The following is a 109,738-nucleotide window of genomic DNA, read 5'->3' on the forward strand; positions in this document are numbered from 1 at the left end:
CAGACCTCAGCTTTTCTCTGGGAATCCTGGGCAATGTTGTAGATGCCCCAAAGCACACAAACGGCTGGAAATCCTGCAAAAAGAGGAAAGAGAAAGCTGAGATGATAAGAGATGTTAATTCAGTCTGTCTTTACTCAGACCAGAGGCAACTCGAACATCTCATAGTCAAAACATCCGATAGCTACAAAAATGGAGGAATGTGTGATGGGAGACTATAACACAGGAGGGACCTCTTGTCACACAGGAGGAGGAACTCCTCTTCCCCCCAAAGGAGAAACAGAGTTCAGAAAACAATCCCAGAAGGCCCCACTGACTGACAATGTTCCTCAGAGTGGATAATCACATTTTAATTAATAGACCACATGATTACAAGTACCAGGAAAAACAATCATTGTCTCAAACTTCAGACTTGCTCCACAATATCTTAGGCAACAAGTTGTTAATGGATCACACTGTGCTCGCAGTATACATGCTGAGCACGGTTATGGAATATAATTCACATTTACTGACTGCATGGTAAACATACAATAGTTTGTGCTTGGGAAATGCTGTTTTGATTAGAACTAGGAAGATTAGAATTTCTGTGCTTATTAAGTTTATACTTAATATGTTCCTTCGAGTAAAAACCACTTATCACAACATTAATCCTCCTACAGGTCGGATTACCAGATTTCCAGAACTGGGAACTGAGACAAGACTGCTGTATACAGAACATTTGGTACTCTACGTTAGGGTTGCTAGCCTTACACACCAGGCTAGGAGGGCCTCCCTCAAGAATGAATGAAAATCATATAAAAGGACAATAATTACATACTGTACAACTACCAATAAATAAGGACAGTTAACGGGTTTTTTCCATGCTGAAAAGAAAAGAAAGGAAACAACGTTTTGGATGTGGAGCCTTCTTCATAAACACGTTACTGCACCTGTTCCTGTGCAGCCTACACATGCTGACGCAGCTACTGTACTGTAGCTACTTGAACTACCAATAAATAACTTCCTTTCCACAATTTCAAATTGATTCCGGATCACAAAACCGGTCAATTTCAAACGTATCTTTTTCTGCGTGTGAAAAACAGCCTGGGAACTCTTTTGACCCCTAGTTACTGTACAGGGACATTGTCAGCTTGGTCAACCAGTTTGGGAAAAGCTGAAGACTTAAATCAGTTGATTCCAGTTGCATTGGAGAGTTCTGGTCGAGGTGGGAGGGTGAGGTTTGCTATAACCACAGGAGCTTTTAGTAAAAGGCACCGGAGGTGAAAGCAGCACGATTTGCTTGTCAAGAGCCCGTGATGTGACAGAAGGGGCGGTGTTGGAGCGCAGCTGTGTTCGATTCTGCTGGTACGGGGTGACGATTGGCCGTGGGTTGTCCGTGGGGATACTGTCTCAGGCAGATATTACAGGACTCAGCAGAGGATTAGGCTGCACATGGGCTGGGCGCTCGCAGAGGTCAAATCTTATGAGTGCCTGGTCTGAAGAAATTTGAATTCAAATTGCGCAAACACCAGATATCTAACTCAGAATACAGCAGACTGTACAACCAAAACAGGTAGGATTTGTATTCACATTTTTGTTATCGTAATCTTTTGGGATGCTTTTTCACGATATACAGTATGCATTTCCTTTCACTATTATTAACATTTTCACACATTATAAGGTTGGTAATTTCATAATGTTTTTAGGATATTTCATCCATTTTTTTGCCTGTCGTTAAACCGCGCTATTTCTCGTGCACACAAACGAATTAGTTATAAAAGTACGTTTTTGCAAACGATGCTACATTCTAATTATTTGCAAGCCCAATCCTGCTAAAACCTTTATTAACAGTTGTAAATGCCGATTGTACTTTGTACTCCTTTTTGAAGTTTTCCGAGCACTGTCAAAATGCAACGGTTAACTTGGATCACCTTGAAACCCATTAATATATTGTATCGCGCAGAAACTCACGGTTTTGTTTAAAGTTGAGATAAAATGCAGTAAAAAAACTTAATAAAAAACTATTAGTAGTGTTAAGATCAAATACTTCATATTCTAATAACAGAAACGTAACTTTTTAAATAGTTTTAAGCTTAAGGTATTTTGTTTTCGTACTTCATCGAAAAGCATTCGTTATAATACAGCTGAACAAATACTGTAGGTGTTGTAAGACGAGACGGGCTTGTATTTGAGTAAAACAAGACACGTTTATTGCCCTGATGAAATGTACAATTTTAACAACACCATGTATAATCTCCTTAGTTGAAAACAAATACCCGTCAGTCAAGTCAAGCAAACTGCGTTACTCAGACAGGTTTCGTTCTGTATAAAAACCAAAGCATTGTTTAGTATAATGTCCAGTACTTTCTCCGTTTATCCCAAACGTTTTATTTTTACTTTTTTATAATGACCTTAAGACCGTTTGTGACTCCTCACACAAAAGCCTAAGAAGACATCGCATACTCGGGCAACGCCAGAAATTCACTAGCTACAGGACTCAGGGCGCTTGTTATCTAAATATTATACAATTGTAATGAATCACTCTCAATAGCGTATACCCCTCGTACTGTACATTATCTACAGCAGTGCAACTCAACCCTGGTCCTGAAGAAATGCTGTCTGCTGATTTTAATTCCAGCCGGACAGTTGATCTGCTTGCTAGCTTGTTTCGACCTTTTTTTAAAACGTGTTTCTGCTGTCAGTCCCGCGTTTCAAATGTACCAGACTTCAAAGGTACTGTTTCCAGTACATTCAGCATTCAGAAATATACGCAGCCTGTCACTTAGTGCTTGTGCTTGATTAGTGCTTAGTGCTTGATTAATTCACAAAGAACTGACACGGGTGGGAAAGGACACGGTACTGTATCAGACACGCCCACGAGGAACGGTTTTTTTAATTCCTGTAGAGGTCGAGTTCGTACACCCCTGATTGAGGGCAGTGCTGAAACTCAGAAATCGGTACGAGGCTTATACCAGTTACAAGCCCCATCTGACCTCTGGAGCTGAAAACCAACATGCAAACCTGCCCCAAACAGACAGATGAAATAAATTAGCCTGTGATGAAGAACTTGGCTAGAGTAAAACACTTTTCTACTGTATTTCAAGCATACAGTACAACTCTAGTTACTGACATAACTTAATCTTTTTCAAATGAATTACTGAAACATACTGTAGTAGAACAGCTCGGTTACTGGTCCAGATGTACATCCAGATGTACTTACAGTACTAACTAACTTGTTAATTGAGTTTCAATATGTCATCTTGGACATCTTAAAGTTAGTTTAGCTGGCCAGCCATGCAGTTGAACCTGATACCCTGGCTTCTTTCAGAAACAGCAGGATGAGAGTCTTCTGTCAGGCCAGGAAGGCACCTCTTTACACTCAGGGTTGTGGGAGTCTGGAACATGCCACCCCACCATGTGTTTGATGCCAATACCAAGGCTTCTTTAAGATATCATCAGCTGGAAGGGATCCTTGGATCAGTTAACTGTTGTGTCATACAAATGACAAAGTTCAGGTGTCTGTGAAGCAGAAGTCTCTATTTCATATGCATATGGAAGTCCAGCTTGCAACCACCGGACTTAAAAATAAGTAGCTGAAGTTTGTCCTTAATACCTTAAAACAAACAGTTACTATGACACATTCTAAACAAATGATAAGACAGTTACACATGCCAATGAATTATATCTAAGTTGCAGACTAGACAACAGTTAGTTCTTTTCACGTTCTGGGCATACAGTACAGCCAGGTTACCAAATACATGCCCTTTATCTTACTGACCAAGGACAGGCAGCATCTTTATACAGTATATTTGGGCGCAAAGCTAACTTCAAGACACTAGAGTGCACAGTCTGCAAAAATACAAAAACAAGAAATTATATTATTATCTCACCTCCCAGGTGTCTCTCTTATCTCTTCATAACTAATAGCTACCAAAGGGGCTAGAATGGCCCCTCCTTTCATTTGTAACCCTTCTAAAGTTCTTAACTCCACAACAGTTGTGTCTGTGGCAGATACAAGGCCCTATAGGCCACTGCTCATGCTCAGCTGTAGCCAGTAGCTATCTGCACCGCCTGGCCACACTACCCTGATGAATAGTTTGCTGGCAGTTTTTCCATCATCATTTAGAATCCAAGGACAAAATGGCACCTTGGGCAGAAAAGTGAAGGTGACCATATTATCTCCCTGAGATGAACAATTAGCAAGGATAATCTGTGCTTGAGTATTAATCTGCCTCTCCTAAAGCTGTCATTGCTGTACAGCAGTATAGTTTGCACAGACACCCCTTGTGAACTCTCAGCATTTCAAAGTGCACTCTCACTATGAATACTATGTAAGAATGAATACTAGGAGAAATAAAAGTATCCCCCACCCACATTTCTTAAATGAATATTAAATTGTCTGAACCTCTCACTTTTAGGAAGAATGAGTTTTCAGTCAATGTTAACTGTTTCACTGACAGCAAAGATAGTTATTAAACAAGTTCAGTAAAGACACTTAATGGTGAAATAGTCATTAATACTCCAGGCTCCTAGCCAATAAGTTGTGGGTTTGAGGGATTTCACCCAGCTGGTACTGATGGAGTAATCGCATCATTAACTGGTGTCCTGTCCTGGGATAAATGGTGCGCTCTGAGCTTGCCTCATGTTTCAGATAATGTACCATAATAAACTCTAATCTGATCTTGAACATGGTCTTTACATACATTTTATTCCAATGAACAAACGTGCATTTATTTATATTGGCGAAATATGTTTTAATTCTGCCTAGTGCTTCACCCAAGGCATAGGTACATTACTGGATCGCAAGCCCACTCGGACAGGCTATGCTGGAGCTTTTCTTTAAGATAGAGAACTGACTCTGTGAAGATGCTAAGGGGCCTTAGGACAGCCCCGTGTCAGTGCTGATCTGTCTGAACACTCTCAGAAATTTGTCACAGTGGACTCAGACTGTGTGCTAAATTTAATGACATTTCTTTAAAGAGTAAACTAGAACTGTATCAATGCCAGCTTACAATTCTATACAGTGAATACAGCAACACCCTGCCATTTGCCTCCTGGCAGGCTTAGTGGTTCCAGTTTATTCCCAGTCTCACCCCTGAGGAACCACAGGGCATCTAAAGGCTATACTCTGTCCTGTTCTGTAGTCAAAAGAAAACTTTTTAAAGAAAAGCAACTGGCTGTTTTCTTAGTAAGAGTCCATGTCTTCTTAACTTAACCTTTGACCTCAATTGTGAAATGGCACTGAATACTCAAACTCAAGCTAACATGACAGAAGAGGTCATTTTACAGGTAAGGCACTGCTGGCGGTGTAGAGTTGGGGACAAGTGTCTGGTCTTGTGACTGGCAGTCTGTGGCTTTGGGTCCCTGCTGTTAGACCTTGAATGAGGTACAGTACCCCAGTTACCCCAGTTGCTCCACTGCACACTGTTGTATTATTGCTGGGGGAGGATACTCCCTGTGATGGACCGGTGTCCTGTCCAGGGGGGAGCCATGTGCTGTACTGTAGAGCTCACCTACAGCTACTGCAGCCTGACTGGGCTGACCGAATAACCCCCGTCATGAACCACTACCATCAGTGCTTAAAGGTATACAGATAACGTTGAGGGACAGAGCACTTGCGTTCAGGATCCTGGTGACAATATTTACTAAGGGGAGGTGGCCTGTAACTCTAAATAGTGGAACGGGCATTTTGCCACCAGCAGCGATGTTCTTCACAGCGGGCAAGGGAAAGGAGATGTCAGGGCAGGGTTTCTCAAGGCCAGCATCAGGAGGTGGGGGCAGAGGCGGCGAGTTAAGCTGCCTCTTGCCTGACGGGAGGAGAAGCTCAGCTGGTCCAGATTGGGGAAAAAAAGACAATAGCTTGCTTGTCAATCGTTTTGTGATGGGGGGGAATGGGAGGAACGATGTGTTCTAATGGTCTGTGCTGAAGGACCCAGACTGAGGATGGATTAGGAGAGAGTCCAGACGCACTAGACAACACGTGCAGATGTTGCTGAAAAAGGCAGTGGTTTAGTTATGTTAGATTAAATGTTTTCACCAACACAAATCAGTACCCGTGATTTGTGGATTTGCTTTTTGATTGTGAATTGACACAATGGATAGTGAGCACCATAAGCACATTTCAAACTGGATTGGAAATGAACTCTTATACATTTTACCGTTTGTTAAGGTAGTTCTTTCACCTGTTTTTATTCTTTTGCAAGAGAGTTTGGTTAAACTCAAATATGCTAAATAAAAATGAAGGTTCCCAAAAATATTTTTAAAACTTAAACGGGCCACCAAAGGGCAGAATTCGGATGTTCCCAGTCATCAGTAATAGTGTGAAATGAAGACATGTAGAAATCATTTGAGTTTGAAACAGAAATGATCAGTCCTGAACAGAGTTGTGTTAATTAAGCACATCAGTCAGTACCTCACCAATGTTGCTGATGTGGAGACTGGTCACACTGGTGGTTCAGGGTGAGCTATAAGACGAACTTGGGAAATGGTTGGGACAGCAGTGTGGGCTCAGAGTGACACACGAGGCTCTGAACGGAGGCAGTGTGGGCTCAGAGTGACACAGGAGGCTCTGAACGGAGGCAGTGTGGCTCAGAGTGACCCCCAACGTCTGAACGGAGGCAGTGTGGCTCAGAGTGACACACGAGGCTCTGAATGGAGGCAGTGTGGGCTCCGTGTTAGACGTGAGGCTCTGAACAGAGGCAGTGTTGCTCAGAGTGACACACGAGGCTCTGAATGGAGGCAGTGTGGCTCAGAGTGACACACAAGGCTCTGAACGGAGGCAGTGTGGCTCAGAGTGACACACGAGGCTCTGAAAGGAGGCAGTGTGGCTCAGAGTGACACACGAGGCTCTGAACGGAGGCAGTGTGGCTCAGAGTGACACACGAGGCTCTGAACTGAGGCAGTGTGGGCTCAGAGTGACACACGAGGCTCTGAATGGAGGCAGTGTGGGCTCTGTGTAAGACGTGAGGCTCTGAAAGGAGGCAGGGTGGGCTCTGAGTAAGACGCGAGGAGCTGAGAGAAAAGGAGGTGGTGCGGATTAGTGGACAGAGGTGAGGAAAGTGAGGGGTGGCAGAGGCAGTGTGAGCCCAGCTCCAACCATTGGCCTTCACCAGGGCAGATACAGATCGTGTGAGTTCGGCTGAGCTGCTGAGAGCAGATAATCAGATTAAGGTCTGCTTTGAATCAGCAGAAAACTTTGCAAGTTATGTGATTCTGCAGGAGGCTGCAGCCCCCCTCAAGATCAGATGACAGGCTTGGATCTAAGTGCAGCCCAAGGTACTTGGCCTGCTGCAGTCATAGCGCTAATTGTGCAGAAGTGATTTCCCTGGAGCTGTGCAGCCACGTTTCTGGGAAAGGTGACTAATTAGTGAACTCTGATTCTTTTGTAACCTATCCCTCTTAATGGTGCATGTGCAATTAAAAGCTTGCAAAGATTTCTTTCAGTAACTACTGGTAAACAAGTCCCATCTGACAGCAGTTGGATCTGTTTAGAGTTTTTGAGTTGCAAGCTTTTGCACATACAGTAAAGAGGCCTGTACCGTGTGCTTACAACTCAGAGTAAATTCGTGCAGAAAGAAGAATGAAGTTAAAATGCCTCATCAGTACAAATCATGCCATAAAAACCTTAAGTAAGTACAACTGCTATTGCATGTTTCTCTGAACTGATTTTATAAAGCAGCAAATACAGTACAAGAACTGTGCGCAAGAGTTATGAGCTGTAACCTAATGAGAGCTTTCTTGCTTAATAGCTGGGAATTGTAGCCCAACTGATTTTTAAAGAATATAATTTATAATATATATATTATATATATATAATATAATGTAAAATATAAGAGTATTTTCAGAAAATCTCTACAGCATGAAAACTCAATGCTGTATTGTTTATAGATAAAATATGTTGAAATGGCACACTCAGCATCTTGGAGTGAATTTCCAGTTTCAAAAGTTTCAATTTACATTTTTAAAAAGTTTTTTCGAACCTCTAGAAATGTACTTTTGTTTTCTACTCCAGGCAATGCACTGGCACTTTTCACAAGCCACAGGGGAAATCTTAGACATGCTCAGAAACAAGCTCGGTCTAATAAGCATGAGTTGTCCTGCCAGGCAGGCAGGCTGCGTCAAGACTTCATTGGCCTGTGGGAGAAGCCAGCACACACTCAGTTCTGAGTGGGCTGGGCTTTTTATTTTGGATCAGCCACACGATTGAGTGATTAAAGCAAACTGGCTTAAAGATGTTAAAGCGTCCTCATGCGTTTCTTCTTAAAGAAGAGAAATCTTGGCATATACAGTAGATACTCACACATACACTACAGTATGTAGAGTGTACTTGTGTGCTGCCTCTTGACAACATTGTGGGAAGCGTGCTTCTTTGCAAAGGCCCAGGATGTGCTAGTCTCTTGTAGAATGTGTTCATTTTGTTTGCTTTGGAATTAAAGTTTTAGGATGGTTTCAATATTACAATAATAATGAAATCAGGGCATGGTATATGTATAGTAGGAGTGCTATTTTGTCAGAAATTATGAACGGTGAACTCATTGCAGGATGTAGAGGGTCAGTGAAAGGTTGATATTTAAACCAGGTTAAGTCAACTGAGAATAAATGACTCTTCGGTCAGGAGTGCTAATCACTTCTCTGTGCTGTTGCCTAAAAACATAAAAACTGGACTTGAGGAGTCGGTGAACTAGTGAAGATTTCTAACACAGAAGGCAGCTGTGTGCATGTTTGTGGGCGGAGGGTAATTCTTGCCTGCCATGACCTTGCTGCCACTGCCTTCCAGATTCCTTGAGGAAAGGGACGGGGAACGACGAGCTCGCCAGGTAACTACGACAACAGCCGAGGGTCAGGGAGCGCGTGCGAGTCGAGACGGGTGCCATGGCAACAGACCCCAGAAGCCCCCCGAGTTCTCTCTCAGAGGACTGGGAGAACTGCAGCCTCCTGACGGAGGGGGATACAGACTCCACCGAAGACAGGGAGGCAACAGGAGAACACATTCCGTCCATGAATTGGGAAGCGCCCAAGGCCCAGCAAGAGGAATCTTGGCCTGATTTGCCAGAGCCACAGTGGCCAGTGGAAGAAAATGCATTAGATGCCCTTGACTGTGCTGACTGGAAACTCCCTCAACGTATCCCAGAGGCCCAAGAGTTCCCTCCTGCCCCGCCGGTCATGTTTAGCGACACAGAGCAGGAGTGTCTACTAGCACCAGAAGAGGACGACCAGCAAGGCAATGATGCTGTGGAAGGGGAATCCGATGCCAAGGAAATCCCATTCCCTGAGGAAACAGTGGCCAGGCAGGAGTCCTGTGATGGCCAGGAGTGGCCACCTACCCCGCTGGAGTTGGGCATGGAGGCAAGGGAAGGGTTGCTCGTGGAAACAGTGGATGGACTTGATCTGCGTAAGGCTGCAAACCCCCAGGGGCCATCTGAAGAAACGACTTCTCATTCTGGCCCATCTGATGATGGCCTTGACCGCGGGGAGCCCTCGGGAGAAGCCGGCAACTTGTGCTGCGAGACGCCAGAAGACCCCACTACAAAGGGGGACACTAAAAGTGTGGTGGACTACCAGTCTTTAGATTTCAGCACAGCCAGGGAGCAGTGGATGAACCTGGAGAACAGCGGCAGCAGCAGACCCCCCCAGCCTTCCTTCTCCAGGAGCTCCTCCGGAAACCAGCTCATGGAAACAGCATCATCGTCTCCAGCAAATTCCTCCCATAAAGTCCAGCCAGAGGATGCAGTTCTGCCTCTGAGTCACCAGGAGGAGCTCCTACACTGCCTGAAGACTCTGCAACAGGCACAGGAGCAGCAGGTGCAGAAGTCGCTGCCCCTAGCAACAGTTGCCCAGGAATCAGCCAATGAGGGAGCCCGCTCTGGGAGTTTTGTTGTAGTTAGGGAGCTTAAAGGGACAGAGAGAGGGGAGGGGCCACCAGTAGGTAGACTAACAGGTGCAGCCAAGCAGGGAACAGCTTGGACAGGCGAGGCAGGGAGAGAGAGCACAGAAGAAGGCAGCCTTCCGGCTCACGGAGAGGAGAAAGCAGTTGCCCCGCGAGTGAGAATGGAGCTGGAGAACGGGGATGACAACCTCAGTGACAGCGGGGTGTCTGCCGACTTTTCCCCCGGCAGCACCCTAGAGATGAACTCTTCCTTCAGTGGGGCGCTCCCAGCTAACGAGACCCCCATCGAGAGGGAGATCCGGCTGGCTCTTGAGAGAGAGGAGAACCTGCGGAGGTCCAGAGGCATCTCCAAGCCCAGCGTGTCCGAGGAGTACGTGGAAATCCCCCTGAGGAAGCCCATCCTCTCCCAGGCGCTTCCTTCCAAGACGGGCAAAGGCAAGGACAGGCACTTTGCTGGCAAGAAGATGCAAATGGAGATCAGCATGGACACCCAGAGGGAGGAGGACCTGGTTCAGCTGGGCAAGGTGCCTGGGGTTTACGACAAGGGCACCGTCCGGCAGCTGCGGGAGAGGAAGATGCTGTTCGAGGTGTTCCAGGAGAGCAAGGACCCCGCCACAACGCCCAGGGCGACCGCAGATGACGCCTCTCTCGGGGGATCTCCCCGTTCTTCGATCCTGGAGAGGAGAAGGAGCTTAGACCTGGTGTCGCAAAGTCCGGGTCTGAGCCTGGCCCAGGGCCCTCTCAGCGGGACCGCATCCAGTGTGAACCTGGAGCCGAAGGGCCCGTCTCTTACGGAAGGAGCCGTGGGCAAAGTCATCATCCTGGAGAACACCATCAGGATCCCCGCCACGCTGCTCCGCGCGGCACCCGTCGCCAACGACCCTGCGAGGAGCCACGAGGGGGAGAGGGCGCCGGTCCTGGATTCGAGGGGCATGCCGTACGCCCCGCAGGGGGAGGAGGAGCCAGACGGGGAGGTGCTGCTGGAGGACGAGCCCCCCCGGGAGAACCCCTTCTTCAAGCTGCGTTCCTCCATGTCGCTCAAGCCCGAGGTGGAGCAGGATATCCGCGAGGCGCAGCAGAGGGAGAGGGAGCTGCGCCGCCAGAGGTTCAGCCTTTACGGGACAGCGGGAGGCCCCCGGGACAGCGAAGAGCCCCAGCCCGCCACCCCCAATGGGCTGGCCATCCCATCAACTCCCCCCCCCAACCGGCCGGTCTCCCCCTCCCCCTCACCCTCGCCCTCGCCAGCTCCCTCAGGTTAGTGTCTATCACGCAGGAGATGTGCATGTCTGCATTCATTCAGCCTCGTGTTCTTCACTGGTTTGCTCTCCATGTAGCCATCCCTCCGAGACTGACTAAGTCCAGCTACACACCTATGTGCAAACATCCAGATCTCCATTTTCTAGCCTCTTTATCCAATACAGGGTTGCTGGGGGGCCAGTGTCTATCCCAGTAAGCAAGGGGCTCAAGGCAAGGTACAATCTGTACAGGATGCCAGCCCATCACAAGGCACAGACAGACTTACACACACTCACAGCAGGGCCAGTTTGCCCAGAAGCCAGTTAACATAACCTGTTTGACTTTGGACTACGTTAGGAAACCCATGTGAACATGGGGAGAATATTCAAACTCCACACAGATAGCACCCCAGGAATTGAACCCAGGACTAAAGAGCTGTGAGGCAGTAATGGTATTAATGCATATGTAATCTTCTGTATATTTAATTACTGATGAATTTAGTTCTGTCCCTTCTCGTGTATACAGTTGGATAGAGATACACATCTAAGGGTCACTTCATCCTAGGTCACCTTTACCAGACTAATATTTCAATCCAACATTGATATTTCTCTTTCACAATATTAATGTCCATCTTTGACATGCGACACTGCCTCCCTTTCATCTCCAACTCCTTCATTGCTCAGATTTTTTGTTTCAGCCACGGCTGACTTGCGTGTTTTAAACATTGTCCCCTATGAAATCTGCAAAGACCTTGTCCTTCCTCGCCCTCGCTGAACTCTCTCACTCACGCACAGGTGTTTTCTAACAGGGGTGTGCCGGTATGCACGCAGAAGCAGGTCACAGTCTAATTTTAGTCCAACTGAATTGTTTTGCATATTAAATAAACCAGCACAGGTTTTGAGGTCACTTTTTCAGGGGTACCTACAACATATTCCAGAGACAGTTCTGTGGTGGGTTTTTCTGTGAATAGCTGGGGTCTAGGTCCTGTCAGCTGTACTGTTGTAAGCAGCCTCTTGGCAACAGTTGCTATCAAGGATCCTGCCGGGTGAAAGTCCCAGTTGAACAAGAACGAAATAAATGAGCCTCAATTCTTGGAACTGTGAAAGAGTAATTTCCTTCTTAGCTCTTTAACAGTATCAGCTTAGCAGTGAATCCTTCTCAGTTTGTCATTATGATCTCCTAGAGTATGAGTTAGCTGTATTTTAATTTGTTCTTCCCACATTTTAATTTGTTTTATTTTGTGCGGGCTGTTATTATAAAATGATTCCTACTGTCAGTGTCTTCATGAGCATTTCACAAGGTGGGACTCGAATTTCGTCAGGGAAATGTCTTTAGGAAGGGGAAACTGTTTACTGGCAGCTGTATAGGTCATGAATGATGCTAATCCAAAACAAACACAGGTGAGATTTTCCAGTAACTCACCAGGTCACAGACCTGAGACACACATCCGTGTTCAGCAGCAGTAGCAGTTAAGGGCACAGAGGCTTAATTGCTGCACAGGGGGACCAAGGTGAAGGAATATTTAAATAGGAAGGGGCCTCCTGAGTGGCTCCATCACAGGTTGAGCTCTGTGATCGTGGGTTTGCGCCTTCGTCAGGTCACTAGCTGACTGGGACTGGGATTCTCCAGGCTGCAGCAGGTGATTGGCTGAGCGCAGGGTCTAGAGGCCTACATAAGTCAGCGACACCAAGACCCCTGTAACATCCCAGGTGCCTGCAGGTACGCAGTGCTGTCATTGAGGGACACGCCCCTCCCCTTATCAGTGCTGATCCTCCAGTCTGGGGGGGAGGCATTGTCTGTGATGTGTTAAGATCCAGTTGGCTAGAAGGTGGGCAGGGCAGCAGAGTCTTCCTCATCCCTCCCCCCCCCCAGCTGCTAAGACATGAAAAACCACACGACTGGCAATTCCAGATCCGTGGGAGAGATACCAAAAGATAATTGACGATTCTTATTAGAAGCAAAGAAAACTTCTATAGCCTGTAAAAAGGAGGAATGATCAAATGTTGGCGGGGGGGGGTAGTTTTTAGGTGACACATCTGCATCCTATCCCATGTATGTGATGTTTATATTCAGTGGGCGAATAACACCCACAGGATCGTACCCCAGTAGAGAGAGGGGGCGTCTCACTCAGAAGCACCCCAGCTGTGTGAGACTGCACTGTGAGGCTGTCTAGTTCTCCATACAGTTCCCCACATCTCCACTGGGCTCTCAAGGTCCAGCAATCCAAACAGAGTTTTGTTTGTAGGAACACCTATAACAATCCATTTCAGGATTATCATTCCTCAGCCCTGTGTGGAGTCTAAACATTCAACACCAGGCAATCTGACCGCGTGTGTTTGGAGTTCACACGCAGAGGACAGTCTATCGTGTCTGCACTGTAAGAAGATGCGTTGTACCCAAGTAGAAACACAAATGATTCTACATTCCTTTTTACAATAATAATTCTACATAGCCTCTATCTCAGCATCTTCTCAAAGCACTTTATGTGAAAGGTAAAAAAAACAAACAATTAAAACAATGAAAACAGCAACAAAGATAGGAGATGACAAAATTAGCACAAACAACATTATGAGAAATGCAGCAGAAGGACACAAGGAGCAGATGCAGACTCCCTGAAGAGGAGGGTTTGCAGTCTGGATTTCAAAGAGCTCAGGGAAGGTGACTCTGATCGTGGGGATAGAATTCCAGAGCACTGGGGGGCAGAGAAGGCCCTGTCACCCATAAAGTGTAAGCAAGCTTTTGTAGGCACCCATAAAGTTTGCCTCCCCTGGACAGGGGACCTGTCAGGAGACCAGAATCAGGCAAACAAAGGTGTGGAGTAAGATGAAAGTAAGTCAGACAGGTACTGAGGTGTCAAGCCATGCAGAAGCTTCTAGGTGAGTCTGAGGATTTTGAACCCTCAATGTTTTGAATCAATATTTCCTTTTTTTTTGGCCATTTCCATTCACCACTAGTATGTTGCTTGAGGGCAGAGTCCAGAGCCCTGAGCACTGCTCCGCCGCGCACTACGATTGGAGAACAGAAGAAATGGTACCTAAAGATAATGGCGCTGGCCTCCCTTGCGGCTTATGTGAATACTGGTCAGTTACTCCTCCCAAAATCTTATCTGCCTGTTTCTTGAACTTCAGAAAACCCAAGAATAAAACCCAACAAAGAAATCAAATCGACAGAGCTAATGTTGGAAGACTTCTGGGACAGGGGAGGAAGAAATGCAACATTTTCAGAGTCCCTTGCTTAGCAGTTGGATCCAGTCCGGGTTTTACTAAGCTGCAAGATCTTTAAAAGGTGGCGCTGGATACTTCATGCTCATGACCTTGTTTGAAATACGTGGTGTTCAAGGTTATGGTCACACAGATCTCACTTTTCTGGTCCATCAGTACAGCTTGTATAAAAGTCCTGTACTGTCAGCAGTAAAACCCGGCATGGAGCCTGTCTGCACAGCAGGACTCTTTTCTCCATGCCTGTTCTAGGCAATGGGGATGGATGGTGATCTCGGTGTTGGTGGGAATGGTGGAGTGTTTTCATGCCGATTTCGAAGAGAGCTCTCACCAGTCAGCTGGCAGTGCAGACGAGACTGACCTGCGCACAGTGTTAAAGGGCACAATCGCTGTAGCGTTGCTGGCCTTTTGTCTGCGCTCGATTGAAAAGCGTGTTCAGAAAGATGATCCCCAATAGCCAGGCTGTTTTCCGCCTGGTTTCACCTTGTGATTGCCTGTAACGTCCCTATTGAGCGACCCGACTCCTCTCTCTCTCTTTCTCTGCCAAGTAGCTGAGTCAGAAAAGCTGTGAGAGAGACAAACAGGAGTGGCTTTTTTTAGTAATAAGGGCTCAAATAACACCACGATCAAAGCCTCCCTGGGATCCGCACTAGGATCTCTACAGCTTCGATCAAGGGGGCTTGTGCTGAAACAGCTCAGGAAAGGTGCAAGAAAGGCAGTTGGTGTGTGGAAGGGTGTGGGTTTTTCCACAGGGTGTGCTGGTACAGAGATGAACTGTATTTCCTTCTGAATTGTTGTAGATCTTATGATCAAGTTTATTTTGACTGAATGTCAGATCTGTTAGCCCCACAAGGATAACAGGGCGTGACTGGCAGTGAACACAAAAAGAAAATGCCACAAACTCAGAGAACACATGCAAACTCCACACATAAAGTGCCCTATCCACAGACACTCCCCAGAACCCTGGAGCTGTGAGGCAGCAGCACAGCCCACCATGCCCCCATTTTCACAAGCTACAAACCGTGCTGGTTTCACAGGGGTTTTATTTTCCCCCTGGGAAGAAATCTGCAGAAGGAAGGCTACGATGTCTTATTCTCAACAAGACCTTCGGGAGTCCATTGGTTTTTGACTTCACTCTCTGACTACCTACTTCCCAGGAGCTCAAAATAATAATAAAAAAAGCAGTGATTGAAATGAATCATCCAATGCATCATAATTTCAGAACAGTGCAAAATGTCTGGGAGTTTCACTTAAGAAACAGAGGCCTCAGATTAGAACAAAAAGTAGGCTATGCTCTGGACTTCCAAGGACCAGGTTAAAGAGCTGTGAGCTTGTCAGGAAATGAAGGCAACAGTAGGCAGTGAAGGTTTTATGCTTTCCAGACACTGGGGCTGGCATTATTGAACAGAATTTTAAGCTTGTGATTTAGACTCAGGAGAGTAATTCCTCCTTTCTTGTGTGCACGTGCTGTTAAAAATGTTGTGGTCTTCAGAAGGAAAAAGCTATTTCTCATGCAGGCAGATTAATTAGTTTTTGTGGAAGGCTGATGCCTAATTCATTAATCCCTTTACAGGCTTTGCCTAAAATCACACTGAACTACAGATCCTAGCTGTCTCAGAGATTCCCATCTAGGCTGGTCAGTATACAGTATGAACATCACAGTCCCAGAACTGGAGAAAAGGCTCTGATTATTCAAGTTTCACTTATGAATTCTTCATATGATTAAGATTTATTTATGATATGATTATGATTTTTCATAGGTTTTACATCTCCATACATGATAATATAAAAGGGTGACTATCTTATATCTGTTTCTGTTGCTTTGATCTACAAAAACAGTACTGTAAGTGAAATGCATGACCTGTCATATTGTTTGTGTTACAAACAGATCCCAGACTTATTAAAACCAGTATTCTCAAAACTGAAAAAGTCGGTATTAAACACCAAGCACAAAATGGAGCACACACCAACACGTGCAGAAGCTTCTTCAGCTTGGCTTCCTGAAACAGAGAAGTGCTGCGTGCAGTTGTTTGTGCAAAAAACTGGGTTGCACAGAAGTGTTTTGAGGAACTCTGGCTGTTACAGGGAAATGTGCTTAATGTTGGTGGAACAGATTTTACAAGATATTACAAATCTAAAAAACATGCCCTACTTGCACAGCAAAGTAAAACCTGATCAATACCCTAAGCAAGGAAGAGACAGTGGAATCCCAGCCAGGGTGCCTGTCACACGGGCAGCAGTAAGCAGTGTCCTCCCAGTTTGTCACAGGAATGGCCAGACATGACATCAGTATCTCAGGTGGCTGACTGGAAAAAACAGGTGATTTCAGTATCCCAAACAGTGGAAGGTGCTAATGGAAGCTTTGTGGCCAACCTGAGGCCAGACCTGCTTTTACCACAGTCCATGACTGTGAGCTGAGCCACGAGTACAGGCAGCCATGCTGAGCCCTTTTGTACAGGTCTCCCTCCTTCAGATGGGGAACCTTTTTAAATGTGGATGCGTGTTGTTAGGATTAACATCTTTTGAAATGACCTCTAATATTTAGAACTTTTTAAACACCCACGGTTAATGGCAGATGTCATGCCTTCTGGAGAAATTCTAGCATTGTGATGTTATTTTACGGTGCTGGCACCGACTGCAGGTGATGTGATGTTGGAGTGGATGTGCCTTGGACCGTGGTTTGCGTCATAGAACGTGGTGTTGGTTCTGATAAACACAAAGCAGGCGAGTTTCTAAATGAAACCATCAGAGATCACTTGAGATCAAAATTAAAGTGCTCACCAAAGACGAGAGATCTCTTAAATGACAGATCTCTTGATTAATTCATCAGTCTCCAGTCTTTAGATCCAGACTGTCTGGAGTCAGTCTTCCCCTGAATACTCCTCCACATTCTGACGTATGCACAAAGTCTTCAGAGCTCACAGGCCTGCTCCTTATGCTGGAGCTGTTCAGCTGGTATTCCTGTCCTGTCCCCAGCAGGAGTTGTTCAAAGCCGAGCTGCACTACAGTTGACCTTTATGCAAATCACTCTTAAGAGTGCAGCATCCAAATCATGTGCTGTTGCTGGGGTAGAGATCTGTCACACTGTACATTGCCTGAAACACTGCATGCTGTTTTGCTTAGAGTGACTGAAGCTTAGGATCTCTTCTGAATCAGTCATATGAACCTTTCTCCACAACTGAGTCAAATGCCATCGCTAAACTACAGCTACAAGGGCCCAAGTGCAGTAAATCTGCTAATTTTGCCGGTCAGTTTTGCACTACGTCTGTTTGACAGTGGGCTCTTTTTGCAGTGTGTAATTGGTACTGATCAGCTAATCTGGTCCAGGATAAGGAAAGAGGATTAATGGAGTGACTACAGCATACAGTAGCTCTGATGCTGGAGTGGGATCAGGTTCAGATTTAATCATCTAATGCAGTCCTGCAAAGCTCCAACCCTGGGAATTCATTAACATTCCTGTGCGTATCGTTGGACCAGTGTCTCATCATTCAACACTTGCAGTCACCAGCATCTTAGACTCCACTTTAAAAGTAACCCCGAAGCAATGTGTCGATTCAATAATTTACCATATTGTCTGGTCGGCTATTCAGAAGTGCAGTGCCTACAGTACATGTCTTTTCAGCACTCGGAGTTTTAGATGCATGCAGGATGTCTTATAATACCTGCTGGATTGTGAATCTCCAAGATCAGGCTTGATTACCCTGCTGTTGAGCGAGTTGTGAACATCTACAGTATCTTTCCATCGATCCATCCCCCCATTGACTGGGAAGTCTCACTCCTTCCAGATGTCAGGCTGTGTGAGAGTGGGCATTCTGGGGTTAACAAGCTAGGGCAACGTGGCTGTGTGTTGCAGTTAAAGGACAGTGCTGCACAAAGGCTCAGACAAACACAGTAATTATGAAGTCTAGCATGCAATTAGAGATGAGCGCTTTGGCCACAACAGCGTGGCCTAATTGCACAGCTTGGCGCCTTAACTATAGGAATATGAAGCGTTCCAGGACACTGCTGAGTAAGAGCTGAACAGGCTCTATACTTGCTGCTGTTTGTGGGCAGGGTGAGTAACAGCCTGCTGTCCTCTCCTCTTGTAGCACGGCAGTCCCTGGGGAAACTGGACGTGACCTGGCCCCCACCCTGCCGACCTGCTGCAGAACTCTCCGGCCAGACAGAGGTACAGTACAGTAAGGACAGGCAGCGGGCACAAGAGATCAGGCTCTGATCCACAATGGAGAAATAGGATGTTGATTTTACAAATGCTTGTACGGATGAATAGGAACCCTTCCTAAAAAGGGTCAGAGATTCCAGCGCTGGATGTAGTTGGTGTGACCATACTAATGCATTATTGCTTATTATTAATTCAGTTCAATTCAAAGTACTTGATTCATTCCCTGGGGGGGCAGTGTAGTGCAAACTGCCCTGATGCAACAGAAATGAGTGTGAATATTTTATACATTTTCACTGGATGCTTGTCAAAGCAGACATATACAAAATGAAGTGACAAGTGAGAAATGCAGTGCCTGGGCCCTGTGGCTGAGAGAACATGAAACGCCTAATAAATACATTACAGTATATAGCAAGAATCTTGAATCCCACTCACTCCTGTTCATTCATCTCAACGCAGATGTACTGTACACATCTACAGTGAGATTAAAGCCACAGTAGGCTGATCCTCAGTGTTAACAGTAGTGCAGTGATAATTATACACTTAGCACATGCTTTTATCACTTTATCACTTACAGAGAAGACAGGGTGAGCTGGGCTTGGACTAGAATCTCTGCCAAGTGTGGACCTTTCGCTTAGTTCCTCCTCTGCAGGTGGAATAACTGATCCAATCTGGGAAGAGAGGTCAGGAAAGCTTTATAAAAACTGACCAATTTCCAGTGGGGAGCGCTTCTTTTAAACAAGTGAAAGGGTATCCTCTCCTCCCTCCTCCCTCTGCCCCCCTCAGTTTGAGCACTGGGGTAACCCACAGGAAGATGGGGCAGATGAACTTCCTTGTCCCTTCACCGGAACCACACAGGATCAGTTACTTCAAGCTCCGTGGAGCTCAGCCTGGTTCAGCTCCGCTCGGCATTTGCCTGAGTTATTGCGGTAACTTCCCTGCTGTGGTTAACTCACTGCTGGGGGGATCAAAGTCCAGTCTGACCCTCTGTAGGAATTTCCTGATGTGAATTGTCTTTCAGCAGGATGCCCAGCCCTGGGCAAACACCACGTTTATACTTCCTTAGAAATAAACCATCACAATGTTTAAAACCCCATGCAAACATATAAGAGGGAACAGAGAGAAAAGAAAAGGGGACAGGGGACAGAAACATTTTGCTTTCCTGTTCTGTTCCAACATTACCATGCGAGTATTTGTATAATTCACAATTTTGTGGGATGTTATCACTAATCTTTTTTTTTTTCTCCAGGTGAAAGGGAGCCCTAAGACCCCCCGCCAGAAGATTCCGCTATTGCAACGCTGGGAAACGGGAATGGTCAACGGCCATCAGGAGGAGGACTGACAGCGCCACCCGGTGGCCACCAGCGGTATCCGCACCCATTTCCACCCAAAACCTCCCTATCTAGGGGGTCTTTAGAGTCGCTTGACATTCTGGTGCGAAACAGCGAATGAAGACTCTTGACTGAAGTCTCTGCATCATCCGAACACCCTTAACCAGCCTGCTCCAGCTGCGCGCCAGACTCTGGCTCACACGACTGACCTACATCCGTGTACTGTAGGTCTTTATTCTCGGCAGGGGTCTGCTTCCAGGATGGCACAACTCTGACGGCCGTCGCCCCCTCCCTGTACATCGATCTGCCGATTGGACCGTGTTCCGAACATTTTCTTCTGACACGACTTTTTCTCCACTCCGATGTTTGAGGCTCGTGGGATCTGGTCGACAGGCTTTCATCTCTGCACGTCTGCGAACCACACCGCTCTAAAATGGACGCTCCTTTGCTTTGTTTCTGTAGTAAAATAAGTATTAAAAGTGCATCATGTAAGTGTTCTGCTAGACTGCTGGTTAAAATGTTAAAAATCATTCCTAGACATTTTGAATCTGGTGTTACTGTACTTTCAGTGTAAAAAGATACTACACTAACCCTTTTTATCTCCTGCTCCTTATTATTTATGTACTCTTATTGTGTTTTAAAAACTGATATGTCTTGCTTCAGCTCTCTTCTATGTAACCTGCTATTTATTTACCGAAAGATGAATGCAAGTCCTTCTGAGCACTTTTTGAGATTTAATTTTCTAAACAACCGTTTCTTTCTAAATGAAGTCAATTTTTATGAAGAGAGCAATACTAACCCCTGGGAAAATCTCCTGTTTTGATATGCATACTTTTTGACAAAACAAATAAAATTCACTTGATTGTTACAGTCATGTGTCACCGTGATTTACTCCTTCTGAAGCAGCATGTAGAAGCTAGTACAAACAGTACTGTGCACCACTGTCGATAATGGGACTCTGAATGATGAACTCTGATCCAGGCCCCAACCAGAAGCATCTGGGTCTTACCCACTTTGCCTCATCAAGCCCAGCCAACAATGTCTGGGACACAATCAAAAACACCTGTGGGGTGTTTTCCACATACTTCTTAAAGCTCTGAAAATGATAACATTGGGCAGCGCTATCCTGGTGTCCTAACTTCCCCCCTGGCCTTTACCAATCATGGCCTCCTAATAATCCCCATCTCTGAACTGGCTTCATCACTCTGCTCTCCTCCCCACTCAGAGCTGGTGTGTGGTGAGCACACACCACACACCACACACGCAGCTCTATGGCTGCTGTCACATCATCCAGGTGGGGGTGCACACCAGTGGTGGTGGAGGAGTAATGTGCTTTGAGTGGAGTGTCCAGAAAAGCACTATAGAAGTGTAAGATATTAATTTAATCCATTACCTTTCTACAGCTAATGAGCATGAAGAATAAATCAAGCCACAATTAGCCATTGAATCCAACAGCTTCTCCTTCCTTCTTTGAAAGAGTTTGCCTGACCTGTATTCCAGGAGGCCAGGCTGGACGGGCCAACACAAGAGAACTTATTTTGGGCCACTTATCTCCTTCCAACTCAAACACCTTCTAAATTGGAGGTTGACTTCAAGAAGGGCAATTCTGGATCTAGCACACCCAGGCGTGGCATCCGGACAGGAAATGCCAACCTTCTTGGCCTGCAGAAGTGTAGCTAAAAAAGCCTGCACAAACCAAAACACTTAGATAAATGTTATGAATATCACAATGAGCAGCAACAAATGCAGTAACTGGCAGGTTCACCTTTTACTCCAAAACTGACAGATGTTGCTCAGGACCTAACTCAGTTGTCAACCACAAGTAAATGTCTCATTGGTACTCCTGAACAGCGCAACATACTGTAGAAAGAATGCCTTCATTAAGAGCAAAACAGACACTTATACAGAAAACAGACAGAGACCGTACAAAAGGCAGGTCTAAGGAGCTCCATGGACACTGAAATATGAGTTTTAGGCACATTATCTTCAGGCAACCCTGATCCTGGGGAGCCCAGTCCTTTTGCTTTTCAAGAATACCCACTTTTATGGGTAAATCACCTTAAATCACCAATTTAAACAGGTCTGGAACAATTGTGTTCAAGTGCTTTTGAGATGATTTTGAAAAAAACCCCATCAGCCATGCAGGACCACTGTTTCCTTCATGGAAAGGTCACTTGCTCAAACAAGGGGACTGGGGCTCCAGCCATTCCCCAGACTGACAGCTGGGATGAGGCTGACGCTGTACCACTTTAGCAAAGCGCTGTGTTAGTGGCAGGTCAAAGATGCAGTAGGCTTCCATCGCCTTCCCTGGCCTGGACAATCCCCAGCTCTCAATCCTGTTAAACCCAGTAGAGCCGGTAGCGCATGCAGCTCAATCCCAGCTCATCATCCTGCTAGAAGAAAGCGGGTCACTTTGGGCTGCACAGAACCTTTCAGAACCTTGTGAAAAGCAAGCCGTGTTTTGACATTATTGAAGACATTATTGCTGCTGACAGAGGATGACATTCTAGGCCGCTGAGGCAATGTCAGCCATTACAGTGTTACTGCCAGTTCCCAGGAGATCTTTAACACAAAACTGCACAACATGTCCTGGCAGACGTTCTGGAAGCAAACCGGGCTCTTTTTTCAACAAGACGAAAACAAAGCTTTCGCTCTGGTGCGCTGTGGGTAAGATTCAGTGTTAACCCACACTCACAGCCTGAGGTCTGGTGGAGGGAACAGTGCTCATTGTTGAGAGGGGCCGCACGCTGAGCAAACCCAGTGAATCAAGCAGCAGGAGCAGGACTGGGTCTCACTGGCCACTGGCCACTGGCGCTCAAACCGCAGGAATTCTAACTGCAGGTGCACCAATAAATGCTTAGCTCTGCACACCGTGGCAGCACTTTTGTCCCAAATCGTGGAACCTATAAAACTCTGCATTTCTGCCACATGGAGATCTTTTTTGCAGGATCTGAAGGCTTGATCTGAAAAAAATGAACTTAATAAACAATGAGAAACAATGCTAATTGGCAGGGATCGACTGACATCAGACAGCAGCAACATCATGCTGGTTTCTGATTCTAGGCTAGGCACTCAAACGTTTACTTGTTCATGTGCCTAACGTGGCCTTGAGATGATTTCGAAGTAAAACTGCTTACTTCTGCCTCCATGTAGGGGGCGCTCTGTACATTTCAATTTTTTTCCCAAAAGGAAATACACTTAATCTCTTGGTGATATTTCAGGAAAATGAATGTCTAAACATGCTGAAGTATTCCACGAGGGAAACACTCCTTAAACAAGACTAATCACACTATCTACTCTAGAGCATTTGAAGACACCCTTGTTAAAGTAACCAAAAACAGATTAATTACAGAGCAAATGAATTAATTAGTTACTAGGAGGATTCAATAACACGCTAGGTTTTAGGGTGTTCTTTAAAATTGGAGATGCAATGATCTTTGACACATCTTTTAAAACTGGGATGGACAAGTCAGAGACTGGATTCCAGGCGGTTTTAAGGGCAATTTTCAATTAGCAACTGATGAGACAGATAACACATACTGTACAGATGATTTGACTTGACTATATAAGTTAACGAAGTTCACAGAAGCAATAACTCCCACACTCGCAGACAGGAGGTGCCCACCTCTGATCTAGATGAATTCATCATTACATTTCCTGTGCAGCAGAAGGATCAGGATACTGGGGTTTCATTCCAGGTTGTCTGTTTTCCCCATGACTTGATTTAGCAGAATGAAAGATACTAATTGTCATTGCTTGAACAACTGCAAAGTCTGGGGGGGGGGATGAAGTCAGCCTTTTCAGGCAGAGCTTTTCCACCTGCTTTGTATGCCCAACAGGATTGAGGCCTCCATTGTTAGACTCTAGCTAGGATTACGTAAGGCATGTTTGGGGCCTTGTTTAACTATGTATAAAGAGGCTGCAATGTGATCTGATACTATTAAAAAAATAAAGATTTCTATCAGGCCTCTTGCAATAACCGTTTCCAGAGAGAGAGAAAGGCACCATGAGTCTGCTTCAATTACAGGGCGCAGTGGGGTACAAAACAAAAGATTTGGGTGCTTTTCTGGGTTTTGGCGGTTTGGCTAGAACAGGTACAAGTAAACATGCCCAGGTGCTTGTATGACAGATCAGTCACGCCTTTTGAAACAGGCGCCTGTATCATTGTCGAGCAAGGCATCAGTGCAAGAAACTGCCTTTGAGGGATTTCTTAGGTGTGTACAGTATGTAAAGGAGTGTCTATGAATATCTCACTGCTTGAGAGCTGAGGAAGAGGGGGGGGTGCTGTGGGACTCAGTGTACAACACAGGGGGAGACTGAAGAGGAACCATATCAGTGTGGAGGGGAACAGTGACTCCGAAACAGCCGAGAGGTAACAAGTGCTTTCAAAGGGTTCAACATGAAACTGGCTACAGGGCAGGAAGACCACACTGTGAGAATATGCAGCATTTCCCAGTAATACCCAGTATCAGAGGTGTGGATCCAGGCCAGAGCTTGCAACCCTCATGCGTTTCCACATGCCATTGAACATAGGCGATTCACAAAAAGACCCTGAAGCAAGCAGTTCAGGACAGAGAAGCCCAGCAATGGGTTTAAAAAAGCTGTGCAGGTCTCACCTTCAACCTTTCACTGGCAAGTAATCAGTTCCTACCGCATAGTTGACTGTATCCCTCTACCTCCATGACCATCCCACCAAGGCCAACACACAGAAGAGGCACTACGTGGCTCATGTTTAAAATAAAACATTAAAAATTACAACACAAGGCAGATGCTTTGTCTGTGTAGAGTGAGATGATCAAAAAACGCTCTCAGAGTTTATTTCAGAGCCAGATCTTAATCTCTCTGGACAAGGTGTCGAGAGTTGCTATAAACTACTACAGAATTCCAATCTGGAGCAGCTCCAATCAACATTGGCAGCTTCCAAGCTCCAATCACCTTGTGCTAAGAGTTGAACCCTCGCCATGCGCCTATGCTCATGTAAACACACTTTAAACTCTCCACCAGCACCTAGGGCCTGCTGTACCAATACGCCAGGCAGTGGGCTGTTTCTGGAAAGACTCGCCACGCCCGTGTCCATGTTTAACAAACAAATCCAACTTGCTTCCTCGACCGCGCCCTTTCTGGCACAGCTTTCCCACAGGACAGGGGCACGCCCACGGCTATGCAGGATCGCCGCCGGCTCGAGGCTAAACTACACGGAAGTCCTGTGAAAAGCAGACGAGCTCTGCCGTTTGCTTCCTTTCAAGGAAAAAAAGAGCAGCGTGTTATTCTGACGCCTCAGGAATGCCAGGGCGGCCACGCCCTGTGATCTTTGGCCTGTTCCCAGCCTCCACAGAGGGCTGTGTGCGCCATGCCTGTGGAACGCCTGTTTGAGTTGGTGCTGCAGCAATGCGGGCATCCTCCCAGAAGTTCAACACCCCTGCCGTGAGCACAATGCTCCCAGCTGAGGTGTTGCCCGTAGCACTCCTAGCATAACGATGCTTAAAGATAACAAATCATTAAGGACCCTGAATTTTCAAGCATCGGAATAGCCTTGCAGTGAAAAGACCTGAATGTTGCGCAGGCCCCTGTCTCTGGAAGGTGTTGAGCTCTAGGGAGGTGGATTTCACATACAAGGGTAAGGCTCCGCATCTGATACCCTCACATCACAGTTGAAAGCCTCATAAAAATCTCCTTTCATTCAAATGGGGGCAACTTGAGAGTAGAGGAGAAAAATAAAACATTTACGTTTTTCGATGGCCCTTTCACATCCATAAAACAAACTTTTTGGTAGCAAAAGTTTTTTTTTGTTCTTCATTAAGATACCGATCAAAGGAAAGAGCTTCAATACTTTCATACGCACATACCTAGAAAACAATATTGGCTGTGCAAAGATTTTCCCCTATAAATGAATATCTAGTGGAAGGCTCAGAATGTATTGTACAGCTGTACCCTCATAAAAACAGTTTTTTTCCCCCCTTATCTCTGTCTCCAGACAGTTTCTGTTTCAGGAGAAACAACTGATAGGGTATCAAGTATCACAAGGATGTGAACTTCTGGTTCTCAGTAAGAACTTTTTGTTTTACCATGGTGAGAGGTCCCCCAGTCATAGCAACAGCACAACAAACAGAAAAAATTCAAAACGGGCAACTTTTCAACCAGAGGGCGGCAGATGAATGACACACACCTCTGCAAACAAACTCCTGGGTATTGAGTTACTGGTTTCAGGGCAGAGGCTATTGTGTGGAGGCCTGGCACACATCACCGTGTCATAAATTCAGATAGAAATATATAAGGAGAGAGAGTGAGAGCTATGTTTAGAGAGGTATATATAGATTTACAGACAGAACAGACACGGTCACTGGGGATTTAGAGACGAGACAGCCTGACTCATTGAAACTGTAGTTAACACAACACAACTTGCGTGAAGTGGACGCCCTGAGATTTTGACGCCCACAAATACATCAAGAGTTACCTGTGTGTTTTACGCAGGAGCTTGAGATATGCCTTCATCTGCGGGCTTCTTTACAGGGGTACAGGCATCCCTTATCCTGGCGAACCCCAGTCTAGTGTCTCTTACAGGTCACCTGGATTTAAAGACTGCCAACACCAGCGAGAGAACTCTGGAGCTGGAGGTTTAATTAGCTCTAAATTCGTTCATTTAACAAACACCTGTTCAATCACAATGGAATGGAATAGTTCTATATCATTAGAAATTGGTGTTTAAATTGTGAAGTATAACCTGTTAGACTGGGGCTGAATTCAGGGCTTGTTACCAGGAACTTCCTGGTTCAAACCCTTGTTGTGCTAACGAGCCTCTCTGTGCTTCTCACACGAGAGTCCAAACCGCCGTCAAGCTGTCAGCCTCTCATCAGGAGAGGTCAGTGCCACTGCTCACCCGCCGAGTCCCTGCACACAGCACAGGGTTAAAGCATGTGCTCGACAGCTCTCTTCACCATTAAACAGCTTCCCCCGCCACTTAAATGCTCCGGAGCTAGCACAGGGAGTCAAAGACAAGAACACGAGAACCAGCAGGGGATCAGAGGTTGTAAACACAAAGCGCAATGAAAATAAAACCTCATGGCTTTCACAAACAGTTCTGTGCTGCCATAAAAAAGCACATACGTGGTGAAGAGTTTCATATTGCCAGCCCAATGCAGTAAGACTAGATCAGGACTGATAGGGTTTTGCTTACGATGTCCAACTTTCACTTTCAGTAACTGCTGTCGTAGGGTATAAAACAATATAAGTTCATGAGATGGAGGGTGCCAGCCTACACCACTATGTCTTTCCATAATTTCTCATCTATTATTTTGACAATAGCTTGAAACGGGCTTTAAAAAACCTTGCCACTTCCTTCCGTCCGACACCTTTTTGTTTTCTGCTCACCCGACGTGACACCGCCACCTGTTTCTCTGCAGCGCAGGGGCAGAATGAAGATGGACACACTGGCCCCTCCGGCTCGCCCGCCCATCACAGCCTCACGCTGCTACGTCGCTGGTGCCCTGTGAGCGGAGATACCAGGAGCTGCTGGACACCCAAGAGACTAATCTCAACTGTGGCTCGGGCAGCAGGCAGCCCACTGGTCCGCGTCGCTCGGAGAATCCCGGTCACAATCAGCGAATAATTCGCCACTTCTAAGTGCCTTGCAGAGAACAGGTCGAGTCAATTGGAAGCCCTAAGATTTTACAAGTAGCTGGAAATCTGCAATCTTTTAGAATCTGCAAGCTATCAAAATGGTGAAAAAGTCTTAAGGAACTGGCACAAGAAGACCGGATCTACGATGGGGTTGGTGTGGGGATACAGCTAGGCAGCAGGGCACTTACTGTCAGCTTCAGGGTTTCTACTGCAGCCACCAGAGGGAATTCTGAGCCGTAGGTACTGTAGACTGTATCAGAGTCCAAAACTAACAAATTCAAGCAGGCCGTTGGTAAAGAAGGGGGTGCATTTTGTTTGTTGATGGGGAAAATTAAGACCTGAAAATTACGAAAGAGCTTAAACTCATAATCATTTTTTTCATTGTAATTTACACCTTTTCATTTTCATTTGCATTGAAATATTTAAGATCGACATTTTTGGTATTAGAACTGTCTCTTTCTGTAGAATCAAAGCTGTTACAGTACATGCTACTCTGCAGACGTCAGACACCGTTTCTTTCCCCTACTGCTGCTTGAAGTCAGCAAGCCCTGTTTTCTTCAGTGTGAAAGCTATCTGGCCTTCCCGTTTTTTTCATGCACTCCAGATGCAGTGCACGTGTTCCTCAGAGTATCAGAGATGTGGTTTTGCCCTGCTTCCCGATTAAAAAAAAAAACCATGATTCTCTGCACTTTCTTTCGAATAACCTTTACTTCCCAATTCTGTCCCTGATCTGGGGTGGTTTCCAGACAGGCCTGTTAACTTGGAAAGTCCAGAGAGGTCACAGGACTTTCTCTCTGTACTCAGGGTAGCTTTGCTCTTTGTCTGCAGAGCAATGGCACCTTGGATACCTTTGCCATTCCTCCGTTGTGAACTTTCTGCATCTACAGGAAACCCAGAAGATCCTTCCATAAGAGATTTCTCTTTCTGAAAATCCAGCACTGAATTTATTCAAGACCCTCAGGATTTCCTGTAAAGTTTTAAGAGTTGAGCAGCCTTCACAATCACAATCAGGTATCAGATAATGACAAAACAAGTCAATTTTTCCCCAATAAAAACAGCTCTATTCACACTGCAAACTAGACTAACCCAGTAATCAATCTTTATTTAATAAAATAAGGTTATTCTGTCTGCAGACAAAACTATCTTTAAACCTTTATACTATAATGTATAATTATGTACTGTATAACAACAGGGCGGAAAGGTGGCGCAGTGGTTAGCTTGCTGCCTTGAAGCACTGGATCTCCAGGTTGAATTTGCAGTCTGTGTGGAGTTTGTATGTTCTCTTCATGTTCACGTGGCTTTCCTCCATGTTCTCCGGTTTCCTCCCAGTCAAAAAGCCTACTGGCAGCTTAACTGACTTCTGGGAAACTGGCCCTGGTCCGAATGTGTCTCTGTCAGCCTGTCCATCACAGGACCGCTTCCTTGCCAGGACAGACTAACTCCCACTGTGACTTGAACTGGACAAAGTGGATAGAAACTAGATACACAGATGTGCAAATCAAAGAAATAACAGAGATAGCTTTGCCTCCTAGGGGATAGCACTTAAACTGCAATCAGGTAAGACTGAAATTCATGTGCAATTAATTTGTCAATGAGAGCTATAGAAGAGCCACAGAAAGGTTGAATGTTTTCATGCTGAATTACAGTTGGATACATAGAAAGTACCAGAATATCAATGAAGACACGACAAAAACGAAAAAAAGACAAAGCAGCACAGAGAGGCGGGTGTTAAGAAACTGTCAAGGGCTTTAAGAGTATGGCATTGGAGTGGAACAGGGCTCCCTCTAGTGGTACACAAGGAAACTTCTCACAAACTGAAAACTACTACAGCTATCTTAATAAGAATTCCTTACACTTATACAGTGCTTTTTCTGGAGAAAGCACTTCACTCCACTCAAAGCACTTCCCAGGTACTCCCACCAATGTGTAGCCCCACCTGGATGATGCGATAGCAGCCATAGTGCTCCAGAACGCTCACCACACACCAGCTCTGAGTGGGGAGGAGAACAGAGTAATGAAGCCAATTCGGAGATGGGGATTAGTAGGAGACCATGATTGGTAAGGGCCAGGGGGAAATTTGGCCAGGACGCCAGGGTTACATACCTACTCTTTTCAAGAAATGTCCTGGGATTTTTAATGACCACAGAGAGTCAGGACCTTGGTTTTACATCTCATCCGAAAGACGGCGCTAGTTTTACAGTATAGTGTCCCTGATCACTATACTGGGGCACTAGGACACACACAGACCACAGGGTGAGTGACCCCTACTGGCCCCTCTAATACCTCTTCCAGCAGCAACCAGGAGGTCTCACATCCAGGTACTGACCAGGCTCACACCTGCTGAGCATCAGTGTGAGTTGCAGGGTGATATACAGTAGCTGCTGGCTGCAACAATATGTGAGGTTACCCAATTTTAAAGATGTGAAACAGGAACAAACACTAATGAAGTTTTTAGAGACAGGAATCACATGTACTCTTGTCTATGTACCATACATAATTACTGCTCCAGGAAACAGAGTTTGTAAATGGATTGTACACACAACGTTTTATGAAGGTCTTGAAAAGATTTCTACACAAGTCTATAACAACATTATTAATCCATTGAAAACATACAGTATATTGCCACAGGTCACATTTAAGTGTCCAGTTTTTTTAAATGCTTATTTTTGAAGTGCTATAAATTAATGCAAATGACAATTTCTAGTTAAAAAGCTACACTGTGCTAATTCCACTGTTTTAAGACTTTCTTAAACATAAATTCACATTTTACTCTATTTTTAGAAATGAAATAGTTTCATTACAACTTTCCTATTACAGACGTACAGAACAGACAGGAAAATGATAAAAAGAAGAAAAACATTAAGTATAATATTTATCACAGTGCATCTGGTACAGGTTAAACAACCTCATTTTTGTTTTTTTATTTTTTCTAGATTCTGAGATTAACAATGCTTGATTACAAAATCATTACAGCAGATATTTCACAAGTTCTGTTACAAACAAGCAAAAAAACACACTTTGAGGAAGACCTTCCAAGTTTCACAGATGATATGAATTAAAAACAGCTCCTCTGTGGCTCAGTTCATTTCTTTCACATTATTTTTTGAGTGCACAAAGAAGTGCATGGTTTAGGACAATTCTAAGACAAAGCTTTCAGATTTTGAATCTATTTCACGTGATGCACACACACTGTCCTGCTGTCTCAATCCAAGCACGAAGACAGCCATGTTTGCTCTTAACAGAACAATACTGGTTAATCCCGATCTGAAACGAGTCGCTGAGAGTAGTCTTTGACAGAGGTGGTGCTTTATTTTCCTGTCAGGGAAACTGGGCACAAAGTTAAGAAGTCAAGATATCTGTGTCCAAAGGTATTCAAAGCTAATCTTAGGGCCCTCCCTCTAGTCAGGCAGGAGCTCCATGATTGAAATCCTAAACTTCAGTAACTAAAGACATTTCCTTTAATCTAGTACGAACCAGGACAGGAGAAAGTCTCTTTTGCATTTGTGCAACCCATAGACTAGCCAGGCCATCTGTTTCATGTACAGAGGAGCAAGATTTCTATTTAGATCATGTTTTCACGGGAGCAGTGAGTATGACAACTCTCATGGAACATCATGTTGAAATCGTGCTCACATAAGACCTGGGCAGGTGTTGCCCATTGGAGAAGATACAAGTCAGAGCGGTGACGGCTGTGCTGCTGCAGACAGCCACAAGAGGGCAGTCTCCAGTCCATTCAGTCCACATGCTTGCTTGTGTCCTGGACAGGACCTTTGTCAGGGGATTGGGCTCTTGAAGGTGGTGAAGGCCTGGGGCCCTGAGAAAGAAAGTGAGGAGGTTCTATGCCTGGTGGTGCCATGTGGGGGGTTCCCCAGTGTTTGGTCCCCATGGGCTATGGCTTCTGCTCCCCCGTCCTGTAAAACCCATCACAGAGAGAGAACAGCTCATGAGAACAGAAGATGCTCACCATAAACCTGAAAGGACCACAAGATCTGAAAATCACATGCTTCCCTACGTTTCAAAAGCTGCACACTGCCTATTCAATTACTTACCATAGTCTTTCGACAAGCTTTTTACCGCCTTTGTTTGCAACACATCTTCTCTTGCGCACTACGCTTTGCGTGCTGTACGCCAGCCACTCCCTGCCTCCTCTCCCAAAGAGCAACAGCACAGCGATTTCAACAGCTCGCTGGCCCTTTCTGTCAGGACAGAAGCTAACTCAAACAGCAGAGGGATGAGCTTCAGCGCAGCAAACTCCAACAGTCTCAGCTATCAGGACCCTGCTGAGCACTGCCCTACGCTGTCCTGTATGTGTGGCGATAGCTGTCGCCCATATTGCTTCACTTCCAGTACCATGTTGAAATAAAGGAATCAGATGAATAAACAAGCAATAGTTACAACAGTAATAATAAAGGGTGTGTCACCCAAACACATACTGTAAGTAAATTAAAAAACTGGAAAGAACTCTCTGACTGTGAAAGCCAGGATAGCAGGAAGAGAAGCTGAATGCTGGGAATAAGTATAACTTCCCATGTTACCTCCTGCTGGTTATTTTTCTGCCTAGACTATTTTCAGCTTCATCCAGGCAAACAAAAGCAGGGACAGATTTCTCATCCGATCAGACAAAACCAGGGCCTTTCCTTCTTGAGGTTTCTCCTTTGTGGTTTTTCCGAAAGGCAGACGGTACTGTACATGACCACGTGTGCATCTCTGCGTCAAGAACCAGTTCAGAATGAAAGCAGGGCTTTGAAAATAAGGAAGCGAGGTTGAGAACGTTGTATTAGGCAACAAAACTGTGGTTAAAGCGTCGGGTGCAAAAGCAAAACTGTCAAGAGAGTATGGTAAAGCATGGTATAACATAGTTTAGCATGGTAAAACATGGAACGTGGCAATCCCCACACAATAAATAGGACCAAAAGGTAATGTAAATTAATAAATGATCCAATAAATAACATGATATTCTCATGCATGCCTGAAGGGTCCTTGTTAGAAAATGCAAAAATGATGTGAGAGTGGCGTTAATAGTTAATTTGCCCCTGTTTAACATTTTATACTTCAGAGGCACAGAAACCAGACAAAAAACACTATACAGCCTTTTAAATCTTAAGGGGTTCACCTATTTGTGTTTGTTTACAGATTAATTACTCAACACATCTCAGCTCTTGACATTTTACAATTTGAACAAATTAACAAGCTAAAAGCTGCAATTGACCCAGACACTTGAGTATCGGGTCCATTCAGTAAACACTAGATACAAGCCGAGGTCCCCAACTCTGAGGTCAAAATACAGCAGAGTTTCTGTCTCTTTCATTTTCACCATCTTAAGACTATACAGGAGGAATGAATTGGGCCAGTAAAACCTTAACTGGATCCGTTCGACATTTCCCTCAGGCAACATAAGGACACATACTGTAGAAAACCTGTTGGATCCTGAACCCCAGGGACCAGAGTGGGGAATGCCTGTATTAGACTGAATAATCCTCCACCTGCTGACCTGATTTCATTAATAAACTTTGGCAGTACTTAAAGAGGACCATTTAAGGTAGAGGAAAACTGTGAACAGGAGTAATTGAAAGTTATCATTTCAAAAACGATCACCTCTCCTCCCCTTAGCCAAAGTGAGAATGCAAATACCAGGCATCAGTCAGCTTACAAAAATTCTAAAATTTAAGAGGATTTTACAACAGAGGATTTTCTTCCGAGCTCTCTGAAGAATAAAAGTGGAAAATACGGGGTTTTGCTGACTGCAGAAAGAACGAGGTAGTTGTGTTATGAGTTCATCACCTGTGCCGGAGTGCAGTGATCTCTTAAAGAGAAGTCTGAAAAACAAATAGACATGCCCCCGTCACTGATACGACCCACAGAAAGAGTGACACTTTCAGAATCTGCCACCCGGCCGAAGTGTCGAGCTCTGAAGTAACCTACAGCCTCCTTTTCTCTTTTTGTGGTGGAGAAGCTCTGAAACGTGAAAGTTCAAAAGGAAACTGAAGTGGAGAAGAGCAGGCAAACAGATAAAAGGAACTCACCTCAACACACCCATCAGTAAACGGTACTGCAAATAACAGGAAAACCTACCAATGATGTAATCCATGTTGTGTAAAGAATTCCATAGCAGTGCTTCCTCCCTAAAAACAAAAAAATCTGCTTAATTTTGTCCATTCTCCTTTTTTCCTACAGGTAGACAGCTCAAATACTGTAAATGTAAAAAGATACATCCATTTTTGATTTTCCTTACAACATCCATTTTTTATTTTTGGTACCTTTTGGTGTGGTGAAGACATGTCACCATGAAAAAGAATCAGGCTTTTCCGTCATGCACACATCAGTACTGTGGCAAACCTGGGAAGGCTGTGGAGGGAATACTGCACTGTCTTGCAATGCCACACCTACCTCTTTCTCTTCTTCTCGGTGTGCAATTTCACTGCAAAAGAAAAGAAAGCAGGCAAGGTCACGAGAGCCACCTTCCCAGCAAAGCAGAGCCCAGACGAACAGGTGCAGGCTTTCCAGCCTAAACTTAATTTAAAGCTCAACCTTTAAAAGTGCAGCTCTAAGCTGTGTGATGAATGCAGAATTGAGGGAATTTTCACAAGGAAGGAATGCATGGCTGCTCTATGGCACTATCTGTTTCTATAGGACAGCTTAGGGGACCACAAGCCAAAAGCACTGCAAATGGCAGGATTCAGAGATAAGCTCACTCTTATTTCAATCTCTGTACCACCATCCACCCATTTTCTAGCAGATTCAATTGCAGTATAGCAACCCTCAATTGCAGGATAGCTGGAACCTATCCCAGCAAGCAATGTGGGCAATGTCAGTCCTTTGTAGGAAGCACACTCACACCAGGGCCAGTTTTCCAAGAATCCAGTTAAACAACTAGAATGTATTTGCACTGTGGGAAGAAACTGGAGGTCCCAGAAGAAACCTATGCGAACACAGGGAGAACATACAAGCTCCATGCAGATAGCACTCCAGGTCCAGAACTGAGCCCAGTGGTAACCACTGCACCACTGTGCCGCTCCATAGCTGTACTTTTAAGATTTTAAAAAAGAGCTTCCAATATGGGGCTGTTAAATACTGAAGGCTATCTTGACGGTGAAATCTCTCTTCTGTAACTATGTTACACACAGTACAGGTGTTTAAGACTGATTCCCTTGGATCTACAGTATGAAGACACAGCTGGAAAACTCTGGCATAGATGAAAACATATAAGAGGACACAAATGAAAACTATGTAGAAGTGCATTAAAACCTAAGAACGGGATGCACTTCTAAGATCATAGTACTGTGGGAGTCGGGAACAAGCCATGTTGTTGAAGCCAACACAACAAGCTGGATGAGAGCCTTGGATCAACAGCTACTAGCATATAAGCAGGCTACACAGGCCAAATAGCCCCCTCTCATTTATGAGACTGACGACACCACAGCTAAGAACATGAAGGGGCTTTCATTTGTCTATACTGTATCTCCTTGCTGTGTTAAAAGAAGCAACCCTAAAACACAATGGAACAATCTCGTCTCCAAGACCAAGATGTGCATCAGACTCCACGTTACACACAAGGTCCAACTGTAGACACCTGTGTGTTTTTGTGTCCTCTGCCGCATGCTTGGTATTGTGTCACATATCAAATTAAGCCTTTAACATAAAGTACTGTACTCTACATAGTCCTTCAGCTTCCAGAAACACAAGAGCTTACCTTTCCGGTGCAGCAGGAAGCCCAGTATGGCCAGGATGGCAACAAAGAGGACTCCAGCAGATACTGAGCCGGCAACCAGTGCCCAGTCTGTAGAGAGCAGGAGGGGATTGATAGTCAGACCATTCCTGACCAATGACATTAGAGCATCCAAAGCCTTACAACACACTTACTAGGTAGTATATACTGCATTAGACAATTAATATTGTGGCTATTCATTCAATTCAATAATTATTATGGTTGGTATTCATATCCGTTGCTGTTCACAGATGTCCATGAGGAAATGGCCCACTCAAAACAGCATCTGAGGTTTCTCTACATCTGAATCTGACCCAGCTACAGCATACTACATGTGCTCAATCCATAGGCTGACATCCAGGGACTGCAAACCTTTGAGGCTGTCTGAATTGGCAGCATTTTAGCCAGGTCTGCTTTTAGTTTCAGTGAGGCACAGTTGTCAGCAATCAACAATGCCTCTTATCACCTACTTTCCCACAAAAGCACACTGACCAGATTACACTCCCCAAAAATGATGGGATACACTATCTGCACCTCACAAACCATGCTATTCAGGGCTAACTCAAAATCTGAAGCCACTTTTTTTGTTACTGCCATTAAACTCACTGTGGGTGGAAGTCCACCCCTGAGAATGCACTGAGGCTTCTCTAAAGGTCTCTTTCAAGATTGCTTCATCTTGAAGTTAAGACCATTACCATTGAGTGGAAGCTTCCTGAAATGATAAAAAAAAACTATTTTCTACAACAGCTTACCTATGTGGGAAGCAGGGGTGCTTGGTTCAGTGGGAACACTGTGTCCTAGAAAAAAAGCATTGGAATAATTAAAGTCAAAGGAAATGTGAAGGTGAAGGACATGTTGCACAGCTTACAGAGCTATCAAAATCCAGACCTGAAATGACCAGGACTCTAAAAAAGTCCAGTGCCTGCAGCACATTTCTAAGCTGGTAACAGCTGGTAAGAGTGGCATGCATTCTGGCTTTGAGCCTTACAACAAGGGTAAACTAAACTCTGGGACTGTCCAGCTTGTCCACCTGCACAACAGAACCAGACCATAGGCCAGGGATGGCAAGTAGGGCAGCATCAGCTGTGTAGGCACTATAGAGACTTGCCACGCAGATAACTCCAACAAAGTGTGCACAGCTCATACCTCTCCTGCGGAGCTGTGAGATAAGCAGCATGCTTAGTGGAGCTATAGCAGCTCTCCTGATTTTGTCCTATCAGTAATGATTCATAAAGTGCTAGGGAAAATATTTCTGAATGAATATAGCTGGACTCGGTGTGGAAGTTTTTGAAAGAAAGTGTCCTTTCCTAAACAGACTTGTATAGCAGCCATACTGTATTTGTTTGATTCCTGCACAGCTCTTGACCCAGACATGCAGATCCTGGGTAAACAAAAACCTCTTTATCCAAAGAACATATACTGTATCATAATGTAGGTTCTGGCAAACCAGGGCTTATCCCAGAAGCAGAGTGTGCAAGGGCAGAACTCATGATAGCTGTCTCCTGGCTGAGGACAAAGTCCTTCACAGTCTGCAATTGAATTGTTAGTATCGTCTCTTAGTTTAGCGCCTGTTTGAATGATTTACCTTAAGTAAGACTCTTAGCTACAGTAAATACTGACTTGAGAATCACTGGCCTTTCAATGATAGATTAAATATGTGAATATTTCAGCTTTAAACACATTAGGCTTTTAATATCTTTTGAAAAAGGCCTGAAACAGGCTGTGGAGTTATGCTAGAATGTGTTTTGAGTTTTTTTCTTGTTTCCATGTATAACATTGTGTATTCCCATAAAGTGACACTGTGCCTCCAGAATACAAGAATGGTTTGAGAAACATAAACCAAGACGTGTTAAGTATCAGTGGTTATCTAGTAAAAAGAGAACTCTGTTAGGTTTCCGGATTTGTACATTATAACAAAACCGGCGTTAGCTATAACAATAAGTACAAAAAGAAATAACTAACTGAAGCAAAAAGTTTCTAAATGACAAATTGCATGTTGCACGAAGTGACAGATCCCAACCAAACAGTCCATGAATGACCTCTGCTGGCCAAGGCTGCGGCGGGATGAGACTCTTGCCTGCTGTGCCCGTGTACAGAGCGGGGTTACCGGGCACACCAGCGCACACCTGGAGGGTCGATGAGGATGGGCAGACTGCGGGCGGACTCCCTCCACTCCTGGCCCAGGTTCACGGCGTACTGACACTGGTACTCCCCGGTCGGGTCGGGCAGGATGAAGCGGACGCTGTGCTGGGCGGCGGTGGCACGGAGGGAGCTCAGGGGGTGGGCAGCTCCCAGGCGGTACAGGTTGAACAGGGCGCCGGGGTAGGAGGGCGACCCCACACACTTGACGGTCACGCTGCTGGCGCTCTGCATTGCTGAGGGCAGACGGACAAGGGAGGGCGCCGCCAGGGAGTCTGGGAACAATGCAGGGCAGTTCAAAGGTCAAATGTCGCACAGGACAGTGCCAAATAGGGCAGCTGGAGTAGAAGCAAAAGCAAACCAAAAGTATAGTAAATCATGGTTAAGCATAAAGAACAGAGAGCTATAGTAAAGTCCTTATCCTGGAGGAGCCTTGTGACCTCTGGTTTCGTTTCGTTTCTAACAGAGTTCATAAATCGATCTACAGTATAGAGGATTATTACGATTCTTAAGAAGCTGTGCACCTTTGCTCTAAACTGCATCTCCCTCACCTGACACAGTGATGTAGACCGGGTCGCTGGCAGTGGAGTTCACAATGTCCTGGGATGGCAGGCGGGCCTGGTACACACAGCTGTAAAAGCCCCCCTCCTTGCCCTGCACCGGCTTCAGGGTGAATGACTCCTCCAAGCCAGCGGGGGCAGCGTGGCGGAAGAAAACCCTCCTGTCCTTCAGCAGCAGGAAGGCTTCAGGCTGCCGTGGGGCTTGGGACGCGGAGCAACGGAACGACAGGGTCTGCCCAACCAACACAGAGCCTCCAGGAGGGTCCACAGACATCAAGGGCTTCGGGAGGACAGAGGGAGCTGCAAAATCAAGAAGACAGGAGACGCAGAATTCACAAAGTGTACAGAACACAGGACACTATTCTGGAACCTGACAATTTTTATGATTGTACCCCACCTAATACACAGCTGGGATCCTGCACCATCAATTATTCACCTGTTTGGCCTAATGGCTGATGCTCTTGAAGGTGAGGGCTACGGTGATGAAAATGAGGTCCAAGTGTCAGTGAAGGGTTGGCTCAGGAGCCAGCCAACATCACTTTATTACAAGGCCACCCACAACCATGTGAGATGTTGGTAGACGTCTGTGGATATGCAAGAGGGCTATGTTGAAGAAGTCTTACCCACATTGCAGATAATTAACAAATTCACCATGCTTACTGGCTTACCTCCATATCACCAAATTACAGTACATGAATAAAAACATTTTAAAAAATTCTTATACCCAGGAAAAGAACAATTATGAAACTAAGATGAGAAGCACAGAGTATATAAAACAAGTTGACAGAATTTCTGCTGAAACTATGTGATGCTCTGCTTCTTACACATCTGGAATACTGAATTCGGTCCAATCTGAGCAATGCTTGCTTAAACACCTGAAATACAATGACCCTCTTGACACATCTGGAATAGTGAATTCTGTTCATACTCTGCAATTATTTAGACTACATCTGAATCACTACCATCAGCTCTGATCTCAATAACATGAAAGGAGATGTAAACAATATAAGAAAATCCAATGTAGAGCTACCAGATTTAGTCAGGGCTAAAAAGGACTAGGGGACCAATATTTGTTAAATCTTAGAAAATAATGGGTTACTGCAGACATTAATTTTACCTTAACACTTAGAAAGGAACAAAATCATTTCAAATTAACTTCCAACCTGCAGAATGCAAAGACATGAATGGAAATTAGCTCAAATGAGCCACACCACTGACACTATGGGTGCATGGAATAATATTTCACAGTGTTTATCTTTAATAATTGTGTCATGACATAATCAAGAATTCTGAAGCCTGTTCAGATTTTAAGGACATTTAATTTCCTAATTGTTTAAAGTTACCTTTAACATTAAAGTCAAACAGGCCGTGTTGAGATTAGAAAGCAAAAAGAAAAGATATATGATGTCATAAAATACATTTAATTTTGTTTGAGAGGCTCAAAGACTTCAAAGTGAAACAAAGCAACACTCTCCTTTTGCAAGTGAACATCCTCTGCTTTACTGTCACAGACATTTGAAAGTACAGACCTGACAAACTTCAGAAACAAAGAAATAGGTAAGGTTTTCCAGATTTGAGTATCTTATCCTGCCAGGTTTACTAGGCCATGTCTGAGCTAGTCCGTGTAAAAAGTCTTGAGATGCTGTGAATTTGCCAGCGATATCTCCAGATACACATATAATATAGGTTATATAATAGAGGTTATAATATATCCACATACCATATAGGTTAAAAATAATGAATTTTTAGCAGATTCTCAATTCTCAGTTTGTTACAGTACCTTTAGTGTTTCAGCTACTGCAGACAACAGCTACTGTATGAGTCACATTGTAGACAGTTCACCCAAGAGGTTTTCCCCCACGTTTGTTTGAAGAAAGACAGTTATGGCACACCCTAACACTTTTCAAGAAGAAATCAATCTACGCCTTCACCTGGGCGAGATACTGGGTGAGGTTTCTGTGGTAAAACCACACAAGTCTAGGTAAAGTAATGAGATGGGTGTATGATCACTTACAACATCCTTCAAAACAAAATCACTGAAGTGATGATGTGTGCTGTTCTGTCTCTCCAGAAACTTCAGGATCTCTTCAGAATATTTTTAAATCTGGTAAATACACATATGACTACCTGCAACTGTATCAGATGTTTCATTATATATTACATGCAATTTTCAATTTTGTGTTTTTTCCTGCTTGTCTGCACAGACTTACTTGAAATTAAACAAGTAGAGATTTATTCCATGCTGAAAAGAGAAGAAAAGAAACACAATGTTTCGGCTGTGGAGCCTTCTTTGCGTGTGACCCGATTTCACACGCAAACAAGGCTTCACAGCCAAAACATTGTATTTCTTTTCTTCTCTTTTCAGCATAGACTAAACCTTTACTTGTTCCTATGCAGCCTAAGCATGCTGACGCAGTTTCCTACTTGAACTACTTCAGCTTACTTGAAATTGTTTGTATCAGTACATGCACCAAGTATATACTTTCATATTTATAAATCATTTAAAATTGCATCCAGTATGTATTCAATGCGTTCAAATTAGATGACAATAGTGATATGGAGATTTACATTTTTAGAGAGTGGATTGGCAGCAGGCAGTAATCAGAGCCTTAAGTTTAGCTACTTAAAATTTACAACCATCAGTGGACGACAGACCATACTGCTCTGACCTCAACAATAGGTCCTATGACATGCTCCTGTATCACATTTGACAAGCATACAACTTTGCATTTATGCTATCTTGTTCTACAGCACAATTAATGAATTGCTGTCTGTACAATGTGTGAACATCTGATTTAAACTAAAGGGTACTGAACTGTGTGAATTCTAAACTGTTTTTGCAACACACCACACTTTTTTTGTATTTGTAGGGAAAGAAAGGAGGAGGAGAAAGAGGATAAGCAGTTAATAAGAGTAACAATTAGGAATCCAAAGCCTTTCTTTGGACAGAACTTACCTTCCTCCATAAGGGAGAGGTACTGGCTCATGATGCTGTAAATCGGCACCCCAGACTGCTGGGATTGGTACTGGCAGCAGTAGATTGTCAGGTTCTGTGTGGTGACGCCCCTCAGAGTGAACTGGGCCAGGCTTTGCTCAGCACTGAAGGTCCTGGAGTCAATGAGCTGGCGCTCTTTGTACAGCAGGAACGTGCTTCCGGTATGGCCTGGCGGAGACTGGCACAGAATATCCACAGTGCGCTCCAGCACCTGGGATCGCATCTTCGGAGCCAGGCTGATAGCAGGGGCCGGGAGTGAATTTGAGCAAGCAGCTGGAACATTTCACAGTGTGGGAGGGAGGAACATGTTACCTTTTCCTTGTTTTCCTATCTTTTGTGACTCTAAACAATTCTGAACTGCAAATGACTGATCATGTTGAAAAATGATCATTCCAGGTAAATGTCTGGCAGCCAGGATGGATTTCCCACAACTGTTCATCTAGAGCAGTGGTTCTCAAACTGTGGTACGTGTACCGGCAGTGGTACGTGGAGTGCCGCCAAGTGGTACGCCAAATGACCCTGGAACTGTGTCGTGTGCGCTGAAAAATCGGGACGGGTTTTCATATTTTGTATTTTTATACGTGTGGAATACGCAGCCTAAGTACTACGATACAGTGCGCGCTAATACTCTGTAATTCTATACCACTCTATAGGAATGCATGCTACGGACGCAGGTGACCAATTGTATTTAAAAAAAGCTACTGTATCTCCAGCAAATAGGGAGAAATTAGAATGTGCGTGATTTTGGAACAATGTAAACACAGGAATGCATAGAAATGCGTGCTACGAACGCTGGTAATCTTGTGAGCACAGGAAAGCGTGAAAAATAACAGAAAAATATTTAACTGTTCTAAGTTAATTTAAAAAAATACACCGAGCGTCTCTGTGTTTCTCTCCCATGCGCATGAAATAAGTACTTAAAATAAACACTGAAATAAAAACGGAAACGTGGAAAAATGCAAGCTTGCGGATTGCTAAAGCAGGTAACCCCCACACTATTATGCGTGGAGAAAAAGCTGCTGAACAGCTCGACCTGCTACCCCCCCTGAAAGACACAGTCATTCATAGAATTATTGAAATGAAGGATTATATCAAAAGTACGCTGACAGCGCGCGTTAAGATGAGGAGATGTTTTTCACTGCAATTAGATGAGTCTGTAGTCGATTTGGCCAATTTGCTCGTTTACGTTAGATACGAGTTTGAGGGTACGTCCCGTGAGGACTTTCTGTTCTGTAAGCCGCTACCAACAGGAACTACAGGAGAGCACGTATTTCAGCTTCTGAATGAATTTATCGAAGAGAATGGCATCGACTGGATAAAATGTGTCGGAGTTTGTACAGACGGTGCTAGAGCAATGAAAAGCCGACACAGCGGTGTAGTTGCACGAATTAGAGAGGTTGCTCCAGAACTTAATGGTTTCATTGCAACATCCACCGCGAGACCTTTGCCATCAAGAAAATGCCTGACGATTTAAAATCTGTTAGACTGTTGTGAATTGTATCAGGGCTCGAAAAATTAATTCACATCTGCTTTGCTCGACTAAACAGGCTCACCCCTCTCACTGAAATGGTGCTTTTTTATTTTTGTGTTTTTTTTTCTGTAAAACACTTTGAGAAGCCACATTTTAATATATCAAACAAAGTTTATTATTATAATATTTATTATACTGTATGTATGTGTGAGTGTGTGTGCACATGCGCTCATGTTGGTCATTGATAATTTCTGGGGTTCCTATGAGATAATGACTTGTAGGTAGTACTTGGATGCTTTGGTTGGATTAGGGGTGGTACTTGGTCCAAAAAAGTTTGAGAACCACTGATCTAGAGTAAAGGGAAGGCAAGTCTGTGCTTGAGCAAATTAAAATCAAATTAAAATATACAGTAACAGAAGTAGAAAAGCTCCCTCTGCACCCATCTACTATCTGTGTGTCTACAAACACTAGCACCATGTCCATCTACCAATCTCAGAGACACAAGACCTTAAAGAAAACATGACTGTTAGTGTGAGAGACTTTCACTGCTGAATTTCAGACTTTTTAATAGATCAAAATGCCCTTTCTGTTTCTTATTTCATACATATTCTGTTACTAATTAGAATCTTAATCTGGAAAAGTATTACAAGATCTCAGTAATGCAATGAGCTGTTGCCACAGGAGTTCACATTAAAACAAATAGTTCTGGACCCAGACCTCATATGATTTTATTAAACATTTGAAATATAAAACCTAAAGATACTTAAGCATTAGCAAACTTTCCCTAAATTAATAAATTATTCTAGAGTAGATAACTTACCATTTGCTAATAGTTCAAAAATCAACACAAGCTTCACACTGCTAAGGGTTGTGCCTTTGGCTTGCAAAAAATCCTTTTGGGAAAGAAACATTCTTCTCCTTATGAAATTTTGTCAGAGATCACACCGATATTGCCTGTGGCACTGTGGAATGGTTTGTCTTAGCAAAAAAAAATAATTCTTAGAACGGAAGACATCACAGCAGAAGGAAGGAAATGACTAAATCCTCTTTAGAAACATCTGTGAGTCAATAAGAAATAAAGCTATACAAACTCAAAGCAAGTTTTGTTAGAATGAAATGAAACTTTTACATTCATACTGGAAAGTTACCATGCATACGACCTTTTGGAAAACACCAAAATATTTTTCTTTGCATCCACATGTCCATGAAAAACAAGCAAATGCACCATAAGTGAGTTTTTTTCCTTCAATGGCAATTTATCTGACAAAAGTGGTTTCATGTGCCTAACGAAACAATTACTCAAGGCATTATGCAAACAAAATTCACAAACAAAGGTGAAATGCAGCCTTGTGTCACAACAAAGCTGCATCAAACCAGAGGTAACAGTAAAGAATAGGGAATTGCATCTCAGCCTGTTTTAACCTTTATCTGGAGCTTGTGACGCAACAACACTGCAAGGCCTCTGCTTATTGATGTATCAAAATTATACTCAACCAGGAAGTCCCACTGAGATCAACTCTTTTTTTAGGGGAGATGCAGGGGGTGGAAGTAGGACAGGAAACAGTACCACAGCACAGGAGTCTCAAGACGAGCAGGTTTTTTTTAGCCTCTTAGATTTTCTTTTTCAAACAGTGTTGTGATGACTACAGTGTGGACAGGACCTTTAAAATTTAAGGTTTAAAATAGCACATCCCATCCCATGTCACAAAACTGGGCATTAGTTTGGATTCTCTAGTACAGAGGGAAAAACGCCACCTACTGGTCCTCCAAAACCAGCTCAAGAAACACTTGCTCATCCACAGACAAAAATTGCCCACATTGTCTTAGACTAGACTAGTGTGTACTTGCAATGAAGACTGATTGGAGCGAGAGAAGACTTGTGTCAGGAAACAAATTGTATTGAATGTTATAGGAGGATATCATTCTCGTGTCTCATCCACCCTGGAGGGCACAGGTGGCTATCAATAAGATGCAAATTTTGGACTAAGAACAGGAAGCGGTTCCTTACAAATGGCCGTGTATGTGTGGATCAAATTACTCAGGCATGCACCTTTAGACATGTTCAGGCTGCAACGGAGCTACCAGGAGTCTAGCATTTGTGCAGCTGTGAGGTAGGCTCTCTGCTTTGTGTCCTGTTCAGGTTGCGAGAGGTTGGGGTAAATCTTAGGGATTGGTTGGGCTGGTTTAGGAGAGTGGACCTGAGCCCTTACTGCCCACTGCCTCTCAGTGTCCAGTTTCTCCAGCAGATTGTGGACCTCGGGGCACAGGAAGTGAAGGGCCTGAGACAGACTGTTCAAAAGAGTCCCACACACAGCCAGGATGGCCTTCAGCCAAGCTGTCTTCTCTCCGTTTGTACCCCCTTTTCCTGGTCTGACAGCTTTCCAGAGCTCTGGGGGCGCCAGGCAGCCAGGGTGCTTGAGGGTTTGCCGTACGGTCCACACATAGCCCCTCAGCATGGTCTCTGAGGGGAGCACAGCAGGGTGGGAAAAGGCAGAAAATAGAAAAACATCACAGTGAAGTTGATACTGGCCTGAACGACAGGGCCAGCTGCAGAATCTATTAATTCCTATGGCCCATGCCTTTTGGGAAGACACTGGATTTGACTTGGAATTTTCAAACAAAAAAACAAAGTATAGAGATTTACCTGAGTTCACTACACGTACAGTACAGTATACAGAACAGGCCCAAATGTGGGAACTATGAGTTAATAAGAGGGAGCAGACTATTTTTCTACTAAGCTGCCATTCGAAATGTTCACTAATACAGTATGTTTTGCACTCTTGGTTTTATCCCAGGTCTTAATTTGTTTGCTTTGTTTTTACCCAGTTTTGTAATAATGTTCACTACACTGCTCTCTGCTATTACTACGTTACACCACAATAATTCAGGGCAAGTTATCAGAAAACACATATCTTCTCTCTGATTGTTTGCTGCAGTCTTAACTATCCATTTTGATCAGTCCTAAGACTCATGTTATATGCACTTTTTGTGCATTTGTTTGTGCATTTTGTGTCACACAACTGCAAAGGCTGGCTGTTAGAAAGAGACAACACCTCACATCCTCACCTGCAGCCTCCTGGTGCATTGACAGAGTCTGTCTCTGGTTTGACTTCTTGCTTCCTGTGGATGGCGCAAAGACATACTGTAGGAAGAAGAGGTCTGGTCAGCACAGCATGCTCTTGCTGAGGAGTATTTTAAAAACAGGCCCAACCAAAGCATCCATTCAATGGGAAACTATATGAATTCTGTGCCACAGCTGCTCAAAAAAAGGCTGCTCCACTGTTCAGGTCATTGTGTAGCAGGAGGATTTAAAAATGAACTAAATTAAACCAAATTATCAACATAGCTTAACTGAGGCAGGAGTTTGCCGATTGATTTTTGCCCTGTACCTACAGTACTTCTGTCAAGAATTCAGTTTGAATTAAAGAACATCACTGTTAATTTAGGACCAGCAAGTAAAATCTTAAAACATAACTGGTTTAAACAATTCCTCTCCTCTCTTGCTTGCAGACACTTTCTTTGATTGCTTGCCAGAGCTTTGCTCATGTTAATATAATCATATTAATTAATGGCAAAGTTCTGCATCGCTCCTTCAATGTGAGGTGCTAATTACTGCAGTCAGTGTGATTTTAAATTCTCAAGGTAAACACAGCCTGGGTAACTGTATACATGCTAAATGCAGCTTTAGCCAGCAAATTGCAAAAGTTACAAGCTTGATTGTTCTTCATTAGCAACACAGTACTACTTAATTTATTTTCTTTGTGCCTTAACTCATAACAGACACTGATTCAAACTGCTGTGCTCTACATCCTTCAGTACATGCATATTAGAAGAATAGAAATAAGGGGAAAGCTATATGTGTTTTCATGAACAAGAGTGCTGGTACCAGTACTGTTTATCTGGTTGTGCTGGAGTACACCAAAATATTCCCAAATTATACTCCACTCCTGACCCCAATCCTGCCTCCTGAAACTCACCACACCAGACTGGGAGATTAGAGGGATCTTGGAGGTCCACAGGGTGTGACACCACCAGTCTATCCTGTTGCACTGACCTGCAGACTCTGCCCGATGCTACAAAGGTACTCCAGCTGACCGCACATAGAGTGGGCCATTCTCCAGCAGGACGGGAGACAGCCCTCTTCGCTAGTGACCAGGGCACGCAGTGCAATCAGTCTGCAGAGAAGGACGACGCAATTAAGATATGCTGCAGTGAAAGACAGAGGGTGAGTCAGGTTCTGTGCTGGAAGAAAGGTGAGAGTTCATTGAACATACCAGTGCAGCCATGTTTACTACAGCTACAGTGTATATGGTTTAATGCATGGTTCAGATGGGTCAGCAAAAACAGGACTTAATGAGACAGCACTAGGACGTCCATATCCACTGGCAGGCTTCAGATCGCTCACCTGTATCCTAATAGCAGCTTTCCCTTCAGAAAGCTGTCAGCAATCTGGGAGTCTAGCAGCGATTTTACTTCCTGCAGGTTGGCACAGCTAAAAGGGTCTCCAATTGGTCCTGGGCACGATATGCAGAACAGAACTTGTGAGTCCTGAAAAATCCTCAGCACAGTTTCAATTCAAAGTATTAGAATTGTTTGAAATCTTATCACTTGAAATTAAAAAACAAAAAGAACTCAGAAAAGCAGTATTTAGCGGCATCTTGTGGTCATTCTGTATGTCTGCAGATGTATTTCTAGGCTCTGTTCTCTGAAAGTATAAGACATAAGGATATGTGTAAGATATGTCAATTAATTCAGCAATTTAATACAACATAAAGAGATCAGCTTTGCATAAGTCTGATGTATGTGTAATGCTTTTCAGCACAAGTTTCAATAAAGTCTTATAGGCTTGTTGTGATGCATTAAAGCAAATATGACTTTTTAAAAAAACAAAACATAGTTCTATAAAAACATTAATATTACTTGTTGCATTTTACACTAAAATCTTTAGGGCTACAACTGTTGTTACTATATTATTTTTTGTACCAAGCACTTTTTTTACATTAACTATTCATTTTCTAAAAAGGATTCCAGTTAACCCTTCAGTTAACCAAATAAAAGGAAGATACAATCTGGCTCAAGCATGCTGACAAATCTGAGAATATCTTTGGTTAATGAAGGTGTAAACATTTTCAGAATGTTTTAAATTGCTAATAATGAAATGCAGACTTTTGAATTAATCAAGTCAAAACTTTATTTCACGAAGACACTTGTGGTATTAATATGCTGAGGTTTATTCTGCATGTTACGTTTTTGGTCATTTCTCATGCAGGTCCTTGAGAGGCTGTGTTAAGCTACAGTAACTTATGTTGAAGTCACTGTTGCTGCTGAGACTACAGAGAGTGAGACCTCATCCTCCTGATCCTGGCCCTAACCTCCTGGGAGATGAAAAGAATCAACGAAACTACCGTGCTCCTCAAGGCCAACATCACGTGCTCGAGAGCCACCAGGGCCATCAGAAGGTGCGTGGTAGAGTACTCTTTGAAGAACTGGTGAAACTCTGGAGAAACCCAGACCAAGGCGACATTGGTCACCAATGCGATGGCTTCAAAGCGCTCGAACGCCTGATGCCAGATCTTGTTGGTGGTGGCCGGCCCAGGAAAGGGCCGGCGCAAAACACTGCAGAATCTCCAGGAGTCTCGCAGGATTTTGGTCAGGTTGTAGAGCAGGCACAAAATGGTTGCATGGGGGTAGACACTAGAGAAGAATATCATGTAGCAAAATGACAGAAAAAGGTCAAGGTAGTCATCCTGCTCGCTCTCGTAGACTGACTTGCAGCTCTGCAACTGTATCTGGCACAGAACCAAAGGCTGTAGCTGGTCCTGGCCACTTCTGACAAGCTCCCTGCCATGGCGCTTCCTGGTCATCAAAAACGACAGGATGGATTGGCTGACTTCGCAGAGGATCTGGTAGGTCACAAACTGAGCCACCATGTGTTTGCGGAGCTTTTCCAAGTCTTGCAGGTAGAACGCAGTATAGAAATGGACACCAAAGTTGTTAAAGAAGTAAAAGATCACAAGTTTGGCTACTAGAGACTTCTGGTGGAGCACATCAGATTCATGGTTCTCCCATTCAGTGAGTTGCTTGGCCAGCTCATTGTATACCCTGTTCAGCAGCAGCATGGCAACTGTCAGGGACACCTCCGGAAGGCTGTAGAGGGGAACACCACAACAGCTTTTCTCCCTGAAATGATATTTGCCTGCTATTGATTCCAGGTGGATGTAGAATACAATTAGGCCTACAGAGACAAACAAGCTGGTGACCACAAATGGAATGGAGAGGAGAAGAGTCTTGAAGTAAAGTTCCCTGGAGAAGGAAATGATCTTCTGGTGCCCAAAAGTGAGATTTATTCCCATGATTCTGTTATTGCCACCTACAGCTACTTGCCTTTCCTCCCTTCTCTCTGAAGTCCCCCATTCCAAAGTTAACATGTTTCGTTGGTGCTTCCACCCCTCCAGGAAGAGGCTGAACCACAGGATGTTGGAAAAAAGAGAGAAGACAAGTCTAGCATTTGATTGTATGGGAAAAAAATACAGGAATAGAAAAAGGATGGACTTGAGAAGCAAAGCCCGGATGAAATAACCAAAAAAACCAAAATAGAGGCCAACATTTTCCCCAAAGTAGGCCTGGATTTCTCTCAAAGGTTGCCCCAAAGCCAAGAACATGCCATCATGCCACTTTTTCCGCAGTTCTACAAGAAGCAAGTAATCATGCATAGGGTACAGCTTGGCGATTACATTGCAGGCAACCAGCTTGCTGAGAATGGGCTCACCAGTGTCAAGTCTGACAGTGGGTTGACCAGGGACATACCCTTCCTCATCCCTGGCTGTTAAGTTTATCAGGATCTTTGTGATGATACTGATGCTCTCAGCTGAGGTGAGCACACCTCTCTGTCCGTCGTGTAACCAGGACTGCTCCCTGCACGCTAAGCCTCTGGGCAGAGCATAGATGCCTTTTTCCAGTAGGTTAGTCATCTTGATCTCCAAAAGCAGTCTCTCTGGATAAGACCCGACGACAATGACCGGTCCTTGCTTTTCAGTCCCATTGACCACACTAGCATGAAGTTCTGCCCCTCCGTGTTGCCTGTCTCTGCAGATTATTCCTAGAAGCCATTCCAGAGTCTGCACTCTAGTCCCAAGGGGGAACTCCAGGACTACCAGCGGTGCAATCTGACTGAGCAGATTCAGATGAAGTCCTGTCATGTTCTCCAAGAGCTTGTGTTTGGATAGCTTTCTGAGCCACAGGCTACATACTGTACATGACACTGCAGTTTGGAGGGGTTTCCTCAAACCAACCTGGGAACAGGTCCTCATATAATCTCACAAAAGAGACCTCAGGTTTGAAAACAGAAGACTGAGTGTTCCCATCTTCTTCTGTGTACAGTATGTGCAGTGTACGGCTGCAAAATTAAAACTGTCATGCAAGCTGTGCCGATTGTGACATCATCAGCCTATGTTGTTACAATTGTACACACTTCATCACAATAGCTTGATGACAGTTCCTGCTACTGGAATGGACCCACTATATTTTAGGCACTGAGGAAAGGGAAATTAAGAGCCTATAAAATAAAAAGGAACTCACATAAACGAATTGGCATGGACTTTACAGTACCTGCCAGTGGTATATACTTTAACAGGAGAACAGTTACTTCAAAATAGTGTACAGATGCCAAAATAGTATAGGATTTCAATATGCTGCAGTGGAAAACTGTAATCTCATAACATATCACAGTGCCATCATATTTCAAAATTACTAGGTATACTCATCTTAAAACATATTCACCATGCTCTAAATAACCATTAGCAGGAGCATTCATTCATGTTGTGCTCCTGCTAATGAAGTTATTTAGAGTATCTTCAATGTCCAGTGAAAAAGAATCCTGGTGAATGTTAGGCACCGGAACACATTACATGATATCTGAGTGAGCCAATGTTGTTGGCACGGTACAAACCCACAGAGCGGAGATGAAAAGCAGCCTGCTCCTGTGTTCGGAAGACAGCATGGTAGATGGTGAGGGGGTCATGTTTCGGAAAACAGAGCCAGGCAGAGCTCCCCTCCTGGAGGTAATACAGGACAAAGTGCTTCACCAAAGGCACAAAATGCCACTCTGACTGCCCTGGCATCCGAAAGGTCTGTGGAGAGAGTGTGCAGTCAAAACAGGCTTTAAATGAAACCATAAAATATGCAGCTTCTCATGCTCTGGCCCCTTGCTCTAATTTGAAAGCTTTCAGTCTTTGAACGTTTCAAGAATCCTAAATCTATGGGGTTAATATTAATTTGATGAATGAGACTTATGAACTTTAGCATAGTTAAAGGTCTGTTTATCTACATGTACTTTGAGAGATGGTTGCATGAGTAAAAATGTGGCAGGATGCAAGTGTTTCTTTAAAATGTATTACCTAAAACACCTCAACAGATATGCATTAATAAAGCATTTATATTTAAAAATCTTGTGTTTTTTTAATAAATAATAGGAACAATAAGAATAATTTAGGGGTTCGAGGTGCACCAGCAGCTGCTTGTGCATGTGAAGAGACAGTGGTGGATGGGCAGGGGTTCGAGGTGCACCAGCAGCTGCTTGTGTGTGTTAAGAGACAGTTGTGGATGGGCAGGGGTTCGAGGTGTGCCAGCAGCTGCTTGTGTGTGTGAAGAGACAGTGGTGGATGGGCAGGGGTTCGAGGTGCACCAGCAGCTGCTTGTGTGTGTGTGTGTGTGTGTGTGTGTGTGTGTGTGTGTGTGTGTGTGTGTGTGTGTGTGAGTGAAGAGACAGTGGTGGATGGGCAGGGGTTCGAGGTGCACCAGCAGCTGCTTGTGCGTGAAGAGACAGTGGTGGATGTGCAGGGGTTCGAGGTGCGCCAGCAGCTGTGAGTACACAACCTGGGGTGTGAGAGTGAGGCACCTGAGAGGTTGTGTGTGTGTTTGATGAGGGACAGTGTGAATCTCAGCATGGAGAGGGGTGCAGAACAGACTCGGAAGGTAGTTCGTGTGTGAGACCCAGTCTGGTGGTGTCAGATGAGGGCGCTAGCGGCTGGAGGCGGACCTGGAAGTCCCAGGGCTGACTGGTGGTGAGTGGAGTGGGAGAAGGAGGCTCTGTGTTGTGGGTGGGTGGGAGCTGGGAGCTTGTCATGAAGATGAAGCTCGTCAAGCCCGGATACTCGCAAGCGAAGGGGTTGGCGACGTGAGGGATTCCAAGCAGTGGCACAGACTCTGGGTCTGGGAATCAGCACCGCTGTTGGAGGACAGGGCGTGTACACAGGGCCGGCGCTAGCTTGATGGAGGCCCTAGGCAAGACCTTGGAAAGGGGCCCCACCAGATCATGATTGGCACATACACTACTCTTATCAGCTCTCAACACAACCTTATTTTACTACTTAGAACAATTACATTAATTATATACAGTAACTAGAAAACTTGTATTAACCAGCTCTGAAAAACACATAAGAAATAAAAGGCACACATTTTACAAAGATGATGTATTTTAACACTGAAAGTAATAAAAAGCATAAATAGCAATAAACAATTCTGTTTTGAGATCTCTTATCCCGCTCTTCTTTTCTGCGCTTCAGAATCATTACATACTCAATTGTGGTTTGTCATTTTATTGCCCCGTCTTCCAATAGGATCATCCACAGCAGCAACAGAAAGAGACGCAGTAGGGAATTTTTCTCTCACATTTGAACGTGTCGATTAACAATAGGTTCTGTTGCCCATTGAGGAGCAGCCGCCCAGTTTGTCTATGCCAGGGGCTGTGTGTACAGGTGCGGAAAAGGTTCCCCAGCTGGCAAAAAGGGACACATCTGGAGAATTGGGCACGCCTGTCTGTGCCCAAGTGGCGACCCCTACCCTCGGGGCATCACGGTCTCTTACTCAAGAGACTGTCTACAGTTCACAGCGGTGACAATATGTTTTTTACTTATGTCAGCAGGAAGAAAAATATCTACAAATAATAAAGTCAGTTTAAATGCTCCCTAACTTTAGCACACTGTGCGATACTGCACTGCGGGAGTCACCTTGAGGCGGACAGCGTGGCCGTCCTGCAGGTCCTCAATGAAGCGCTCACAGAAGGCGGAGGGGAAGCTGGCGACGCTCCGCGGGCTCCACACTTCTCCTCGGCTCAGGTGGACCTCGTACGGACTCAGGGCCTCCCTCTCCCCCAGCTCCATCAGCTGGGAAAGAACTGCAGAGATACACCGGCTGCATCATTCGAGTATTCAAGGGGAAATACTTCTAACACAGGGTGTTTCGCTCCCAGCAAGACCACAGCTTAACTGCCATGTTTAACCTTGTTTTTGGAAAAGAGGAATCATTTGCTTTCATAAAACCCTGAACAGAAATTCTCATAAGACTTAATGATATTTGCATTGCCTTTTACAATTTACATTATTTTATCAGGAAATAATATTACTGCAGTAGTAAATGTTTTTTTTTAATATACTCTCCCACTGTTTTGTCTTCCATAACAGGAGAGATTTAATATTAGTATTTCCCTTACCAGATAACAACTCCCAGCCATAACCAGAACAATAATAGTAAACTTTATTTAATATAGCACCTTTAATGGTGCCTTCTCAAAGCGCTTAATAGAATAAAACATGCTTTTTGTTAACAAAGTCATTGAAGCATGCTAATTGAATTCTGTTTTTTAAATTACCAGGTGCTGTAAAAAAGTACAAGTAAAAATGAGCCTTGACGCAATGAGAATGAGCCTTTTAGGAATTTAGACAGACGTCTGTTGCTCACAGGCTGGCTGCTGCTTACCGAGTCTGGAGTATGCCTGCAGAACCTCAGTGAGGCCACCAGGTGGCGCAGTGATGTAGCAGAACTCAGTCACCTCCAGGCTGCTGAGGAAGGGACAGAGCGTGCCAAGCCAGGTCACAGGGGACAGCACAGCCAGACTTGTCCTCACCTGACCAGACCACAGGGAAGTCAGAAACTGGGGCAGGCAGTGTCTAGGTGCTCTGTCTAAGGGCTATACCAGCCAGCTCAAGAGATCCTGGCTTTCACTTAAACAGTGATCTTAATTATTATCACTTAATTGAGGTTTTATTATCACTTAATTCAGCTGAAAAGGTACCCTTATAAATATGCAGATATCTAAACTTTGAGGAGTGCCAAACTGCAGCAGTAAGATTGAACAAAAGTGTTATGGATAGAGCACATTTTTAACTTTCAACTTACCACAGCATACTTTTTTTATTATTTTGTATTCATTAAAATAATTAGAAACAATAATATTGCTTCTGTCTGCAAAAACAGTGATAACAGTGGGCCTCCTCTACCTCGAAACTCCCAGAAGCTCTTGCTTGGCAGACCAGTGTGAGGGCCTGACCCAGGACAGTTTGCAGCTGGGAGAGGTGGGCGGCTCTCAGGGCACTCTCCAAGCCATGTCCCTCTCCACCGGGGCCGCAGTACAGGTGCTGCCCCCTGTCTGTAAGTCTAGAGGAGCCCGGCTGCACCTGCTTGAGGATCTGGGCATCAGACCTGTCCCACAGCGCCACCCTGTGGGAAACGTGCACATACAAAAAAACTAAAATAAAAATCATAAAGGTGTGATTTGCTAGTTTTTATGCTTGCCAGAAAAAATGAGTCATAATTATGTACTTTAGCTTTGTTCAAATCAATAATTCATGATTAACAAATGCCAGAAGATAATAAGTTTGTGTCCCATGTCCTTTGCTTTAAGTCACTGACTTCTGAAGATGTGAAAAATGTGTAAACAAACTGAATTATTAAGCAAGTAATTGTTCAAGTAAAGGAAATCTGAAGATTTCTGATTCCAGATGTTCTCTAAATTACATACTTTGACAAATCGACTTAACAGCTCACAATCAAATCATTCCAAGTCTTTAGAAATTGGTGGTTACCTATAATACCACACTGGACTAAAAAAATCTCCTAGCACATGGCCAGGAGTGAAGACTCCTGCTCTGAAGTCCAATGTGTATGAAAGGATAGGACTACATTCACTGGAGGAATAAGTACAGGATGAGTTACCAAATATTCTGCAACAAATGGAGAACAGGATCTGTTCTGCTGTCACTTAGCAGTGTCCATGCTACAGAACATGCTTCAGAATCCCTCTAAGGTACTGTAGATGAAACATTCTGGAAAGTATTAATTGCTTCATACAAGTATAACAACCCCATTCCAGATCTGATCATGCAGCATTCTTAGTAGAAGGACTCTGCAAGTATCGAAGCACTGACAAGGACCTGCTTGTACAGAGCAGTGCAGCTTCAGACGAAGACTGTGCAGAATGAAGTTCAGAAGCAGAACGCACTCCGCCATCCCTCACCTCAGAGCCATCCTGCTGAACTCGTCCACTAAAATGGGGTAGGGGTTGGGGTGCAGGGGGGAGGCCGACAGCACCGTCCACAGGCACCTCTGCCAGCACCGATCCACTCCACAGTTGACCAGGTACTGCAGCAAACACAGTTCAGCATGTTGGGCTGGGGCAAAGACCTCCAGCAGCCCTTCACCACAAACACACTTCAGGAGTCCATCAGGACCACGTAAAGCAAAGCAATTAAGCATAAACCATTACATAAAGTATTTTGACCACTAAATCATTTTCCCATTTTTGCATTTGATCATACTGTACTGTCAGTACACTTTCAAGATTTATATCTTGGCCTACTACTGTATGTGCATCATAGCCCAGAAAAGTAAAAACATATGTCAATACACAAATAAAGTAACCTGAATTCAACTATTTGCTATTTGAATACATCCGTAATGGGATCTTAGTTTATATCCTGCTTACTGCCTAAACCTTGACACCTGGTTTAAATAGTGTATTTAGATGGTGCTCACCTGAAAATGTCTATATCAGATGGAAAAGCTTCACCCACCAGCTGCAGTACAGAACCCACCTGTGACAGACTGGCCTGCAGCTCTAAACCTCCGAGAGGTCCTCTTGCACCCTGGGAGAGGTCAACACAGCTTTCCATGTTGTACAGCAGATCCCTCGAGAATGCCAATGACATCTCAAGAGTCTCTTTGGGGTCCTGCCATGGGACAAAGCTGTGATAAGTGTGTGCAATACAGAATACTGTTCTGCACACCTGGTGACTCATCATAATATTACACTGCTCTTGTATGTCTGCACTTGCTACTGTCCCATGTTGCTGGTCCTGTGACCTGTTTATATAAACGTTTATACTTCAGAGATAAAGGAATCAGTCAGGCAAATAACCAACAGGAATCTTAAGAAGTTGCAGTCGCAGGTGGGTGTCCCTCAACGTTACCTCCGGCTCCCTGTCTCCTGGCTGCTTTCCCGCGGCTCGGTCTGCCTTCAGTTTCATGTCAGTGAGGACAGGCAGGCAGGACAGAGAGTCTGATAGCAGCTGGCACTCCAGCACCAAGCTGCACGAGCACCACTGTGGGGAGAAAGAGTCGTGGTATGCATCAGGGATCACCAAGAGCCTTATCCTTCTTTGGCATCTCACATTGCAGAGAACATTGCAGAGACAGCAGAACCTGTCTGTCACAGGATTTTGTTTCATATTATTATTGAGAATAGTGTACAGTACAATATGCTTTATTTACATTTTCAGTGTCATAGTCGGCTGTATCCAGCAGTGAGTGAGTTCATTCACAGCACTCACTAACGTACACTGTAAAATCAGGTGAGTTCGCAATATTTTATTTTATACAGTATACCGGTTATCAAACGAAAATTGCCTTGGATTGTTATGTCAGCCAAATTAACTAAGAATACTTTCTAAAGGTATAACCGACACTATACAGAGCCAAAACCAGCAATTTTTACAAATTTGACTTGAACTTGTACAAATGTTACATAAGGAACAAGTAAAGGTTTACTCCATGCTGAAAAAAGACGAAAAGAAACATGGGTGAGGAAGAAGGCTACACACCCGAAGATGGCTCCACAGCCGAAACGTTGTGTTTCTTTTCTTCTCTTTTCAGCATTAAATAAATCTCCACTTGTTCCTTTGCAGTCTACGCATGCTGACGCAGCTCCCTACTTTAACTACAAATGTTACATAGTCTTTCTGTCTGTGTTTTTGGAAAAAACAATCTCTGAAAAGTTTTGGGACACTCAGTCACATCTTTTGAAATGAAATGTGACGGGAGACAATGAGAGTGACTCATCCTCACCTCTCTCAGTTCATCAAGCCCTGCCTGACTGGGGCCCAGCTCCAGTCGGAGACACACAGATTCCAGCCAGCTGCTCAGGATCCTGGCATGAAGGAGGGAATCGCTGGAGAAACCCTCCTGGACGGCCCGGCTCAGAAATTCCAACATCAGCCCTCTCACCCTCCGCGCAAGAGCACCACACAGCTCTGCATCGGCCGCCTGCCACAAGAGCAGCACATACATTACCACATCCAGTCACGAGGACATCCTGTCCGCAGCCAACCTCATTCACTAGCAAAACAGGAAAGAATGTAGTGCTACAAAGCTTTTCTTGCTACTGGCAGCAAGCCTCTTCTAAGGACTAGTTAAAAGCTTGATCAAGAGTGCAGGTGTTATCTTTGATTCTAGCCACCTGATATTTCTATTTCTCGATGCTGCTCTGCTCTGCTCACTTGAGGGGCACAACACATTTCTTTCTAAATATTACATTAAACCTGTTATATGAACAAGAGCTTGCTAATTACATCCTCAGATAAATCACTAAGAAGAGGATAACTGCTTGAAATGAAAGATTGGACTGTGCTTTATCTTTGGATTCTCAGTGGTCACCTCAGTCGGTGTGCTACCTCACCTCCCAGGGCTGTGACTCCAGGACTCCACAGAGGGTGCGAGCGTGATGCCGTACAGCCCAAAGATGAGCGGCACAGCCATGCAGGAACTGATACATCTGTCCCAAGGTCTGATGGGAATACCATGTTGTGAAATCACACAGTAGTACTGCCACGCACCACAAATCAGCTTCTGCAGATTTCCCATTAACAGCAGTGCACAACAACAGAAAGCACTTTAATGCCTATTTTATATTTAAAACAGTGACTGGTAGCAAAAAAAAAAAACACCTTCGTTATTCAACACAAATATTTACCTCTTAATTTGGCAATGCTCTGTGCAAAACCAGACAACCTGAGGAAAAGAGGGAAGCCTTTCTTTTTTTAATATAAGTTTAGAAATCAGATTTAAAATAGTTCTGTACCCGAATGAAGAAAATGATGGGAGCAGACAGGCTCCTTCAAGATCCAATCAAGCAATTTTTCAGTTGAAAAGCTACAAGCACTGCATTAACATAGAGTGACGTGAAGTTCAGTGCTGACCAGAGGTGATATGGATATGAGGTCACCGTGAGTTGCAGTGGTCTGTGTTCTACAGCCACTAAGCTGAGAGAGCCCTGGCCACCTATTCCTAACCCTACCCCCCCCAGTGATGCTGACCCAGCTGAGCACTGCCAGCAGAGGAATTCCCATGACGGCAAGACCCAGGATTGAACTTGTGACGTCCAGATCACAGAGCCCAACCTCTGCCTGGCAGTAGTGCCTTCATCACCCGAGCCCCTGGGGGAGTAGAGGAGTTAGTGCTTAAGGAGTTTCATGCCACCTATTCACAGCTGATCACAAACAGATGTTAAATCATCTGAAAGCACAGACCCCAATCCATAAAACACAAGACTGAATGCTGAACAGACTTGCCAGCTAAAAAAACACAGCTTCAAGAAGGAGTATTAACAGGCATTAAACAAGATTTTTGAAAGTTTTTTTAAGAGCTAACACTTCAATACAAATAAAAATTAAAAAGAAATCCACATGCTTTTGAAACGGGGAAAAATCATGCATTCTGTAATCGAGAGAGCAGTCTCCCTCTCTCACCTCCAAAGGGGCGTCCTGTGCCTGGCCTCTCGCTGACCCAGGCTCAGCCGTCTCCGGCAGCAGGAGAAGCAGCACGCAGAGGTGGGCCACAGGCAGGGCATCCTGCGGCAGACGCAGGGCAGCAAGCCTCTTGATCAGACAGTCCCGCACTGGAGCGAACACACCCTGGGTACCTGCACTGCCACCTGGAGAAGCAGATCAGACATGATTTAAGAAGAGCTGCTTCCTCTTTTAGAGTCTTTGGCAACAATGCTGCATGAACGGTATCCTAGTTCCAGTTTCACTACACAAGTTCTCCATTTGTCCTTCCTGAGACCCCATCAGCAGCACTGAGTTCCAACACCCCAATGTTAACAGCTGCATGTTTGATGCAGAAGAGCTGCGTTAAATCAAGATGATTTTTTTTTAGTAAGGCTAAAGGCTTTACCATGCTTACAGTGTAATTAAACTCAGATAATACCATGATTGTGCATTACCACATGAATATTTTTTATGGAAGTGGCATATCAGAGTCATAAACCTAATGGTAAATCGTGGTACTATCATAACTCTTGAGGAGGAAAGTAGAATGGAAAAGAAAGCACTGTACAAGGAAGACAGTGGAAAATGTAATGGAGAACTGCAGTTAAATTGTAAAAGGCCCAGCTGGCGTCTCACCTGTGAGTGGGCCTGGGGGGTGTGGTCCTCTGGGCAGGAACACGCAAGTGTAGGCCTCAGCGTGGGCTTGATGTGGAAACAGGCTGGAGGAGAGGTGCACCAGGGGGCAGTCGGAGAAGTCCAGCACCCTGCTCCATGTGGCCAGCAAAAATAAAAACGCGTCACAGCACAGCAAACAAAACTTTGCCTTTGTTTTCTTTCTGAAGGGTCTGCGAGTCCCACAGCTGTAGTTCAAACTGACACAGATGGCTCAGAGAGACAGCTGCTCTGTTATGGATGACCACAGGATTTGTAATAACCAGACATGGCGTGATAAGAAAGGTTGATCATAACCGTGGGCAGGATTTTGCCAAGGTAAGAACACATGAATATTGAATTAACAAGCACTTTTTAAACTAAAATAAGCGTATTTCATGAGTAGGTCCCAACAGAACAAAACTCACAGAGACAGGAGTACCAGTGCCAGAGGAGATAGTTGTCTCACAGTGACATGATCTACAGGGTTGCATCTCAGTTAGAACTAGAAGAAATAGTTAATATTGGGATACTGATGGAATCAAGTGTGTTGCCTTTCACTCATGCACTGCATCTTGTCTGTAAATGACTACGGTCTGGTACTCAATGTGGATAGCCAGACAGCACAGAGATTTAAAACACTGTACTCGTCATTTGCAGAATTAATAAATCTTTGTAAATACCAAGATTCAATGTTTCGGTGTTGGCAGTCAAGGGAGTGGCATAACTGTATCCCTAAAATCGATCAGCTAGCACTCTGATGAGCCCGAGTACTGGGCTCTGTAATCACATACAGAAAATGTGTAAGCATGGTATGAAAATTAATTTGAATGATTGAATAGCACAAGTGAGGCTTAAATTTTCTGTCTCAGTGCCTCTGCACCCTCCTTGGCAATGCGACCTTGCCCTCTCACCTCTCCTCCCCGAAGCTGTCAGCAGTCTGGATGGCAATCAGGGTGTAGGCCTTAGTGCCCCCCTGGCGAGAACTGCCCACCGGGTCCTCTCTCCACACACACTCCACTTTCACTGGGAGGCGGGTGTCCAGTGACCTCTCCACGACAGCCTCAAACTCTGAACCTTGGGAAGCAACCTCCTCCTGAGGAACACAAGGGGGCGCTGTGAGAGAGGAGCGCTTGCTTAATAGCTACAGTATGATAAAATAGGGTGTTGGAGCTTTACTTATTCAAGCAGAGCACAGCCTTCTTCTGCCCATACGAGTGCATAACATACAGCTATAAGAAAAACAGGTGTGTATGGGAATATAAATGACATTTTCACTAAGTGTGCAAAAGCAGCCATATCACCCTGCAACTCACAACTGGCAACCCACTGAAGCTAAGCAGGTGTGAGCCTGGTCAGTACCTGGATGGGAGACCTCCTGGGAAAAACTAAGGTTGCTGCTGGAAGAGGTGTTAGTGGGGCCAGCGGGGGGCGCTCACCCTGCGGTCCATGTGGGTCCTAATGCCCCAGTATAGTGACGGGGACACTATACTGTAAACAGGTGCCATCCTTCGGATGAGACGTAAAACCGAGGTCCTGACTCTCTGTGGTCATAAAAAATCCCAGGGCGCTTCTCGAAAAGAGTAGGGGTGTAACCAATTGGCCCTTACTAATCATGGCCTCCTAATAATCCCCCTCTATGAATTGGCTACATTACTCTGCTCTCCTCCCCACTGAGAGCTGATATGTGGTGAGCGTTCTGGCGCACTATGGCTGCCGTCGCATCATCCAGGTGGATGCTGCACATTGGTGGTGGTGGAGGGGAGTCCCCATTACCTGTAAAGCGCTTTGAGTGGAGTGTCCAGAAAAGCGCTATATAAGTGTAAGCAATTATTATTATTATTATTATTATTAAAAGCCAAAAAACAGGAATGTCAAATTTTCTAGCTTCTCTACCAAATAACCTAATATCTTTTTCTGTAATGCAGACGTCATGGTATTCTAATACACAGTGCAGCTTCACCCTGGTCCTAGAAACTCTCAGTTCAGCAGGTTATAACAGGCCATTCTGATATCAACAGGTTTCTCACACACATGCCAAACCATGCAACTTTACAATGCAACATGATTACTTCACCTACCTAAGCTTTGACTTCATAATTATATTGCCCTGACATTGAAAAGCACTTTGAGATGACCTTTTTCCTGGTGAGGTTCGTGGTAATATGTAATAATGTATCCAGGATCAATGAATTACTAACTTCCAATCAGGCTAGATGAACCAAATGGCCTCCTCTTGTAACTGTTATATTAAGCAAAAACTGATCAATCAGTTGATTTAGATCCAAAGATTCTAATTGTTTCAATGGACGAGAAAGATTTTGTAAATGAGAAAAATACCTTGGAGAACACTTTATATCCTCCTTTGATATCCGTTGGAACAATTATTCTGAAAGGAGAGTAAAAAAAAACTTATCAAAGTGAAATGAGAATGTTAATTTCTGTATAAACAAGGGCTTTCTGTGATCACACTCATTGCTGATTCACAGTGATTATGATACATAAAGTGCTTTAATATGATACCGTAAAGTTCTGAAATAAACTGAAATTTCAAACATTTATTAGACACTGTTGAAAATGTCAGCAAACTAGTTGGTAACATGGGTTCATTCTTTATCTCTTATCAAAGCTTTGCATTTTTCCAGCATTGACTTGATAGTAACTGGTACCAAAACTTGTATGTTAAAGGCTGCAAAGGAATAAGTAATAGGTTTATTCCATGCTGAAAAGAGAAGAAAGAAAACACAACGTTTCAGCCGTGAGCAAGATCTCCCTAAATGCTCACACCTGAAGAAGGCTCCACCGCGGAAACGTTGTGTTTTCTTTCTTCTCTTTTCAGCATGGAATTAACCTATTACTTGTTCCTTTGCAGCCTACGCATGCTGACGCAGCTCCCCACCTGAACTACTACACGTTAAAGGCTGTAAACTCTTCCGCAGGTTGTCACATTCATAAACAGCTTTAGATGCACAAAAAAAGAGCACAATATGGGTTTCAGCACTGTGGTGGACAAAACTGCAGCAGACAAGAAGCAGAAAAAAAGACAGCAAATGCAGAGAAAGCATACAAAATACTTAAGGTATATAATGAAATTGATATATGCATCTCCTCAGCTAAATAATAAATATGCTTAAAGGAAAACCTCGGCCTTAACTACATCCACCACTGAAGTGCACCTGCCCACTTGCCCACTGGTACCTGCCCAGATGATGCGAAGCAGCTGTAATGCACCAGTGGCCCCCCTACACAGCAAATCAGATGGTGAATAAAGTGAGAAAATGCTTCACCAGTTGAATTAAGGGAGATCTTTAAGAATACCAGACTGTACAAGCCAGTGATTAACCAAGACACCAGGGTTTACCTGCCTATTTTACAAACGGTTCCATGGTATTTTTAATGACCGGAAGGAACTCCCTACTGCTGATCCAACAGCATCACTTACAGCAGAAAACTAAATTTCTTTATACTGTAGGCATTCCTTACCGGTACTGACCAGATCCAGCCTTGCTCAGCTTCGGCAAACTGACAAAACCAGAATATACAGTACAGCATGATGTTAATACTGCTGTCAATAAACAAGGCCCCTAATGAACAGGTTAAAGATGAATCTCCTAGGTCTTGGACAAAGTATTGACAAGCACTTCTTTGATTGTGACAAGGAAAAATTAATCTATCCCAGAAAAAAAAACAGAATCATCTCCGGAACTGAAAACAGCACTGAACTAGGGGTCATCTAACAGGACCTATACAATGGGCCAGAGCGAGGCTGGACAAGTCAAGATATAGTACACAAGGGACCTGTTCTTTAGGATCTGAATGATTTTTTTTCTTAGCATCAGTGCCAACAAGGAGAGGACAGAGGTTGCGGATACACCCTTAAAATATTTCCTAGCTGGCCCCTCCCCATCACCTCCTCCTGAAAAGCGAATGGGAAGCAGGCAGAAGTGGAAAAGTGAAAGGGTGATACAGTCACTTTGCCCACCACTTTTCTCAGCTGACCTGAGCAGACGATGGCGGCCATTCTGGCTTGTCCTGATGACATCTCGGCGGACACAGCTCGCGTAGAGGACACGGGCGCGCTGGGCATCTGGGCCGGCAATTACATAAATCTGGAGGATGTCCAATGAGAATGGATGGGGGAAGAGCGTACCAGTAAAGACACAGAGGCCTGTGAGAGCAGCCAGCACCTGGATCTGAAATGGAGAATGCGGCGCTGTTAGACTGAAGGTAATAGCTTGCTTTGTGCCCTCATGGGAAAGTGAACATTAGGCTTGCTCTTGTGAAAAAACAAGATGAATAGCCTTAATCTTAATTAGAAAGAGCAAAACAACAACAAACTCACTGTGTATGGGCTGCTGTGACTCAGGGTTGAAAGCGAAGGGGTCACATCATCAATCAGCCAATTAAAGTGCTTGCTTTTCTCTGGGTCAACACAGCGGAGGATGCTGGGAAGTCCCCAGACATGGGAGCAGCCTTTAGCCCCTGAGGAATGACCATTCAGAGAATAAAAGAGAGATGCAACTACTGTACTGTACTCTTTAGAAGGCATGACAAGTCATGAACTGCTTTTAAAACGTCAGGTTACTTTGTGGTGTTGTGTCCTCCCAGAGCACAGATAAAACCACAGCTAAAGATCTGCACTTCCTGTGTCTGAGTCACCCAAACTATAAGGGCAACCAGAAAGCATCAACAGCCTGCCAGTCTTTCACGTCATGAGATGAGTGTGGCTGAAAAGGATAAAAAGAAAGCAGGAACAGGATTTTGTTGCACAATGGCACATTACGTTTAATGTTAGGATGCTGTTGTGCAACGTTGCATTTTAGCAACAAAACACTGGCTGGGAATTATTATATTTTATCTGTCATCCTAATGCACCCTGGAATACAAATGTTTGACAGAAAAATCTAGTCTAGAGATATACATTAGTGTCAGCAGCAATTTGTGAAGGATGAATATTATGAACAGTGAGCAGAGATTCTGCTGAAAAAAATGCACTGTATCAGCAAAACCCTCTGCTCTCCAAAATGAGTATCTTGTTGAGGTTGCTTTAAAACCTCCATGAGTAAGAAAAGTAAACCAGTGTGGCCCACACAACTGACCTGCAATATATCGAACAGCAGTGAGGGTTGTGGGAAAGGTGACATCTTCCCTGAATTTCTTCTCCGTGTCTGACTGAGACAGCCTGATCCTGGAGTTAATACAAGACACCTGCCACAGTTCCAGAGATAAACTTGTTGTATTTTGCATTTTAAAACCACTTAATTTTGAATATCCAGCTATTAATTTGGAAAGCAAGAGAAAGGAAACATGTACACTTAAAAGCGTTGAGGAGTTGTCCAGTAAAAATCAATAGAAGTAATAGTGAGCTGGACAGACAGGGGATCAGATAGATCTGACAATACTGGGACAGTATGGTGAACCTTTCCAATACTTCATTTTAGACTAATTTAAAATGTGGAATGTGGAATGTGGAATGCAGAGTTTCACTTTCCAAGATGTTAAAAGCTCCAAGCAAGTTGTGTGTTTTAAATCTTGAATTAATCTGAAATGAGTTTAGATAAAGTTTTAAAAACTAAAAAAGTGCAGAATTGTGACCCACACACCTGCTGGCTTTTGTTCCAGGAGAGCCCTCAGTTACCTGATCAAACCCTTCTTCGACTTAACAAGATTAATCTGAACTGTTTGTTCCCAGCTTTTCAACACATTAGAGCTTTAGCTATTGTATTTTACTGTACTGTATATGTGAAATCAAGTTCCAAACTTGTGACAAGAAACAAAGTGGAAATACTCAATTTAAGAAGCAACGTCTTCAATCTAGTGAGGCTTCAGTTATCTAATGAACGTGGGATGGTGTGTGTGTGTGTGGGGGGGCTCACCAGTACCAGGACTGCTCTAGGAGCTACAATGCAGATTGCTTGTAAAGTTTGCTGGCCTATTCAGATATATGTATGGTGAAAACAGGGTACTGCAGAGCTGTGACATCCAGACAGTAAACACCAAATAGCTTCACGTGTCCTTCCTTGGATCTTAATCGCCATACCATCATGAGCGCCGTGCACATGAACATGGTGGTCACACTTAGCCAATGTACCACCGTAAGAATATAAAGCTGACGAGCAAGAGGAGGTCATTTGGCCCGTGTAGCTTGTTACGTTTCAAAATTTTCACCTGAAAAGCATCAACAACAGGACTGGGTAACTTGTTCCTGACTCCCACAGCCCTTTATGTTAAGATGTTCTCAACCTTAAATGTATTTCAAATGTAGTTGCCACTCTAGTTCACTTCTTTGAAAGAAGCTCGCTGGGTTGTTTCAGTCAATAGCTTTGAAGATTTTGAATACTTAAATCAGGTCCCCCTTTCCACACCCATAGTAGTCTCTGCTCAAGACTAAAGAGATTATGTTGCTTCAACCTGTCATGCCAGAAGAGTTCTTTAAAAAGGGTTGGGAATGCCTAGGAATGTACCTGCCAGGTACTCTTGATCTATGGTTTGTTCCCCACTGATTATATTTCTTTTTACTTAATTTCACTGTCCCACTAGTCACGATTTTCACAAAGCTGCCTGCATAACAAAGCTCCTGTCTTAAAAGTAGCCGGCCTACAGACAAGCGGAGACTCCAAGACCTAACTCACCTCTCTGCCTGCCACCGAGCCCACTGCATGAACACAGGGTAGGGGTTGAAGGGAGGCTGGGGCCGGCGCAGCACCTCCGCACACAGGGCCTCCATGCCACTCTGCAGTCCAGTCTCCTGCAGGTACCCCCACAGCCGGTTCACACCCCGAGCCGACTCTACGTCACTTGGCTGGGGGCGCTGGGGTCTGGCCACTGCTTGCTGCATAGCGTCTGCTTCTTAGTGGTTCCCTAATAAAAAAAAAGGTCAAAAGGTGAATTCAAAATACTGTACAGTTAGACCCTGGTGCAACACCACAGCCAAAGTCAAGGATGACTACTGTTTTCATCAGTAGGTCTAAGACTTCTACATTAGCGTGTCCAGAGTATTTAGTCAAATGAACACATTCTTTAGCTGTCAATTCAAATGTAGCATATACAGTGCCTTGCGAAAGTATTCGGCCCCCTTGAACTTTTCAACCTTTTGCCACATTTCAGGCTTCAAACATAAAGATATACATTTTTTATTTTATGTGAAGAATCACCAACAAGTGGGACACAATTGTGAAGTGGAACGAAATCTATTGGATTTTTGAAACTTTTTTAACTAATAAAAAAATGAAAAGTGGGGCGTGCAAAATTATTCGGCCCCTTTACTTTCAGTGCAGCAAACTCACTCCAGAAGTTCAGTGAGGATCTCTGAATGATCCAATGTTGTCCTAAATGACTGATGGTGATAAATAGAATCCACCTGTGTGTAATCAAGTCTCTGTATAAATGCACCTGCTCTGTGATGAGCACCTTTATGGTCTTAGCAGTGACAAACCAAGGTTCAAATGCACCTACTGTACCAACTATAAAATTAAATGCTTTTATCAGAATCCCCATATATTTTAATATGATTTAGCCATTTCTAAAGCATTTGCATCTGGGAAACAGAAGCAGACTCATAGGTCATGGCCTCCCATTAAAATGTCAAATAAATCTTAGAGAAATTTAGCTAAAAAGTCTTTATATATAGCTCATGCAATAGTTATGTGCACAGATCCGTATTCTGCTGTTGTCTTTATTGAGCTTGTATTTTTATAAACGGCTGTGTACAGTGAGATTGTGTCTGTGCTAGAGGTCAAAAGGTCGCATTGTCCGAATTACATTAAATAATTTGTGTACCTTATATTACTTAATGTCAAACTTATATATTTTATAGTTATATGTTGATGTGAACGCATTAATCTTGTAATAATGTTTCACTCGTCACTATCTGTAACCTGACCTTTAAGCTAATGTGATTTACCAAACTAATAATATTCTTATTTCAGATATACAGTAGATATTACTTTTTTTCAGAATCGTATCTCGACACAAAACCATTGCATTTAAAACTAACTCGGCATTCGCAAAACCAAATGTGAAACCGAAGGAAACGCAGTTTATTTACCGGTGCAACCTGTGTCTGTGCAGTTACAGTTTAAGTTTCGAGAAGAATGTGGGCGAAATTAATTCGCCGTTTAAAACTGCCTTCCCCAGGTACTGTAGTTAAATCGCGAACGTTAAGTCCCCGGGTTGAAAACTGGTGAAATCGCGTGTTTTTACCGCTCCGTAGGTCAGTGTGTCCTGCTGGTTAAGGAGAGAAATGCTGTTTCTTAGCAACCAGTCAGGTAACACCGCCGCCGCCGCACCTGTAGATGGTGAAGAACGACGTCAACCAAGCAGTTTTAATGTAATACTTTCAACAAAACAGTTTAATAAAATGAGAGGGATAGAAATGATGGCTACGCAAACGTTAAACTGTGGCTACCGTAAATGTATCTGTAAATTACAGGCTAATGTGCACTTACGAGTAAATAAAAACCTTTGCATCTTCAAGCCGATACTGCCAATAGACTGTATTTTCTTTCCGATCGTATTGTTTTGCAAAAGGATTTCACGATAAGTTAGGAAAAAACAATTAAACAGCACAACAGATCATCCAATGTATGTTCCCCCGCCATGTACTGTATACTGTACTGTGTACAGTACTGTGTACTGTATACGGTGAAATTATATTCACTAGGTTATACAGTATGTTAAAAAAATACTTTCTAAAAACTCTTCAGACTGCTCCACACAACCGCCACATTACTGTTTTATTTCAGTCAAACCTTCAATTTTCGCATTATTCTTTGTGTTACGGGATATCTTGGGGTGTCTTAAAGCAACTAAATGTCTGTAACACAAAATACGGATTATAATATGGAGTTTTCACGTGTATATCATGTTTTATTAGTTATTTTACTTGAAAATAAATGTTACCCCTTACAGGTGTTTCCGAAGTTCAGTTTTCTATTGCACCCTATTTTTCTAATGCTTGAGAGCGGTAACATGAGTAATTCACTTTGCGGTTATCGTGCTGATGTGCGCAGTTTTACATACAGTACAGTACGTCCTGCTCTTGCACTAACTGGACATCTCTGTAAGTCTGGTGTAACTGCGCACAAAATAGCGTTTTAGCATACTAAACATGCTTTATGTTAGATCTCACTATGCAGTGCTCAAAACCTTTCTTAATAGAGACTAGACCTCCTAAAAATAACAGTAGATTTTATTGCATTTCTGTCCGCATTGTATTAAAAGGGGTCAAGGTGATGATATGATACCGAGTGCTGGTTAACTTGCTGCAGTTTTCTCAACCCAGAGCAGGGGCCACAGTGTTTCCTTTGGCTAGCCTGCTGAAGGCTGCATCTGATGGACTGTAGGTTAAAACCGATGGAAAATAACAGATCTCTGACACTCCTCTCAGTCTCACTGTGCTCTGATGGACTGTACAGGCTCTAGTTTTCATTCCTTTCAGTCTCAGAGTACAACCTGAATTATGGTTGTATAACATAAGATGTTTGGTTTCCACTTTATTTTTTTCAACTGCAACGTGAATTAGAACATTTCGCATGCACAGTGTTGAGGTGGGGAATGCTGTCAGCCTCCAGAGCTATGTAATAACTGCACATACAGTTTCCTTATTTTTTCTCTACTTAGTAAGGCATTTAGAAGAATGGTAGCAAGAACCCAATGGAACACAGACCCCCTTGGTTTAGTATGGTATGTTTCTGATGGGGTCCACATTTCTGAAACTCCAGCATGGATTGGAACCGCTGGAGGAATCAGGCGGGTGGCATACCACTATTGCGATTTGGCCAGACCCAGCAAAAAGCTTGGGAAAAAAAAGCTGCAGTAAAATATTCACAGAGATATTGTTGGGTTGAGTAAATGGAGATGTGCCAAGTTAAAGGCCAAAAAAAAAAAACAGAGGAATGTCATCACGACGACGATGATGATGACGGCGATGAATCACTTGGGGTGCACGAGTGTACTACAGGCCAGCATGAATGATGCTGGGGTCACTCAGTCAGAGCATGATTGGTTCATGTCAGGAAGAAGGGTTAAGCCCAAATTATCAGCTCTCCCACCCAGCCCTGCCCTTCCACTTCCTCTTTTGTACAGGAAACACATTGCTGGGCTTGGACACTTTGGACACAGCCGACACTGAGAGGACTTCTTCTACAGGACGGGATCTAGCAATGCCTGAGCTGCACACTCCACTCACTATAGAGAAACAGAGTGGGCAGAGGCACACGCATGCTAGTTTGTGCTGATTTGCCTATTATCTACTTGAGTTTAGGAACAAGTATACAGACCAAGACTACCAGCTTCTTCCCCCAGGCAGTTAGACTGCTAAACAGCCAACCACAGCAGACGCCTGCAATGACCTCCTTGAACTGACAGGTGCAGCGGCTCCCTCCTGTCACATACGAAGAGCAGTAAATACCTCCTATCCTTGTGTTACTTTTGCACAATCTGTAAATTGTATAGTAAATTGCAATTGCATAATTTATTGTATCCTTATTTTTTTGTTTTCATGAATTGAATCCCTATAAATTACTGTCCTTTTACTCTTCTATCCCACGGACAAAGCATGTCATTGGCAACAACACGGCTGTATGCTGTACTGTTCGTGACCGACCAACCGACCAAATTTTCTTAATTATAATTTCTGGGGAAAAACAGAATAATCTCTACATGAGAAAAGAGAATAATCTATTTTTTCAATCACTAACAGATCATACCTCAGTGTCAGCATTTTTTCTTATTGCGTCTCGTACAAGCTTCATAAGTGTTTTGTACTTCCAGTGTAATTTTCCGTTTTGCTGTTTCCACACCAACTACAATCTGCGGATTTGTTCTTCCAGCACAAACATTTCCAGAGCTCAATGAGAAGAGACATGAGGGTACAACAAATCAGCCAGCTGCATGATGCATCACTCATTTGGCTCGTTTGGCTGGTGCATTGTTTTGGGAAATAGTTTCAGAAAGGCTTTATAATAAAGGATAATAATCTTTTTCTCTTGCTATATTCCCCCTCCTCCCTTATTTTGGTATCGCCAACTCAGCTCCACTTCCATCACCTCTACACCAGGACAGAAAAGACGAGCTCAGCGGGGCCTTTCCCCTGAAATGAGCACAGCCTAATATCCCCCATTTCTCACAGTACTCAAAACAGAGCTACAGTACCACACGCTGCAGGAGTCCCACCGTTCTCTCCAGTAACACAAAGGTTTCACAGGTGGCTGGTGAGCCTCAGTGGACACCCTGTCCAAATTGGGCCAACCATTGCTGGCATGCCCCATTAATTGGACACCATCGCACAATGTCGGCTAATGACACTGCACAGACCACCGGGCTCCAGACAGGGGTCTCTACTGGTTAATTCACTCCCAGAAGCCTTTTCAGAAGGTATTGTACTGGTAGAATACCTTCTCAATGTGATATGTCCAATTGAGAAGGTATTCAAATTTCCCATTGGTCTGTGTCTGCATATCTGAGAATACGTCTCGTAAAAAGAGTTCATTATTGTCAATAAATCAATTAATTGAATTATTTCATGGTAAGGTGGCAGGAACAATACAACCATGGGAGCAAGATCTTCTCTGGCCAGTTGATTCAACAGGTGTAGGAAGCCATTTCTTCTTGTCTGAGAGCCCTTCTGTACTGGCAGGGCAGACATTTTGCCCTTCAGGCGCGTGCGGGCATCTGCCGATTCAGGATGGCAGCCAAGACCGATGCCACAGACCACAGCGAGTCGGCAAGCTCGCCGCAGACGGCAGAGGACACAGGGTTGCAGCATTTTCCAACTTTGTGGGTCCAGATGCTTCTCTCACACACCCCACTTCCAAACCCAGCTGCTTGCCATGTGTGGGAAAATAAAAGCGCTAATACTGTATGTAGGTAAGGAATCTACAAAGAACGGCTATACACCTCCCCCCGTATTCTGATCTGCTTATCTAAGCTTAATGTGAAACTAACTGAGGAACTGTACTAGGCTAAACTCAAGAAAGCATGTGAGTAGCCTTACCAATGCTTTAAGTTTTATAGTCTGTGTGTGCACTCTCATTCTGGATGATTTCCAAGGTCAGTCCGTGCATGCTCCTGAGGGATTTCTGCAAAAAGCCCTGTGGCACAAGATAAATACATCTCCCTTTACTGCAGGCAATTGGTGTCAGAAACCAATGGCCTTTCAGATGGGCTAGAGAACAGAGCCGGTGAGGTACTGCCTTTCCTGAGACCGAGCATCAGAATGGGAAAGAGCCTAGAACCAAATCCAGTGAGGTAGCAGACATTTCAGCCATTAAAGTCAAAGCTGCTAGGAACACAAGTCATTCCTTATCAGTGAATAGACCACAACTGCCTTTTGTACTAAAAGAGGTCATCTCATCATGTACCTGCAAAAAACAGTGGGAAACTGTTCACTCTTTGATTTATCTCACACCGAGCAGGAACACTTCAGAACCTCTGAACAAGTGCACTCCATTATTACATTTTGGACAGGAAGTTCTGTATTTATCCCAATACAATAAATTCTATTTTACTAATGTCAGGCTGATTAAAAGCATTTTTAAACGGAGCAAAAACAGCCCGCTTGCCTTTTGGGTGCCAAAACTGTAAAGAAGCATTAAACGACAACAGCAGAAAAGTAACACCCATAACTATTAAACACATCCCTGTGAACACAACGAGGAGGAAATAAAAGAAACAAGGGGAAAGGGAGATATCGAACTCTATTCTGCAGTAACCTTTGTGATGTTAGATCTAAATGGAATTAAGAAAAAAACTCTCTGAGACATTCACAAGCATGACAACATTTTTTCGAGAAGCCTTTAAAGCAGCGGAAAATTGGCGGACTTATCTGTTTTTTTTTAATAAAGTCCCATCTGGAGATGCCAATAGCGAAGCCCCTGTTATCACCTCCAGGACAGTCAGCGGCTGATCGCTCCCGAATGGCAGATAAACAGCCCCGGTTTTAATCTCCCTTGACAGCACAGGTCTTCCAGGAAACCGCTCTTCCAACAAAACGAAAGAAAAAAAGGCAGAAAGGTTTGTTGTTTTTTTTAGTGGAGTGAGTAAAAGAGTGAACAGAATTTTTTTCCCTATTCAAGAAAAAAAAGGTCTAGCTGTCAACGAGAACACCACATGAAATGGGGTTTAACTTACTACTCCTAAATGATCTGCAGGCCACAGTTCTCCAGCTTTTAACCAGGATGGTACTGGAGTTTAAGTCTTACACAAACCCTGCAGTTTAGTTTGCAGTGTGTGTCACAACCACATCAATTGCATCTACTATAAAAGTTACATTTTATGGTAAAAACATAATGAAAATGTATGTGGATCCAGGTGAACACAGAAATTCAACCAGAGAAGATGCATTTCCTATAGCTTTTCACAGCAACCGGCCTCATCGTAGAAGATGTTTGATCAATTTATAATGTAGACTTAGCATGTTCAAAATAAGTATTCAGAGAAACTGCATATGGATATACAGTATGCATCTTTTGCGCGTTGACTGGATGTACTTTTTTATCGTAACTCCATTTGGATAAAAGCATCTACCAAATGAATAAATGTAAATGTAAAACTGGCAGGTTCAAAAGCAGCCCTCTGATTTTCTACTGATTGCCTTGCACAGCACTCAGAGAAAACATTGTCCTGGGGAAGAAGTCGTGGTGGTGTTACAGCACTACCTTGGGTTTTACAGTGCGTATCCAATGCATATACAGTACACGTGCTTCACTGTGCCTCCATGATGATGACCACATCTCACTGTGCTTTTACCTTATTTACAACACAAGAAATCTGAGGAGCATTACTGATCTGACTGAGCTACAGTAGCATGTCATTCTATGGCCATTTATTGTAAATGCACTTTTTAAAGTTTCATTTGTGTGTTTAACAAAAGAACATTCGTTTTGAAGAAAACCATTTAGAATGAATACTAAATTACACACACACATTATTAAGTGCACAAAGCCTGTTTTCTTAGATACAAATACACGAATCACTCCCACATCTGAGTCACTCCTGTTTATAAGTGGAAGATAACTCTGTGCCAAATTTATGGATGTTTTTTTCATATTGTCAGTATCTCTTACTGCTGTAATGTCTTATATAAACCACCCCTTCAAAAAAACATTAAAATGATTACAGCACTGAGTGGTTCAAACTGTAATTTAAGAAACCTCCATTGCCAACACATTTTCAGAACCAGCTCTGCAAATGACTAACTCTTCTGTCCTGTCCTGTGGTGTTTTTTTTCTGCTACCAATAAGGTTCTTATTCAATGATATGATTACAAAACAAAATTCTACTATCAGGGCAACTTCTATCTGAAGTGCAGGAATACAACCACTGCATCACCCATGATGTTCATAACCACCATGCACTTGATCGTCTGCATCAGGACCTGCTGGATGCTAAACACCCATGTTACCAGATTCTAAGCACAAAGCACAAGCTGCCACAAGGACCGCAGTCTTCTTAATCTTCTTAAGCAAACATGATGCTGCTTGATTTGTGCTTGTGATCAGTATGATCTATCCAAGTCTTCTGTATGATATTTCCTTTTTTCCAGCATTTTCCCCCAAGCTCTTGCAGTAAAATGATACAGAGAAGAGTCTGACTTCAACTGTAATGACTATGACTTTAATGATGCAGAAATGGCTCTTATTATTGCAAGCCAGGGTTCAAGCATTAACCAGATTTCCATGTGCTGCTCTTGTGCTGAAATTTCTAACTTGGATTCCACCAAAGCAACAAAGCGAGTGGCTTGTTCACGCACTGACTCACAGTGTTCTAGGAAATCCCACTTATTTAAAACTAAGTGATGCCTTGCTAAGGAATTCCAGATATGCACCACTGAAATCTAATTTCAAATAAATTCAATTATCTAAATGAAAGCTAATTATACTAAAACAAAGTTTCAAGCAGCCACCCAATGGGAAATAAATGGTTAAAAAAAACCTGCATCTTAGTTTCCATTTGTGCTTTAATAACTCGCATTGGCTGTGAAAAGTACTATAATCCAAGTTGAAAAACACCTGTCTACAGAAGTAATGTACTGACAATGTACATAGAACATTTTGCATCACATCTGCTCTGGCCTAAAAGGTATGTTATTGAAAGCTCAGCATGGCACTGCGAGACAATACAGGCCAGAGCAGCAGCAATGCTTCGCTATCTGTTGATCCGTATTACCATAGTTACCATACTTACCATAGTAGCTAATAGAAGTACCTTCTACATTCAGTTCATGACTTTAGCTAAATGTGCTCAGCTTTTCTAGGCAATTGTCTTAAATACACAGGGAACACTTTCCTCCCCCACTCCAACGACATACTGGTACAGTAGGTCAATTGGCTTCTGGGGAAAACTGTTGTTCCTGGTGTGAGTGAGTGTGTGTCTGTGTTTGTGTCAATGTATGCCCTGTATGCCGAGACTGGCGTTTCGTCCAGGGTGAATCCCCCCCTTGTGCCCATTTCTTGCCAGTAAAGGCTCTGGTTCCCCCAACCCTGTATTGGATTGAGAGGTTAAAAAATGGATGGATGAAGAAAAAAACACTGCAGCTGACAAATCACCTTGAATCTGGCTCACATTGTTGCACAAGATCATCGATCTTAAGGTTAAGCCTGATACTTCTGCCCTTGACCTTTGTTTAATGACCAATGACCTATTGTGACAATACAATTTTTATGAAATGTGTATTGCCCTCATTTACACTGGCTTTCCAAATACAATCAATTCCACTGAACAGCAATTAGCTAGGAAGATCTGTTACAGGAATAGTGAACTAGATTGCTATGCAAGTAAGCACCATTACCAGTTCAGCAACCGCGCCACCCTTAAATGTCTTTTGAGTGAAGACACTTTTAATATCCTTTCCTGTCTCAAAGAATCCCAGAGACCAGGTGGCGTAATGGACACTCTATGAAAGCAATAGAAGGACAAAGAAAGTCAGGAGACTCCAAACCATTCATCTGATATACAAGTCCTTGCACAAGGACTGATTCTTTTCAGTAGTCTTCCAGGCAAAATATGTCACTTAAAGTAAAGTGGCACTGTTGTTTGAATTCAGACACTGGAAATTATTTTAAACTTTTTTTATTAGAAGAGGAGGACTGGTGAGCCACTCTACTGTTTCACTGAAGAGGGGTCAGTTGACCACTTCACTGCTCTGAGCTCAGTTAGCACACGGCCTTCAGACAAGAAAACCTGACGCCCTCTTCGAGAGCTGAAACTGTAACAAATAGCAGGATCCCCCCTTTTGCTTATTCACTGGAACTTGGTGCTTCACAGCAGTTGAGGGGAACATGCAAAAACAGCAACTGAATATTCATGAGCCAAGCCCCCCCCCCTCCTTGCAGAAAGAGGAGTAAAACCTACAGAGCAGAGCAAGAATGTGAGAAAGAGAGAATGAGTGGCCAAATGGAACACAAGTTGTGAAACGTCTCCTAATTTCTGTGTGTAACTATTATTGAATTCCACTGTTTTACTTTTCAGCCGTGAGACAAAGTTCAGGAATCTAGCAGAGGAGATCAAGAGGAGAGTATTTTTTTTTCTTTAATGTCAGACTTGTTATTTTCAGTTTGTTTTGCATTTAATATCGTCCATGAAAACTGACAAGATGGCTCTGACTCAGGCTGTCCTGCCGTCGTTCAGCTCTTTTTCCAACTTTTGTAACTCCCCGGAAAATGGGAAAGTAAGTTTTATTAAGTAAGTTTCTATTTCTCTGTGACTTGTTCTTGTTTTACAGACTGTGCCAGCAAATGGTAACATCCTCAGATCAGGTAGTACCGTCACCATTATGGTGGTCTCTTAATTATAAATCTCGAGTTGATATTGTTGCTATATTTACTGTACAAAGCTGTGAAAAAGTAAGTACACCCCCTTGAAAAGGTGTGTTTTTCAACATATTTGCATGTATGGATATGTGATCTTTGTTTCAACAATACTGATAGATAAAGGTGATCTAATTTAACAAGTAATAATGAAAACTATTCATTTATTCAACAAAATAAAGTCAGAAATGCAATTGTCTGCTGTGGAAGAAATAAGTACACCTCCTAGCTTCAATAGCTGGTGTTACCCCCTTTGGCAGAAATCACTTCTTGTAGGCGTTTCGTGTAATTGTCTATCAGTCTCCTACATCGACTTGGATAAATTTTTGCCCAGTCCTCCTTACAGAACTCCTTCAACTGTGTGATGTTTGAGGGCTTTCTTGCATGTACTGCCCCCTTCAAGTCCCCCCACAGCATTTCTGTGGGGTTAAGATCTGGGCTTTGACTTGGCCATTCCATAACCCTCCATTTCTTCTTTTTGAGTCATTCTTTTGTGGATTTGTTTGAGTGTTTTGAGTCATTGTCTTGTTGCAAGGTCCACTTACAGTTCAGCTTCAGCTTTTTGACAGATGGCCTCACATTCTCCTCAAGTACTCTCTTGTACAATGTGGAATTCATGGTTGGCTCCATGATGGCAAGCTGGTCAGGCCCTGTGGCAGAAAAGCAGCCCCAAACCATAATGCTTCCACCACCATGCTTTACAGTTGGTATGAAGTTCTTTTGGCAGTTTTTGGTTTTTGCCAAACATGACTTCTGGCTTTGTGGCCAAACAACTCTACCTTTGTTTCATCAGTCCAGAGCACATTGTTTCAATAGTCCTGATCTTCACTTAGATGTTGTCTGGCCAACTTCAGTTGTGCATCTATATGTGCATCTATATTCAAAGGCTTCTTCCTTCCTGACCTCGCATGTAGGGAAAAGTTGTGCAGTCTCTTTCAGATGGTTGACTCATGCACTTTGACATTGACTGAGGCAAGACTTGCCGGTAAATCCCTTGATGTTATCCTGGGGTTCTTGGAGACTTCCTGCAGCATTTTTCAGTCAGCTCTTGGGCTGAATTTGGTGGGACAACCTGGCCTGGATAGATTGCCAGTGGTTTGAAATTTTCTTCATTTGTAGATGATCTTTCGGACAGCGAAGTGATTGACTATAAATTACTTGGAAATGGTTTTAAAACCCTTCCCAGACTCATAGGCATCAACAATCTTTCTTCCGAGGGCCTCAGAGAGCTCTCTTGATCTTGGCATGATGTAGCCACACACTTCATTTGCTAAGACCAAACCAGATCATACAGTAGGTTTCTGATGTTTATATAAGGCAGTGCCCTCCAAGTTACTCTCGAATGATGTTCTAATCAATTGCACCTGTTTTGGTGCACCTGATTCTAATTTTAGGCATTTGATGCAATGATAAAGGTAGGGGTGTACTAACTTTTTTAAAAGGAAATTGCATTTCTGTTGATTTAAATAGTACAAATGAGTGCAAAATGTGATTTTTGAATGTTATTTTTTAAAATGAGATCACATTTATCTATCAGTATTGTTGAAATTACGATAAAATATCCTTTTGTCCAAAAATGTAAAAAAAGACAAACCTTTTCATGGGGTGTACTTACTTTTTCACACCACTGTATAAACTTTCTACCTCTGACTCTGAAGTGCCTTTATCAGGCAGGCCAGCATCAGACATGGCTTTTCTTTACTGATATCATGCAATCTCTGGATTTGAAAATGCACACAGGCCTCTCTACAAAGTGTTTGGCTGTTTAACAGTACGGTATACACAACCATTCACTGTGTCACTGTGTGGAAGTCAGAGTCCAGAGCTCGGCTGAGGAGGATTGTCTGAATTCAGCGGTGAAAAGCGAGAGTTGAGCTTGCAGAGAGACGGGAGCAAACTCGTCCCACAGCTGCCAGTTCAGCCAGCCCAGGTCTTGTGTGTGCCCCCTCCTTTTTACTCCTGCCTCTGTGAATCAGGGGACCTCAGCTGAATTACCGTCCCAGTCCAGTGTTACTCTGTTCCTTACTTTAAATACTGTGACAGCTACACACTTATCTGAAGGGAGATCAATGAGACATATTTGTAAAGGTAATGTCAACTCCCATCTCTTTTTAGCAGATACATTTGAAAGGGAGTGATTGCAATAACAGTTACTTTGGCATATCCCTAGAAGTCAGCCTGACAGTTGTTAACAGAAACAGGTCAATGAAACAATTGGGGTAATTAAATGCACAAATAATCAAATATTCCAAATAGGGAGTTCTTATAAATAATTATTTGTTCTATTTTGTCAGTTATTTTTTATTTCAATGCAACATAGAAACAGATGTTCTGTGCAACTTTATTTCTCTCTGATTTTTGTCAACTGTCTTTGTCTCAGACATGGAAAATGGAGGATGACACACTGACCCCAGCTTTGGACATCACAAAAATGGAAATGGGTTCCGATCCTGGGTTTAGCTATGAGCCCCAGAAGGCACTGAGAAATGAACTGGAGGATAAGGAGGACGAGAACAGTGCCAGCTGGGATGTGGAGTTCCTTTTGTCTGGCATCAACAGCCCAGGCTCTGATCTGGGTCCAGCAATGAACTGCAATTCCCAGCAGCCTTTGCAGGCAGAGCAGAGGAAGGGTCACAATGGATTGTACCAAGTCAAGGAGGAGGAAGGGGTTATATTGAAACAGCAGCCCAATATGGACCAGCAGCTCCAAGCCAACAGCAGCCTGATGTTAGAGCTCCTCTCCCCTCAGCCCCTTCTTTCCACTTTCCCAGACATGCTCCAGAACAGCCAGATCACTTACATGGGGGATTACCAGTCAAAGCTGTACGCTTTTGAATCCTCACCTGCGGAGCACTTTGCCTTCTGTCTGGGAAGTGAACAGGAGAGAAATGAAGATATGGACTGTGTAGGCTCAGTGAAAGGGAAAGCATGCAATCTGGGACACTACCCAGGCCCTGCCTTCTCCAACAGCCACTTTCTTCCAAACAGGCCATCTATCATAGACCCTCCCATGACCCAGCAATGCCACTATGGCTTTGTGCCAGGCTACCATCACAGCCAACACGCTTTTTACTCTGAGCAGTGTCTAAGCGGTTACACACCTTATCCAGCAGCCGTAGCTTACAAAGGTGCCATTAGCCACCCTGGGCTGTTCGTGGCCCCAGTGCAAGGCCCGGGCGTCTCACCCTCCTCTCACCCTGCCCTGCTAGCGCCACTTGCAGGCCAAGAGGGGAAGCGCACCCGCAAGACATCTTCCAGGAAAAGGGTGGCGATTCACAGCTGTGAGCACCCTGGCTGCACGAAGACGTACACCAAGAGCTCCCACCTCAAAGCCCACCTGCGCACGCACACAGGTAACACGCCGAGCCATGCACAACCAGCCGGGCTTCCCCGTCCCCCACAGTCCCCACCGCAGAGAACAGACCACAGACCACAAACAGAGCCAAGGCTACTCACACAAGGACGAGGGTCAAGTGAAAGTCACTTTATAATCAAGTATTATATATATTTTCAGACACGTTAAGTTAAAAAAATTCATTTGGTAGAAAAAAGAGAGGTCATAATTCTTCAATTTGGGGGGCAATACTCCTAAACAGGCCCCTTCCAGAATCTCATTCTTCCTTGCGCGAGTGGACAGCTGATGCAATACTGCACATTGACAGCTAACCTCTTTGCTTACGAACCTGCAGTTCAACTGTATAAAGAATGACTATCACACTGGGAAAAAATACAGTACACTCATTCATCTCATGTCTTTGTTCGAGGTAATGTACGAGCATTACATTTATGCAGCACTGTAAAAACATGAGACTAGCATGCTTGGTTGCTCTTAATAGCTATTTGATCTTATTTAATAGTTAAACCCTTTGATAGCTAAAGGATCTTATGCTGCCAAATCTTGAAAGATTTCAGTTTCAACAAGCCAATAGACTAGGTAGCTTGTTCCACACTCCCACAACACTTTGAGTAAATACTGTATGTGTCCCCTCTTCTCAGTTTGAAATACAGTCCCAGGTATTTTCCACTTGCGCCCTCTGGTTCATGTGTTACTGCTGATTCTGCAGAAGTCATGTGGTTTGGTTCTGTCAAAGCCTTTGAGAATTCAGAGTGCTTGAATCAGGTCCCCTTATAGTTTTCTCTAAGACTAAAAATGTTCAGTTCCTTCAGCATGTCCTTAAGCTTAAGAAGCTTGTGGTCTCTCTTCTCTACAATGATTCCAGAGTAACAATGTATTTTTTGTAATGTGGTGACCAAATCTGTACACTAATCGAAAAGAGGTCTTACTATCACACATTTTAAAACTAGTTAAGCCTTAAATAAAATTTTACACCAAACTAAATATCCTAGCCTTGTTTGCTTATTCCTCCACAGTCTATAAATTAAAATATAAATATGCCATGTAAAGTCTTTTTTAAAAGTATAGTAGCTTATTCAAACTCATTTTATATCTATAGATTATGTTTCTGTTACCTATACATGCCCACATTGAATATCTGCCATGTGTTTGACCCATCCCGAATTTCCTTTTCAGCTTCTACGTTTGCTGATTCTACCCTATTTAGGTATCAACAATTGTTCTGATGCATTTAATGATCTAGATTCTGGTATGACTGATAGAGCAGTGGTACAATTAAAACTGCAAGATGTTATATCAATATCTGAGGTGCTGATTGATTATTGTTAAGATTAAAGTCCAAGTTAGTGGAAGTCTAGTATTGCAGCCTCTGCACAGCTCAGTATTTTACATTTTATCCACACTTTAGTCTGTTATACTGTATATGGACTCAGTGTATGGAATAATATTAGCAATAATAGCATAATCCTCTTTTACCATTATTTGCTTCAAAACAATTATATGACAATATTTTTTACTTGCTTGTTACAATATTCTATAAGGCTCGCTCGACTGATTTTACCAGTTTATTGGCCATTTCATTTATTGATTGGGGAACTCATTCATTGATTTTCTGATGGACTGATTCATGGCTTTATAGCTTGTTCTTAACCACGCATACAGCATTCATAAGTTAAAATGCTAGCAACATATAGTACCCTTAACAACATGATAACATGTTAAGTATGTTAACATGACTCAAGTAACTAATGTGTAGAATTTGCTAGACCTTGATCCCTAGTGCTTTTCCTTTAGTTGCCCAGCTGGTTGTATTTTGAGGTGAGATAAGTTAACTGTAAACACAGAAACATTCTTGAACACTGACACAACAAATATACCAGTTCTCGGTATTGGGTGTGGAAATGCATCTCCAGTCAGTGATCCACACAGTTTAACTCAAGAGCGCACTGATTGGACATAATTGTCCAAGAAAGAATTTCAAACCAACAGTTTACAGTACAACAGAAGAATGATAGTATACTGTGTCAGTAATGATTTACGTTTCTTGGAAATACCTGCGTCTGCGAGATCTTTAGCAAAGCTGCATCTCAGTGGACTGTACTGTACAGCTGACATGGCACATGCACAGTGTAGGACCGCCCAGAGAGTCCTGCAGAAGACCACAAATTGTGCCTTTAGTGGAAAATTATATAAAAAAACAGGTTACCCTACAAGTCCTGACTGTTAGGAATAAATGCACTGCATGTGATCTGGACTGAGACAGTGACTGAAAACATACACAAACTGCTTCTGGGTATGGTTTCTAGAGTTTCTGACACACCATGAAAGAATGGTCTGGTTTCAGAGAGACAGACTAAGACTAGGCCAAGCTCCCAGGACACCTGGGGTGGCCTTTGACAACACCAGTGCAGACTTGCACTGCTGCAGCAGTTTCTGAAAGTCGCTCAGGCCCTTGTCTGTCTGTCTCTCTCTCTCCCCAGGTGAGAAGCCCTATCACTGTACCTGGGAGGGCTGTGGCTGGAAGTTTGCCCGCTCCGATGAGCTGACACGCCACTACCGCAAGCACACTGGCCAGCGGCCATTCCAGTGCCTGCTGTGCGAGAGGGCCTTCTCTCGCTCCGACCACCTGGCGCTGCACATGAAGAGGCACGCCTGACAACCCCCCCTCCACCGTGTCAGCCCACCAGCCACACCCCCTGTTGGAACGCCACAGCCGGGCCCCCCAGCTCACCCCGCTCGCTGTGAACGGGGAACACGGCAAGGTTTCCGATGGGAAGGCCAGGCCTATTCCAGCAGCACAGTGGTACCCAGCATGGTTGCGAATGGTGAGCAAGAGGATCGCTTCAGTTTCACAAGACCTTGTGTGTCCTGTCCCCTCCCCTCCACTGGCTGTCCCAGCGTGGCCCAAAGCCCACAGCGCTGAGCCCCAAGGAAATGTTTCAGCACATTTTTAGCTCTTTCTTCTGCTATAGCTAGTCAATAGGATATCAAAAGCCCAGAAACAGCCATTCATGGTGAAGTTCCAAAGGTCACGTCTTTGCACTTTGGACAAAAAACAAGAGTTGCACCCCACATTCCAAGAATAGAGCAGGGTGCTCATTTTAAGAGCACAAGAAAAGAGAGGAGGTCATTCAGGTCACCAAGCTCATTCACTCACTGGTATCTTATTTGTTGTCATCCAGCCGTGTCTTGAAGGATTTCAGGTGATCAGCCTCAATAACATGGCTGGATAACCTTTTGTGTAAATGTTTCCTAACTTGAGTCTTAAATTTTGCAAAGAAATGTCATCATGCTGTTCTCTCTTTCTCTGTAAAAGTAACCCCATTGCAAAGACAGTTTTCACATGCCCCAGCTGTGTTGCCTAGGCGTCAGTCTGGAGAGGTGGTTGAACCTGTGTACCCCTTACCCGATCACTGAGGGTTGGGGTCCTCCTGTCCCAGGATCGCACTGTCTTCTTGTGCACAGGTACTTCACCCCCATTTCTCCTGACAATGCAGCTAAATAAAGGGGTCCCCAGCATTGGTGGGAGGTGGGAGGTTTAACCTCATCGTGTCAGTCCTGGAAGTGCACTGTGTTTTGCTCTCGCCATATAAAACCACTGTCCTACAGTTCTCCGACATCCCCTTTGCCTTTTGCAAGCTACTCATGTTCTTTCCGTAACAATGGTTTTCAGCTACAGAGAGCAGTCAGTAAACATCTTCATTCTGGTGATTTTTTTGTTGTTGTTATCTTTGCTATTTTTTAATAAAGTTGATGGTGCTCAAAAGCAGAGTGCATTCTTTCAGTTTCCATGTGGATCGGCACACGCCGTGCAGCCCAGGAGGCCGCATCACTGACCGAGCACCAAACATGAGGTGAAGCAAGAAAAAAAGCAAGGCGGTTTCATCTGATAAATGCAGCATCCTTCTTCTAATCTGGGGGCGGGCAGCAGGGTTTATGAGCCACCCTTAAACTCAGTTTGCGAAGACTTTGGCACACGTGTGTTTCCGTACGCAGCCAGCTGGGATCCTTGAGAGCTACAGGGTGTAGGTGCAGGCTGTCCCTGTTATCCTCGGAGTTAGGGACCAGAAAATTATGCCATATATTGAAACAACACATGAAGTAGAAATTTTCTCCATAAGAATAATGGAAATATGGGGGGTTCAGGACTGTAAGAGCGTAAACTTTTAAAGTGGGAGGCTTTCCCAAATGAATGAATTGAGTATAGTCAGATCAGGAGCCATAAGTTAGATTTTACTTTGGTTTAGCTGTTCAAACACTGTCAGAAGGTTCCGTCATAAGACCAGGTTAGATTCCTAAATGATGAAATGTACAGTATAGAGAAATGACTTAGAGGAATTAATATCCATAAGGAATAATGTAATTAGTTTAAGATACATTCACAACATACAGTTCAGACAAGAGTGTATAGATTTACTTGGAACCCATATAAAATAATAAAAAGAAAAATATATATTTCATATACAGTATATGTCACCAGCTTCTTTCGATTTGTGGTCTCTTCAAAACTAACAAGGTCAGTTACTGCTTGAGGGCAGATTTGTATTTTGAACACACTGTTCACGCATGTAATCAGTAAACTACTGCTTACACCTGGATCCACTGATTGGGTCAGCAGTGTACTGTGTGGTGGTAAGAACTCAGCTTCAATACTGGGAAACAGCAACTCATTATCAAGTCATGTGCAACAGCACTGTCTACTTTTAACGTCAGATTTTGCTCTTTGCAATATTCCCAAAGCAAAATATTCCACAAGCCACTGATGTTGCTGGCTTTTGTGCCCTGAAAAACGATAGAAGTGCAGGGTTTTTTTACGTCGACTTTCTCAATTTATCAATGATAGACAATGCAAAACAACATACGGGGGGGGCAGCTTATAACCAAACTGGCTTGTATTTTGATTTCAAATGATACCTAGACAACGTGGCGGGTGGGGTTGGGTTGCTGAGTGGGTGACTGGTGGGTCACCAGTAGACTGGTGCTACTGCTGTTGTACCTTGAGTAAGGTACTTAACCCCCAGCTTGTTCCAATCCACCCGGCTGGGGGGGAGAAGCATTGCTGGGGTGGGAGGGTTGTCCCTAAGATCGATGGGGGGGCTCACGTGCTCTCTTATCCATAAAATGCCACAGAAACTAGGAAAATCTCCAGCCTGATGAGCACGTGTAGCTCAGATGTGGACACTGACCAGCTGGATAAATCAGTAGTCAAAACAGGCTTGTTTTAGAAATTGACACGTTAAGGGTGACTCTCTTCAGGATGTGCGCTAGCCACCCCTGTTCTACTCTGTTAAAAACGGTTCGGAATTATCAGTCATTTTGCTGAGGAGTTCAGACAACACAACCTACAGACACTAGAGGGCGACCTAATAATAATAATAACTGCTCACACTTATAAAGCTCTTTTCTGGACACTCCACTCAAAGCGCTTTACAGGTAATGGGGACTCCCCTCCACCACCACCAACGTGCAGCCCCACCTGGATGATGCGACGGCAGCCATAGTGCGCCAGTACGCTCACCACACACCAGCTGTCAGTGGGGAGGAGGACAGAGTGATGAAGCCAATTCATAGACCTATAAGTCAACAGCTCCAGACTGCAGGACTTGGGTTTGACATCTCTGGGAAATATAGAACACGGAGGTTCGCCAGCTTCACGTGCAGTGGCAGGGCTTGAACCCGGAACTGCTTGGGAACAGTTAGTTTACTTTAACCTGGATCAAAAAAGACTCTAGTCTATATTGCCAGCTGCTTCATGTTTACCGAAAACGTTCAGCATCCTGACCACAGTATCTCTGGTCCCTTAATACAGCATAAAGACTCCCTGAGGTAGGAGGGTCTCAAACATGCTCTTAGAAACACCCCCTTCATGGGATCTCCAAAATCTGGGGTCAGGGGGTTGGCCTGTCTCACGGCTGCTGTGCTTTTCATCTCTAAGCAGCAAGTGATGAAGACCAGTCCTCAATCACGCAGCTTTTCAATGCAAACGTTCTTTCACCTGTATGTAAAAGGATATACCACTAAGGGCAGGGAACATGAAGAAAGAAATCATAGAAAAAAAGGGTCTTCTCTCAACATCTCATCTCCTTTAAACAGTTGAAATATTTTTGTTTACACGTTGTACAGCATGTGCAAAATATTCCACCTGTGTCTCTTAAATCAAGATGATGTTGTGCTATTAAATCCGGTGTTGCTGCCTTCAAGCGAAAAGAGGAGAGAGACCCCTGCTGGTCATGTTACACGCTTCACCCTACCTACAAGAAGCGATGACTGTTCCTCTCTTCAATACCGTCTCTTTGCACCCCGTTTCTTCCTCGGTTAAAGGCTGAAGACCGAACACAACAGATTTTATTTCCTTTCCTAATTTCCCTAAGAGAGGAACTCTTTCCCTTTCCTAAGAGACGCATGACCCCACAGTCTCTCTCTGGACTGAAGCACTTTTGAGAGGGCCCCAATTCCTGAAGACATAATCGTGTCAAAGGCGCTCCAATTGCTCTTGGGGAAAACTGTCAATTAACATTCCATTCTGCATCAGCCAATAAACAAAATGAGCCAGCACCCAGTTTCGCGAGAACTCAAAACTGCTCTGTACTAGAGGTTTAAATTCTTTTCACGAAGCATGGAAATTAAATGTGCTTGAAAAAACCCATTTGTCACCCCTCCATATAGCACCGCAATTAACTGTGGTACTGTATATCAATGTTAAGATCGCGAGGATGGGGCAGTTCTTCCTGGCAGGATCTCAGAAGGATCCTGGGTTTGGACTCTGAGCCCAGCAGGACAGGTTACTCTTTTAACTGTGACAACAGCTGCAATTTCTCCAGCCGGACAGAGCCCGTTTTGCCAATCCGTCCACGGGTATGAACGTAATCAAAATAAATGTAGAAACATTATATATAATTGCATTAGCACTCCTAAACGCTCATGCGTGGGCAGAGTTGTCAAGTTAAGCGCTCGACCGCTGTTGTACAGGTAATACCGCTCTCAGCAAGAGCGACTTTGTTCCAGACGGACGGGAGCGGTTCGGTTTAGTTCTTGTTTGAGCTGGAAAAGACCCTCACCTTGCTGGGTGAAGGTGCAGGGCTGTAGATCGTGACGTGTTTTCACCGGTAGGGGGCAGGAAACCAGGGGAAATGAGCAGGAGGATCCTCCGACAAATTCCCCGCTAAATTCCTCAGAATGTCGTGGTACTCACGCCCAAGTGTGATCACCGGGGTGACCGTGACATTATTTATATACTTTTCATAGGGGGATCTCCAATGGATAAATGAAAAACACACATACAGTACTGCAAGATGGAGGGGGGTAATTAAATTAATTTTTAAAAGTATCTGATCACACAATTCCAGTTTTACACAGGCAAAGGTCTCGGAAATGTAGCTGTATCGATAGCAAAGTGGATTTCTATACTAGTGTTTTAAAGAACTTAAAAATGTTATCAATAACGTGTTTTTTTTATTTTAAATATCATAACGGGCAAATCGGCTAACACCGAGACTGTACCGATATGAGGACCCTTGACCTCTGTCTCGATGGGCCTGGGATTCTAAGAGGAGGTTGAAAAACCAGGTGTGAAACATTGGATTTTCAGCTTTATGGGTAGAAAAAACGCATTAGCGATTTCCGCTAGACACGATCACAAAAAACATTTGAAAAAAAGCACAACGAGGCATGCTGAACGGTAATGACGCTCCGTTTTCACTGGAAAAGTTTTTGTTGCGCTTTCTGTCATCTGTGCAGGATAAGGGCACTATTATCTACATTTAACAATATCTTGAAACGTGACCGTCTGTTACAGGAAATTACCTGGATATGCTCACAATAAAAATATAAATAGTAATGTTTACGCCTAAACCATTTCGACAGAACTGAAGATTACATTTCCTATCTGTCACTGAACGTCAGAAACTGAAAATGCTGACAGCACAAATGAAAATGGAATATGAATAGTTTCAAGTGAATCCATACAAACGGACATTTTTACGGTAAACTAAAAAAAATACATATTATGCATAATATAATGACATCATGGAGAAAATGACATAATGACAAAATAAAGCATCATCCGAATAAAACTACACACTACCTTTACAATTTCCTCGCGTTGTCAAAATTGAATTTAGTCTTTTCAATAAAGAAGAAGTTTAAGAAACACGTTACTACAGAGCTACAGTTACACCTCAAAACGCAAATGAAAATAATACATCTCAAACGAGAAACGAAATCACTTTTAAATACAACGTGAGAGAACCAAAACAGGATAAAATCTAAAAAGAACAAGTAGAGTACTGTTACAGTACTGTATGTGCGCCTGTAGCTGCATGCAAGTACCTTTCACAACGCCACGCCAGGAACGTCTTCAATGTTCATATGAACATGTTGGGCTATAAATCGTAAATTGATGTTAAACAATTGTTGTTAACGAGGGGCCGACGTTACTCCTTATTATTTCATGACATTTTTCGCTAACAGGCGTGTCTTACATCACGCACAGCCCAACGAAAGCGGGCGTCTTTCTCCTAAAATGAGCTCGAACACTTTGCGATTCGAGGAGCTACTGACAAAACGTGAAGACACAATGAGAATTTAATAAAAGCCTCTGCCTATATTACACATTTTCTCTATGGATAATGACACACGAGAGTCACGATATGTTTCGATAATATCGACGATGCACGTTACAGAATGACATCCCTTCTGATTACATATACAAAGATTTTCTAAAGGTCTCTTATACACTGGCTTCTAAAAGAACCACCATACAACTTTACAGTATGTGTGCAGTGCTCTCCATAATTACCGAGACAGTGATGTGTCTCCAAACGCAGACAACAAGGGAAGAGCAAAGGTTAAATCCAACACTGCTCATTCACTACAGAAAACACCTGACTAATAAGAAACACCTGGCAGCCAATTGTCCCAATACTTCTGCTCTCCTGAATGGGAGGATAAAACACAAAGAGTACTATTATTCTAAAACAGAATGATGTACAGTACTATACAGTATAAGCACAGAAATTCATCTTTTCATCTCAAATCCAAATTGCTTGAGTAAATAGCAAAAATAGCCGTTTTTACTTCAGCGTCCCAATAATGGCGGACACTGTCTACACAGAATGAATTCTGTAAACGTACAGTAGCTGTCTGAGTCTACCCTAAAGGGAACTGCCATGCAAATGATGCAATATAAACATTACTTTCCACTTCTGGATTATTTTGATTTAGTTGAAACAGCAGCAGATCACGGGATCAACACATTTAGTGAGATTTTCAGTTTTCAGTGATATTTGGGGACGTCATTCTTTTAACAGAGAGATATAGAAAAAAGAGCGAGAGTTCATCTTTCTTATTAGTTATTCTCTACACAATGTACAGTACTTTATGTGTCCTTCATGTGTGGGGAACTGCATCAGTGTGCGAGCGGCAAAAGCACAACCAGAGGTTAATTCTAAGAAGCAGAAAGAACGAGAAACGATTGGACTGTGGAGCCTCTTTAGATGTGTTACAGATGTGTACAGTTACTGGGACAGGAACATTAGCAGGAATAAGCAATAGTGATTCACAAGCCATTCAGGGGGCTTGAAACCAGAGCTTCAGAAAGTAACATAGCAGAAAATCCCCTGGCGTGGCCGATACATTAGGAATGTTTTTAGGGAATGTGCCCAAAGGTACCTTACAAGATCAGAGAAAAAAACTAGAAAACACTACCCCAAAACAAAAGATCAGATAAATTTTACCCTGTTCAAATTACCACTTGTCACAACAACAGCCCTGATTTACAAGCAGACACGTAGCCTAGTTAGTTCCCACGCAAAAAAAAGCCAGCGCTTATCGGAGCACTCTCAGAATGGTTCAGGTTTCAGGTTAACGAGGCTAAACTTGGGCAGCTGGTCTGATCCGCTTCTGCAGCTCAGATGGAGGAGGTTTCAGCTCAGAGTGTGTGAAATCACACTCATGTACAGATTCCCGCATAATTACGCAGAAGAACACGATTGTTTTCAGTCTGAATTACTGGTTCTGATTGTTTGGGGGCGGGGCAGGGAGATAAACATGGACCTGTTAGAGCTGGATTTAGCCAGCTACACACATCTAAAGACTAAAAGAGCCATTTACATCATCGCTCTCCTACTAAACGCCATGGACTGTAGATGTGTGTATTGTCTCCGTTTCAAGCTGCCAGCTAGCCAGTTTTAGTCCATAACATAAGATCACAGAGAAAGCCTTTCAGCCCAACTGGTCATTAGGAAGCTAGGTGATCCTCAAACATTCTCCATGCACATTCGTAAGGAGCCCACAGGATCGGCCACAGGACGCCTGTTCCAAGACACCCACATTTCTTTGAGTAAAGAAATGGTCAATTTTCTCCAGGATAAATGTATCCCCTCTCAGTTTCCAAAAGTTTCCACATGTCCTTGCTCTGAAGTGGTCCTGGTCCCAGTCTCTTGCGCTGACCAGGTATTCATTCTTGTCTTCTTTGAGTTTTTTCTATGGTTATATTACCATTTTTGTGAGGTCTTAATTATTCATTTTGAGCATAACTTGGATTAAAATTCCATAATTTTTGCTATACTGTACAGTATATTAAAGCACTGTTGCTTTTTAATTAGATATAGACTTTGGAAAATATACACTACATAAAGGCCCACATACCTTTTTTGTGTGAGTTTCAGCTGCTCAGAATCAATTGTGTGTGCTGTGCATGACATAAGTTCCTATTTCTTGCGTGGATCATTTTTGCTTAACAAATTTAATTTATTGATTGATGTTTTATAAAATATACAGTAAATTTGTTCAGAATAACAGTCTGATAAAAGTAAGGTTCAGACCAAAACTGCTAAATGTCCATGGTGTTTGAATGATAGTTGATGTTAATGAAGTTCTGCATGAAAGCATGGATACTTATCATGTGCTCCCCCCAGTGCTCTTCACTACAGTACTTTATTGCGACTAATGCCTTAATTGCTAAACCATCCATTCTAATTATCAACAAATTAAGGAACTAGTTAGAAAGCTTTATAGAGCAGATATAAGGGTTGTAAGTTGAGTACCCTTTCACCAAAAGTTCTGTCTCATATTGTGAACCATGCTTACTGACAGTTTCAGCAAATTTCATTAAACAAAAAGGTGAGGATGTGCACATCAGAAAAGACCTTCTTTATAAAGCTTCAATTAATAGTTCTGAACTGCACTCCTGACAAAACTGGTTATAAAAAAATCCAAAGCATCTTCCTGACAACCATCTCAACACAAAAAGCAATAAAAAAACAAAAACAAGCTAAAAGATTGAGCCTTATGCTAGATTTTAAATATCACAGACTCTTGCAAGCTGATAAATGAAGAATGTTTTCGACATCCTTAGCACACAGGCAGAGAACACCCCAGTGCTTGCAGTTCACAAGTTAGATTTTGGAACATAAGGGAGACCACCTTCATCTAATTGCAGAAGGGGACCATTTGCAATCTCATAATAGGCTCAAAATCAGACTGGCAGCATGTGCAAGGAAGCCTGCTGAGGAAAGTTGTACCAGATTTATCCAGGAGGCTGACAGCACAATTCTGAAAGAAACACTTCCCTCCTTCTCAGCATTTGCTGACATTGATCAATCAGCCACAGGAGAGGACGTTTGTTGTAACATTTACTATGTCCTTCAGAGTGAAAATACATTAAAATGTAGACAGCATAAAATAGTATCCGCAGCAGCCTCTCGCAATATTGAGAGTCTGGCAGTGTTTTTGAACAGACGTTCACACTGTGCTATGCCATGATGAAGACACAGCACAGAGCAGCAACCCACAGTCAAGTAATGGCATGGCACTGATGGGCAATCAGGCAACCCACAGCCAAGTAATGGCTTGGCATAAGAGGGCAAATCAGATTCAGCAGCAGGCCAATAACTCCAAGGTAAAACTGCAGATTCTCCTGCCATGCACTTTTGTGAGAGATGTGTAGAAAGAACAGTGAATAAAAACACCTTGTGACCTTTGGTTTACAGAAAAGATACGAAATCAGAACACCTAACTTGGAAATCAAACAGGGTGTTTTTTCTCAACACGTACAACAAAGAAATCCTGCCTTATTTATCTATGACATTTAAATGGGATTTTATTAGCATCTTTTACAAGCCCGTGCCATTTATTATTTGAGGACTTGCAGGTCAGAACAAACTCATTTTATGAGCCCAGGCTCTCCATCGTGTTGAGATCCACCGGTGACAAAGGCAATTATTCGCTTATTGGGACAGTGTGTGCTGGGAAAAGAGGGAGAAACAACGAAAGAGACTCATTCCACCCCAACAAGAGAGAGACAGGAAACAAATTCCTCATATTCTTTACTTAACTCCTCAGCCTGCAAAGCTCTTTCCCTTTAACACAGCAATCCTCACCTGTCTAAATTGAAGTACCATACAGCAGAGGAACTCATGCACTAACCCCAGCTCCTCCACAAATAATTCAACCCTTCCCGCAAAATCCCATCCAGACATCCAAGCTCCCATTTCATGTGACTCCAATAACACCTCAAATGTACCGCAGACGTTTTCATGCCATGCCAATCTGTCAGTCTGCTTATCAGTGCCAGTGCCGTGGAATGGCTCTAGGAGAGCTTGATCTGAAAGCTGACAGGGCCGCATGGCCACAGTCCAGGGGCCTAGTTGTCAATGATGTAATATTTATAGAAGCTTGTGCAACAGGGATGGTTTGCTGTGAGCGCCTCACGGAGACAGATCTCTGTGCACACAAAGATGCGATTGTTCACTCCTGCAAAAGCTGTGTCCAGCCCCGGGCCAGGATTTAATCATTTGTGCAGGAACAGAGAAGGCCCATCAGTGAGTTACACTGATCCACACGACTGAGCACACAGGCTGATATTTCAGGCGCTCTGGGTTTATATTTAGATACCCATCAGCGTTATTCACAGCATGATAATCACAGACTTTTGTTTTTGTTTTGTTTTTTCAAGCTATTCCCTTCCAGTTATGATTTCTGACAACCCTGAACTATTTTTCCGCATCCCTGAGGAATCAGATTAACTCCAAACGTGTGACTCATCCCATCTTGAATGTCTGATTGTCATATTTAAACGCATACCGGCAGATTAGTGGTACTGTAATTTATAGTATCTCTCATTCTTACATTTTTTATTCAGACATTTGTTTCTGCAAATATCCTGACATTACTAGGCCACTTCTGTTAAATGAATAAAGATAGCAGACAGGAGATGTGGCTCTTTGGACGCTGTCTTCAGAGCTCCTTGGTAATGCAGTGTACATACTGTATAAAATAGAAACATGCAAAGGTTAATCCATGCAAAAAAAGAGAAAAAGAAGAAAAAAAGTATTGGCTTAGTCCTTCAAGACATGTGTACAGATGCATTCTCTGTCATAGTTATTGAGAATGTGTATTTTTATGAACGGCTGAGTAAATTGATTGCATTTTTTCTGCACTACAGACACAAGATCATGAAAGATGATGCAGTTCATTATTTTCAGGAAAAGCAAGTGTTTTTTCCCTCCAAAATCACCAGTGTGAGTTTACATTTATACACTGTTTCAAAATGTTAACCAGAATGCATTTATTTAAAAAAACAGACAAATTCGATTAAATCATTTGAGGATCGTAACAATTAGGTAACAGCATTAAATATGATAGTAATACATTGACGTCAATCTATTGAGAACATAAGAAAAGTTTCACATGACAGTCTTTCTGCTTCAGTAGTTAGTAGTGCAATGCTCTGAAAATCTCAACCAACCATTTCTGATTTCAAGGAATCAGTTTCAACAACTAGTTAGCTTGCCTCAGACTCCCACTGCACTAAGCAGAAAGGCAGTCTCATTAAAATATCATTTAAAAATACTAAAATTAAAACAAATAAGATTATCCAAAATATCCTGTTAATCTCCTCAGAACAAGCCCCTGTCTGATGTTGAGACATATAGTATCAGAGGGTAGCTCTAAACCTAGAACAAAGATATCTTTTGATAAACCAGAACAAACTGGCATGACTCCGCCAAAGCAGAACAACTGCTTTATCAGTATTTGATTATTAAATCCAGTGCAAAGCACACCAAGATGCAGCACAAAAGAAAATGAATTGCATATCTGATGTTTAAGCAGCTGGAAGTTTTCCATGGAACTGTTACAAAGAAAATCCCCAAAACATTCTTTTAAAACCAGAGATCTAGCTGTGAGCAAATGCTGAGCCCCCCGTTTTCTGAAAATCAAAAACGAATTCAGTTAAAAACAAGCCCTTAGCTCATTAGAAACGCTACGGGCAAGCAATGTTCTAGATTTTCTTGGAAAGCAGGGGGGTGACTTTTAGGTAACAGATATCCTTACACTGAACGCCTGCCAGAGCAGTGGTAAGAAAAGCAGCTATCCATGAGTGAGGCCATTCATCCACATCGCCTGGGCAGCACTCAGACCTGCAGGGACAAGACCGGCTGGGAAACAGAACGGTCCCCTGAGACTCCTGACCCGGCACGGCTTCAACAGCACATTATCAACGCAGCGCTAGCACGGACTCTCCCTGTCACTTCAGATACGGCCCGGGTAAGGGCACCGTCTCAGGCTGGAGGGGCCTATTTCAGCACGGAGAATCCAATCAAGAGGAACGCAGCCGGCAGAGCGACTCGCAATCAGCTGGCACCCAAAGTAAGATGCAGAAACAAAGATAGCCTTTGTGTCGCTGTCATTGAAGTCCCCCACGGGCACGAGATGAGGTTTTAAGCCCTCGGCCTGACAGTAACGGGCAAGCTTTCTACAGAAGGCTAAGACAAGGTGCCCACAGAGCCACCAGCAAAACTCCAAAATGGATTAACCTACAGATACAATAATCCATAAAGACTGACATGGATAAAGCAGGGGTGGTTACATAGATAAGATAGATTTATAGATGGGAAGGTAGACTGGTAACATACGGTACCACAGAATAGACACAAATTCATAAAGTGCATCTAGACTGATTCTTGGACGGACAGTATAGACAGACCAGGCAGATACACAGACACTGTGGCCAAGCTGGTTAGAGACTGGAGATGGGCAGCCCCTGGGAAGGTGGAATATGAAATTTGAAGACAGAAAAGCTGCTCTTCTCTGTGACTGTCAGCACCGATCCAGCCCCGGGGGCTGCATGAGGAGATGTGAGATGGTCCAGTAAACAGCTGAAGGGGGGCCATACAGAGAGACGGGGGAGGATGCGGAGAGTCCCTGAATGCCCCCTCGTTACCGAGCGATCGTCCTCAGACCAACCCTTTCTCGCTGCTTCTTGCTCTCTCCCTCTGCCTCTGCTTTTCTACGCATTCATCTTTTCCCTCCTCTCCCACCTCTGACTCTTTGTCAGTATCTGTTCAGTCCTCTCAAACCCTGTTTCTTCGTTTGTCTTTCATCTCCCTTCTCATCACTCCTTACCACACAAGCCAACACACTGACAGAATTCTAGTTCTGAGGGCTGTTTTACACGAAGAGTGGTAAGGGTATGGAACGGATGACCCAGCCATGTGGTGGAAGATGACACCCTGGCTGCTTTCACAGAGGGGCTGGATGAGATCTTTAGATCACTTGTCTGCTATCAGCCCAATCAGTTAAACAGGCCAAATGCCTTCCTCTCTTTTGTCTCCTTTCTTATGTTTTCAAACATCATTTTGTGTGTGAAACATCACAGACTCACAACTGCTGGCAGCTCCAGGCTCCATACAGCAAATGTTGCACCTTGACCTACTATAACAACAAAACCTAAGGTTTTATTACCACAGGTTACTGCTTGTACAAACCCAGATTGATTTCCTCTTAATTTTTTTATTAACGTTGATGGGGATGATTCATAATCTAAATGAGCATTTATTTACCATGAGGTATTATTTGATAAAAGGAAGGACACTGGTATGCAAAGCAATTTTGTGATAAAACTGAACAAGAATAAAAAGCATCCAGTTCCTCCTGTTTTTCCCTGGAAAATAAGAACTGAGAACGTCCTTTTATCTTTCTCCACCTCCCAGTTAAACATTACAAGTCTTGTTTCACAAGAAACAAATGCTTCCCGAGCAGAAAATAAAAATCCACAGGTGCAAAGCTCACGGCGTTAGCAAGAATGTCATAGAAACTTTATTATTTAGAGTGATATACAAGCAAGGAAACATCAGGAATTTTGCCGTGGGCTTGATACCTTTCAATCCAGGCAATACAAGCAGAGAAGCGGGTAACCACATGGGAACTTGCAGCAAGCCAGCTCTAAACATCTCAAAAGCCGAATGTCTCCATAAACATCTGTCTCACGGGGCTGGGTAGGAATTGGGGTACCCCTCCATCTCACATGGGTTCATCCAATTATATAAAATTCTGACAGAAAGAGGTGCTGCCTTAGTATATTGTGCTAGTACACATTTAAATCACTCTTTTCCGCCAGCTTTTATTTCCTCCAGGTCTGGTCAGCCCAATCACGTATACTGTATGGTTACTCTCACTGCTGAGAGGTTAGCACTGGTGCTCACTGTGGGGGGAGTAAAGCTTTGACTGTCTCCTTAAAGTTAAAGGACCGGAAACAGAATCTGGGCCCTCGGAACAGACTAGATGAGCAAAGGACAGTCGAGTTCAGGCTCCCTGGCTCACGCCGAGACTCGGTGTGGTTCACACCATTCCAGACCCGCAAGCTAATCCTCAGTGACGCTGTTCGATACAGTGGTTTATCCTTGAAGGTTTCTTGGAACTGGGTAAGAGCTTTACATGTGAAGCGAACAAAATGGCCTTTGAATTTATGCTTGTAACCCAATCAGGCTGTGTACGTCACAGTCTTTGACCACGGTTTAAATGATGGGCGGGTGGGGGCGGAATGGGTAAAGTTTTTTGGTATGTAGGGAGACGCCTGGTGATTATTGGCTCTTTGGGTGAACGATACTGCTAATTGCTTTCATCACGGGGCTTAGCTTGATCTTCAGCGTGCTCCTGCCATCCCATAAGCCAAAGACATTTGGATGAGATAAACATAACATTGTCAATTTTTCACCCTTAGCCTTTTTTCTATCCCTCCGGGGACTGAGACAAACCGGCTCTTATCCGCAAAGGGCAAGAGATTGTTTCTTTCCCCACTGTTAAATGCTTATTCTCAGAGATTAAAAGACAAAAGCTGTCAGCAACGTACTCTAGGTTTATAATTCGCCCCAATAGCTAATAGAATTAGCTGGAGTATTTGTCACAGTCAGAAACAGTAGCCCAAAGTTAGCAAGAAAACACAAAGCTGAGAAAGTCAGCTTGTGTGATTGAAGGATGTGGAAACAATCAACCAGGAAAATACCTTTTAAACATTTTCATGACTATTGCTAAGTTTCATTAAGAAAGTTTAAAGAGTTCAAATATTATACCTGACAAATAATTCACTCTCATTAGATGATTTTCCAAAAGTTTGCATTCTGATGAGAAATTGTAAATGCTTTCTTCATATGAACTCTGTCGTTTCAGTGGTGAAACACTGGCTCATCCTGAAAGGACTGAATGTGTCACAGGATACGATGCTGTGAGCACTGGTCCAGACAAAACCATTTTAATGATGCAGGTGTTAAGCATACACATCTCAAGAAAAACAGCACAGACCTGACTCCACACAGAGCTAAAAGGACAGTAATAAGGAGGTTTCTGCCATTTTTCTCTCATCAGCACAGTCATGTACTAAGACACATTTGGTCCCTTTAGAAAGAGTGTCTAGCCTGTGTCTACAGGCTCTGAGTTGACTGGCACACATTCACGTTTCTAATGTACAGTAAGTAATTTAAAAAATCACCCTCCAGAACTCAAAAGCTTGATAAATGACAAAATCAGATTCAACTTGTACTCCAAACAAGTTAGGGTGTTTAATTGATAGGTAATTAACTAATATGTGAATAACACATCTTTAAATACCAATACCACTATGAATCACATTATGCTCAGTCACGCATCCCATGGATATTGCTGATTTAAAGTCTTCTGAGCAGTTTGGGCTGCTAAGTCACATCCTTCTGTAGCAATTTCTCAGAGAACTTGTTTCATTTTCAGGAATCATATTGCACATATGCATTGACTGTAGTAGCTGATACATAAATATGTGGTGTTGTAAATGGACATTCGGGATCTAAAAACTGACCTCTGAAAATTTTCAGGGAAATAATTAATCTCTTTGCCCTCCACACCTTTGTCTCTAAAGGCCCTCCCAGGCTTTTCACACCTGAATGGAGAAGGCTGGGGGGGGGGGGGGGGGGTTCTAAAAGCTTCACCTACAGGGCTGGACTGCTGGTACCTCACTCTACCAGGTTAAAGCAAAGTCAGCGTCTCAGATTGCTCACCCCATAAAACCACTCAATAGCAGGGTTTGTCTGATGATATCAAATGGCATAGAGAGTTAAACTCTATAACTCTGCAATAACCAGGCAGAGATCATCTTTCTAAACTGGATCAAATAAACCAGGAATGCCATTGTGTTGTTTCATATATACAACAGGGACTACCAGGTCTAAGTTAAACATCTAGTGATAAAGACAAGGAAGACATTAAGACATTGGAGCAGCTTGTGAAAGGTCACTGTCACAAGCAGGAAATGGGAAACTGGAGACAGTAAGACACAGGCAGAGAGAGGGAAACTGGAGACAGTAAGACACAGGCAGAGAGAGGGAAACGAGACGGTAAGACGCAGGCAGAGAGAGGGAAACGAGACGGTACGACGCAGGCAGAGAGAGGGAAACGAGACGGTAAGACGCAGGCAGAGAGAGGGAAATTGGAGAGGGTAAAACAGAGATGGAATGAGAGAAAAAAGGGAGAAAGTGTCAAGAGAGAGGTGAGAGACAGAGAGCAAATACAGGGATAATGAGAGACATAAAAGGAGAGAAAAAAGATAGCATGAGGGAGAGATGGTAGAAAAGAAAGCAGAGACTGAGGGAGCGAGGAGGAGAATGTGGCCCTGTTTGTGAGCCACCATCAGGGTGATTTCAGGTCAGTCATTCTGCAGTACACGGGCATTCTGGGAAAGAAACCCTGAGTACCAATCGGGGCTTGTTTACCAAGCCTTCTGATTGGCTGTTGAAGCAGGGGCACAAGTCACTTCGGGTGAACTCAAACACAAACTTCTTTCCACTGCTTCTCCTCCGGGAGAGAGACAGCCTTCTATAGGAAAAACCCCTCATGGCGTATCATTCTGGCCTTTAGTTTCTGGTGCTTAGCCAATGTTCAAATATTCTACCATCCTTTAAACAGTAATTAGCCATCACAGTGTCATTTTGTATTCTTTACCCTCTGAGCTTAGGGTGATTTTTTATTACTACTAACTGTAATGATTTTTTAACTTAACATATCACCCTATTCCACTGAAAAGAATATTTGACCCCACCTTCTGAAACCACTGAAATGGGAATTAGCAATGGGCTCTGGGTTTAGCAGTTGGCGTTACCTGTAAGCTCCGCTTGACAGACTGATGAGGCAGAATCAATGTCAATGAAGTAACATGCGTTTCATACTTAGCACTTTTGGTAGTTTTTAACTGAGAAAAAGCATCACCTTATAGTGATTTCAAAGAGGTTCACTAAACAAAAAACAAGACTGCTGCATCTTAGGATTGCAGCAGCTTCAGTGAGGTACTATACTGCTTTATATGTCTATATGTAGCAATATGTGATGGTACTGCAGAACCTTTACAGTCCTGCTGAAAATTGGTATTTGTATGCTGTAAATATGACAGAAAAATTAACATTGTATGTCTTATTTCTGACTTTTCTATATTTCCTCATGTTAAATAAAAAGTTTGAAAACTTCTAATTTAAATGAACTTGAAAAGTATGCAATGTGACAGTTACATTTGTTTTTCTTAAAATCTTCAACTGCCTAAGCTGCAATAGTCAGAATATTTAACTTATCTTGGAAACAAAATGTGTATGTAAGAACAGGCAATAGTTGGCCCACTTTTTTTGGACTGAGAATTTGGTTTTAAACTGAGCTAATCACTGAAGCCAGTTAGAAGTGCACTGGAGTAGAAAGTTCTTGTACTGTGTTACTCTAATAAAGACTTGGAATGGATATTACAAAACAAAAATCTGCCAGGAAATTTCACACAATGACAACCGTGCCAACACTAAGTGCACTTAGTTTACTTAACACGCTGCATAACTATCAGGTAAACAGTTGTAACTATTTACAACCTTCCAATTTCATCTGAGTCACTTTCTGAGGGAGGGGTTGCTGTTAGCTGGAAGATACTTCACAGTTCCCTGGAAGCACATGTGCACAGAATGAGTGCCTCTTGCATTCAGGACTATATTGCTTCACTATCACTACTTGTTACTGGGTCAGTCCTAATAGCAACCTGCTGGGCTTTCACAAAGCAGCCTGGCACTGGTGTAAAACAATGCCCTTTCTTTAATCGAGACTTTTTTCATGTATTGACATAAGTGAGAACACGTCATCTCTGAGAGCTTACCTCTCTCCCCCTCCATCCTACCCTGTTTCCAGTACACTCACATAGTTAGGGCTTTCTCAGAAAACAGGCTCTGTGACATTTCCACTCCTTCCTTTCAGGTACTTACAAAATGTGCAACAGGTCGCCGAGTAGCGTGAACCCAAAGCCCTCTCTTCTCATACCTCCTTTATCAGAGTGCGAGACCAGTACACACTGACAATTCTAGGCGCTCAGGAATGTGGACAGAAAAGAAAGACATCACATAGCAGGTGATGAAGGAAATGCTGGTGAAACAGCACTTCCTTGAGAACTTTGTTTTGTTTTCTTCTCAGGCTCTCGGCTAAAAAAAAATGATTGATGAGGCGCATACTTTCCTGTTCGTTCTCGATGGAGAGCAGATAAAGCAGGGCACCCTCTTTAATTGAGATCTGATTTTGTGTATGTTTCAGAACTGTACCTAATGACATTTCTGTACAACAATGGGACGTTAGATCAACTCATGTTGACCCTAAGTGGTTCCAGCTTTGTCAGAGACCCCTATGCCGCACTTACATTAGCTGTCTGAAGGGAAAGTTTGCAAACGAAAGGAGGTCATTTGGTCCATCCAGCTCATTTGGTAGTTAGCAGCTACCTGATCTGTGGATCTGAGCCACTTCTTAACAGAAGTCAGGGTGTCGGCTTAAAAAACATGAGTCGCTAGCTTGTTCCAGACCCCCACTACCCTTTGCGTAAAGCTGTGCATCCTATTCTCCATTTTAATTGCATTTCTTCCCTTAGATTGCACTTCTGCATATTATTTCAGAGTTGATTCTAAAGAAGTCCACTGGGTCGTCAATGTTTTTGCAGACTCTAAGTACTTCAACCAGGTTACCTCAGAGTCTTTTCTGTTGAATGTCCCAGTGAATAAGTAATTGAAGACATATGGTACCATTGCACTTAAAAATGTCACTGTGGTATACCTCAGGAAAGGCAGAATTAATGCAGTATTATAGTGAAATAAAGGCAAAAGCAAGAGGCACAAAACAGCAAAGCAATGCCATGGTCTATGCTTGGTAAACCCATCAGAAAACTGAAAAAAGGCCAGAATAATATACCAAGCTACCTTTCATTAAGGAACGATATGTGCAACTGTATATGCCGTTCATATACAGCTCAGGCAGCCATGCGGTTCTCGGAAACACAGGCTCGTTACACACTGGAAAAAAAGGAACCGCCGGGTATTCTAGGAAAACCAAGAGGTCCAAGATTAAATTTTCCTTCTCGGAATTCGCTCCGTTCTCCACAAAAAAAAAAGAAACCTGTAGGAGGAGCATTTCTCTATAACTTTTTTTTTAAATTACACCACAAATGCATGGTCTTCATACAAGGAACACGAGCCGGAGTCAGGCTGATGGGCCCAGAGCTGAGCAGAGCAGGACACGTGATTCGATCCCAGCTCAAACAGTTGAGGGACCAAGAACAACACAGAGCTGGGGTGGGCGTAGGGGGTCTCATATTAAGGGCAAGTCAAGAAAGGAGGAAAAACCCACCTACTGTACTACCCACCGTGGGGTTTCTTTCTTACAGAGGAACAAAATGACTTTTTTGATTCTCATCTGCAGTTCAGTTATGAGAGACAGCATAGGCAGCAACTTCAAGCAGGGATCAGTTACCAGAATGTGAAGTGTTTCAGCAGCAAAGCTTTATCAGTAGTTAGTTCTGGTCTCATGTTTGCTTTCCAACTGCCAGGTTTGCTCAGCTGTGGCGGGGTAATCAGAGAAGAGAAGAACAAGAGTTAGTCAACAATGGCACAGTCGCAGAGCTATTGAGGTCAAAGGCTGTGTTTTGTTCCAATGGCCAAAACACGTGGTTTTACAAGACCATTGTCAATCCTCCACACAAAACAACAGTGTCAGGCACCAGTAACTTTATCCCAACACTTTACACTTGAACACCGGCCAAGACAGGCCAGCTGGCTTCATACCAAAATTGCAACGTCAATTCATTCCTCCACATCAAGTTACAAATCTTGTTGCCAGCCTCTGAATGAAAGCTTTGGCTTCGATACTCCATCCGCCCTCCTCCCTAAATAAGTGCATGTACAAATCTAAAGGACACAAAAACTATGTCTTGAGCTTGGATCTGAAGGAGTTGGACATATTACTGTACCTGCACTGACTGTCCACTGGAACAGGGCCTCAAATGTCAGAGCTCTTAGATAGTCCACTGGCACCTTCTTTTCAGCTGAACTCCATGTTACTTCATTAAACCTTTAATTAAACTAACAAGGCCTTCGTTAATATTGGAGATTTGAGGTTTAGTACAAGATGCAACAATAAAATGTAACAAACACAAAATGAAAAACCCTGACATACTTAAGAGCCCAGAACAATCGAAGGATACAGACTAATCCAACGATTGGCTCAGGTAAGGTTCAGTCATGTAACTGGGCTGGGACTGGGAAACCCGGCGTTAAACTGTGAGAAACGGCCAGTACTTCCAGGACTGCTCTGGGTCCGATCTTTTAGGACAATGCATTTGCAATGCAAAGAGAAACGTCTTTTTCCCCCTAGTATTTCTAGATATTTTTTCCAATTGAAAATAACATGCACAACAGACCGCATCACAACCCTTCTTCCAGTCAACCACTGACCACATTCCCAAAGGCTCGTATTGTATTAATGCTTTTGCAAACACTATTTTTTTCTATGAAATCACAAAACCAGTGCCACAGGAAGCAAACAGAGGAAAGAGTAACAATTGTTTCTAGCAAGAAACAAATGTAAAAAGATAAGCAACATCAGCATCTCCACTTTCTACGACATGGGCCAATCGAAAGAGAAAAGTTCCTAAGAAACGGAGAGCAGCGGAGCCTTGGGCCTGACGATTAGCAGGGAATCGAGCGTTTTGTACTGTGGACCGTGCCAGATGCTACTGGTTCTTTCAGCGCCACCGCACTAGAGCTCATACATTGAGTGCGACTGCCTTTTTATTTCCACCTGCATCTTCAGTCGCCTCCACTCCAAACTCCACTCCTTTTGATACCAGCACAGTTCAGTATATTGCAATTTTTGTTCCAGATGATCTCTGGTTACTTAATTGAACAAAATGCCAGTCTGATCCTACAAAAATTAAATTATTCCAAGGCTATAAAAATTGATGCTTTCATGGTTACCTATAACGCCGTCTACACTGGAGTCCTCCAGAATCAGGGTCAGAGACCCTTAATTTATGATATACACCACATGTGGAAATGGAGAGACATTACCCCACAACCTTCACCCTCCCCAGGTAATCACTTAATCTTTAATTACCAACAGTGATTAAAATGGCAGAAAAGAAACATTCATCATCGCCAAATAAAACTTTGAATAAGCACTCGGCACCTAGGAGCTATTTATATACGAATGGCGGTTCTGGCTGGCTCTGACAGGAAAGCAGAGATCGCTGCTGGCACTCAGGGGTTTGTTATTACCGTCACTGCGGTTCAAACACACGCCAGGACCCGGTTGAGTTTTAATACAGGTCTACACGTGATATTCAGGGCAGGAGAGTGAGTGGATTATTTAGCTCCAAGCACCTGAAGTTAATTAACAGGGGAATGCTGCTGAACTTCTCTAGTGAGGTGTGGCCTTGTCGGAAAAAAAAAAACACACGCTCAGCTCTGGAATAAAGAAATAGGAGAAGAGAGAGAAAATACAGGCTTAATATGTAACAGGTCAGTGGGACACATGGAGACCCCAGTCTGACCATGGAAAAGGGTTGCAATGGAAACTTGCATGTTCTGCAGGTGATATCACACAAATTAAGGTTACACATATGACATTCTGGCTCTTCCACGGCTTGTTGATTCTGGAACCACTTCAGGATGTTTCCTGAAAGAACCCAGTGAACCACAACATGCAGCATACTTCATATGGTTATCATAAAGGAACTGCCTCCTTTCTTCACTTCTGGATCTACAGTACATCTGGCACATCTCTGATCACCTACCTTCTCTTTATGTCTCTCAGCTCCAGACACCAGTCCACACTGCCTCCATCCCTCAGCTCCAGACACCAGTCCACACTGCCTCCATCCCTCAGCTCCAGACACCAGTCCACACTGCCTCCCTCCATCCCTCAGCTCCAGACACCAGTCCACACTGCCTCCCTCCATCCCTCAGCTCCAGACACCAGTCCACACTGCCTCCATCCCTCAGCTCCAGACACCAGTCCACACTGCCTCCATCCCTCAGCTCCAGACACCAGTCCACACTGCCTCCATCCCTCAGCTCCAGACACCAGTCCACACTGCCTCCCTCCATCCCTCAGCTCCAGACACCAGTCCACACTGCCTCCATCCCTCAGCTCCAGACACCAGTCCACACTGCCTCCATCCCTCAGCTCCAGACACCAGTCCACACTGTCTCCCTCCATCTCTCAGCTCCAGACACCAGTCCACACTGCCTCCCTCCATCTCTCAGCTCCAGACACCAGTCCACACTGCCTCCCTCCATCCCTCAGCTCCAGACACCAGTCCACACTGCCTCCATCCCTCAGCTCCAGACACCAGTCCACACTGCCTCCATCCCTCAGCTCCAGACACCAGTCCACACTGTCTCCATCCCTCAGCTCCAGACACCAGTCCACACTGCCTCCCTCCATCCCTCAGCTCTAGACACCAGTCCACACTGCCTCCCTCCATCTCTCAGCTCTAGACACCAGTCCACACTGCCTCCATCCCTCAGCTCCAGACACCAGTCCTCACTGCCTCCATCCCTCAGCTCCAGACACCAGTCCACACTGCCTCCCTCCATCCCTCAGCTTTAGATACTAGTCCACACTGCCTCCCTCCATCCCTCTGCTCCAGACACCAGTCCACACTGCCTCCCTCCATCTCTCAGCTCTAGACACCAGTCCACACTGCCTCCCTCCATCTCTCAGCTCCAGACACCAGTCCACACTGCCTCCCTCCATACCTCAGCTTTAGATACTAGTCCACACTGCCTCCCTCCATCCCTCTGCTCCAGACACCAGTCCACACTGCCTCCCTCCATCTCTCAGCTCTAGACACCAGTCCACACTGCCTCCATCCCTCAGCTCCAGACACCAGTCCACACTGTCTCCATCCCTCAGCTCCAGACACCAGTCCACACTGCCTTCCTCCATCTCTCAGCTCCAGACACCAGTCCACACTGCCTCCCTCCATCTCTCAGCTCTAGACACCAGTCCACACTGCCTCCATCCCTCAGCTCCAGACACCAGTCCACACTGCCTCCATCCCTCAGCTCCAGACACCAGTCCACACTGTCTCCATCCCTCAGCTCCAGACACCAGTCCACACTGCCTTCCTCCATCTCTCAGCTCCAGACACCAGTCCACACTGCCTCCCTCCATCTCTCAGCTCCAGACACCAGTCCACACTGCCTCCATCCCTCAGCTCCAGACACCAGTCCACACTGCCTCCATCCCTCAGCTCCAGACACCAGTCCACACTGTCTCCATCCCTCAGCTCCAGACACCAGTCCACACTGCCTCCCTCCATCCCTCAGCTCTAGACACCAGTCCACACTGCCTCCATCCCTCAGCTCCAGACACCAGTCCACACTGTCTCCATCCCTCAGCTCCAGACACCAGTCCACACTGCCTTCCTCCATCTCTCAGCTCCAGACACCAGTCCACACTGCCTCCCTCCATCCCTCAGCTCCAGACACCAGTCCACACTGCCTCCATCCCTCAGCTCCAGACACCAGTCCACACTGCCTTCCTCCATCTCTCAGCTCCAGACACCAGTCCACACTGCCTTCCTCCATCCCTCAGCTCCAGACACCAGTCCACACTGCCTTCCTCCATCTCTCAGCTCCAGACACCAGTCCACACTGCCTCCCTCCATCCCTCAGCTTTAGATACTAGTCCACACTGCCTCCCTCCATCCCTCTGCTCCAGACACCAGTCCACACTGCCTCCCTCCATCTCTCAGCTCTAGACACCAGTCCACACTGCCTCCCTCCATCTCTCAGCTCTAGACACCAGTCCACACTGCCTCCCTCCATCCCTCAGCTTTAGATACTAGTCCACACTACTGCCTACCTCCCTCAGATCGGAACACTAGTCCACATTGCCTCTCATCCTCTCTCAGCTCAAAACACCACTTAACACTGCCTCCGCCAAGTGTCTCACCTCTCACCCCACAATGCCTTTTACTCACTGCAAGTCAACCACTGAACACAAATTAACATCACCTGTATTGCTTTGCTTGAAAATGGATCACATTCTGCAATTAGCATGTCATAGTCATTCCTTTCTTGTATGAGTGTCAGCTCTCTACAGTTCTGCTCCTGGTCTATTCCTGTCGAGTCCTGGAAATACTTTTGACTTGAGCAGAAGTTGGTGACCTCTGTTCACTCTTCCCCTGTGTGCTAAAACAGGCCAAAGACTAAAAGCATCCCTGCCTAAAACAATCAAGTCACCCTGCTTGAATCAGTGGAAAAATACCGCCTTTATCAATTATCAAAGACTTGTTCTTTGAAGCCTGGGTGGTGTTTTAAACTTTAATGGCTGGCCAGAGCACCAGAAAGAGGCTAGTTGCTAGGTGACGGGCCTTAAGAGGCTCAGCGTGTTTAGAAAGCCGAGTGACCTAGTTTGGCTGAAGGAGAAACAGAGTGACAGGCAGGCAAATTCATGGAAACGCTTTCTTGGAAAGGAGGGGGGGGGGGATGAAGCAAATAAAGACTCATTTTATGTTTGACTGGGGCGACTCACATATGCCAGCCTGGCCTGGTTTCACGAAGCTTTTAGTATTTAGACCTTTTATGTTATGTCCTGTTAAATGCATTTAAGCAAGATTCAGCAAAGATCAGATTTTAGTAAAATTCTGCAACCTCTTTTCGCAGTAATGGTAACCAAGCACTGTGACATGATTTTGTTTCCCAAGGAAACGTAACATTCTCAGCTTCCTATTATACAAGTCTTATCAGGAAAATCAAATTGGCTGGCAAAACTTTGCGGTGTCTTCATTACGAACAGGATTCCATCCTCCCTCTCTTTGTGCAGGGAAATTAGATACTCCCACTGAACAGCAGTATGAGCCACAGGTTTGAGGAGATCTTGACCTCTGTCCAAATTGAACTGTTAAAAGAGAACAAAGGGATATTTGATGTTACTTTAACCACAGCCTGGGCAGTTTTCCTCTCAATAAAGTTAATAAGATTATCCAGCTCCCATTGTCAGGTTGCGTAAGAGACCGAGGGTTGAAAAGCCAGAAATGGACTAAAAAAAAAGTATTCCCAGCCCCAGCAGCGCTTCCTAGTTTAGTCACTGTGCTCTACCCCACAGCCCCACATCAAGGACTTATCATGGTCAACATGGCCTATACTATGTACCAGTGTGTTAGTGTCTGCTCTACTTTGTGCTTGGTATTGTGTCACTGCTGTGGAATTGCTGCATTGAGTCTTGGCTATTCATTTCAGTAGAGACTTAAGGTACTATTAGGTTCAAGATCAGCAGGCTGATTTTAGGACAGTGAACTGTCCCTCCTCCAGAAAAAAAACAAAGCAGCCAGAGGAAAAGAATCCAGTGGAAAAGTACATTTTGAGAAAAGAAAGTCTTGATTAATCTTATTCAATTTTTTAAAAACAAAATGATGAATAACATACCGCCTGGGGACTGGAATTACATGGATGGTTAATTTAAGGCTGACCTTCTGTGGGGCATGGTGTACAGACTGCTGGACTGTGTTCCACAAGAACAACTGTAGTCCACTTACTCACATTGGGGAAATCAGAAGAATGACCAGGATGAAAGCAATGAACTGACAGGAAAGGGACAATTATCTAATTTCAAGTCAGGGAATGCTCACTCGTGTAGGTCTTAACATGCAACGAATAATTTATTGTCCTCACAACAGATAAATACTGACTGCTCTAGTAAATAATCTTCAAGTCACGAGATTCCTGTTTTGAACTAGGATTTACTATACACAGCCAACAGTGTCCTTTTTTAAAACACTACTGTGTGAGACCCACTCCATTCTAGTCGGCTGATTCTAGTTAATGTATTCTATAACCACTGCATGTTGTCTGGTTTTCTAGAAATTCCTATTTCTGACCTGTGCTGCTATCTAGCTGTATCTTCTTATTTAAGCACCTTCTATTACCTGTAAATTGTAGGAGCCTCTGTATGATTAACAGAATCAAATGTTGCGTTTGTGACTAATGAGGCATGATGCAAACAGTGATTTTACTACTGATGATGAAGTGCTACTTTATTCATTAGTCTGGGTGTGTTGTACTGCGCCTTTGTGCGTCTGTCATTCTAAGCAAGCTAATGGGCATTTTACAACTTTACAACTGTTCCAATGAGATGAAGAGTCACGACTCTGTTGTGGGTCACTTCAGCAGCTGCTGAAGATACACAGTTCTGCTAAAGGGCTAATTTCTATTACTTATCCATTCACCCATCATTGGAAAACCTCTTATTCTGGCTTGGGTCTTGCGTCTTATACCCTGGAAGCACATACAGGGACCACAGAAAAATGGACAAGTTTCACAGAACCAATGTTACTTAGCCAGGGTGTCTTTAGGAGGTCTGTAAGGAAAATCACACATATGGATTTTATGCTAAAATCCATATGTAAATAGGAGATAACATTCAAACTCCACACAGACAGAGGTGCCTGAGGTCAGGATCAAACACACAACCCTTTAGCAGCAATTCAGCAGCTGTACAGACTCACTGCCACTGTGCTGCCTTATCCAGGCAGCACTCAGATCACCCTGCGGCAGCCCACTGAAGCTCAGCGGATGTGAGCCTCTTGGGAAAAACTAAGGCTGCTGCTGGAAGTGGTGTTATTGGGACCAGTAGGGGGCGCTCGCCCTGTGGGTCCTAATAGCCCAGTATAGTGATGGGGACACTATACTGTAAAAAGGCACCGTCCGTCGAATGAGACAGAAAACCGAGGTCCTGAATCTCTGTGGTCATTAGGGCGTTTCTCAAAATGAGTAGGAATGTTACCCCAGCATCCTGGCCAAATTCCCCCCTGGCCTTTACCAATCATGGCTTCCTAATAATGCCCATCTACAAATTGGCGTCATCACTCTGTTCTCCCCACCGATGGCTGGTGTGTGGTCAGTGTACTGGTGCACTATGGTCAACCTTCCATCATCCAGGTGGGGCTGCACATGGGTGGTGGTGGAGGGGAGTTCCCATTACCTGTAAAGCGCTTTGAGTGGAGTGTCCAGAAAAGCGCTATATAAAGTGTAAGGAATTATTATCATCGTTAAATATCAAAAGCAAAAATTTTAATCCACAGTTGTGTTTTTTTCCCTCTCAGCACAAATGCAAACATTGGCTTGTTTAACTAAAAAGAAAATGGCATTCGAGTTACCTGTCCTGGATCAAACAATGACTAAAGGGTCCTGGAACACAATGTACTGAGGACTAAGAAAAGGAGACTGTTCTTTACACAAAAGGACAAACTGCCCAACCATAAGCAGATTCTACGGGATCCATTAAAAAAAGATCTGTTAGACCCACAGATTATCTGATAGCAGCACATCAAGCACGATGGGTCAAATGGCCTCTTCACTTTGAAGCCTTTCTTAAGATCTGCACAGTATATTGGCTGCTTACCCAAATCTAGACAGAACTCCTTTAGAGTATTTCTCTGCTCATCATCCAAACACAAAGAAAAATGCTGGGTGAAGTCCCAGTAACACATGGGACAAATATTGGGTAAGTACTAACTTGCAGAACAAGTTAGAAGCCATTCACTAGACACGTCGGCAAACATCATTACTCATTTGAAAGAATCTGTCATTACTGGGTTAAACTGGCTTCTAAGTCAAAGTGTTTATCACTTTATATTCACACACATTCCAAAAATGTTTCTGTATGAGGAGGGCTGTATATAGCCATTAGAAAACAATATGATGGGGTGTTTATTTTGAGATACATCCCACACAAAAGTAGCTTCAGGACACTGTGTGCCACCAAACTGGCACGCACAGACCTGGCTGCTCCCTGCCAGCATGCCTTTGGTGGACTGAAGCCCAGTGTGATCCAGTTTTTTCCCCACTTTCAGGAGGGGGACTGGGAACAACTTTCGCTTGGCAAAGCATCGGAGACAATGTGCCAAATCAACAAGTGTGCAAAACTGAGTTTTGTATATTGAGTGAGGGGGAGCAGGATCAAGCTTTTTTTGGCTTCATCCAAATAATAAAAAATCTAACACAACAAAAAAAATAATTTAAATGAAAAAACAACACTGCCCCCGGACCCCCCTCTGGGCCACATAAAAGTTTTGTGCTCAAAATCCAAGATATATCCGTGTGGTGGAACTACATGTATGCTCTTTATAAAGTACCTTTGAGCACAGAAAGCAAAGCACAAACGCAACTAAATGAAAAAGGTGAGAATGAGTGCAAACCAACACAATACAAAGTTATT

The 109,738-nt window shown here is 43.7% G+C and overlaps 4 protein-coding genes across 14 annotated transcripts; 2 read left to right on the forward strand and 2 right to left on the reverse strand.

Annotated features, from left to right (window-relative positions):
- The first annotated feature begins 769 nt into the window (after positions 1-769).
- Positions 770-20,676, forward strand: misp3 (MISP family member 3). The gene is made up of 4 exons (XM_088603622.1): positions 770-1,549; positions 8,753-11,116; positions 18,405-18,484; positions 19,725-20,676. The coding sequence occupies exons 2-4, from the start codon at positions 8,848-8,850 to the stop codon at positions 19,815-19,817; spliced, it is 2,442 nt and encodes an 813-aa protein (XP_088459748.1). The 5' UTR covers positions 770-1,549; positions 8,753-8,847; the 3' UTR covers positions 19,818-20,676.
- A 9,265-nt stretch (positions 20,677-29,941) lies between these two features.
- LOC148650127 (immunoglobulin superfamily member 1) lies at positions 29,942-43,254 on the reverse strand. 3 transcript variants are annotated; one of them, XM_088603630.1, is made up of 10 exons: positions 43,114-43,254; positions 40,784-41,095; positions 37,819-38,127; positions 37,255-37,542; positions 35,881-35,925; positions 35,114-35,200; positions 33,811-33,841; positions 33,496-33,545; positions 33,205-33,239; positions 29,942-31,334 (listed from the first exon to the last, which is right to left on the reverse strand). In XM_088603630.1, exons 1-10 carry the CDS (start codon positions 43,202-43,204, stop codon positions 31,197-31,199), a joined length of 1,386 nt encoding a protein of 461 aa, XP_088459756.1. In that variant the 5' UTR covers positions 43,205-43,254; the 3' UTR covers positions 29,942-31,196. The 3 variants fall into 3 exon arrangements, with proteins under 3 accessions (XP_088459756.1, XP_088459755.1, XP_088459757.1); XM_088603629.1 differs by having other exon boundaries at positions 40,775-41,095; XM_088603631.1 differs by lacking the exon at positions 33,205-33,239 and having other exon boundaries at positions 40,775-41,095.
- Positions 42,831-71,739, reverse strand: LOC148650128 (uncharacterized). 7 transcript variants are annotated; one of them, XM_088603627.1, is made up of 22 exons: positions 66,810-71,737; positions 65,395-65,623; positions 63,862-63,950; positions 63,105-63,244; positions 62,762-62,955; positions 61,103-61,151; positions 59,677-59,858; positions 58,748-58,878; positions 58,091-58,275; positions 57,022-57,129; positions 56,412-56,609; positions 55,490-55,669; positions 55,163-55,297; positions 54,586-54,710; positions 53,570-53,789; positions 53,049-53,196; positions 52,301-52,467; positions 50,242-50,347; positions 46,699-46,807; positions 46,348-46,468; positions 45,360-45,435; positions 42,831-44,754 (listed from the first exon to the last, which is right to left on the reverse strand). In XM_088603627.1, exons 2-22 carry the CDS (start codon positions 65,598-65,600, stop codon positions 44,372-44,374), a joined length of 3,252 nt encoding a protein of 1,083 aa, XP_088459753.1. In that variant the 5' UTR covers positions 65,601-65,623; positions 66,810-71,737; the 3' UTR covers positions 42,831-44,371. The 7 variants fall into 7 exon arrangements, 6 of the variants coding, with proteins under 6 accessions (XP_088459753.1, XP_088459750.1, XP_088459749.1 ...); XM_088603624.1 differs by having other exon boundaries at positions 50,242-50,422; positions 66,965-71,734; XM_088603623.1 differs by having other exon boundaries at positions 50,242-50,422; positions 66,810-71,734.
- A 3,373-nt stretch (positions 71,740-75,112) lies between these two features.
- On the forward strand, positions 75,113-82,605 carry klf1 (Kruppel like factor 1 (erythroid)). Of its 3 annotated transcripts, none has more exons than XM_088603634.1 (3): positions 75,113-75,445; positions 77,951-78,923; positions 81,406-82,605. In XM_088603634.1, the coding sequence occupies exons 2-3, from the start codon at positions 77,960-77,962 to the stop codon at positions 81,579-81,581; spliced, it is 1,140 nt and encodes a 379-aa protein (XP_088459760.1). In that variant the 5' UTR covers positions 75,113-75,445; positions 77,951-77,959; the 3' UTR covers positions 81,582-82,605. The 3 variants fall into 3 exon arrangements, with proteins under 3 accessions (XP_088459760.1, XP_088459758.1, XP_088459759.1); XM_088603632.1 differs by having other exon boundaries at positions 75,114-75,431; XM_088603633.1 differs by lacking the exon at positions 75,113-75,445 and adding an exon at positions 75,484-75,519.
- Positions 82,606-109,738: the final 27,133 nt, after the last annotated feature.

The sequence above is a fragment of the Lepisosteus platostomus genome, chromosome 13, assembly GCF_059453375.1.
Source record: "Lepisosteus platostomus isolate fLepPlt1 chromosome 13, fLepPlt1.hap1, whole genome shotgun sequence".
NCBI lineage: Eukaryota > Metazoa > Chordata > Actinopteri > Semionotiformes > Lepisosteidae > Lepisosteus > Lepisosteus platostomus.

Bases quoted from the DNA above. Each gene is read 5' to 3' on its own strand.
- misp3 (XM_088603622.1), top strand. From the start codon at position 8,848: ATGGCAACAGACCCCAGAAGCCCCCCGAGTTCTCTCTCAGAGGACTGG. The intron at 11,117-18,404 runs GTTAGTGTCTAT...CTCCTCTTGTAG, and splicing joins GCCCTCGCCAGCTCCCTCAG to CACGGCAGTCCCTGGGGAAA. The intron at 18,485-19,724 runs GTACAGTACAGT...TTTTTTCTCCAG, and splicing joins AACTCTCCGGCCAGACAGAG to GTGAAAGGGAGCCCTAAGAC.
- LOC148650127 (XM_088603629.1), bottom strand. From the start codon at position 43,204: ATGTTTCTTTCCCAAAAGGATTTTTTGCAAGCCAAAGGCACAACCCTT. The intron at 38,128-40,774 runs GTCCAAAGAAAG...TTGATTTTGCAG, and splicing joins TATGGAGGAAGGTAAGTTCT to CTCCCTCTGTCCTCCCGAAG. The intron at 37,543-37,818 runs GTGAGGGAGATG...CATTGTTCCCAG, and splicing joins GGTCTACATCACTGTGTCAG to ACTCCCTGGCGGCGCCCTCC.
- LOC148650128 (XM_088603624.1), bottom strand. From the start codon at position 65,600: ATGCAGCAAGCAGTGGCCAGACCCCAGCGCCCCCAGCCAAGTGACGTA. The intron at 53,790-54,585 runs GTGAGGGATGGC...CGTTTCCCACAG, and splicing joins TTCAGCAGGATGGCTCTGAG to GGTGGCGCTGTGGGACAGGT. The intron at 46,808-50,241 runs GTTTGTACCGTG...TATCGTGCCCAG, and splicing joins TTTTCATCTCCGCTCTGTGG to GACCAATTGGAGACCCTTTT.
- klf1 (XM_088603632.1), top strand. From the start codon at position 75,342: ATGAAAACTGACAAGATGGCTCTGACTCAGGCTGTCCTGCCGTCGTTC. The intron at 75,432-77,950 runs GTAAGTTTTATT...TCTTTGTCTCAG, and splicing joins ACTCCCCGGAAAATGGGAAA to ACATGGAAAATGGAGGATGA. The intron at 78,924-81,405 runs GTAACACGCCGA...CTCTCTCCCCAG, and splicing joins CCACCTGCGCACGCACACAG to GTGAGAAGCCCTATCACTGT.